The 127,500-nt window shown below is 41.5% G+C and overlaps 1 pseudogene; it reads left to right on the top strand.

Moving 5' to 3' along the window:
• Positions 1–20,938: 20,938 nt before the first annotated feature.
• Positions 20,939–76,855, top strand: LOC148138146 (putative G protein-coupled receptor 139; annotated as a pseudogene).
• Positions 76,856–127,500: the final 50,645 nt, after the last annotated feature.

Here is a 127,500-nt window from a genome sequence, read left to right as displayed (position 1 = left end):
GTTTTCGAATCTGATCTCCAAAGTACATTGTCCTTACTTTCTCCTAATTTAAAGCGTCCTCATAAATCAATACTGAAACCTCAGTATCAAACTTATAAATCTAAGTTGTCATAACCCATGCTCAAACTCTCAATCTGTATTTTGAACGTGTGGTATCCTTACACTTGGGCTTCCAATCGTCTGTAAAAATGCTGACTTACAAAGAAAATTTAAATCTCATGAAATCCAATATGAACAAGGAAATGAAAGTGAAAACAAATAATAAGTTCTTTGTGAATCTGGTCGACCATAAAACAATAAAGGGAGAAAGTGAGGGCTGCAGATGCTGGAGATCAGAGCTGAAAATGTGTTGCTGGAAAAGCGCAGCAGGTCAGGCAGCATCCAAGGAACAGGAGAAGGGCTTATGCCCGAAACGTCGATTCTCCTGTTCCCTGGATGCTGCCTGACCTGCTGCGCTTTTCCCGCAACACATTTTCAGCATAAAACAATAATTAAAGCCACGTGTGATTTCAAAGAGCAGAGTTCTGTTAACCTGTGGAAACTGAGCAGGTAGCTGAAAAAATGGTGATCCTAAACAGTCTACTCTCCTTTGAATGACGCTCATAAATGAAACGTCTTTGGTCAATCGCTTGAACAACTTTTTTTTCATTAACTGCTAACGTGATTCAGCCCTGGTTATTATGTTATTGCCGCTTACAGCAACATTCGGCGGTTGCTTCAGTTCGTGGTTCGTTTTAAGTTGCGTTATCCTGGTTACAAACTGTGCTCATTCCAGGAATTCTCAATCCGTGCATACGTTGACCTCTGAGTTCTGATTTCCATATCATCTCTTAGGGCTCTGTTGGACATCCAACTAACGAAGGTAGACTCCAATCTGAGGAAGGTGCTCGCTTTACATATCAATGTGAGCTGGAGAGAGCACATTAGGAACAATGTGAAGACATTTGTTCTCGAAATAAACTGGTTAGATCATACGTCAATTAAGGTGTTTGTCCAAGTTCGCATGTGCCTGGAAACACTGCACACTCATAGAAAATTCACAGTTCGAACTCCAATCTATTTCGGGTAGATAAGACAGAGAGGGCTGTGCACGGGGAATTCTCAATTGACCGTTTTTATATCTGCCACACTGTCACAGTTAAACTGACTCAAGTTGTCAGTGCATTGTGCTTCCTGTTTTTCGCGTTTATTCGTCGGTTGTGACATTTTTGGAGCGATTCCTCTCCCCGACCTTTTCAATTAACGTGCACGAAGTTTGTGCAATATGTATCAAATGATATCCTGCAAGAGGTGGTGAATGACAAAAGGCATTCATATGCATAACTTTGAGATCCTCCTGAGACTGGAAAATCTTGAATGCAGTTTTTGGAATTCAGGTTCTGCTTGAATTATTTTTAAATCCGAAGCATCCTGACGAACATTTTTCTGGGAATAGCAAAAATACAAATGAAGTGCACTTTTACAAACTAATTTATGAATTTGGAAATATATCTAACGTTCCTATACTGTCAAGTTGTCACCATACATTATATCCTTTGCTAGCAGCAATATGCATGTCCCTTTAATTGACGGCTCCAGCATGTTCAATGAAAGTCACATAACCAGAACACCCAAAAAATTCAATATGAAAAGAAATCTGACTTTTCTTGCAGTAGAAATATATCCCCGATGACACACAAAATACAGATAAGATGGTCAATTACATTGCCTGCACCTTTCCCTATAAAATGACCACAGACAACATTTCAATATATTAATTCTCAGCAAGCAATCAAAAGACCTAATGACAATCGAAAGCTTAATGATTTAAACTGTATGCATTGTTTCTGAGGACAACTGTCGATTCATGTTTCCGAATAACTCATTGATCACATCTTACGAAATGCTGCCAGACTAATTGTTGACACATAACAAGACAATTGGTCTATAGATATTCTGATGAACCTTTTGGTTGGGAAAGGAACTCAAGCAGACTCTCAATTCCTAGTGCAAATACGTAACAAGTAGAAAACGGCTTAATGCCAGTAATATTTCATTATTATAAAAGATTATTTTTTTTAACTGTCATAATTACGAGATAGCCCAGACACAACACGCAGAAGAACACGTGTCAGAAGCGGCCATGAAAATGCAATCAAGGAGAAAAAGATTATGGACCTTGAAAAATGATGAAGTAGGACGGATGCATACAGATGGGGGGAAAGGGAAATTGTACAAACAGTGTGAAAGGTGCAGAAAATATATGTACAGAGACACAGAGTGAAGGAGAGAGAGAGACTGAGACAGAGGGAGAGAGGGAGAGAGCGAGAGACAGTGAGGTCGGGAAAACAGAGAGCGAAGGAGAGATAAGACAGAGCAAGAAATTAGAAATGGAAAAGAAGGTGGAAGTCAGGAGAATGAAGGAATTAAGAGACAGAGGAAAAGATAGAGCAAAAGAAGCAGAAAAAAGGTCTATTTCGCCTTCACAGTTCAATCATTGCCCAATAATAAACGGTGGCTTCAGTGAAACATTTTGTCTCTGATTCAGTTACTGTTGGTCTTAATGTACAACTGTCCCTTGATAAGCGCGCAGAACATTCTATCCATAGACTTCAGTATGGAATTTTAACTATAGATTCGTGGGTTTTGTATATACAAAAGTTCAGTGACCCACCTCACACTGTGCCCCGAAGAGATCAGTGGAAAATATAGGCAGAATTGTAATTCGTGTTTGGACACCAGGTTGTGCTAGATATTCCTGCAGAAGGACACTTTTATTTTAGAAGGTTAATAACTGTCATATATGGCATTGCATAGAAAAGAAAGGATGAATCCAACAGTAGATTCTGATCTTCAATATAATGCAGTGATTCAATTAGAATATGGAGAAAGTGAGGACTGCAGATGCTGGAGGTCAGAGCTGAAAAATCTGTTGCTGTAAAAGCGCAGCAGGTCAGGCAGCATCCAAGGAGCAGGAGAATCGACGTTCTTCAGGAATCTTCTTCCTGAAGAAGGACTTATGCCCGAAACGTCGATTCTCCTGCTCCTTGGATGCTGCCTGACCTGCTGCGCTTTTTCAGCAAAGCATTTTTCAGCTTCAATTAGAATATGTCTGTCATGTGTCTAAAATAATTAATCATTTTATCATAGGAAATGCAAACACGGTGGACGAAAGAATCTGTTGTTCTGCCGTACTGTTATAAATGTAATAAAAGAACATGATTAACTTGCAAAAGTTTTCACTGACCACATGTCTCGTGAGTTATCTCCATGGCTTCGACAGTACTCAGTGTCAGCTTTATCCTCCCTGCTTCAAGCATTATCGACACTAACAAGTGCACGACATGCTTTTATTTGGTGGCATCCTTGCAGATGGAGCTGTAGTATTTATAACCCTGATCTGATCTGATCATTGCTAGATCGAATGTAATTGGATGAAAAGGGTCTGACTCTTTCTTTTTCTCTCCCAGCTTCGGTAAATGGATGCAATAAGAACAGAGTCAAATGTTGAAGAGTTAAGTTTAAACCCAGTGAGATTCGTTATCGCGTTCAATGATAGTTGTTCTATAAATGCTGCAAGCTGCAATAGTTCCATAAAGGAAATTTGCTCCACTGGGTCTAACACCTGAGATTCCCAAAGACGCTATCAAGTAGAAATCTATCAATTTCAATCATTAACTCTCTCATATAGTTTGACATTTCATGACTTTACTTAAAGAACCTCAATGATGGCTCTTCAAGAAGCTGTTGTAAGTCGCCTTGCAATGCACAGACACATGTTGTTCTTTAACAATATCCTTTGGGAATTACAAAACATGTGAATTAATTTCGCCAGGGCCTCATGTACTACCCATCAGCGAGAATTGTCCCGACGATGAGGAATCACTTGCAAAGTGTCAGTCCTCTAAATCTGATCCCCAAAGCATTGAAAAGAGGGACTGCTTCAAGGAATCATAGTAGAATCCTTGCTGATTTGGATATCCCCACCATAATCAAATACTCTTCCCACTCATTACATAAATAGGTTTTAATTTTAATTTGTTAATGTATTATTGGAGAAAGCAATACAATTGGATACGTTTACGGTGTTTATTTATTTAATAATGTCCAGTGTTAACTCAAATACAATTTCTTAGTAAGAATTACTTGATAAATGTGAAAATTGATACCATGAAGCCAGCCTTATCATCCAACTGATACTCATTTTAAATTCTGTATTTTGGATTCCGGTCCATTGAATAAATCCATCTAAACATGAACCATCAATTTCTGAATTATTTCAATAAGACTCATTTTATTGACCTTCATCTCCTCACTGCACTTAGATTTCTTTTGCATTGTGAATTGTCTTATTAATAGAAAAGATACTATTGGGAACATTATTGGACGATATCAACATCCTGCGTTTGCAGGTTAGCTATGAAGTTCATAATTTTATAAAACGGCTGATCGAGTTTGCTCTGACATTCGATCATGTTCGATCTGCCACAACCCTTCAACCTATTACCAATTAATAATCTGTCTAACTGTTCCTTAAACTTACTCAATGTCCCAGCATCTACCGCACTTTGGGGTAGCAAATTCCACATATTCACAACCGTATGGACGAAGTAATTTCTCCTCAACTCTATTTTAAATTTGGTACCCCTAATCCTAAAACCTTGACCATCGCCGTTGTATGCCCCTCAAATATGCGCGCAGCATGGTTTGATTCTCAGGATAAGTCAAAGAAGCACATATTACTGCTTAGCCAATAAGATCCCAGAGTAAGTCCTGTCTCATTGAGGCGGGACGCTGTCCAGAAGCGACGGAGTTTTGACCGACGGTTGTTCCCGGTTCTTGGCTATGCTAAAATTTGAATTGCATTTCTATGATATTTCAGGGATTTCGATTTAACGCAAAGTTTTACCCCGCTCCCCCTCCCCCCAACCTACCCCGGTGTTGACAGCTATTACCACCATTCGTTTGTAGAATTTATAATGCCCTCTTTTAAAGAACTGGCGAACTGTATGAGAGAGAATACTATGATATTTTTGCAAACAATTAGAAGGGAGGAGGTTAACCAGGGAAAGAAAGAATAGGGCCCATGAGGGACCGACGTGACTGTGGAACTGCACAATATTCGAAGGGTGTTGAACGTATATTTCTTTTCGATTCTGAATCTGGAAGGGGAGAACGTAGGTGTAGAAATCTACAAAAGAGAATGTGAGAAATTTATGCAATTTAAAATTTGGAATACAGAATTGTTGAACAGTCTGTAAGCCTTAAGAACAGATAAATCCCGTGGCTTGGCTGACTTGCATCGCTAGTTGCTGTGGAAGGCGAGATAGAAAATTGTTGAAACTGTGATACAATTTTCAATTCGTTCTCTAGCCACAGGGGTAGTGCAAGATACTACGAGCACGACCAATGCGTCTCCAATTTTTAACCGGGTGTAGAGATAAACCGTGAAATTACAGACTGGTGAATGTCACTCAGTGGTAATGAAATAATTGGACAAAATTCTGAAGAAGCAAATCAATGCTCACTTTGATAGGCATGGATAAATTAGGGATAGTCAACATACGTTTGTCAGAGGGAGGTCATGCCTAATAAATTTGTTCGAGTACCATACTTGAAATTATGATCAAGTGATTGAGTGACAGAAGTTCAGTTGTTGCTGTTTATATGGGCTTCAGCAAAGCGATTGTAAATGTGCCCCGTGAGAGAATGATTGAGAAAGATACTATATATCGAACTGAGGGAAATCTGGCGATGTTGAACAGAGACTGACCGAGTAGTAGGACAGAAAGTGTCGTGGTAGAAGGCTGTTCTCGTGACGGGAGTTTGTGGTCAAGTGGTATATAACAATAGTACGTACTAGGACATTTTATTGTTTGTTACATATATAAATGATATAGATTAATACATGTGAGGAAGGAAGGTTGGGAACATTTGCTGACGACATGAAGGTTGCTACATTTGTTAAGAATGAAAAAACATTGCAGTTTACAGGAGGATATAGATGGTATAGTCAGTTGGGAAAACCAATCACAGATGGTATTTAGCGCTGTTACATACGAGGGGATGCACTTTGGAAGAAGAAACGATTGATTAGTTAATGAATGACAGCTCATATGAGCAGAAGCATCTTCGGTTAGTTTTACAGATTGCTAAAGTCGACAGGGTATATGAATAACATGGTTAAGAAGTCATGTGGAGCAGTTGATATCTTCAGTCGTGGCATGGATTATAAAAGCAAGGAGGTAACCGTGCAGTTGGACAGAACGATCCAAATAATCATAGATCAAAATATTCATAAATATATCTAGTGCAAAAATGTGCTTCAACCCAGGGAGCTTATACCAACTTAGTTACCAACAAAGTGCAGTAATTCTTAATTCCTGCATTTGTCCCATATCATTACATGTTATGATATTTGAATTACTCATTCAAATATTTTTAATGGTTGCGAGTTTTAGTTGCCACCGTCTTCGAGACAGCTCTTTCTGGATTCCCATCATCCGTTGAATGAACGTTCCCTTTCAAGAATACCTTTTTCAATCGCCTCACCATTACCCGAAAGTGGAGAGTTCTCATAAGTGACCCCTCAGTCAAGTGGTACATTTGCTCTCTATTCATTCTGTCCAAACACCTCATAATCCTAAACAGCTCAATCATAATTTCCTCAGTCTCGTCTGCTGAAAATAAATCAATCCAACATTATCGTGTCTCTCCTTAAAGCTTAAAAACTCCATCCAATGCAAAAGTTGATTTGATTGAAGTTGGAAAAGTCTCCTAGACGATATGGACGACACACCGAGTTCTCAGGGAGACATCTGAGATGGTAGTGGAGGCGTTCGTGATAATCTTTCAGGAATCATTCGAATCATGGTGGATCCCAGAGGACAAGGAAACATCTAACATAACACACCTGTTTAAATGGAGATGAAGGCAGTAGACGGAAAATGACCGTCGTGGGTAAGTCCCTGGAATCCATCATGAAGGTTCAGATTTCTGAACACTTGGAAGTATATGATATAATAGGACAGCGTAAACACCTTTTGACCAAGTATATTTCATGCCTTGAAAATCTGCTAGAATTAGTTGAGGAAGTGACGAGCAGACTAGACGGAGGAAAATCAATGGATGTTGAGTATGATAAGGGCCCGTGATGTTACAGGCAAGGTGACACCATGGGTGGACGTTTGGCTGTCCGGCAGAAAACAAAGTGTGAGGATTAAAGGGTCCTTCTTGGACTGGCAGCTGGTGAAAAGCATTGTTCCTCAAGGCTCAGTGTTGGGACCACAAGATTTCGTTAACGAACTAGATGAAGGAACTGAGGGTATTTTAGCGAAGATTGCCGATAACACGAATATTGATAGAGGGACAGGTGCTATTGAGGTTTCAGGGAGGTTGCAGAAGTGTCTGGACAGGATAGGAGAGTGGGCAATGAAGTGGCAGATGACGTATATTAAGGGAAAGAGTGAGGGTCATGTATCTTGGTGGAAGAACAGAGGCGTAGACTTTATATAATTGAGGAGGAAATTTAGAAGTCTGAAGTGCAGAGACTTGGGAGTTCTGATCCCGATGCTCTCAAGTTAAACTTGCAGGTTGGGTCAGGAATTAGGAACATAAATGCAATATTGGCATTTACTTCAAGAGGACTTGAACACAAAAACAGGGATAAACTTCTGCGGCTCTATCGGGCCGGGCAGGCCACATTTGGAGTATCGTGTCCAGTTTTCGGCACCACATCTCAGGAAAGTCATAATCGCCCTGAACGGTATTCATTGGAGATGCGCAAGCATGATCCCAGAATTGAACAACTTCAATTGTGTGCAAATTTTGAGGACTCTGCGTCGAACCCTATGGAGTTTAGAAGGATTCGGAGTAATCCAGTTGAAACTTACCGAATGCTGTATAGTTGGACAGAGTCGATGTTGGGAAGATATTTCCATTGTTTGGAGAGACTTGGACCCGAGGGTATAGAATTAGAGTAAAGGAACGATATTTTAAAACAGAGATAAGGAGAAACCTCTTCAGTCAGAGCGTGATGCATATTTAAAATTCACTGCCACAAAAGCCTTTGACTTCAGGTCATTGTGTATACTTAGGAAAAAGTAGATAAGTTCTTGTCTGTAAAAGGAATCAAGTGTTACGGAGATAAGGCGGGAGAATGGAGTTGAGAAAGTTATCAGCGCTGAGTGATGGCAGAGCAGACTCGATTGGCTTAATGGCCGAATTTCACTCGCATGTGTTCTGGTTTTGTCAAGACTTCACGTTTCTTCCAAACCAATCATTCATCAGTGTGCAGATATATCTAAATGTATGGCGTTTGGAGTGGTGAAAGTTTGAATAATACCGTCTTTGAACTTAAATTAAATAATGTTCGGAATTTATGGAGGCCATTTGGTCCTTATTTCGCTGCAGTCTCTTTGAACAAATGTCTGAGTTTGCCGACACAATAAATGCATAGATTCCCAACAGCTTGAGAAAGAGGTTCAGGCAAAAGGGCGATTAACTCCGCTTCAGAAGTAAACATTGAAAAGAGCAACAGTGAATCAAAAGAAATCTGTAACCATTGGAAGCAAATGGTGGTGGTTTAACGTGAGGGGAAATTACATCTTAGCCGATGGGAAGGTGGGACCTGCCACGTTCTTAATAGAGAGATATTGCTACGATAAGTCATAGAAAAAAAAGGCAAATCGTGTATGATGTGGAAAGAACTGAAGTTGTTCATTGAGAAAGGAACATCCAAAGAGTAAAATGTTTTTTGAATGGAGAAAGCTGAAAATGAAAGCGACTTAAGGGAACATGTGCAAGACTCCTCCCACAGCTGTTATAACACACGGGGTCAACACATAATCAGGAAGGCTAATGGATTCTTGGCTCTCATTTCAAGAGCCTTGAAGTATAAGGGAGGAAAATCTCATGGCAACTCCACAAAGAGCTGAAGAGATCACAATTGGCGTGATATGAAGTATTGGTTCGCTGATGTTTTACAAAAACGCTTAAAGATTTTGGAATCTATTAACTGGAGTTCAGAAGAATGAGAAAGGTTCTCAGGTGGAATGCACAAGATTGTTAAGGAGTTTCACAGGGGCGATGTTGAGAGAATGTTTCTCAAAATGGAGGAGTTACAGACGAGATCCTCAGATTGAGGGAGCAAAAATGTAAGACTGAGATGCGCAGATATAGTTTTCTCTCAAAAGTTTGGAAGCAATTAGAATTTGTTGGCACAGAGAATCTGTGGGGGGTGGCGTAGAATCTTGTGTGTATTTAAAACTGAGATAGATGGATTCTTGATCAATCAAGCAATCAAGGAGAAAGGGTAGGAAATTGGACGCGAGTAATGTTTGAACTGCCATGATCTGCAAAATAGCAGAGAAGGTTTGAGTTAATAAATGGCCAACTCCTCGCCCAATCTCTTACGGTTTATACTTTATCTGGTACAGGAATCTAACTTCATCGAACCGTCACCACCTCTTGCAGATGCACCAGACAAAGCATGTTACCTGGATGCATCACAGGTTGACAATACAACTGCTCTGCCCAAGACTGGAAGAAATACAGAGAGCTGTCATCACTGCTTAGATCAATGCTCAAGCCAAACTTCAACCCACTGACTCTATCTGCACTTCTTGTTGCCGCGGAAAGAAAGCCAACATCATTAAAGACTCCTCCCACAGCCGTTATAATATCTTCTAGACTCTTAGATTCATAGAAAGCCATTGAGTCCGACAACGCGGAGACAAGCTCTTTTGGCCCAAACTGGTCCATGGCGATCAAAATATCCATCCTCTTCTAAATCTTTTCTATCCATATATTAGTACAAATGCGTTTTAAATATGGTTTATCTACCGGCCTCAACTACTTCAAATGGCATCTCATTTAGTATGCGGACCACCCTATGTGTAAAACACTTGACCTCAGGTCTCTTTTTACTCTATTCTCTTTAACCGTAAACTGATGGCCTCTCGTGCTCGATTCCCTAGCCTTGGGCAAAACACTGAGTGTATTCATTCTGTTTTGACAGACTCCAGGCAGAAAAGCTTTAACACACATACCAAAATGTTCAAGAACGTCTTCTTCCCCGCTGTTAAGGACTTCTGAACAGACAAATCAAACCTGAAATCTCATGTTGACGTTGCTTTCTGTACACGTTTGCGGCCGAAACTTGGTATTGCTCGCTCTGTTTTATAACCCCTGTGTCTTTGTGTCTTGTGGTCTGCCATACTGCATTCAACACAAAACGTTTCGTTGTACTTATGGATTGTGGCAAGAATAAATCAAAATAAATCAAACTCACTTCTGGCATTGCTCTGCATCAAAGACCATTCAGCCTCCCAAATGACCTACCCAAGACCAACATCGATGCAACCACATTAGTATTAAAGTAGAAAGCTGAAATAGAGTTGACAGATAGTGATACATAAAAGTAGGCAAGGTCGACCCAGGGGAAGATAATCGGCAAAGAGAAACGGAGAGATATGTGAAATGGCTAACACGGAGAAAGTGAGTTAGAGAGAGAAATGAAAGATAAAGTCAGAGACAATAATCAGGTAGAGGCAGCAAAATAGAAACGCCAAAAGGAGATAAAGCGGTAGAGAGAGATGGGTGTGTGTGTGTGTGTGGGGGGGGGGGGGGGGGGGGGATGCAGAATGAGCTGCTGGGAATTGGACAGACCAGGAATGGTTCCGAAATGAAATAAACAACTGTTAGCACCTTCCAGAATCCCAGGACGTCTCAGAGTGGGGCACACACATGCCCTCACTATTGACTGCTGACATTGATTTGCTCGGGGAGACAAGACAGCTAGGTTGCACACAAAATTTCCCAATGTTACCAAAAATGTAACGGCTGGTCTGTTGTAGGGATACGTTTTGGTGCCAGTTCACTGTTGGGGCTGGCGCTGGGAGAGAGTTGGGAGAAACCTCAAGGTCCGATTCCATGAACTGCTTGATGCTAAGACGTTATATGAACCGGTAGTAATACATCAATGTTAACAGGGTGAAGGCCAACGAGATATACAGCCAAATTGCTTCCAGCGTTGATTAACTGATTAAACTTCCATGCGACGAGAAATGGAAGCAATCATGCCATTCAGCGTTGGAAGTATAGAAGCAATTGGAAAGGAAAGTCGAATCAGAACCATCTGAAATAGAGAAGTTGTGTGGATAATCGCCCAGCCTCTTTTAAATACCCAAACACATCATTTGCTGCCCAATTGCAATGGGTTTAAATGCAGACTTGGACTATTTTTGTTTTCCCGCATGCTATTCATGGTGTCAACAATCAGCAACAATTCTTCAATCTGAACAAAACATTGGCGTGATTAAAACGTCGGTCTTATGTGTCCTCGGTTTGATGTGGAGATATGATATATGAACTCAGACCTCTTGGCTCAAAGGTCAAAAGATCAGAAAGGATTCTGCCTTCACACCACAACTGTCTGCGGTAACTTACCTGTTATTGTTAGCTCTTTATGACTAATGCATTGTTTGAGAATTGGTTGGAAACTAATTTCTCTTCAGGAACACAACATCAGATTAAACGGCGAGAAGCGGACACACTTGACAGAAATACTTCTATTTAAGGAATGTGGGGCGACTATCTCTGACTGTTTTGGACGTCAGTTAGTCTGTTAAATATTTGCCTTTAACACGGATCGTACTGGCCACAGGCTCCATTCGCTGTCTGAGGTTTCCACAAAGGCTGCAATGCCCAACTGTAAAACCCGGAAAGAACCCAGCATCTCATTGTTTTTTCAATACATCTAACTGGTTGCCCATATTTTAGACATTGCATTACCGTAGACAATGCAAACTCTGCTTTGAAATGTGAGTCACCTCACGCTGTTCATGTTGAATTACTGTGGACAAAGTTTGCACAATGCCATGTGTCTAAATATCAGGGACACAACACAGTAGTTGTTGTGTGACTATTGATATTGCTTTGCTGCAGTATATACACGGATAGTTGTTCAAGCCAAACAGTAGACATTCCATTACAGCAGACAATGCACAGAGTACTCATTTCTGATTGTACAAATAGCTATTCTGCTCAAGAGTAGACATTCTGTTATTGTAGACGATGCACACTTTGCACACTGCTGAGTGTCCATGCGTCAGTTCATTTACACAGCTTATATTGTCGTACTTTGCACAATACACTGTCTAAGTACTGCTGAGTACCCGAATATCTGTCCTCCAACACTGTCCACATCGTATTACGTATATGAGTGTGTCTGAGATTAGGCATATTTACACATGAACATATGTGCGTTTGTGAGAGTGTGTGCGTCTGTATTTGAATGTAAGTGTGGGATTTGTGTACTTATCTGTACATGCATGATGTGAAAGTGTCTGTTTGTGTGATTGTGAGTGCGTCTGTATTTGTGTGAGTGTTTGTGTATGACTTGGGTGTGTGGCTGTGCACGTGAATGTGTGTGAGTCTACGTGCTTATCCGTGTGTGTGAGAGCTTTTGTATGCGAATGTATGAAATTATGTGAAAATGTGTTTCACTGTGTGTGTCTGTGTGTATGAAAGTCTTACTGCGAATCCATTAATTTCTCTTCGGGTTTCGTCACCTCGCAAGGTGACATCATCAGTGCATTCCAGTGAATCATTTGTGGTCTGTCCTGAATGGATTTTTGTTTATCTTTTTTTTTCTGGAACTTCTGGTTCTGTGTCTGATTTTCTTGTGTATGGGGGTCCAGTTCAATGCATTTATTGTTTCAGTTCGCTTTGGGATGCCATTCTTCAATGAATTCTGCAAGGTGGCTTTGTTTTGCATGTGATAAGATGTTAGATTTGGCCAGTAAAACTTGTGTCACTCTTTGTCTGTGTTCTTGGAAATGAGAGAGCGCTGGTCGAATCTGGCATGGGAAGCTGATGTTTGTGCCCAAAGTATGTTCAATCTTCTTCATATCTATTCAATGTAGTGCTGTTCACAGTCCTTGCAGGTAATCTTGTCGATTACGTACGCGCTTTTGGATGTGGTTGTCTTTGGATGTCTTTAACTTACGTGAGCGGCTGATCGATGATGTCACCTGGTTTGTGGACCAGTATGACTCCTACAGGTCTGTATGCCACTTTTAGTGTATCGGTGTGTGTGTGTGTGTGTGTGTGTGTGTGTGTGTGTGTGTGTGTGTGTGTGTGTGTGTGTGTGTGTGTGTGTGTGTGTGTGTGTGTGTGTGTGTGTGTGTGTGTGTGTGTGTGTGTGTGTGTGTGTGTGTGTGTGCAAACGTGTGTGTTACGTGTCTCAATAAGTATTTTGTATGGTGAACCAATGTGTATCTGTATGATTGAGCATACCAGTCCGTGCATGTGATCTTATGTAAGTGCAATTAAATATAAATGTGTGTATGTCAGGGTATATGACTGTGCGTATGCCTATGCATGTGCGTCAGTATCTGTGTGAGTGTGTGTTTCAGTTTGTGTGTGTGTATGTGTGCATGCGCGTGTGAGAGAGAGAGGGAGGGGAGAGAGTTTGTTTGTCTGCGTGTGTGCCAGTGTAAATGCGTATGCTTCCGCATGTGTGTGTATGTGAGTATGAGTGAGTGTGCGCAAGTGTCTGTCTGTGAGTGTGTATCAGTTTGTGCATGTCTGAATATGAAGGCGAGTGTGACTGAGATTGTTTGTGTGTGTATATACAGAGGCGAGCAGAGGGAGAGCATTTCCAGTGACCGTATCTGCGCCAGTGCAGCAGCACGGAGTTTAAAATTCTTTATCGCAATTTGATAATCAGACCTTTCCTAGCATTTTCAGATAATCTGCGAATTAATAAAACCACAAACCGGTCGTGTGATGTCTCCGACATGTTTTCTTTTTAATAAAACACATTTGTTGAATCATTGTAAGACCTGCAGTAGAAATGTCCAGTTCAAGAACAAAACTTCCTGTTTTTTCTTTGATATGTTATTTTCGCCAAACCTTGTGTTTATTTGAGAAACAAACTTTGAATAAACACTCATTGAATTCCAAATTTAAGCTTTTTGTATTATGAATACATATTGAGCAGTTTAGGGCAACACCAGAATTTAGAAGATTGCGGGAGATCTATGAGAAGCTGAATTGCATTGACAAAATAGACGTAGAGATAATGTTTCCTCATGTGGGGTAATCTAGAACGAGAGGTCACAGTTTTTCGATAAGAGATTGCAAGCTTAAAATGAAATTATGGGGGGAGTGTTTTTCTCAAATGATCATACATATATGGAATTCACAGAGTGTGGTAGATGCCGTGTGTTATGATGATACATTGAAACCTTCTGCTAATGAAAACCACAATACCTAGGAAAGCTCGCTCTGCCTCATCACCTGTTAAAAGTGTTCGGTAGTGAAAACACCCCGATTTCCACTGTTTAATGAAAAAAATAACAATTTATTTTCCTAACGCTGACAGTGAATTCTAAACAAAAACTGTTCAAAATCTGAGCCCACTTGTCTTAACTAACCAAAGTCTTATCCCACATCCTTAAAAAGTCTGTTTCAAGAACACAATTTAACCTGTCGATGTCAATGTAATCTCTGTTGCTGAAATCCTTCCGGTCTTCTGAATCTCTCAATTATGATGTCCTTCCTTTTCTGTTGATTTCTGCCCAGTCCGTCTTCCTAGATTTGTATTGATAGGTTGTTAGTATGCGATCATGCTACAATGCCTACCTATGAACAATGTACATGAACCCCATACAAATTCTGTAAGATTTTGGATACTTTTCATTGCTCAGGGGTATTCTCACTTCTGGGCGAATCAGAGCCTGCCAACTCTGCGCTGTATTATTGAATAAGCTTTTAATTCTGAAATTGAAAGAGTCGTTTACAGGTGTACTTATCGACTGTTCACGGAACTGAGAGACCCCTCCCCAGCAGTTCAGGTCTTCAGGTGGATCTAATTGAAGCTAGCAGAATACTGAGAGCCTTGAGTAGAGTACAGAGTGGGAGATGTTTCCATTTGCAGGTGCCAAAAGTGCTCGAGGGGACAGCCTTGGAGTAAAGGAAAGACTCTTCAGACCGGAGATAAGGGGAAACTGATTCAGTCAGAGGGTGGTGAATCTGTGGAATTTATGGATGCAGAATACCGTGGAGATCAAGTTGCTGAGTATATTTAAGGTAGAGTGTTGCATTTTCTTGATTGTTAAGGGCATCAAATGTTACGAAAAGAAAATGGGAGAATGTGTTCGGGAAACTTCCCAATCATTTTTTTTATAATGGTGAAGCAGACTCGATTGGTCGAATAACCTCATTGATACTCGTACCTCTTTTGGCCTAAACTAAATGAATGCAAAATCCTGAAGGAGCGCACCAAATGTCACCACTAAATATGCTTGAGTCTAATAATTCTAAACTCAACTTGCACTTCGAGAATTTCATCCTGGGCAAGAAACCCAAACGTCCGTATGGAGAAGAAGAGATACCAGCCAGTTCCAAACCACATACCCCCAACGGCCCCAGATTATGTAAGGAGATTGTGTGACGATGCATCTCCTTTAATAATATTATATTCTCCTAGTTTCTTTTATTTTTAAAATGACTTGTAAAAGGTGGTGGTTCAAATTTGTCTGTGTTTAGGGAACTTTGATTATGGCTAATAGGTACTGCGCATGTTAAACATAAGAGAAAAGGCTAACATAAAAATTACTCGCTTCGACACTGAAAAATCAAATCTCGCGGTTCAAGCATTTTTCCATTATCTGTTAGATTTCGCTGGGGGACCCAACAAGCTACTGGCAATAAGGAGTCTCCTTATCTCAGCTAATGATCTTGTTTGATCTTCTCTGCAACCTCTCTCTCCTGTAAGAATCCGTCTTTTATTTCAATTTTTCGCCAAGGCGTTTGTATATTGAATTTGGCAGGATATCAGAACAGCAGTCCGTTAAATTGCGGGAGATATTTTGTTGGTAGACTTCAAAAATTGCTGTTATTCTAAATTCTGCTTTCTTTTTCTTAGATACATTCAGTACTCTGTAAATAAATTTTGTTCTGCTTAAAACTGAGTGGCTCTTCCACTGTGTGGAATATTCGCCTCATTTTTGTTTACAACTCCTGTAAAAGTTGGGGTTTGGGCTACATTATTGATATATATTGAGGTGTCTGTCCTGGTCGGCAACAATTGCTTCGATTATAACCCTTTGTCTTCATTGAAAGGCAAATGGAAGATGTTGTGTTCAAAATACGATTCGATTTGTCTAACAGGAAGCTGTTAGCAAAGCATCATTTGTTCTCGTGACAGAGTTAAAGTACAATAAAAACTATGGAAAGCATAATTTTTAGTCAATTCAAAAACTAAAAAATGCAATGTTAAGATGAATCATCAACTGTTTTAAGATAGACAATATCGCATAAACACACCTTTAACATGGTAGTTTAGCTTAGCAACTAGATACTGTCTCTCTCCAGTACAGATCATGATCTTATTAAGTGGCGGAGCAGGTTCGAAGGGTTGGATGGCCTATTCCTGCTCCAATTTCATGTGGCCTTATGTCTGTATGTGCCAACATTGATAATTGCAAGACTTGCAATGAGAAATGTATAACAAAATGAAATTGATTTAGTGGATTTCTGTATCCAGAATGTAATTGATTTCCTCCCTTATCCAAATGTTTGATGCACGGTTGTTGTCATATTATCTCCTCTACTTCAACTATCTAGTTTCTCGGAAAGCTGACGTTATGGAGACAAGTATAAACTGTGGAGATACGAAATATCAGGTCACCCCATTGAATGGTAAAGCACAACTGAAGGACTGAATGGCAAACTTCTGCTGCTGTGGCCCTTGCTGTCATGATGAAAGTGAAAGCAGGTTGGAGAAGTGGAATTCAACTAATAAAGATAACAGCATATGTTACAAAATAAAATAAGTGTGAGCAAAATAGTTGATGCATTTTGTTATGTAACACAACAAAGCAATACATGCTACGTTCGAACAAACGCATTCAAATTGAAATTTATTTGTCAGCAATATTATTTTAGTTTTAGTCCTATTTGCAAACTAGTCTCAGCATTAATTTCCAGAGAGAGCTTATCGCATTTTTCAGCGCTTTTCTGAATTTCCTCTGCGTTATTATATAAATGAACGGGTTCTGTAAACAAATCAAAAACTTCAGCGAAGTGCCTGCTTCATGGGCGACGTATCCTGGATCACTGTAGTCGCCTCTGTAATAGGTGGAGTTTGATATTCGAGTTGACACAAAGCTCACAGAAGCTGTCAACCAAAACAAGATGAAACAACCTGACACAGAGAGCAACAAAATGATGGATTTCATGCGGTTTTCAATCTCTGGATCACTGCAATTTTTATCTCGATAACCTTTGTGGGCTTGGCGGATTCTATTGGCCAGGAGAATAGATCTTATGGTCATAGAATTAAACAAGAGAATCAGAGAAAAAGGAAACCAAACGACCCAGGTGGTGTGAAACCAGACGAAGGCTATACCTGGTGGTGAGAAAAAAAAATCTTCACTTGACTGACAACCCCACTGCACTCCGTCAATTAGATGTTGGGTTTCATATGCAAACAAAGTTGGAATATTCTTGAGAAAACTGACAAAAGAGAACGTTGTTATGACTACGCCAGCATTTCTTGGGGTGCAGAACTTTCGTTTAAATTTCTGGTCACAGATAGCTACAAAACGGTCAAATGTGAAGGAAACTGTGAACCAAACAGATAAGTCCACGCTGGAAATCATCGTGTATAAAATAGTCCTGCACACTGGAGTACGCGACAAGAATGAAAATGGAAAATGAAAACTGAAAATGCGATATAAGGTTACGTCGATGAAAATAACCATTAGATCAGCTGAGGCCATGGCTATCATGTAGACCGACGTGCACTTAGTAACACCGCAGTTCCTTCGAGGCAGAATTATAAGAGTCATCACATTTGCTGCAAGGAGGAGAGACCAGATTATTCACGTTTTAACAACTGATTGACATCAATTAAGAAGCACCTGTTGTGAAAGATTTATTCAATTTGCAGAGCATCGGTATGAAAAAAAAACTAAAAGATGGAGGTTAGTATTGGGACGTTGCATGGGAAGTGATACACCTTATATGTCCATTACCATTTTATAAATGCGACAGATACCTGAAATACCATTACCAACTCTGTCTAAACTGCACAGAATAATACGGAACTCTACTAAAAGTTTTGTGCAGTCATTTCAAAAATATTGCAACAGTAGTAATGATATTTTAGTAAGGTAGATGGAACATGATCGAGTAGAATGTTTGCTCACCTGACAAGAGGATTTAGAACGCTTATTCGGAGGAGACTACTACTTTCCTGCTTTGTCATAGGAAAATGAAATCGTCAATATCAATTACTAATACATAGGTCACACGACACCAGTTTAGTCTCCAACAGGTTGACTTGAAATCACAAGCTTTTTGAACACCGTTCTTTAGTCATTTGAAATCACCTGAAAATAACCTGGTGTCGTTTGACCTCTGAGTTTGAACATTCAAGTGCAACACTAAATCCTCCACATCATCGCAATTACCAAGAAACAGGCAATTAGAACATACCAGGTATGCCAATGGTTGCAATAATCGGGTAGTAAATCTCTTTTACCAGCATTATTGCAGGTTTTTCCATTTTCTCAGTAAATTCCGTATAAACAGGAAGGCACTGACTGATGGATTTCATAGCTAATAGCAGATGAGCTCATTTATGCACCATTCAATCCACCAAGGAGATAATTAGTTTTTCCATAATTAGCATTTGTTCTATTGTTTTACCAAATGCAGGCTGATGGTTTCTATTTATATGCATGACAAGCCAGATATCAAAGGATCATTCACATTGATAATCTTATTTCTTTTTTTCTGTTAAATATGTGCATTCATCAAGTTTGGGTTGATCAGGATGTCCATTTCCACGGCATTTTCTCAAACAGCCTCCTTTGCTTGAATTTTCTAGCACCTGAACGTGACTTAGATGAAATGATTCCACTCCTGCAGAGCGGGTGGGGAAACAAGCCCTGCCACATGTATGATGAAAATAGTATTTCAGAAATGTTGCTCATACACAAATTAAGGGTATTTCTCTCCTGACTATTGCAGTAATATATTCACAATACCAGAAATATAGAAATACAAACAATGGATTGAGAAGTAGAGCATTCGGCCTTTCGAGCATGCACTACCATTCAACAGGATCATGGCTGATCATGAAGTCTCAGTATCTCATTCCCACTTCCTGCCCATGCCACATTTAATATATCTGATGAACTGGACGGAAAAAAATCCTGGGGGAGAGAATTCCAAGGGTTCATAACTCTGTGAATGAGCAAATTCTTCTTCATCTCAAATCTGACTAGAATACTCATTATTAGGCTCTGACCCCTAGTTCTGGACTTTACCAACATCAGCAACATTCTTCTGTCATCTAGCGTGTGTAGCCCCATGAGCATGTCATATGTTCCCGTGACAATGGCTCGCCACCCTTCTAAGTTCCAGTGAATACAAGCTCAATCCAACAAAACTTTCATCACCTTCATTCACCGAAAAGTCAAAGCCATCTGCTAACTGGAAGAAGAACAATTCACCTTCCGTCCTGGGTCCTGTAACACACGGAATTAATGCCAATTTCACCAGTTTCCTCATTTCCATTTGCCCCACTTCATCCCAAATCGAGCCTTCCAAGTCATTAAGGTCTTTTAACTTGACCAAGCTGCCAGCCCCCTTCTCACCCATCCAAACCATTCGTCCCAGCAACGTTTCCAAACACTTCCTACCTGTATCTATCAATTGCCACCCCACCAAACGTCCACGCAGCCCCACGCTATGCCTGCATTTATGTGTCACCCACTACCTCTTCCTTATGCCTGGTGAAGGGCTTATGAAACATCGACAGTCCTGCTCATTGGATGCTGCCTGAACTGCTGTGCTGCTTTCTATATTCACATACTTCGACTTTCCTCAAATGTAAATCTTGCCATCTCTGAATCAGTCTGGTGAACCATTGCTGGACGCCCTCAATAGCAAGAACGCTATTTCTCAGCCAAAGAGTTCAAAGCTACACGGAGTACTCAAAGTGTGGCCTCGCCAAGGCCCTATATAAGTGCAGCAAGACATCCTTGCTCCGATACTAACCATTCTTGCGACGAAGGCCAGCATGTCATTAGGTTTCCTGACTGCCTGCTGTACCTCCATACTATCCATCAGCGACCGTTCCACCATGATGCCCAGGTCTCGTTGCATCTCACCTTTCCTTGAACTGTTACCATTCTTACAATAATCTGCCTTCCTACATTTGGGGCCAAAGTGGATGACCTCACATTTATCCACATTATGGGTACATTTGCCAATTAGTTTCTCACTCAGGCAGTGTGTTCAAGTCACTCTGCAGCCTCTGAGTATCATCTTCATAACATACACTGCCAAATAGCTTAGTACTATACTATTCTTCTGGTGCTTACCTCGAATTATCGTTTGGTTAAAAAAAAAATGTTTATCGATTTTCTTTTGTCGTGTCTGATCATGCAATTAATGATCTTCAAAGAATTCATAAAATGGTGATTTCAGTTAATAGTTTCAAAGGATTAAGTGCATTTTTTGCAATCCTATTTCACATGCATTCCAAACAAACAAAGGAACCAACAAACCTACATGAAGACAAACGAGCACAATAATCAGCAAATACATTTGCAAAATTCCTTCATGAGGACAGAATTTGATCAACGGCAAGAATTTGAATCATTCAGGTAGCATTCAACATATGACCTTTTCAGCAAGCTTTTTTACATGGAAAGCAGAACCAACTTGTGAATTGTTGAGAGTTGATCATAGTGTTCTCAGAGGATGTTGATGTCTACCCGAATTCAATCGCTGCCTGTATGTCAGGCATAAAAATGTAATCCTGGGCGATCCGACATGTGCAGAAACAGGCGTCATATGGAGTAAGTAATCATCGCTTTGATAAATCTAAAATCATTGTACATGGTCAGGAAACAATATTCCATGGAATGAATAAATGGAGAAACGAATATTCCATGATATGTGTAAGGCTCAAAGATTCGAAGAGAAAGATCATGTTGTAACAACATTTGATTCAATGGAAGGTAAGCCCAATACGGTGTTATGTGCCAGGCCAGATACCCTCAAAACACTTAAAGAAGTAGTCAGACTCCATCTTTGCGGGTTGTTGTAAGCAGAAGTAATGCTGATAGTCGAGGAGGGATGCAGCTGTTCAAACCAATTATGTTCAAAATGAACAAAATTTATTAACAAGAATACTGAACAAAATACAAGCAAAAGAGAACAGAATACAGACCAACGATCTATCCGAAAACCCAACGGATTATGCCAACGTAACGATGCTGTCTCCAATACTTACCACAAAACCCGTAAGCACCCCTTGGCACAACATTGACCAAAGACTTGAGCAAACAAATTTTCAAAATAAATTAAGAGCAAAATGGATTACATTATTACAAGGAAGACCAAAACATAAAGTGTGTTATGAACATGTGGGTGTATTATACCTTTACGAGAGTTAAAACTAGCAGTGACAGCACTAAGTGTTCTGAAAAACATACGATGTAACATGTGGTCCACTCGTTGGTTAGCGTGGGTAGTTGGTTTTCTAAAGACAAAGAAGGAGATTTGAATTAGGCCAATCAGTTTATGGTATACCCAATAAACACTAAAGTACAATCTAATTTGAGTTTAGTACGTTGACATTCTTAAAACCCAATGACATAATCTGTGTTTTGGGAGTATGAGGTCAGGTAAAATTGAACAGTTGAGAGGAGAACTCGCAAGCCACCAAAATGTAAAAAGACTGCCCGAGAATTTCTCTCTTAAAGGTACTTTTATCGAGCATTAAACCGTAAAGCAGAATCCCGAAGAAGAAAAGAAGACAGGAATACACAACAGAACTGAAAGCTGCTTGGTTTTGAGATTGCTTTGCTTTGTAAATGATAAATATATAATGTATAAATGAGGTAGTGATATATAAATGTGCCAAAACCCTTCTAGATTTTGCTGAGAAAGGCATTGAAACCTTCTTTATTTCATTTGAAAAATGGGCAGGGCAGATGGAATGGTCTGAGGATTTACAGGTACTTCCTATTCAGTTTAAACTGGTAGGTAGAGCCAGTGAGGTATTTGCCACACTGTCATACGAGGTGTGAAGTGATTATTAAGATGTTAAACAGGCTATTTTAAATGTTTATGAATTGGTTTGGGAATATTAGCGGCAGCAGTTTCTAAACACAAAGAAGGAACATGGTCAAAATTATGTTAAGTTCGAAAGAATTCAACATAGTCATTTGGATCAATGGATATGTGGTTTGAAAATAGATAAGACGCTTGAGGAACCCAGAGAGATTATTCTACTGGAGGAGCTTAAAAAACTCACTTGCAGAGATGGTAAGACTTCACGTGGAGTAACAGAAAGTTCAAGAAGTGAGAAGGGACACAGAAGTAGCAGATGAGTACATGTTGGTTCATAAGACAAATTTCAGGCCAGAATTTCGTCCTGTGAGGGAGAAACGTTGGGAGAAGGCGAGATCCGACACAACGAAGCAGTGAGTCGAGCGCACAGGATAAAAAAAAAAAACTCCAAGAGGGTGAAAAGAGGTCAATGGCCTCAGGTGTTTTCACCGACATTGAGTGAGACACAGAAAATGGAGTGCCAGTGGTTTCGGAACGGTATTGGGAACAGGCGTTTTCACTGCCAGAAATTTGGTCACGTACAGTCATAGTGCTGCCGTTAAAGAAAGGCACTGTGGAAAAAGATGTGGGACAAGAAGCTAAGCCAGTAGCATTGATGAACGTAATAAACAAAACCCCAAGAACAGCTGAGCAGGTGCAGGAGAGTGCAGTTCACAGATCAGTAGGAGCTAAGTATAAAGTTATTACTTGATCTCTCTAAAGAATGTAACTCTGTGTAACGATTACTCACAAAGAAACGGCGAGAAGGACAACAGGTTATAGTTCTGAGCAATACAGGATGAAACGAGTCACGTATCAGAAGCGATGAACGAATATGCACTTCTTCTGGTCTGTTACCAGAGAGTGTGGTAATTTGTGGGACAGATGGAAAGAAATTTAGCTTTCCCCGATGTTAGATCAGGTTGGATTGCCAACTCAAGACTGGGAAATTTACAGTGAGTGATTGAACGTGTTCAAGTTCTATGAATTCAGTTTGTTCCTTCGGAATGATTTGGCAGGGTCCAAGCTCGGAGTGACACCCCGTAGAGTGGAGAAGATTAGATTAGATTAGAGTACAGCATGGAAACATGCCCTTCGGCCCAACAAGTCCACACCGACCCGCCGAAGCGTAACCCACCCATACCCCTACATTTACCCCTTACCTAACACGACGGGCAATTTAGCATGGCCAATTCACCTAACCTGCACGTCTTTGGACTGTGGGAGAAAACCGGAGCACCCGGAGGAAACCCCACGCAGACACGGGGAGAACGTGCAAACTCCACACAGTCAGTCGCCTGAGGCAGGAATTGAACCCAGGTCTCTAGTGCTGTGAGGCAGCAGTGCTAACCACTGTGCCACTGTGCCGCCTAAGGAAGACCATGAAACTGATGAGTTAAAACGGAAATACCCTGGTATTTCCACACTTGTGTGTTAAGCAGATCACACTATTATACGTCAGAGCACGATGCAAAAAGTAAAGAGAAAGCCGAAGGAGTTGAGTGTCAGTTAGTGGATACCCTGTTTGACATAATGTGCAGGAAGAACCTGATCAGGCAGACGGTCAAACAGAGATGTATATTCCTGAAAGACGAAGAGACTTGCAAAAGCAAGACAATACAATAAAATATGTACATGTGAATGTGCACACTGGAAAGGCGGCAGAGAATGTTCCAGAGCATTATCATCTGAAAGATAGAATCCTAAGACGGAAATGGAGACTACGGCAGGTTTGTTTCGAGGAAAAATGTGCTGAAACGCACCAGGTTGTGTTGCTTTCTACATGCAGATAGGAGGTGCAAGCTCTTTCTGCATGTAGAAAGTTACTTCGAGGTACGGAAAACTCAGGCTTTGATCCAAAAATGTTTTTATTTTCCTGGAATGCACAAGGATAGGGTTTATTTTTGCCGAATGTGTCATACATGCCAAATAGTTGTGAAACATCAGGCCGTAAAATAAAGCACTTTTGTTGCCAATTACTACATTAGAAGAACTTTTCATGTGGGTTATAATTGATTGCGTCGGTCCACTACTCATCCAAAAGTGGGAATCGACCAGATTTCTGGAGGCAATTCCATTATGGAGTAACAATTCAATAAGAGTAGTAGAGGAGTTAGGAGCTTTCTTCACAGGGTGTTGGCTACCCAGTGAGATTCAGTTGGACCATTGGTAAAATTTTCTTGCAAGGTCAATTAAGGGGGTTATGGATATCTTAGGTATACATCACTTTAAGTCCAGTGTGTAACATCCTGAGTACCAGGGAGATTGAGAAAGGTGCCATCAGACACCGAAGATCATGTTGACAGCACACTGTCAGGGTTACCCGAATGATTGGGATAAAGGTATCCCATTCGCATTGTTTGGCATGAGAGGTGCCTGAAACGAATCTATTCAGTTCACTCCCTTTGAGTTAATATTCGGTCATGAAGTGAGAGGCCCTTTGAAATGAACTAAAGATAGATTTACAGGACCAAAGTCGTAGATCTCACAATTCAGTTATTTTTTCGAGGTAAGGGAGATATTAAATCGCTTAGGTGAGTTCGCTAAACAGCACCTAAAGAGGTCACAGTGTAGAATGAAGCAGGTGATAGACACTCGGACGTTTTCCAGAAGGGATAACTTGTTAGTAATGTTACATGCAATAGGAAATCCGTTCAAAACCAGATTTAGTACTCCATATCAAAGTAGGAAGAAGTTCAGTCAGGTGAACCATCTAGTAAAGATACCAGATAGAAAAAAAGTATCGAGTATGTCATGTGACCATGCTGAAAAAAAAGCTTTGTACTAGGGAGAAAGAAACGGGACAAAAACATGTGTTCGGTACTGCACCACAGAGTGAGGAATCAAATCCAGTTGATGTGCCTCTAAATGGACAGTAGAAATGAATTATCCCTGAGGAGTGGGATATGTTAGGGACGTAAAAGTCTTAGGAGGGTAGAACGCAGTCGACAGATTTGCAACTGCAGCATCAGAACATATGTAAGAATCAGATGAGGTGGACGAATGCTATTGCAAACTAAGTAGACGCAGGGAATACTGCATCAATAAAACAACATTCCTATTGGTTTAATCCATTCAAAACCAAAGAGGTCGAGATTCAGGAGGAGGTCTTGCCCGGCAAGGAAGTCATCGAACCAAACCAGAGACAGTGGAGTTCATTGATCGTCTCGGTTTCCAAACAGGGCGGGACTCAACTATTCTGCATGGATTATCAGAAGGTCAACGCCGTTACAAAATCGGTATCATCCAATTCCGAGATTAAAGGAATATATCAAGAAAGTCAGACAATTCAGTTACATCACGAAGTTAGACGTAATGCATGGGTACTGGCAGGTAACTTCATCAGAGAGGGCGAAAGAAATTTCTGCGTTTGTAACCCCAATTGAGATATATCAGTTTAAATTGATTCACGTTGAAATGAAGAACGCACACCCGCGACATTCAAAAGACTCATGAGGTGAACAGTGGCTGGATGAATAAACCATGCAGTCTATTTGGTGAATGTATTGATCTTTCGTACGAAATGAACTAAGTGTCTGCGAACAGAATCTGAAGCGGGACAGTTTAAGACAATAGGCAATAGGTGCAGGAGGAAGCCATTCTGTCCTTCGAGCCTGCACCACCATTCATTATGATCATGGCTGATCATCCTCAATCAGTACCCTGTTCCTGCCTTATCTCCATAACCCTCGATTCCAATATCCTTGAGAGATCTATCCATCTCTTTCTTAAACGAATCCAGAGACTGGACCTCCACTGCCTTCTGGGGAAGAGCATTCCATACTCCCACCACTCTCTGAGTGAAGAAGTTTCTCCTCATCTCTGTCCTAAATGGGCTACACCTTATTTTTAAGCTGTGTCCTCTGGTTCGGGACTCACCCATCAACGGAAACATGTTTCCTGCCTCCAGTGTTTCCAATCCTTTAATAATCTTGTACGTCTCAATCAGATCCCCTCTCAGTCTTCTAAACTCAAGGGTATACAAGCCCAGTCGCTCCAATCTTTCAACATAAGATAGTCCCGCCATTCCAGGAATTGACCTCGTGAACCTACGCTGCACTCCCTCATTAGCCAGAATGTCTTTCCTCAAATTTGGAGTCCAGAACTGCACACAATATTCCAGGTGCGGTCTCACCAGGGTCCTTTACAGCTGCAGAAGAACCTCTTTGCTTCTATACTCAATCCCTCTTGTTATGAAGGCCAGCATGTTATTATCTTCCTTCACTACCTGCTGTACCTGCATGCTTGCCTTCATTGACTGGTGTACAAGAACACCCAGATCTCTTTGTACTGCCCCTTTTCCTAACTAGACTCCATTTAGGTAGTAATCTGCCTTCCTGTTCTTGCCACCCAAGTGGAAAACCATACTTTTATCCACATTAAACTGCATCTGCCATGCATCTGTCCTAACCTTTCCAGGTCACCCTGTAATCTCCTAACATCCTCCTCACATTTCCCACCCAGCTTTGTATCATCAGCAACTTTGCTAATGTTACTATTAATACCATCTTCTATATCATTAACATATATTGTAAAAAGCTGCGGTCACAGCACTGCTCCCTGCGGTACCCCACTGGTCACCGCCTGACATTCGAAAGGGATCTGCTTATCACTACTCTTTGTTTTTTGTCAGCCAACCAATTATCAATCCAAGTTAGTACTTTGCCCCAATAACATTCGCCCTAAGTTTGCTCACTAACCTCCTATGTGGGACTTTATCAAAGGCTTTCTGAAAGTCCAGGTACACTACATCCGCTGGATCTCCCTTGTCCATCTTCAGATTTACATGCTCAAAAAAATCCAGAAGATTAGTCAAGCATGATTTCCCCTTCATAAATCCATGCTGACTCTGACCTATCCTGTTACTGCTATCCAGATGTGTCGTAATTCCATCCTTTATAATTGACTCTAGCATCTTTCCCACCACGAAGGTCTGACTAACTGGTCTATAATTTCCTGCTTTCTCTCTCGCTCCTTTCTTAAAAAGTGGTACAACATTAGCCACCCTCCAATCCGCACGAAATGATTCTGAATCTGTCGAACTCTGGAAAATAATCACCAACCCATCCTCGATGTCTAGAGCTCCCTCCTTCAGTACCCTGGGATGCAGACCATCAGGCCCCGGGGACTTATCAGCCTTCAGACAACAGTCCCTCCAACACCAATTCCTGGCACATATAAATTCCCTTCAGTTCCGGTCCTTCAGCCACTGTTACCTCAGGGAGATTGCTTGTGTCTTCCTCAGTGAACGCAGATCCAAAGTACCAATTCAACTCTTCTGCCATTTCTTTGTTCCCCGTAATATATTCCCCTGTTTCTGTCTTCAAGGGCTCAATTTTAGTCTTAACAATTTTTCCCCTTTTACATACCTAAAAAAGCTGTTACTATCCTCTTTTATATGTTTGACCAGTTTACCTTCGTACCTCATTTTTTTTCTCTGCGTATTTCGTTCTTGGTAATCCTCTGTTGTTCTTCAAAAGCTTCCCAGTACTCCGTTTTCCCACTTATCTTTGCTATGCTCTATTTTTCTCTTTTGACTTGATATGTTTCTTAACATCCCTCGTCAGCCACGGCCACCCCGCCTCCTCATAGGATCTTACTTCCTTTTTGGAATGAACTGATTCTGCATCTCCTGCATTATACCTAGAAATATCTGCCATTATTCCTCCACTGTCATCCCTGTTGAGGTATTGCACCATTGAACTTTGGCCAGCTCCTCCCTCATAGCTCCATAGTTCCCTTTATTCAACTGAAATATTGTCCCTATCATTTGTACCCTATCCCTTTCAAATTGTAGATTGAAGCTTAACATAATAGGTCTTACTGTAATAAGACTTATTGTTTAAGACTGAAGCTCATCACCACCCTATCACGAGAAACTATGAATGGGCAACAATCGCCGCCTTACACAAACGTTCAGATTTGTTACGTCTGTCAATTAGTTTCCTGTATGAATATCATAGGTACGGGGAAGACAAAGGAAATCCATATATTTTGAATATTGTGTGTAATTTTAGCCTCCTTCCTAGCGGAAGGATATGGCAAAACCTGAAAGGGTACAGAAAAGACTTACAAAGATTTTGCCAACGTTGGAGGATTTGAGCTGCAGAGATAGGTTGAATAGGCAGCGGCTGCTTTTTCTGTAGTATTGGTGCCTGAAGGGTGACCCCATAGAAGTTTGAAAAGTTATGAAATGTATGGATTGGATAAATAGACAAGGTTTTTATTTACCCATGGCGGGGGAGATCAGAATTAGAAGACAATGGTTGACGGTGAGAGAGGAAAAAAATTGGAAGGGACAGTTCTTTCATACAAAGGGTGGTTTGTGCCAAGAATGAGTTGCAAGAGGAAGTACAAAGTTAAAAATCACACAACACGATGTTATAGTCCAACAGGTTGAATTGGAAGCACTAGCTTTCGGAGCTCCACTCCTTCACCACCTGATGAAAGAGTGGCGCTCCGAAATCTAGTATTTCCAATTAAACCTGTTGGACTATAATCAGGTGTTGTGCGATTTTTAACTGTATGCACCCCAATTCAACACCAGCATCTCTAAATCAGAGGAAGTGGTAGATGTAGGCAAAATTACATCATTTAAAAGGCATCTGGATGGGTACATGAATAAGAAGGGTTCAGTTGGATATGGGCCAATTGCAGGCAAAATGGGGTGTGATTAGCTTATGATATCTGGACGACATGGATGAGGTGGACTGAAGGGTCTATTTATGTGCTGTACGTCTCCAAAAATCTTTCGCACTACAACTGGAATATATTAGATGTCATTAGATTCGCTACAGAGTGGAAACAGGCCCTTAGGCCCAACAAGTCCACTTCGATCCTCCGAAGAGCAACCCACCCAGACCCGTTCTCCTACATTTACCCTTGACTAATCCACCTAAAAATACGTACAATGTAGAATGGTCAATTCACCTAACCTGCACATCTTTGGACTGTGGGAGGAAACCGGAGCACCCGAGGAAACCCACACAGGCACGGCAAGAATGTGCAAATTCCACACAAACAGTTGCCCAGGTCCCTGGCACTGTGAGTCAGCAGTACTTACCACTGAGCCACCGTGCTGATACGAAAACGTGCTTATTGCCCAATGGTTGGAGGACATGCCGAATGTTTCATCGTTTACTGATTTTATTATTTCATGAATTTCTCTCCCGACTTATTTCTGATTTTTTTTGCATTAAAAATAATTATGTTTTGGTTGTGTTATCACGTGTACCTGAGCGCAGTGATAGAGGAGTACAGCGAAATGTGTGTAACGTCACCATTAACATCACTATCTTTGGTAGAAAAGTACTTCAGAGCAGAATCTAACCCAAAAAAAACAAAGTTAAAAAATGTAATAAAGTTAAAAGGTGCAGAATCCTTGCCCGTCTTCAGTGATAAACCATGGGACTCGATGGAGGTCAATAACAGCGGATACAGATGCAATATGCAGTTAGACTGACTGGAGTGGAGGCCATTTCGGATTTGGTGATTGGCAACGAAACATACCAGGTGTCAGACCTCTCGATGGAAGAGTATTACAGAGATATTGATTCTAATTCCATGACATTTCCTGTACTCCTGAAGAGGGTTAGGAGCAGGTGGTATCGAGGATGACAATGCTATTAGACAGAAACTGTCCGTCTGCATTGGGGACATATGTTCTCAGGGAAATGCACGACAGAAGTTGAGAGGTTGTTTAGGAAGCAGTTGCTCATAGTGCTGAACATGGTTGACCCACTGAGGCAAGGCCGGAATGGTAGGTTGAAAGAACCGTGCGTGATCAGGTTTGTGAAACATATCATCAAGAGGAAAATGGAAGCTTACTTAAAGTTGAGGAATCAAGGATTCCACAGAGCTTTAGCGGGTTAAATGTTAGCCAGAAAGGAACTGACGAATGGAATCTGGACAGCTACAAGGGGGGGCATGGAAAAAAATTGACAGGTAGGATGAAGGAAAGCGCCAAAGTGTTCCACATTTCTATGAGGAATAGAGGATGGCCGGAATGATGTTATGAGGAGAAAGTAAGGACTGCAGATGCTGGAGATCAGAGCTGAAAATGTGTTGCTGGAAAAGCGCAGCAGGTCAGGCAGTATCCAAGGGGCAGGAAAATCGACATTTCGAGAATGAGCACTTCTTCAGGAGAGAAGGGCTCATGCCCGAAACGTCGATTCCCCTGCTCCTTGGATGCTGCCTGGCCTACTGCGCTTTTCCAGCAACACATGTTCAGCTCGGAATGATGTTATGGCCGATCAAGGATCGTGGAAAGTTATTGAGCCGTAGTCAGAGGAGGAAGGGGACGTCCGGACAAAATACTTTGCTTCAGTGTTGATTCCTGAGAGGGATCGTGTCTTTTGGAAGGATAGCGTGACACAGGCTCCTGTTAGGAAAAAAGATGGGATGAAAATTTTGAAAAACGTCACGACAGTTGAGTTTCCTGGGCCAGAGAGGATATAGCCGAAGTTATGACAGGAAGTGAGGAAATAAATTGTTGTGCCATTTGAGATGATCTGTACGTCTGTACTGTCTACTGGAGTAATTCCAGATGATTGAAGGGTAACAAATGTTATTCCCTTGTACAAGTAAAGGGATAGGGAAAATCCTGGGAATTAAACACCAGTAAGTCTTACGTCAGTTGTGGGCAAATTATTTGAGAGGATTCTGAGAGACAGGATTTATGACTAATGAGGAAATCATAGTTAACACGGACTTGTGAGTGGCAGCGCAAAACTCCGAAAGCTTAGTGAATTGTTTGTGGATGTAAGAAAATACGTTGATGAAGATAGAGCAATGGATGTGGTTTACATGGATTTCAGCAATGCATTTGAAAAGATTCCCCAGGGTCGGCTCCTTCAGAAAATCAGGAGGCGTGAGGTCTGGGGAAATCTGGAAGTCTGGGTAATTAATTGTTTGGCCAATAGAAGACAGCATGTGGTGATACATATAAACTATTCAGCCGGGAGCTCGGTGATCGGTGGTGTTCAGGGATAGATTATGGGATCTCTACTCTCTTTGATTTTTATAAATGATTTGGACGAGCAATTGGAAGGGTGGATTAACAGGATTGCTAATGACACGAAGGTTGTTGGAGTTGTGTATATTGTGGAGGGCTGTTGTCGGTTGCAATGGGACATTCAGAGGATGTCCCCTACCACCAGGGCATCACGGTGGCTCAGTGATTAGCACTGAGATCGATTCCAGCCTCGGCGATTGTCTGCGTGGACTTTGCACGTTCTCCCTATGTCTGTGTGGGTTTCCACCGGACGCTCCGATTTCCTCACACAATCCAAAGATTTGCAGTTAATGTGAATTCGCCATGCTAAATGCTCAAGTGTTCAGGGATATGTAACTTGCGTGCATTAGTCAGGGGTTAAATGTAGAGAAATGGGTATGGTTGGGTTACTCTTCAGAGGATCGTTTGGACTTGTTGGGCCAACACTGATCCGCACAATAGGGATTTGATGATTCTGGGATGCCGATCCTGGCTGAGAAGTGGCAGATGGAATTCAACCAGGAAATGTGCAAAATCATTCAGTTTGGAAGGTCGAATTTGAATGCAGATTACAAGGTTTAATAAAGGATCCTTGGCAGTATGGAGGAGCAGAGAAATCTCAGAGTCCGTGTCCATAGAGACCTCAATGTTGTCACCCAAGTTGATAGATTAGTTTAGAATGCATAAGGTATGTTGGCTATCATCAGCAGGCGAATTGAGTTTAAGAGGTGCGAGGTTATTCTGCTGGTCTGCAGAGAGCTCATTAGACGACACTTGGAATATCACTTTCAGTTCTGTTTGTGTCGTTATCGAAAAAATGTGTAAACTTTAGAGAGGGTGCAGAGGAGATTTACTAGGATGCTGCCTGGACAGGAGGGCATGTTATATGAAGAAAGGTAAAGGGAGTGAGGGTTTTTCTCATTGGAGTAAAGTAGGATGAGAGGTGACTTGAAGGAGGAGTACAGGATGCTGAGAGGCAGAGATAGAATGTGTAGCCAGAGACATTTTCCCAACGTGGAAATGTCTCCAACACGGGGCATAGTGCAATGGTAATTGGAGGAAGGTTGAGGGGAGATGTCAGATGTCGTTTCTTTACACAGAGATTGGTGGGTGCGTCACATACACTTCCTGGAATGGTAGTAGAGTCATGCATATTACATACATTCAAGTGACTCTTCGATAGGCACATGGAAAATAATACAATAAAGGCTGTGTTGGTCAATCTGATGTTTGAGTGAGATAAAATGCCAGCACAACATCGGGAGCTGAATGATCAGTACTGTTCTAAGACTGCACTGACTGTAGTCTGACATATAGATTATTCGATGTGTAATGCTATTGTCATCCTCAGTTTGCACCAAGATCGGAAATATACATACGAATCGTGGACAGAAGTTCAGAAGGTCAAAAGTGCCATCAGCAATTTGAGCAGCAAGGTAATGGTCGTATGTGAACCCTGTTGATGCATTCGCATTCTGTTCAGTCAAGAAATAAAATGTATTGATTTACGAACATAGATGAATCCCTAAACTCACAATCCCAGTGACTTCAACAATAGCCTATACTCTTTAGTAGAGGGACGAAACAACCAGGGTAGCAGCCACGGTAAAGGCAGCACCATTGAAGCTTCAGTCTGACAAGAACCCGAGTTCTGACGGGCTTTTGTACAGTGCTCTCACGATGTGGTGAGTATTGAATTACTTAGATTGAATTTTTAAAACTTAATACATTCAGGGGAGGTCACTTTAGATGACCAGATTGCAAATAGACTACAGAGGACAAGAAAAGTAAAAAACAACACTCATCTCAGTTACATTAGCTTATTTTAGAGGAAACATGTTTAAAATGTTTCAGTGGGATACTCCAGTTCAAATTAATCAGTCGTAGTCGACATGGTTTACAAAAGGAAAATCATGTGTCTTCTAATTGCTAGTTCGTAACGTTTTTTTGGGCGTAAAGGAGAACCATTACTTGTATTATACTTAGTTTTCTAGAAGATATTTGATGAAGTACCGCTTCAAAGAACACTGCTGGAAGAAACAGAGACTCAGGTGAAAAATGTCACGTATTGACATCCGAATAGATTAGCGAGAAAACAAAAAGTTTAGAACCAGCAAAGTTAGATATTTTACAAGTTGGAAAATGTGTGCCAAAACGATCAGTGCTGGCAGGTAAAATTAGATGCATTGACGAATGATGTGGTTGCAAATTTACTTCGACAAAACCACGTGCCAGACAGCAGAAGCAGGAAGTGATAAACAATGTTAACTGATGTCACAATCAACGGATCACGTCTAAGCTCTGATCCCGTGATATATCCAGTTTATCATGGTGGGAATCAATTAAATAACTCACCACAGGAGCTGGCTCCACAAGTGTCTCTGTCCCCAACGATGGAAGAATGCAATAAATCAATGTAAATATAAGTCTGAAGAATTCTTAATACTTTCATATCCAGTGATATTGGAAATGTTTGGCGGCACTGGACAATTCAGAAGCGATGGGCGTTTGCAACATTCCGGCTATAGAACAGAACGAAGCTCCAGAACCCGCTACTCCCTGAATCAATCTGTTTCAGTACAGTTACAGCGCAGGCATCTGCCCAACTGTGTGGAACATTGCACAATTATATCCTGTATAGAAACAAGATCTGGATAAATACATCCAAGTCAGTTAACATCCATTAAGCCCTCTCTCACTCATCAGTAAAGTAATGAAAGTTGTCATCAGCAGTGTTACCAAACAGAACCTGCTCAGAGATCATCTGCATAATGATGCCCGACATGGATCCCCCAGAACCATTGAGCTCCTTACCTAATTTTAGCGTTGCTTCAAACATGCACAAAGCTGCTGAATTCCATTGGTAACGGAAGAGTGACAGAACTTGACACCAAGACAGTGTTCGATGGGTTGTGGCATCAAACACTGACAGGGAAAAAAACTGGGATGAATGTGCACCGGGGGCAAACGCTCTGCTAGTTCGTCATATGCCGGCACATAGGAAAATGACTGTCATTGTTGGATGTCAATGCATTTAGCTCCAGGCGATTGCTGCAGAAGTTCATCAGGGTAATGCCCCAGACCCAACAATCTTCAGCTGCTTCTTCAATGACCTTCCCGCCATCATAAGGTCAGAAGTGGTGTGTTAAGTCATGATTGCACGATGTTCAAGACTATTCGCAACTTCTGAGATACTGAAGCACTCTACATAGAACAGAGAACATAAAACATTACAGCGCAGTGCAGGCCCTTCGGCCCTCGATGTTGCGCCACACTGTCATACTAATCTGAAGCCCATCCCACCTACTCTATTCCATGTATGCGCATTTGCCTGCCCAATGACGACTTAAATGCACTTAAAGTTGGCGAATCTACTACCGTTGCAGGCAAAGCATTCCATACCCTGACTACCCTCTGAGTAAAGAATGCAACAAGATCTCGTTAATGTGCAGACTTAGCCTGACAGCTAGCCAATCACGTTCGTCGTTCGTGCCTCGCAATGCCAGGCAAAGAATATTTCCATTATTCTGTCATGTTGTAGTTTTTCATATCCAACCGGTCTTTGTATTGTTAGGCTGGAAACGTGTTCTTTCAGGTCTGATCAAGTCGAATGCAAGAAGACACGAACACACTTCTGAAAGGAAAATTCATTTACTTAGCCTGTTTCATATATATGCACAATAAGATGTGAATTTATTATCGAACATAATGTGTGTATATATGTATGTATATATATATATATATATAAAACAACTGAGTTACAGTGCCCATATCAAATTGGGTTTTCCAGGCTGACGGCTGGCAGACAGAGCTCTATTTTATTTTCCACAGCACCTGTCCTCGAATCTTGTCCGATGTTGAAGTGCGAAGGCGTCAGCCTCACGAATCTGATTGGATATTGAACAGTCCCATGGGCAGGGCTCAATCCTTGATTCTGATATTATTGTGAATCTGTGGTTATGGGCTGAATTTTCATTTCAGTACTTTTCGGGTTTGGGTGTCTCCATGCTCACTACTTAAAAATGTTACAGGCAGACAATCAAGGTGTCATGCAGTTACCTCGCAGCCAAAACAAAATTATTTTAAACCAGATGGATTTTTCATGTGCCTTCCCACTTTGTATCAATTGCTCATTGACATGTCCAAATAACCCTTAACAATTAACCCAGTGTGGTCTGATTTGAGGATATTATTCTTCATCCGAACGTTCCTTCTCTCACAACTCAATACTAATTATTCATTTGCCATTGAATAATACACAGTCTAAGATCGCATGCCTTCTATCTCGAACATGAACCCAATACACAACCCAAGTCCTCGATATAATGATCACTTTCGCTTTAGTTAATCCCGTTGTTGCGTCAGCAGGGTATTATCCGTCGAGTTAACTGCTCCTCAGATGCTGCCTGACATGCTGTGCTCTTCCAGCACAGCTGTAATCTAGACTCTGATTTCCAGAATCTCTCGTCCTCACTTTTGCGGTGTAGAAGACAGATGAGACTCACTGAAGCTTTAACTCTTCCAAGACTCCAATAGCTCCTGAGGCTGATGAGAAATCTTGATCTGTGAGAGCTGGCCTGACTCATTCAGGCTGCGTAAAAAAACTCCAAGGCCTCCAAAGTCTTTTTTTTTAATTGGTCTCCAGTAACCATATCTGAACTTCTAACTTAGAACCTCTCTTTAAAATAAATACAGGACAAGAAAACTCCTTAAATTAACAGCATCGTCACACGTGTCCCTTGAATAAAAGGAGGCTTAATTTTTGAAACCATTGGACCTACTCTGCCAGTAAAAATGTATACTTGACATAGATGGCAAGTCTACAAGCAAAGACACCTACAATCTATTTCTGCCCATTACTCCTGCCACTGAATATCTCCATCTTTCATCACCAATGTTGTGTTAACGCGACGGCAATTATGTTTTATCTTCCTGCCACGTGTAAAATTTGGAATTTGTATGGCTGCAAAAGTAATCTCCATTGAAACAGTCTGGAACTTCTGCCCTTAAATTGATCCAAAAGTTTTAAGGGGTGATGCTCAGGCATGTTCCTGGGAATATAAATTATGAAATGTTGTAAAGCCATCACTAAACTGGAGATTTCTGGCTGAACTGTGGACTGTTTCTGTTGCTGAGCACTCAATTATCTGGAAGAAAATATCAATAGGTCTTTCCCGTCGTCTTCTTGTAAGAGTACAGCACTGGTACCCAGAGCACATGCACCCATAGTCATCTGGAAAGGTTTTCTGTAATGAGTAGTGCTTTACACTGTGGCCATCTTTAACGTGACTTTTAGACAGCCCGTTGACTCTTGAAATCTCCTGTTCTTCTTCAATAAGTTATTCAGTGGAGCAACTGCACTGCTACAATGCAGTCGGAACTTTCTATAAAACCCAGTCAATCCTGAAATCATAGTTCTCCCCTCTTCATCTATGGTGTCAGACACACCCCAATAATCTTTCTTTTCACATTGCGTGCGGCCATCTTTCTATTATCAAAGAAATGTCACAGGTGTTGCAAACTCCCTCTCAGATACGTTGATCACTAGGCCTGGAAGAAAGTAAGGACTACAGCTGCTGGAGGTCAGAGTCAATAAATGTGGTACTGGAAAAACACAACCAGTCAGACAGCATTAGAAGAGCAGGAGAGTCGGTGTTTTGAGCATAAGCCCTACTGCAAAATCTTTTGGAGGATGGGCTCCTCACCAAGGTTACCTCCTGACGTTGATCGAAAAATTTTGATAGATGCTGCAAATGTTGTTTCCAAGTGTGACTAGATATCACCATGGCACTGTTGTACACCACTCATTTGTTTAATCCAGAAATGAAATTATTGGTTAGTAGTTGAAATGCGTTTGGAGTTTGCTTATACCTAATAGCATAACTTTAATTGGCAGAGTCCAAATTTGATCAAACAAGTCCGATAAATGCTGTAACTGTTCCTTCCATGAGAGACTAAAAACCACCAGGTTATCAATATAAACAATACAGTTGGGTAACCCAGCAATGATCATATTAGTCAGTCTCTGAAATGTGGCTGGAGCGTTTTTCCTACCAAATAGCATGACTTTTAACTGATATAGTCCTTTTCACTTTACGAAGGCCGAAATTGCCCTATTTTTCTCTGACAGAGGCACTTGCCAGTAGCTTCTGACCAAGTCCAATTTAGAAATATCTGTTGCTAATCCCACCTTGCGACACAGTCCTCCAACAGTGGCATTGGATATGCATCAGTCTTTCTATCAGCGTTGAATTTATGATAGTCCACATATAACCGTTGGGTACCATTTAGTTTTAGCACCATGACTACGAGTGAGCTTCAGTCACTTTAAATCACTTCCTTCCTCCCATCTTGTAGGATGCACTGTATTTCCTTCTAAAATAATGCTAACTTTCGAGAATTATTTCGACAAGGATATTGCCTAACTGTAGCATCATTTCCTACATTTGCATCATGACCAACTTGTTTTGTCCTTCCCTGTTCATGTCCGCATAACTCTCCATGTGGTAGTAGTAACTATTCCAAGTCATTTAGACTTTTTTGTGGACAGTAACTCAATAACGTATCTCAATTTCTGACAACTTGCTAATTGTTCATTTTGATTTGAGGGCAGTTCAATTCAGAGCACTCTGAACATTTTTCTCCTTCGAACATTAACACCTTCTCCTCTTGCTTTCCTTCGAATGGGTGTATTGAACACCATTGAACATCCCAATGACCCCAGCACTGATCCATGTAGAACATAACTGGTCATCTTTCTCCATTTTGAGAAACTCCCTTCAACTAATATGTTACTTATTGGGAAAAAAGCATATCTCTATCTCGACCAGTCTGTGCCCTTAATGATTTTGTCGCATTCAATCAGGTCACCCCTCAATCTCCTTGTTTTCTAATGGAAGCAATCCGAACCTCCTCAACCTCTCTTCATAGCTAGCAACTTCCATACCCGGCAACATTCTCGTAAACCTTTCTGCATCGTCTCCAAATGGTCTACCTCCTTTTGGTAATGTGGAGAGCAGAACTGTACACAAAATTTTAAATGCGACGAAAATTCCGTGCACAATTTGAACATGCACTGACAGCTCTTATACTCAATATGATGTCCGATGAAAGTAAGCATACCATATGCCTTCTTGATTACTCTCTCCAACTGTGCAGCAACCTTCAGGGTACAATGGACCTGAAATCCAAGATCGCTCTGCTCATCAACTTTTGCCAAGGCTCTTGCGTTTACTGTTTCATTCGCTCGAGAATTAGACTTCCCAAAATGCATCACCTCACATTTGCCTGGATTGAACTCCATCTGCAACTTCTCCACCGAACTCACCCGTCTATCTACATTCTCTTGTATTCTTTGTCAGTTCCCTATGCTTTCTGCTACTCCACAAATCTGTGTGTAATCTGCAACTTTTTCTGATCATACGAACATTACTTTCTTCCAGATCATTTGTGTATATCGCAAACAACAGTGACCCCAGCACTGATCTCTGTGGAATAATAACTGGTCACCTTTCTCCATTTCGAGAAACACCCTTCAACTACGACTGTCACCTATTGCTCAACAAGTATTTTTCTTTATCGACCTAACTGGAACACCTTGTGACTTCACTTTCAACATTGGTGTACCACGGGGAACCTTATCAATCGCCCGATTAAGGTCTATGTATATGACATTTAAAGCCCTTCCTTCAGCTATCAAATTGGTCACCTCCTCAAAAAACTTTATTAAGTTGTTAAGGCACGATCTCTCCCGAACAAAGCCACGTTGCCTATCACTGGTAAGACCATTCCTTTCCAAATAAAAATGAATTTTATGCCTCAGTACTTTCTCAAGCAACTTTTCCACCACTGAGGTCAGGCTCACTGATTTGCAGTTACCCGGACTATCCTTATTATCCTTTTTGTACAAGACGGCAACACGAGAAACCCTCCAATCCTCAGACACATCACCTGTATTTAAGTATTCTACAAAGATATCTGTCAGAGCCCCAACTATTTCCTCTCTCACCTCTCTCAGAAAACGGGGAAAGGTCCATTCCGGTCCTGGGGATTTGTCCACCTTGTTAATCTCTAGCATATCCAACATCTTCTCTACATTTGTCAACGTGATCCAGCGAAATCAAATTTCTATCTCGAATCTCAACATTCATGATGTCTCTCTCCTCAGTAAACACTGCTGCAAAGTAATAAATCGGAATCTCACACATTTTCTCAGGGTCGATACACAGTCCTCCTTCCTAAACCTTTATTGGACCAATTCTTTCTCGATTTACCGGCTTGGTTCTTCTATAATAACAAAAGGCTTTCTGATTCTTCTTACTTTTGCTCACTAAAGCTATTTCATGACCAATTTTAGAAGGCTTGATTCCTCGTTTAAGACTGGTGCTACTCTCTCGATAATCCTCCGGGGTCCATTCTGTTCTAAGGTGCCTGGAGTTTATGTACACTTCCCTTTTCCACTTGGCTGCTGTCACGATTTATCCTCTCGTCCATGGTTCACGAATCTTGGCTTTCCTATCCTTTGCTTTAAACAGGATATGCCTATCCTGCCCTCAATTTAACCTATCTTTGAAAGCCTCCCACACATCAAATGAGGAATTCCCTTCAAATTGATGCCTCCAATCTTCATTTCCCAGGTCCTGACTAATTTTGATATAATTGCCCTTGGCCCAGTTTAGTGCTCTTCTCTTACAGCCATTCTCATCTTTGTCTACAAGTATGCTAAATGTACAGAATTGTGGTCTCTGCTCCCAAAGGAATCCCCCACCGCAAGCTTTACTACATGGCCAGGCTCGTTCCCCAACACCAGGTCCAATATGGCTTTTCCCTCGTCGGACGATTGACACACTGGCCTAGAAAACACTCGATGCTTTTACAAATTCTGCCCCATCCAGACCTCGAACACTTGTTGTATCCTAGTCAATGTTGGGAAAATTAAAATCTCCCATCACCACCATCCTGTTGAGTCGACCTGATCTGTTTACCGATTTGTTCTTCTACCTCACGCTAACTGTTGGGAGGCGTGTAATACAGTCCCAACAATGTAACTGCATCCTCTTTATTTCTCAGCTCCACCCATAACGCCTCACCATACAAGTCTTCCATTATGTCCTCCATTAGCACAGTCGTGATATCATCCCCCACCAACATTCCAACATCTCCCTCCACATATTGCTTCCGTCACTGTCTTGTCTGAAGCAGCAGGTCTCTGTGATTGTAATAGTGCCATACACCCAGGCACCAATCCAAGCCCTCTGTTCTTCTGCCTTACCCACTATACTCTTGCAATAAGAATGTGAACTTCAGACCACCAGTTCTTTAGCATTCATCTGCTCTCTGCCTACTCTTCTCCTTATTAATCTATCTTCATGATTCTTCCAGTCTCCAGTTTCTACCTCGCTGTCTACTTGGCTACTCTTCTGGTCCCCAGACCCCAGCCACATTAGTTTAAAACCTCCATATTAATTGGCTGTTGCAGTAAAATCACTTATGACTCACGGTTTTTGACAAGAGAAAGAGTAAAAATTTGCATTTTTTAAACTGATCCACTAATGTCATTACATGATCATTCACATTTCACTGTATTGCAACGGTTCACCAGCAGAAGTAGAAATCTTTGTAGTTACCATGACATGAAGCGAGATATTGCATCAAATACACTGATCACTTCGTCTCACCTTATTTATCTTTTTCAGAAAGTCCCTTACGGAATTAGGACAAAAAACAGAACCGTTTGTATGAAACTCCATTCCATCAAAATTAAGCTGTGGCATTTGTAATTCATGGCCTACTATACACCGCAACAGTCCATTTGTCCACTTTCGATCACAGAGGTTTGGAGATGCGGAGTCCAAACTTTCAAAATAACTTATATGACGGTGATTACTACAGCTTAAACATCCCTAGGTTGTCAAAGGAAGACATTCTCAGAGTGGAGCGGTGAGATCAAACATATTTCGCTGTTATCAACAATCCACCAAACTGGGGATCATTGCTCCTGACTTCAGAATGTGATAGAAGCAGCAGTCCCCGTTAATACGATAAAGGTGATAATCTAATTGAAAAGCAGCGTGGTAGGATATTTGAAAAGGAGCACTTCCGTTCCTTCTGCTTTATTCACTTTTCTCTCGCTTTTCTTTTTTCTTTATCCCACATTTGAACTTTCCGCAGCTCTATATTTGGCCTCTCTGAGCCGGGGCCCAGCCTGGTCTCAAGACGGCTCTCAGCCTGGTCTCTCAGCAGTTCATGGCAGTATCTCGCCTAGGCGTGCGAGTGGATCCTGCCCATGTATGTGCCACAGGCACCAGCGGTGATTGGATCGGCGAGGAGAAACATGGACCGCACATGCAGGAGAAATAGCATTCAAGCAGCAGGATAATGGACATTTCAGGCATCAGCCCTTCATCAGAAATTTGCAATCGAAAAAGTGGCAGTTTCAGCAGCAGCCACCTTACTTTGGCAGTGGCGTTGAGAACAGGCAGCAGAGCGAGGTAAGTGGTGGACTTTTAATATATTCCTTTGTTAACACAGTTTGAATTGCGAGAAACTTAATTGCTAACTCTTTCTTTATTTTTCTAATATTCTATGAACTAAAACATAACCTTTACAATTCTTGTTTCCCTTAGTATTTTGTACATTTTTATTTAAATCATGGTACTTTATACCTAAGACAACGTCATGTGTGGTAAGATTGGTCAATTTTCACTGTACTCCTGTAATTCTATACTTGACCACACATGACAAATAAATCTAAGTAAAATAATCGATTATTCAGCATTAACTAGAACATAGATCTTTTTAAAAGTGTGAATGTGACATGTCCATGCAAGATTGAAACAGTGGATTAAGTCATCAGTGTGACACGGTGCTAAAATCAGTGAAACACAGACATAGAAAAGCGCTATCGTTACAAAATACTTTTTTTGTTTCTTTTTTATGTTTTCTTGCATTCAGTCATGGCGTCAAAGATCACCGGGGCTGGCAGAATTTGTTAAACTGACATGTGGACCACACAACTGACATCGGTTTTAACTCATGGATAAAAGCAAATTACTGCGGTTGCTGGAATCTGAAACCAAAAGAGAAAATGCTGGAAAATCTCAGCAGGTCTCGCAGGTCAGTTTGACTCGAAATGTCAGCTCCTTTCTCTCCTTACAGATACTGCCAGTCCTGCTGAGATTTTCCAGCATTTTCTCTTCTGGTTTCGGTTTTAACTCAAACGGTTCAACTTTAGTCTGAGCATGCAGTTTTAGAATATCAAATCTAAATTTGCCGATTCAGCCCGAGGTAGTTATTGGAAAAATCAAACAGTTCATTACACATTCGCATCTACATGCAAGTTATGGAGTGAGACATTTTTGCGGTGGAGCAATCTGTGGGTTTGCAGTTAAAATAAGATCAGTAATGATTTCATCGAATGACAGTACGAGCTGGAGTTACATAGTGGTCAATTCCCTCAACTCCACATCAAAGCAATTTATCTTACTTCACTCTACCCTGTTCGCTTTATATGAATGGATTCAAAATCCATATCTTTTCACATGGATTTTTCACGATTTCTGAACAAGTATGTCTTCCCTTATCTCGGGAATTTTTATTGGATTTTGCTTTCCTTCGCCAGCTCCGAGTTAGTCCTCTGAAGTGAGGATTTTCTAAGCTTCTGATTATATATTTGTTGAAAATACCTAAAACTACTGATATGGAGTTATGTAGCCGGTGAATCGGTGGCAAACAGAGCACGTTAAGGGCAATGTTTTCATGAAAGACTAAGTGGAAAGCAGGGTCGTGATAAAAAAAGAATTGAAGGGAGAATTAGAGCACTCCATCTCCAATGGTGCACACCTCTCCCTGAGACACTGCTAGACACTGCCTCCACCCTCTTCAAGGAATCCCTCTCTTGGCTTTCATGACTAATATAAAAAGGATAAATCAATTTTAGTATTCTAAAATAATTATCCATCATTTACCCAGTTCAAGGTTCGGATGGTATTTAACATCTGTGTCTGGTTATTTGGAAATCTGCATATTAATGTTCTGAACTTCTTTCACTCTGAAACAATAGCAACCAAAAATAATCGAACACAAAGGAAATACAAAGCAAAACATTTCCCACATTATACAATAAAGAACCCCCAGAGCATATCGACTCAAATTAAGTTCAGAGTGAAGTTTCCTATTCTTTGTTTGCATCAGAACTTCCAGGTCTGGTGGAGCTTGGTGATTGCTACGAAAGACACTTTCCCATGTTCTGTCCAAATATAAAATTCTGTAGAAAGCAGATACAGCATTTGTTAACAGACAAAGTAAAGCGATCTGTAATGTACTGTAAACTAAGGCGCTGTTCTGCCAAATAATCTGAGCGCTGCTTTTGAAATAAAATGAAGAACACTCATAAACAACATAACATTATTCAATATATAAGGTGGTCACATCAGTGGTCATGTCAATTCCAACCCGTGAATTACGAATCCAGCTAACCACAATATCCAGTCTTATCCCTTTATCTCTCTCGTTCCAATGCGTTCACTGCAAATTAAGGTTATTTTATCCAGTAAATACAATGAATGATATTCAAGAGGGAAGACTCAGGAATCAGATCGGAAAGAGTGAGACGTAAGGAAAAGATTCAATAAATATTAAAGAAACACTTGCTATTTTACTGTAGTTTGCGAATGGACTTCATGATAATTTGTTCTTAAAGTACAGGTATCAACTTTGATTCATTTCGTAAGACTGTTAAAATTGCAGAGGGAACGTCTGAAAGAAATCAATTGATATATTTGCATGGATAGACAATAGACAATAGGTGCAGGAGGAGGCCATTCTGCCCTTCGAGCCTGCACCACCATTCATTATGATCATGGCTGATCACCCTCAATCACTATCCTGTTCCTGCCTTATCTCCATAACACTTGATTCCACTATCCTTGAGAGCTCTATCCAACTCTTTCTTAAACGAATCCAAAGACTGGGCCTCCACTGCCCTCTGGGACAGAGCATTCCACACACCCACGACTCTCTGGGTGAAGAAGTTTCTCCTCATCTCTGTCCTAAATGGTCTACTCCTTATTTTTAAGCTGTGTCCTCTGGTTCGGGACTCACCCATCAGCGGAAACATGTTTCTTGCCTTCAGAGTGCCCAATCCTTTAATGATCTTATACGTCTCAATCATATCTCCTCTCAGTCTTCTAAACTCAAGGGTATACAAGCCAAGTCGCTCCAGTTTTTCAACCTAAGATAGTCCTGCCATTCCAGGAATTGACCTCATGAACCTACGCTGCACTCCCTCAATAGCCAGAATGTCTTTCCTCAAACTTGGAGACCAAAACTTCACACAATATGCCAGGTGCGGTCTCACCAGGGCCCTGTACAGCTGCAGAAGAACCTCTTTCCTTCTATACTCAATCCCTCTTGTTATGAAGGCCGGCATGCTATTAGCTTTCTTCACTACCTGCTGTACCTGCATGGTTGCCTTCATTGACTGGTGTACAAGAACACCCAGACATCTTTGTACTGCCCCTTTACCTAACTTGACTCCATTTAGATAGTAATCTGCCTTCCTGTTCTTGTCACCAAAGTGGATAACCATACATCTGTCCACACTAAACTGCTTCTGCCATGCATCTGTCCACTCACCTAAAATGTCCAAGTCACTCTGTAATCTCCTAACATCCTCTTCACATTTCACCCTGCCACCCAGCTTTGAATCATCAGCAAATTTGCTATCGTTACTATTAATACCATCTTCTATACCATTAATATATACTGTAAAAAGCTGCGGTCCCAGCATTGATAGCTGTATTAATGCTGCGCTCTATACAGAAAAATGTTTGTTGTCTTGAACTGATTCAATCATCTAATCTACGATTTCTACCTTTACATTTACATTCACAAAGGTTTGATTAGTTTCAACTGAAGTGTTGAACCAACCACAGCAGAATATTACATTGAGTTCAAATCGAAAGAAGGGTTATTTTGCAACTATAGACAGATGATACAGATAGGATGTCACTTCTGGGGCATCACTTGCAAGATGTATTACAATACTTTCTAAATTCAAAATTCTGTTTTGAATGTTATGTTTGCACAATCAATGAAGCATCTCAATCGTGGGCAATTTTCCACTGAATATAAACTTGATCGAGGTATTAATGCACTGAAGTTAAACACATTTCAGAAATTTGAATGCATCACAATTTACATTTTTCGATATGAATATTTTTCAAGTTCTCTTATCACAGTAAATATTCTAACATCATGCAATGTCTCAAAATACATTAGCGTCATTGGTGTATCTTTGTTACAGTTTTTCATCTGCACTAATATTGAAGATGCAGCAGATTAATTTTGGAAAGCAAGCTTCTTCAATCAGGTACAGCAAATTATAAGGTAAAATATCATTACAGTTAATTAATTAATTAATGTTGTTTTCCAGTATGGTAGAAAATCCACGTATCTTCAGTTGAAATATATGAATTGCAGGAATTCTCGTCCACTCACTGATCCCAAAAGAAATGCAGCCGAATCTCTCTCGACCAATACTGACTATGTATTGATTAATATTTGCATATTAAGATAGCAGCATAAGGCATTGTCTTTGCTGCCTCCAGATGGATGAACCACCAGACACATATTTCCTTCTGTCTTGTCAGCCTTCCACAAGAACCACTCCGGCCAGTACCCCATTGTCCATTCCCAATGCAACCCCCACAGCGTCACGACACCTTCTGCTGCAACAACAGAAAGTGTTACACCTGCCTGGTGACTTCCTCCCGTCTCAGTATCTATGGGCGCAATCACATTTTCCAGGTGAAGCACTGCTTTACCAGAACTTCACTCAGTATAGTCTTCTATGTTCGCTACTCACAATGTAGGGTGCTCTACATTGCGGAAACAAAGCATAGAGTGTGCGACTGCTTCCTGGAAGGCAAATATATGACGCACAAAACAAATTTCCCGAGGTTCGCGTTGCCTAGCAATTCAACACAGCGCATTGTTCCCTGATCAACATCTCTGCAGTGCTTCAGCGAAGTTCAGCGTAAGCTGAATTGTCAGAACCTCATTTTCCGTTTGGGAATACGGCATCCTTCTGGGCTCAATGATGAATTCAACATTTTTAATGGTTGAACAACTTTCCACGTTTTCCTCCTCCGGGACACACCAGGCCTTGTTATCACAGACTATTGTCTACAAAAATGCACATGCAATTATTGTCCAGTAAGAGTCCCAATTAGCTGTTGCACATTTACTTAGGGGGTGATCGTTATCCACTTTGTTTTCTGCACATCAGTTTTGCAGACTCTCTATCTCTATCTCACCACCTATTGTTTACTTCTAACCTTGATGCCTTACCCTGTCTTCTAAAGTTCGAGCCTCTCTGCTAATTGAAAATTCTATTAAAAGCTCACCTTGCTTCGTACTCTGCTAAATGTGACTGAATTACTGAACACCCTTGATTTCCACTTTTTGTGGAAAAATAACTATTTACTTACTTATCTTAAACGCTAAACTAAAACGACTGAGAAATCCGAGCTTCCTTTTTGCCAACTTTTCCCTATCTGACTCCATCTGGATTACAATGCTGCTCCAATTGGACAGTTATTAAACATTAAATTGGAGTCTCAAAGTTCATCCAGTCTCTGAGCAGTCTTTGTTCCAGTCGTCCGAATCTGCTGTTTTCTTCCAACGTACCAATTGTTCTGTCTTCTCTTTGGGACTTCTTAATCTTTACAGCAATTTTATTTGTATAACGTTTCTTGTTACCTCTCAAAGAGGGTGCCTTCTGGGAGATTTACTTTGAGATCCCCTTTCGGATGGCAACTCCTTTCCGATTCGATGGGTAGTTGTCTCTGACTAATTTGTCTCTGACTGATTGGTCCAATTTATCAATGCAGTGATATTCAAATTCAATAGCTTTTTGGTATCGTGGGCACACATTAAAATAATTGGTTAAATTCAAACCCGGTGCCTTCACATCAAAGCACTCCAAGCTGATTCTTAAGTATTATCAAATCTCAGCACACTCTGCAGATTTTTGCGTGAGTGTTGCACACAAAGACACAAGTAGTTACCTATGCACATATGAAAATGTACAAATCAACCATTTGAAACTGTTTTCTCAGTCCATTTTGATTCATGCCGTAATTCGTTTTGCAGCTTTAGTGTAAGTGAAAGTTTTGTCAGGTAAATCGAAAGATGCTTAATGGAGAAATGTATCGTTTGGAACTGGAGTCAGTTATGTTCCAGAGTCGATGACGTGGTGAGATTTCCTCTTTTAAAAGACTTACTTCGCCATTTGGTATTTTATATGTATTTATCATTCCTTGTCATCATTATATTTTTATTTTAAGGTTACTTGCATGCTTTAATAAAATTTCAGATTGAGTAATTAATGCCTGGCAAATAAATTGCTTCGATTGATCTGTAATTCGACGGGATATTTCTTTATGTTAACTGGATAGTGTTGCTGGAGTCGGATGTCGTTGAATCCCCTTATTATGGAAGCATGCAATTCAGCCCTTCGAGTCTATTCCATCGAGTTCAAAATGCATTCGACCCAGACCAACATTAACACTGCAATTCTCACGTCGACCGCATCTAGCCTACACATCCTTGGACAATTGTCAATGGATAATTCACGTAACCTGCAAGTTTTTGGATTCTGGGTGGAAACCAGAGAACCTGAAGGAAACCCGAAGATGCATGGAGGTAGTGCACACTCCACAAAGGCAGTCACCCAAGGCTAGAAACGAAGTCGTGTCCCTGATACTGTGAGGTATCAGTGCTGAACACTGAGCCAACGTACCGCCTCAATATATCTGGATTAATTACATTTACCCTTTTAACTTATCCTTGAAAAATATCTGACAGTCTGTCTTGATATGTCTCACTGATTTGTTTTCATATTTTCTTTTCCTTTATTTGAAACTTGGACAGCTTTTCATTCCCTTGAAATTGATTTGAACCCAATAAATATTTTCTTCAATTCTTGCAAATCACTTCCTTTGGCATAACACAACCTTAAAAATAATTTAGTAGACGTCATTGATACACATTTTCGATTGAGTTTTATTTCCTTCAAGGTATGTATGTCTAATGCAGACTGTATTGAATTGCTTTTAAATATTAACCATTTAAGTACACCGTCAAAATTATTAATACAATATTTTATAAATTCTAATTTGGAAATTATACCTGTTTGACTAAAGATTGGGATACAGACTCCCTTCTGCTGCTTGCTCAGGCAACTCATACCAAACAAGTAAAACACTCTCAGTGAAATGTTTCCCCCAGGTCGCTGATAAATCTTTCTAGTTTCACCATGAAATTGTGTCCTCAGGTTTTGCCCTCTCTGAAGCTTGGGAGAAGACTTCAGCTATTGTGATGGTAGTATGGCTTTAAGTGATGTTTTTTGTTCTTTTTATTGCAATGAAGAAAGATTGAGACAGACTAGTTGAGTAGCTTTCTCTGCACTCAATAAAATAAGCAGCTTGTAAGATACATATAAAAAAAAACATGTTTGCAACAATAAGCAGTCTCAATATTTGGGGTCAATTTCCCACGGAATATGGACTTTTTTTTCCAAGTTATAAACATCAGTAGCATTTTTTGGGTTCTTTATTTTGAATCTGGAACTTCATATCCTTCTCCCTGTTTAAACTAAAAGCTTGTATTCTCTTCCTGCCACTAAAACTGGCATGAGACACAATCGGCTTTGCTGAATTTGCCTTTGCCAAGGTGTGCTAATGGGATGTTACTATATTCCAACTGTTAATAAAGAGTTGCTAATGTGTTATTTTGTAGAGCATTTGGTAGAGTGACAATTAAGCCAGTTTTTTTTTATTTTTACATTTTCTGCATTTTACTTACAGCACGTGAATAAAGTGTTTTATTTCAACGTTCGTAGATTGATGAATCGAATTTCACCCACAACAAAACTTTTTACATCAAGCTTTAACTTCAGAAATAAACAATCTGCAGTTAAGGCTATCGTTTTAGTATATTTTGAGGGGTATGTTCTGGTACAGAAAACTATCCACCATAAACCTCTATAAACTCAACCCAAGGTAAAAATGAAACTCATGAGGAGAAAGTGAGGTCTGCAGATGCTGGAGATCAGAGCCGAAAATGTGTTGCTGGAAAAGCGCTGCCGAAAATGTGTTGCTGGAAAAGCGCAGCCGAAAATGTGTTGCTGGAAAATCACATTCCTGAAGAAGAGCTTATGCCCGAAACGTCGATTCTCCTGTTCCCTGGATGCTGCCTGACCTGCTGCGCTTTTCCAGCAACACATTTTCGGCAAAAATGAAACTCATGAAAGGGAAAGAGAATAAAAAAAAAGCTCAGTGTTTTCAATGCAGAAAGTAGGCCATGTCAAATCACAGTGCTGATGGGTTAGAAAACGCACTCGGAAGAATAATGTAGGAATACCGGTAAAACCTGTGAATTTGGTTGAAGTGGTCAAGGAAATCACAGTGGAGGCTGAAAACTGCACCAAAATGTGATACTGTTTTGGAGCAACAAGTGCCAGAACGTTTTGAACAAATTACTTGTGAAGGTAAGGTTTGCTCGCATAGGCCAGGAGTAGCAGGTAAATATGTTACAGTATGAAGAGATACTGAATCATGTCCATGTTGGATGTTGACAGGTGACGAGATATGCAAATCAGATAGACTATTGCCAGAAAAAGTGTTGGTACGTGGAATTAATAATGAGACAGCAAATGGTCAATTATGCACGATGAGATTAGAGTTTTCAGTGAAAATTCGAATAGTTGTTTGCAGCAATACTGAAATAACTCTCGGCTCCAGGAATATAATTTATCCCTTGCTAATGGTAAAGAAGGATCACAGGTAGGAGTGCTAATTACTGTGGTGGAAAAGCCAGTAGAAAGTCAGGCGATTGAGGTATTATAAGGAGAGTTTGGGGATTTTTCCTGATAATAAATTCATAAAGCCAGCATTTGAAACACAAGGAGGAATCAATTAATAAATATCAGGAAATTGCAATGGAATTATCACATGCCACGTTTGATCCAATGGTTAGGACAAAAGAAGAACAGGAAGCAGACAAGAAATGGAAAGCTCGCATTTTTGCTCGCAGAGATAAAGTTTTACTGTTGCTTCCAGTGATATGTGAACATTTAGAAGGAAAGTTTAGTGGTCCTTATTAACTCGAAAGGAAATTGAGTGGAGTGAGCGATTTGTTAACGAATCCAGGCAGAAAGTAATCTCAGAGTGTGTCATGTGAATGTCCTCAACAGTTATTTTGACCGGGAAGGAAAGCAAAATGAGAATGTGTTCCTGGTTGCAAGACGCAGTTATGAATCAAGTTCAGAGAATTTGGAATTAAGCAATCTTCAAATTGAATCGAACAATGAGCAATCTGGCAACAATTGGAATAAATCATTGAGTTGCTTTCCAGAGGGAAACCGAAGTGGTGTGGAACAGTCATTGCTATCGCATGTGGAAAAATGTGGGAATATGCTGGGAAGTGCTTACCAAATTATGCATGATATAGATAGAGGAAATACTGTTCCAATTTAGCTAATTTGTATGGACAATACACACTGATGTTGGCACAGATTGAGAAAAACGTGAATGCACGCTCCAAGACAACATAATCGAAGTAAGATGCATTGATTGGAGCTCACTCTTGGCAGTGGTGCCAATACCAGATGGTCCCCATACATCATGTGTGTACTGAATGCAAAGTCAATACAGTTACAAAGGCTGATTCATATCCGATTCCACATTTGGAATACTGTATTGAAAAGGTGGGACAGCCAACTTATGTTTGCAAGAGGATGCAGTTAGGTAGCTTGATCTGAAAGAGCGAAGACAGTTGCGGCTTTGGTAACACAGAATGGACTGCATCAATTTGGTATGAAGAGTGTACCAGGCATATTTCAAAGACTAACCAATAAAGTATGTTTTTGGAGTAACCAATTGTGTGGTATATATCAGGGAACTGGCAGGTTTCAGTCACAAACGGAAATATATGTTGCAGCATTTTTTCAGAGGTATTCACTTGAATTTGGGAGTTAGACTTTGCAATAAACCAGATGCAGGTGAATTTGCTAATGCCCAAGATATGTTCCTGGGCCGTGTTACCAAAATGATCATTTGACAAAAGTAATTAGAGAGGTTGCAATTCCAATAACGAAGAATAAAAGTTATTTCCTGGGATTGAGTGCGTTTGCCAGAAATTCGTTCGGAACTTTAGCAGTGTGGCTGCTGCCCTCTTTGAATTGCCAAAGGAATATAAGACGATTCGGTGGATAGTCGAGTGTCTGAAAGCTTTATTAATCACTGCCCACGTGTGAGCCAAAACTAATTACGCAAAAGCATTCAAGTTGGCTATCACTCCAAGTCAGGTGGTTGTCGGTGCAGTGCTCTACAATAAGACGACGGCAAGATAGAAAGGCCTATCTGATATTTCTCCATGAAACTGAACATTCATTTGCAGAAATATTCGAAACTTGACAAGGAGTCTTTGAGTTTGGTGTTGGCTTTGCAACATTTCAATGTTAATGATCGCGGTAAAGTGTCTGAGACAGTTATATATACTGATTATAATCCGATAAAGTTTTTGGAGAAATTTAAGGGCAAAAGCCCAGACTGTATAGATGGAGCTTATTGAATCAGCCATTCAATTTAAACATTGTGCATGTTCAAAACGACAAAACGTTATTGCTGTCACTTTGTAGAACGTTGTGTGAGAAACAAATGCAAGTGTTTTTGGTGGAAGGAGTAAAGTGTCTGAAATAGAATATAGTAGTAAATATTTGCGTGGTTATAGTCAAATTAATTAAGACTGATAGCTTTAAAAATGAAGCCATATTTGTATATTACTGATTCGTTTTTAGTGTCAAGTTTGAAAAGTTAGTTGTCATAACTTTTTACTTTAAGAGAGATCATAAAAGCAGAGACGCAGTTATATCTCGGAAGGAGACTAGTTTAACAATGACAGTGGAATGGCCAGTTCTCCCAATTCGGGTATATTCTAATTTGGTTAATTTGCAGCCCAAAAGCTGCTGGAGGCGGAGCAGAAGCTATTGTAGTGTAGAAACGTTCCAAATCTCAACACATGTTTGCTGACTGGCATTCTGTCTGAAAGCACCTTGGAAGATGTTTCCTGTTGTATGTAAGAGCCTGTGTCTGAATTTATCATTTATCAAGGGGTGTGTTTATGCGATGTTACGGAAATTAGAACAGCTCGGTAGTTACAATGTGGTATGGTGGCTCTGTATTTAGCAATTCTGCTGATTCTGGCCTTGGGCAACTGTTTGTGTTGAATTTGCACATTCTCCCCGTTTTTGCGCGGATGTCTTCCAGTGCACCTGTTTGCTCACACAACCCAAAGATGTGAATGTTATGTGAATTGATCATGCTGAATTGCCCATAGTGTTCATGGATGTGTCGACCAATTACATGAGTAACTAGTCTACCCATCCCAGATAGCTGCATGAATGTGTCTTTCTCCAATAAGGACTATGCCAAGTACAAACGATGGTCAGAAATAATTGTGACTCTAGTGGTGAATATCAGATATAAATAAGTGCATCATAATCCTTATTTCAGAAGACAGTGTCAGTAATTCAGTATTCTTATTGAAAATGAATGCTCCTGCAAAATTGATGATTGTTTTACTCTATTACTCTGACCTTGCAGATTTTTGAGGACCAGGTACATTATGAGAACACAATATATTTGAAATACTGATGCTTAAACGTGTGTTCGCAAAAAATGTTTTATTATATTAATAGCTGTTTGATAAACTTGGAATTTAATCAGTGGAGCAGTGTTATAGGTTTACATCGTTCTGTTTTTCATACATTCAGAAAGAAAGTTAGCTGACTCTCCGAGACAGTGAGCACTGGCAATCAATGGTATTCATTCTCGTATCGAAAGGAAAGTTTACAATAACAATCTTGTTCCCTCACATAATTAGTAAGTACATATTCGCAATCATGTCTATCTCTGTATTTCGCACGATTCCTTTAACACCATTTTTCATTTCTAGAACTTACTTTGTAAATTTTCGTGAAATATGTGCACAGTTGGCTGGGACAGCATGCGTTCCCTTGCCCTCAATACCCTTGATGTGTTATCTTCTCAGTTTAAACCAGTGTTGTTCATTTTATGAAAGCACACCGAAATGTGATGATGGAGGCAGTTACAGACTACTGAAATGGCGGCACGAAAGGACAGGAAATATGTTTCCAAGCCAGGAAGATGAGTAGCTTGCAGAGGACCTTGCAGATGTTGCTATACCCAGTGCTATGCCGTCTTTGCTCTTCTTTCAGGTGGTGGTCAGGGTTTAGAGAGTTTTGTTGTAGCTGTCATTGTGAATTTCTGCTCTGCGTATTGCAGATGCTATATACGCAGTTACTTCTGGAAGAATTGAATGAACATTGTTATAGTGACACGCAAGTGAGCGACGTCTTTTTTCCTGAGATGCAGTCAAGGTTATTCTTGAAACTCTGTGCATCTTGTCAACGTTGCATTGCACACTTTCTGCCTTGCAGAAAATGTGCAAGAATTGGAATTCATCAAGTGTGCTATGCAATCAAGTACTGCGTTGTTGTTTTGCTTCAGCTGGCAATTCTATAGAACTTGAGTGGCAGGAACATTTGCCACTTTCTTGACCTAAAGCGAATTTATGTGTTTCAGGATCTGATGAGCTGAAGATGACATTTATCTTTGAGCGATCATTAACGAATGCCCCAATTCTGGCCTTATATTTGAGAAAGGAACGTTGACCTCTGAGCTGAAGAAGGGTTTTTCATGTGTCTGAGGCTATTGTTATTGTTTACCATGATCAGGTATGACGCAATGTGCTTTCTGTAACCATTTTAGTATGGTTACTCTGTAATATTTGTTTCTGAAATGGATCTCAATTCCTTATGTTTACACCAAACTGTAAGTTTCTAAATATAATGATCCTGAAATATTTCGCATCCTGGGTTCAATTATTATTTGTGACGTATATTCTTGTCAATAAACCGTTAAAATTACATGAATAAAAGATTGATTTTGTTGGTTAACTCCAGCATATATAGTACAAATTCTGTGCTATCGTTTTGCTGAATTAAGTGTATTTTTTCCCATTTGATTTGTCTGTCTGTGTGATGCTGTATCTGAATGTTTGACTCTCTCCCGCTCACACTTATTTTCTCTGGCACTTTGTCTCTTATAGCCAATCTGGTGACGATAGTGTTATTTTCCCGAGGAAGATGTGGTCTTTCAGGATGCATCACTCAATGCCTTGTATCTATGGCAGGAATGGATCTCCTAGTTATTGTCGTTGCAGTGATTTTACGTCGGCAGCTAGTTTACTGAACACTACAACAGGATGTCGTCTGATAATTCTTCTCATTCTACTGTTCCCGAAACTGCTCTGCCTGTTTGACTGTCGCTTTTACCTTTGATCGATTTATAACCATTTGTTACCAGAAGATGAAAACGAAATACAACACAGGAAACGTAGCATCTGTAGTTATAGGAGGATTCTGTGTTCTATGCTGTTTGATAAACATTCTATTTTGTCTCATACATGAGCCCTCATATATAATTGATAAAATAGGCTGGTACTGCAGCATAAAGATATCTATTACACGTCGGTTGCATGGAGATTGTTCGAAACGTTTGACCGCATTCAAACCGCATGTCTCCAGTTCCTCCTTATTTTGCTGCTCAATGGAGTGGCTGTCACATACATTAGAGTTGCTACTGGAGTCCACAGGAGACCCCGAGCCAACAGGAATGAAATTAGTAAACGTGACACTGAAAGGGTAGAGCAGGAGAAAGTCAATCATTTTATTATTTCTCATTTTAGAAAGTTTCCTCCTTTTATGGCTGTTGGACATGTTATATTTTCTCCGTGTACAAATTTCAGGTGGCAGCTAGTCGATCGGTTCCAATCTCAATGACTCAAAATTTATTCTGCAGGAAAGCACATATATGCTACAATTCTTAAGTTCATGCACGAATACGTGTATTTATGCACTGGCACAGGCAACGTTCAGACGTCAATTGAAAGATGCTTTCAAATACCTCTTCAAGGTTATTACAAAATGTAAGAAACAGTAAGTCCAATTGAATAACTTGATGTGACTTTAACATTTCACGAATCCCACAGACAGAACCATGCATCTCTTGCTCAGCAATTTTTACATGTGTATCATCACGAATCACAGGCTTGTTAATTCACACGAATGGCAGGTAAATCAACCCACAACATTGTTTAAAATATTCGTGGAATCCACTTGTGAAGAAATTGTTTCTCAGCTTTTAGTCTCTGCCCCTTACCGCAAAACCTCACCAAAGAGATTTACTTTTGAAACGGAGTTGATTGACTTCTGTTTCAATTCTGAATGAGAGTATACTCATTGTCTCTGTGAAAACCAGTGACAAAGAGTAAGATGATGTATTTTTTTAAATTGCGTAAATGCACATGTGCACACCAAGATTGTTTCTTTTTCAAAACGTCAGAAATACAACATTTTACGGTTTTGTCTTGATATTCTTGGAGCCGCATATCTGAGAAATACGAGAGAAGCTATTCGTAATACAACTCGTATGCACCCAGCTGTCAAGCAACATGCGTTAAGGTTGATATTAAAATTCCATTGATGTAACATTCGTATAACAATAATAAAAATAATCATTTCCAGATATTGAATGATTTTCTTGTTATCCCCTTAATATGTGGAGGTGCCGGTGATGGAGTCTGGTGGACAAAGACAAAAATCACACAATACCGGGTTATAGTCAAACAGGTTTTATTTTAAACAGAAGCAATCACATAAATGCACATGTGCATTCCAAGATTGTTTCTTGCATAAAACATCAGGAAAAGTGCAATAACTTTAAGATTCTATTTTGACTTTCTTGAGGCTTCATACCTGAGAAATACAAAAGAAAATGTTCGACAAATAACTGGTGTGCACGTATCAGTCAAGCGTCATGTGTTAAGGTCGATATTAAAGATCCATTGATAGAAAACTGGCTGATAATAGCAATAAAGAAATTAACATTTCCAGACGCGAAGACATCTTCTCGTTTTCCCCTTAATATGTGGAGGTTCTGGTGGTGGAATCTGACGGACAAATCAAATATCACTTAGCACCAGGATATAGTCCAACAGGTTTATTGGAAATCATTAGCTTTGGGCGCTAAATTTCTGAGGAAGGAACGGCAGCTCAGAAAGCTTGCAGTTTCAAATAAACCTGTTGGACTAACACCGGGGGCCAATGACATTTGGCTTTCACCTAACTAACCATTCGTCAGCTGTGTCACCGACAATTAATTATGTTTTGGAATTTGACGTAGCCAACAAAAGGAGTAAGAACATGCAACCTTTCCCATTCCATTAATGTCATTACAAGCTGAGACACATTTCAAGTACTGTTTTCGCAACCTTTGTTTGGCAGAAGGAGATGCATTCGCAGTTTTCTTGACATGAAGTGTGGTGTTGCCTTGAATGCACTGAAAGCTTTCTCTCACCGTCATATTTTTTATTCAAAATATCTTCCGAAAGATATTATGGCAAAACTCAGAAATGTTTGTATAACGTAACATTCTAGCTCAATTAAGCTGTGATATTTGCATTTCTTGGACTCCAATCTATTGCAGCAGTCCATTTCTCCAAATTTTGTTTGTGCAAGTTTCGAATTTGAGAAAGAGTTTGGAAAGTTCAAATTAGTAAAATAAATCAGATGACTGCAGCTGGTGGTGGTCAAACAACTCATTCCCGGTTTATGAAAACTGGAAATCCACGGGACAGTTTGATGAGACGAAGGATATTTAGATGTCATGAACGATCGTCACTCTGTCAAAGTGGGGATCCTTCCTTCTAGCTTCACAACGTGACAGTCACAGCAGTCTCACTGCCTAATAAAATTGATAATCGAGAGTAATAACGGAGGAGGAGGACGCCCCAACGGGAGCTCCCATGATCCTGTTTTATTTCTTACTCCTATTTCTGCTCTTTTAATTTCTTTTTTGTTTCCTTTTTTTCTCTGGGTCGGTCTCAGCCAAGTTTCTGTTTGTCTCGTGGTGGTTCTCAGTCTGGTTTACAACTGTTCATGCCGAGTCCTTTCCCGTGGCTCATGGCCGTTCCCTGCGTGGTTTCATGTGGTGTATGGCCGGTCCCAGCCTGGTATCTCAACAGGTCATGGATGCTCCCGACCCTGACTCTCAGCAGCTCTTGGCGGTCCAAACTGTTTGAGTCAGCAGCTCCTGGCAGTTGACGCCTGTTTCTCGGTGGCTCATGGTAGTTCCCGGGCCGTTTACTTGACGGGTAATGGCAGTCTCAGCCTGCTCTCTCAGCAGCTCATTGCGGTCTCAGTCTGTTCTTTTAGGTACTCATGGATGCTCCAGCCTTTCGTCTCGGCGGCTCATAGCGTTTTCAGCCTGTTCTTAGCGGCTCACGGCACTCCCAGCCTTTTCTCTCAGCAGCTCATGGTGGCGCTCAGCCTGGAGTTTTGGTGGCTCTTGATGGGCTGGTTTTCACTGGCTCATGGTGGCTCTCAGCCTGGTCTCTCGACAGTTTCTCAGCAGATCTCTCAGCGGTTCATGGCAGTATCTCAGCTGCAGTGGCGGGTATGCATGGGGCTGTGTCGAGAAAAAGACAGCAGACCGACATAACCAGAGGAGTCATGAAGGACTATTGAACATTCAACTTAATCCTTTGTCATCCGAGTTGAAACTACGATATTTTAACGTAAACTATTACTGATTTCATTATGTTTCCAATGTTCTATGAAGGAACACTCAGCTGTTTAATTCTTGTTTCTCTAACTACTTTTTACCTGACATTTTTTAATGTCATGGTAATTGGTACTTAAGATGGCGTCATGTGTTACAATATGAGGCAATTCTCACTCTTCTTCTTAACTTCTATACTCGACTACACGTGATATTGATATCTAAAAAGATGGAACTTTCAGCACGAATTAGAAAAGGAATCATTTGCAACAATAAGTATGACATGACCTTTCAGGATTCAAATAGTTGCTCAAGTTTTGATTGTGAAATTGCACTTAAACTTGGAGCATCATTCACAGATCACCTTTCCACTGTTGCAAAAGTTGTTTTTTTTTAAATAAAAATGCGACTTCAGGACATCTGTCATCGAATCAAAGAGCATTGGAATAGGCAGGATTGTGGAATTGCCATCACAGCCATATCATCCCTCATCTTATCTAATTTTGGAACTTGGCGTAATGGGCCATACGACTTTCTTCGTTTTTTTTTGTTCAACTCATTAACTTGCATTTCAGACTGAGTAGTTGTACAGATAATAAAAATAATTTTACCAAATGTTTCCGAGTTAGTTATTGGGAAAATCAACCATCCTTCATTCAAAATTGCCACTTATACACAAGCAACGAAGTGAAAAGTTATTGAGGTGACTGGAAATCTGGGTTTGATATTATAATGAGATCAGCAATGACTTTACCGAAAGACAATGCAATCTGGGGTTACACAGCTTTAACCTTCCTCAACTCCATTGTTTGGTAAGCAATTTATCCTACTTTATCTAACACGTGGTCTCCCCTTTTGAATTTATTAACCGGGTGCTCCGGTTTCCGCCCACAGTCCAAAAATGTGCAGGTTAGGTGAATTGGCCATGCTAAATTGCCCGTAGCGTTAGGTGCAGGGGTAAATATAGGGGTCTGGGTAGGTGTGCATCGGCAGGTCAGTGTGGACTTGTTGGGCCGAAGGGCCTGTTTCCACACTGTAAGTAATCTAATCTGATGGATTCAATGCACACGTCTTTTCACACAGACTTTTCACCATTTCTCAAGTTATTTGTTCCCTCATCTACTGTCCTTTATTCGTTTCTTTGTACCACAGGACACTGGCTATAGGCAGTCAGGTGGGAGTCAATCCACTGAACTGAGAGGAATCTAATACCCTGATGTCAGCTACATAGGGTGACCAGGGAACCATTCTAAAGCAGAACCCACCATTGGGAATGCCGAGGTAAAATAAAAAAATGATGGGGTGGGTAGTCATCAATTTACAATAGAACTGGAAGGAGAAGTAAAGCACTCCACATCCCGTTATGCACACCTTTCCCAAAAGGAAATGTTGGATATTGCATCCTCCCGGCTGTTATCAATTGATGAAAAGGTAAGACTGCTTGCATTCGAATATAATTTATCGCCATCCAATTCGGTGAAAGTTTGGATGACTTAGAAAATTTGGGAATGGTTATCTGCGAGTCTGGGAATTCATGTTTCGATCTCCTTATACTCTCAAATGGCAACAACAAGAAAATATTCGATGCATGCTGAACACAAATAAAGTACAGAACAAAACTCTTTCCAACTATACAATCAAAAATTCCCAGAGCCTATTGGCACAAATTAAGTTTTTCTCCTCATTCTTCCCAGTAGAATTTCTAGATAGTCACAATATCCAGTCTTATCTCCGTATTCGTCTAACGTCAATATGCTGTTGCAAATTAAGGTCAGGTTATCGAGTAATTGCAATGGCTCGTTGCAGAGAGGGAGGACTCCGGAGTCAAATCGGAAAGAGTGAGAGGTAAGGATGACATGCAGGAAATATCAAAGAAACATTTGTTATGACACTACATTTTGTGATTAAACTTCATGTTTATTAGCTCTAAGTGCAGATAGCAACTTTTTTTCTTTTCGCATGATTGCAAATATTGAGAAAAATATGTGTGAGAGGAATTAGTTGATATATTTGCTTGGGTATCTCTATTAATGCTGCACTGTTTACAGGTAGCTATTTAGTTTATTTATCTAATTCAATTGTCCAATCTTGAACTTCTACTTCTGGATTCATACTGATGAATGCCTCATTGATTTCACGTAAAGTGTAGAAGTACCAACAGCGGGAGAAAAATGCACTGAGTTCAAATGGAAAGAAGGATTATTTAAAGAATATTGACCTATTTTCTAAATAAGAAGACGCTTCCAGGGCATTACTGGCAAGAAATGCTCCAAATATTTCTGAATTTAAAATTCTGTTTTGCATGTCACTTGAACATAATCAATGAAGCATCTCAAACGAGTTCAATACGCCACGGAACGGCAATTTGGTTGAGTTTCTAATGGACTGAAGCAAAAGAAATCTCATAATTTTGAATGTATTAAAGTGTACATTTTATAAAATGCATGTTTTCAAGCTTTTGCATTTCTATAATCCTTCTAAGGTTTTGCAAATATTTCAGAATGTGCTTATAATATTGACGTGTGTGACAATGTGCTCCTTTAACAAGTCATAACTGAGGACTGCAGATGCTGGAGGACAGAGTCTAGATTAGAGTGGTGCTGGAAAAGGACAGCAGGTCAGGCAACATCCGAAGAGCAGGAAAATTGACGTTTCTGGCAAAAGCCCTCCATCAGGCTTCATTCCTGATGAAGGGCTTTTGCCAGAAACGCCTATTGTTCTGCTCCTCGGATGCTGCCTGTTCTGCTCTGCTTTTTTACAGCACCACTCTAATCTGGACTCCTTTAACAAGGTTAAGTTACCCTTGTTTATTTTTTGAGCAGGTTGTAAAGACACAGGTTCCAAAATGTCTGGAGATAATCTACTTGAAAATCTTTCAAGTTCAAAAGAAAACACCAGGCCAAAGAAAGGGGAGTGACCAGTTCTTCCCGATTAGCTTTTCTGTGGTTTCAAGTCGTTTTGACAAGCACTCAGTTGTGCAGCTGCTGAACGCAAAGAAATTGGGCCATGCTGATCCTCCCTGCCTTTGACATCTCTCCTGCAAGATGTCTGTTTTATTTTTCCTTTTTATGGCATTAGATGTTTATGGAGATCGTTGCAAGTCGTTGGAAATGCATCACTACTTTTGATAGCCTGTTCGAATAGCTTACTTATTGTATATTCTATTCTCTTTTGTCTGTGTTTCGTTGTGAAAATTGCAAATGAGTTCTGTTTTGTGTAAAACTGAGTGGATGGGTCAAGACTCTTGCAAAATTTGCTTAACGTCTGCTTAACAAAACTAGGAAGGTTAAGGGGTTATTTTCTTGAAGTGTTTCGAGGGGGTCTGGCCTCGTCCGAAATACGTGCCTTTGTTGCATTCTATACACCTGCACTAAGGTTGCAGACGTAGCAGGTGAAATGCACAAAGCAAGCTTCTACTAGCAGTTAGAGTCATAGAGATGTACTGCATGGAAACAGAACATTCGGTCCAACCTGTCCATGCAAACCAGATAATCCCAAAACAATCTAGTCCCACCAGCCAGCGCCCTCCAAACCCTTCCTATTCATATACCCATCCAAATGTCTCCTAAATGTTGCAATTGTACCAGTATCCACAACATCCTCTTGATATCACATAATATATTATTTCGGTTAAGGAATGAATACCGTCCTCATGTACTGGAGCGAGCCCACCGTCTTTTTGAAAGGATAATTGGCAGAATACTGCTCCAGCCAAAGATCAACATAAAATGCGTCTGACGCTGTCTCGACCAATAGTAGGAGTTGTGGTCATTATGATTTGCATGTTATTTCACGATTATTAGCCACCATTTCTGCCATCTCCAGCAGGATTCAACCAATAGACATATACATCCTTCTCTCTTATCAACCTTGCGCAAGAAACAATCCCTCTGGCATACACTGGTCTCCTCCTCATTCACTTCTGACATCACCCTCCACCATATTGTGACATCTTTCCCTGCAACCACAGGAGGTGTAATGCTTGCCCGATTACTTCCTCCCTCCTCAGTAACTATAGGCTTGAACATAACTTCCAGATGAAGCATGCCTTTACGTGCACTTCACTCAGTATACGAGTATAGTCTTCTGTATTTGCTGCGCAATGTAGTGTGCTCTATCCTGCCGAAACACAGTATAGACTGAGTGCCTGTTTCGTTGAACACAAACGTTTTGTCCACAGAGCAAAATCCCTGAGTTTCCCGATGTCTGGCCCTTCCAAACGTCACATTCCTCCTTGTTCTCTATTTTTGTTGCATGCTTGCTCTTTTGTTTCAGCGAAGTTCAGATCACGTTGCATGAACACCACCTCACGTCCTCCTTGGTAAGTCTGCAGACTCATGTTCTCAATGTAGAGTTCAAACATTTTAGGGTCTGAACGAACTTCCACGTTTTCCTCTGGCACCACACACCAGGCCAAGTTATCATGTAGTCTACAATTATGCAGAACCCATTTTTAGACACGAGTTCTCCCCATGAGAAACTGTATATTTTCTGAAGGTGATTGTTATCCATTTCTTTGTCTGTCCAACAGGTTTGCTTTCTCTCTTGTCTCGATTTCTCCACCAATCGTTTACTCCTAACCCCGTTCCGTTTCTCTACCTTCTGCATAAAAATAATTTTCTTAGCTATCATCAGTACCTTGGAGGGCCACTGGAGCCAAAGAGTTAACCCTGATTTGTCTACACTGATGCTGCCAGACCTGCTGAGTCTTCCCAGCAATTTCTGTTGTTGTTTCTGATTTGCAGCTTCAGCAGTTCTTTCAATACTTTTCGATTTTTTTGCATGCTATGACTGCATTTTCTTCTGTTTGATTTTTCCAGAATCTCGCAAATTATAAATGGCTTGACGTCATTCTTATCGTGTGAGTGTTGCTAACCAAGATACCACTAATTGTCTATCCAGAAAAAAGAATGATATCAACCACCTCCTTGAAACTTATTTTTTGTCAGTCCATTTCGTTTCTTGCTTCAGTTCCTTGTGCAGCTTTCTTACAAGTGAATTGTTGGTGAGGCATTTGAAAAAGCCTTAATGAAGAAGTCTATCACTTTGAACTGGAGTCACTTCTGTTCCAGAGTTGATGTTGTTGTGAGATTAATCATTTCAAAATAATTTACTGAGCCATGTGGTCTTTTATATAGAAATTTAATAACTTACCATAATTACATTTCTTATAAATTCGTATATATTAAAGAAGATCAGATTAAGTAATTGATGTCAGGGAAATATAATTGCTTAGAATCTCCTGTAATTCGACATTTTTACTTCTTTCTTCATATTCATTGCTACTGGAGATAGATTTCATAGACTCCTGACAGCATGGAAGCAGACCATTCTGCCCATTGAGTCTACACTGACCCTCTGAAAACCCTATTCAGACACTCCCCATCAAGTCCTGCATTTACCATGGCTAGCGTTACGAGCCGGCACATGCCTGCAAACTGTGGGCAATTTAGCTTGGTCAATCCACTTCACCTGTACATTTTTGGACTGTGGTAGAAAACCAGAGCACCTAGCAGACACGTGTGCAGGCGCAGCAAGACTGTTCAAACTCCTCACAGTCAGTCACCCGAGGCTGGAATCAAACCTCTGTTCCTGGTGCAGTGAGGCAGCAGTGCTAACCACTGAGCCACAGTGCCACTCTGATGTATCTGAATTAATTCGTTTTAACCTTTCCATTTATACTTTTAAAATTTCTGACCGTCTGTACTGATATGTCTCGCTGTTTTGAGTTCATATTCTGTTTTCTATCTATTTTTCAAACTCGTGGTCATTATTTGATGCCTTTGAAATTGCACTCCGTCCTGAGAAATATTTTCTGCCTTCGGTCGAGGTCAGTACGTCCGGATAATACAACCTTAGTACTAATGTGTCCTGATTGACATTCTAGATTGAGTTTGTTTCAAGGTTTGTATTCTTGTGGAAACTATGTTGAATCGCTTTTAATACCCGCCATTTCTTGTTCACAGTCAAATCTGTTCATGCATTTTCTTCATTCATCATCATCAATTTTAACAGCTGACAGAAATCTGTCACCCGTTTTTCAGATTTATGCAATGCGTCTTAAAAATGAGCCTGACCACTCTCCTACATGAACTGGAATACAAATACATAAATGCCAACATATGCGAAATCTTAATCGGCGTCAAGATTAATTATTTCATTTTGTTATTATAAAACGATTTAAAATATGTAAAAAACAGAAATAGAATATGAAATTTATATAAATTATTCAGACGTCGTTCAATAAAGCAAAAAGTAACTGCTTAAATTTCCACCATTCTGAAGACTTTCTCTCCTTTTCTCCACAATGACTGATGATACCGAGTAGCACGATTTAGAATTGAGCATGTCGGTTTTGCAAACTTCAGTCAAATCGAACAACAAATTTAGTGCACCTTTTTGTCAAGCCAGACAAAGTAAAAGTTTAAACTGACAATTTTTGCTCTGTTTTATTGGATGTTCTCCCTGCACAACATGTTCACATTGATGAAGTCTTCTCGAGTCTGCTGATCAAAATTTGAGCAGTTGGAAGAGATTAGGTGAATGAGTTTTTTAGATGATGGTTCGGCTGAAACACTATGCGCATATGAGACAAACAGACAAGACGTGAAGAAAATGACAGGAAATTCTGCGAGATCCTTGAATAATTCTATAATAGAATAATGTTATGATAGATTTTATATACGTATTTATTCTGCTTCTCCAAAAAATATTCCGGCCACATACAGAGAATTCGTTTTCAGCACAATAAGTGCAGATTAGATTTCTTCAGTATACATGTAAATTGCAGTCGTCCTTTTTCTAACTGCACGAGCCAAGTTACATGTATGGCTGTTATCATGTTTTAAATCTCGGCCAATTCAGTGTCTTTTGCCATTCATCAAAGGTCGCCAAGGTGGCTACAACATTCATTCTTCAATTGCTGATCATGCCTGACTACAGACAATTTGCAATTTGTGGCAAATATATATTCGTATTATATTGCTTAGATTTGTGCAATAAATCGCAGATTCATTCTGGGTAGATCCGCGAATGGGCTAATACTCTTCTTTAAATGTGATAGTCAGGAAGTGATTTAAAAAGAGGAATGCATATATATTTTCCAGCGGGCTATGTATTTTATTCCACGTTAATGGATCTCAGCCTTGTTATTTAATCAAATTATAATGTTACTGTTTTATGTTAGAAGATACATGTCATTGTGTTCATTTTTTATTTCAAAACAGATAATTGATGGTCGCAACAGGAAGTTCAGTCGAGTTTGTTTAATGGACTAATTGTCCGTTATGCATGGATTTTATATCTCATATTCAAGTCTTTCTAGAGGTTTAAAATATGGAAGAAACAAAAATAGAATATGAAATTGATATAAATTATTCAGACGTCGTTCAATAAAGCAAAAAGTAACTGCTTAAATTTCCACCATTCTGAAGACTTACTCTCCTTTTCTCCATAAAGCAGGCTGTATCGTTCAGCAGATGACTCGCATACTCCTGGAGAGTTAATGTGAATTCGTTTAAAGAAACAGAGACATACAGAATGTAAAACGCATCCTTTTGCTTCAACAGGCCCATGCCATCCAGGTGTGTAGAACGGAATCTGTCCCATCAGCCTGTGTTTGTCCATGTCACTCTGAACATTTCCTATTCAAGTACATATTCAATATTCAATCTCAACTGTAATTGAGATCGCTTCTCCTACTTCTTCTGGCGTCTCATTCCACAAATGAAACAAAATCTCTGTGAAATGTTCTTCGTCAGCAATTTAAAAGTGAAATGGGAGTTCCAGTCGACGTTTCTCTTAAGGTTAACATGGAGGATAAGTCGGTAGTTAGGAACGTAAAGACCACTAGAGGGACAGAATGTAAAATCAGGGATGTGCTTCTGAGGATTCATCAGGCTCCAGTCAGTCCACATTTCGAGTCTTGCGTGCAGTTTTGGCCCCCGTAACTCAGGAAGAATGTAGACATACTGGAGCGTGTCGTCAGAAGGTTCACCAGAATAATACCAGGAATGGCAAGCTTAACATGTGGCGATCGTTTGACAGCTCTGGAATATGCCCATGGAGTTTCAAAGGAAGACAGCGTATTTGATTGAAGCTGACAGAATATTGAGTGGCCTGGACAGACTGGACTTCTGGAAGATATTTCCATTTCCAGGACAGACGAGAAGCCAAGGGCACAGAGTAAGAATACAGTGAAGACAATTTATAACGGAGTTAGGACGAAGCTTCTTTAGTCAGAGAGAGGCGAATCTATGGAATTAATTTCCACACAAGGCTATGGAGGACATATCACTGAGTTTATTTTAAATGTTCTTTATTGCCAAGGGGGTCAACGATTATGGAGGGAAATCAGGAAGTTGGGATTCAAAAATCTACGAGCTATCATCAAATGGTAGAGCTGGCTTGATGGGTTGAATGGTATAATTTCTGCTTCTATGTCTGATTGTCTTATGATCTTATAATAAATGTTGGGATACAAGGACAGCGGAGCGATGTTGATCAGAATGCGATTATCTTTGAGGGGCAGTGTGAGCACGATTGGCCGAATGGCGTTCTTCCACAATGTCGGGATTTTATGGATTGTCAATCTCTCCAACCTCACAAAAATCTTGGTAAAAGATCACGCATATTGTGCTGATGCTATGGCTTTCTGTGTTGTAAACCAAACTTCTTTTTAAAATGAAAGAAGATGCTGCTTCAAGGTCAATAAAGTAAACACCTTGTGAGTCCTTGATGTTTTTATAATGTTGGTTCAATAGCACCAGCCTGAGTGGATGGTCAAGCTCCCACAGGAACAGTATTTTTTTTCAAGTTGTTAGCAGTCGCTGTGATCTTTAAGCTGGATTTCGAAGACTTCTTCCTCTCCCTATTAGAAGTTAAATCTGCGATTTCTTTCAGTTTCTAAAGTGGCATGTGAGACAATTGACTTTGCCGCATCTGCTTTTTTCAAGCGTGTGTTTATGTGATCCTACTATATTGCAACAGTTAATTAGTGGCCGTTCATCGATTATTGTGTTGAGGATAACGATAGAGCTACAGTAAAATCAGCATTTTTTTTTTCTTTCAATGGTACTTTCTTCGCATTTTACTTAGTGTATGTAAAAAGTGTTTTGTTCCAAACCCAGTCGATTGACTAATCGAATTGCATCTGTAACAAAACAACGGACACCTAACTTTTAAAACAAATAAAAAGTTCTTGCATCGGAGAATGTCTTCTTAATATATTTTGAGCGTTTTGTTTTGATCCACAACGCTATTCACTTTATCTATGACGGTACTGATTTTGTGTTCTTTAAAAATTCAGCCCTCAACCTCCGAAGTTGCAGGATAAAAAGTTCATAGCCGATGCAGTCACTCGTTATATATCATACACCCCAGTTCTGGCATGGCCAATATGTTTTTTTTTTCTGTATACTTGCTAGTTCAACAATGTTTTTCTTAGAGCAGAGTGATGAGGACTGTCTGCAGTGTACTAAAAGTGGTCTCAGCAATGTCTTACACGGTCCGAATAGGACTTCACATTAACTCTACTCGATGCGCTACATCGCTTCATAAATTCATGGCAGCCACTTGTGAGAGAGATTATTTCCCTGGTTTTCCCTCGTCTACAAGCAGCAAAAGTCTACTTTAAGAAGATTTCAGTTCGAAATGGATTTGAATGATGCATGTGGAAAATCCAGAAGGCAGGATATCCATAGTCTCTGTTAAAAGCATTAACACATTTTTGGTTCGAAATTTCGCATGAATGTAAACATGCACACCAATATTGTCTCTTATACTAAGCATGAGAGAAAAAAAGGTAGTTCCAGTTAAGATTCTGTCTTGACTCCCTGGGGGCTTCTTATCTCTGAACTATGGGAGAAAATGATCGTCTTACATGAATCAGCTTTGTCACCTGATATTAGTTATACGGTCGAATTTGACACAGCCAACAAAATGAGGAAAAGTATGCTTTGTTTCAAACTAATCTGTCATTGCCATGCAGGAATGTCCATATTTAACATTTTCCGTTTGTAACATTCGGCCACCAGATAACTCTTCCTAGTTTTCATGACAGGAAGCGAGGTATTACTTCGCATGCACTTAAAAGTTTCCCTCAACATATAAAGTTGTGAAGAAAAAGAATCACTGCAGATCTCAAGGCAAAACAGTGAAACATCTGTATTGCAATACATTCTATGTTGGTTATTCTGTGCATTTGCCCTCCATTTTTCCAATTTTGTTCACAGAGGTTTTAAAATTGGGAAAGGGATTGAGAAGTCGGAATGAACAAACTAATTCAGATGACTAGCTACTGGAGTTCAAACAACTCGGTATCAGGTTATTAAACCAGAAAAACCTCAAGGTACTTTGATGAGACCTAAAATATTCAGCTATTTTCCCCCATCATCCCTTCAGCAAAGTTGGGCTTCGCTCCTCCTCACAATATGACAGTCAAGAGTTTCATTTGGTATGAAAAATGTGATAATATAGTGTAATAGCAACGGAGATGGACACTCCATCGAAGCTCCTCAAATCCCTTTACCTTCTCATTTTCCCGATTTTATTCTCATTTTTTATAGCATTTGGGTTTCCCGGCGCTTTCAGGCTTGCTTCATTGCACCTCGTGAGGGATCCTTGCTTGGTCTCCTGGTGTCTCTCAGCCTGGTCTCTCGCCGACTCGTAGCGTGTTCCGATATGATCTCTCAGTGCCTCTCAACCTGATCTCTGTGGGATGTTGGCTGGTGTCTCGACATTTTATGGCTGTATCTCGGCGAGACGTACGAGTGGATCCTGTCCGGTTACGTACCCAGAGTAACCCAGGGTCGTCGGAGAAGCTGCAATTTCAACTGCAGCATGGCTGTGTGTGGCGGTGGAACAAGAAAGACAGCAGAACGAGACAAGAGAACGAATCATCAAAGACTCTTGAACTGTTAACTCAATCTTTTGTGTCCCAGTCTAAACTACGAGAAAATTGAGTATAAACTATTTGCAATTCCTTGAAATTTCTCATATTCTATGAAGTAATAATTAACTTTGTAACTCTTGTTTCTCTTATTGTTTTGTATCTAAACCCCTTTGTGCCTAGGTACCTTGACATCTAAGCAAAAGTGAGGACTGCAGAGGCTGGAAATCACAGTCCAGATTAGAGTGGTGCTTGAAAAACATAGCAGGTCAGGCAGCATCCGAGAAGCAGGAAAATCGACATTTTGGGTAAAAGCCCTTCATCAGGACGACATCACGTGTGGCAACATTATACAACTTCCACTTTACACCCATACTTGATTTCATATGAGAAGTAAAATATAAAACTCGATTTTTCAGCAGTAACTGGGACGGGGATCATTTTGTAGAAATAAATATAACAGCCATGCAAAATTGCAACAACAATTTACGTTATGATAATGATCCGGCGCATAAAATTAATATAACACAAACACAGCAAAGTTGGATCGCTCTCGAAGTTGTTTTATTGTTAGGGAATAGAGTTTGCACCTTCAGTCAGAGAGTCCAAGGCCATCGAGGCAGGTAAGACAGTGGAGTTGTCACCATTTTTCATTCTTGAATTTCTTATATTTTGGAACTGCCGGGCCAACCGGACAAATCACAACGGTTTTCACTCAAAGTTATGCTTTAGTCTGAGTATGCAGTTTTACAATATCAAAACCTAATTTTGACGAATGCACCGGAGCTAGTTATTGGGAAAGAAGCAATCTTCATTCCACTTTCCCACCGATGTACAAGCAAAGGAGTCAAAGGTATTTGAGCTGGATGTAGCTGTGGAAATGAAGTTACGTTTAGATTGGCAATTATTTTATCGAACGAAAGTGCAAGTTGAATTTACTTAGTGTTCAACTCCATGAATTCTATGTATCTTTAACTCGTAATATTTTATCTTACTTTCTCCTAAAACGTAGTATCTCCCTTTTGAAGTAATTAGTTTATTCAGAATCCATGTTTTTTCACAGGCACCCTGAACCATTTGTGAACAAATTGTTTGTTCCATCATCTCCGCCCTTCTTTTTTTTTCAACGCTACGTCCGCTGTGGCCAAGCATCTCGGATTCAGTCACAGCCACAGCCCTTCCCTATTCAAACAGTCTTGTCTCCTCTTCATGAAAATAAAGTCAACTTGGGGAGAGATGAACTTTTCGGTAAAAGTCCATGCGTCCTATCACTGAGAAGATGATTTTCTTCCAAATGTGAATATGTCCAGTCATACAATCTCTTCTGCAACAGCTTTTTCAGCACTGACATTAGCCTCACAAACTTCAGAATAATTATCCAGATTATCTCTGTTTAGCTTCTTAAACAAACAAAGAAAACATTTGTCATTCTTCAGCTGTCTGAAACTTCAAATGAGGCCAAATATGAGAAATAAGGCCTCTGCAATTTATTGCATTGCCCCCAACACCATCATGGGAGGGAATCCGCCTGGAACTGGCGGATTTGTCCATCGTAATGAATTTCAAGATATAACAATTACTTCATCGTTATGTTGAATTAGATAGAGTGTGGAGGTCGAAAAGCATAGCAAATTAAGCAACATTAGATGAACAGGCGAGTCGATATTTCAGGCAGAAATCTTCGTCAGGAGTGAGGAAGGGGAAAGGGGCTGACAAATATACAAGTGCGGATTGGGGCTGAGGGAACATTAATTGGTAGGTGGACGCACGAAGGAGGAAGTGTTGAGCAAACAAATGGGAAGGGAGATGGGAGTTGGGGAGATTTAGGAGTTGGTGAAATGTATGTTGACGAATAAAGTCGTATGCTCCCGAAGCCGAAGATGAGGTGTTCTTCTTTCAGTTTGTATGTTGCCTTGTATTGACGGTGGAGAAGATGAAAGATTGGCATGTCATTGTGGTTCTCAAGGAGGGGTTGAAATGTTTGTCAAGCGGGAGGTGGGGTTGATTGGAGATTGTGGACCATAGATGTTTCCTGAACTATCGCCGAATTTGCGCTCGGCCTTTTCCATATAGATGGGACCATATATTTAGCAAAAAGGATGCAGTAAATAAGGTTGTATGCACAAGTGATTCTTGGCCAGACTCGGAAATGATGCTATGGCGCCTTGTATCGAGATAAGATGGGAGGTGTGGTAGCAGTTGTTGCCACTTTTGCGGCCGCAGCGGAAGGTGCCAGTTGTGGAGGGGAGGTTGTTGGGGCGCGTGGACATAATGAGGAAATCACAGAGGGAACAATCCCTGTGGAAAAGAGATGGGTGGGAAAGAAAATTTCGTTTTAGTGGTGGGGTTATACTGCAGGTGGAGAAAATGGCGCTATATGTAGCATTGTGTTTGGAGTTATTGGCTTGGAATGTAAGGACCCATCGGACACTTACTTTATTATATTTTGGGTGTGTGTTGGATTTGGAAAGCAGGGGTGTGAAAGATGGAAGAGATGCTTTTGAGGGCACCATTGATCACAGTGCAAGTGTAATTTCGGTCCTTGAATTTGGAGAACAACTGGGATGTCCTGGACTGGAACCATCATCTATGAGGCAGAAACGGTTGAGGCAGAGATGGGAGTATTGGATCGCCTCTTTCTGGGGAGGGTGGGAGGAATTGGACTTGAGGTAACTGTGGATGTCAATGAGTTTAACATAGAAGTCAGGGCTAATTCAGTTGTCCCAGATGGAGACGGAGAGGTCCAGGAATTGGAAGGAGGTGTCAGAGACATTTGCAATGAAATTGAAGTAAAGGTGAAAATTGTGATTGAAGATGATGAACTGTTCGAATGCTCCAATCACCCCCACCTTCCGGTTGCCAGCCAATTGCTACTGCCTCAGTGACATGCCCAACCTTGAACTCCACTATCATTAAAACGAGGCCACATGGAAACTAGGCGAACAATACCTCATCTTCGACCATGGGAGCTTACACATTATGAATTCAACATAGAATTCATCAGTGTCCAAATGTCAGCACAACCCACGCAGATCCAGACCTCTCTCTCCACCCCGCTACCTTTACCAGGCCTAATCTACACATTTTTCTTCCCACCTTTCCCCTCCAACCTTTCCACTGACCAATCTCTATCGCTTTTTTACGTGCATTCACCTTCCGCCATTACATTTAACTTTCTCCAACCACACTCCACTTCTTCAATTTTTCTCAACCCATTTGCCCCTACGCAAGCCGAATGAAGGGTTCTGCCAGAGACTTCACTCTCCTGCTTCAATGATGCGATTTGAAGCCCTGTTCTTTTTCCACCTCCCCATTTAATCGATTCTGACTTTCTAAAATCTGCGGTACTCAATATCTCCCTCATTATATTTATCTGCCTGAGAATTTTGCACATTTGTTCGGACCTTAATATTCGTCACACGCTTCTCTATGGAGAATGCTGACGCAAATCGATCACGAATGATACCATCCATGTCCTGTCGTTCTGCACATAACCACTTGCCCTTTTTTCTTGGGTTGGCTTTGTTTCCTTAGATACTGTCTTCCTCAAATAGAAAATACATGTATAAAATGCCTTGGACATCTCGTTAACCCTGTTAAGCAAGGGTATTTCAATGGCCGCTTCAAATCCTCCTAATTCCCCATCTGACCTTCTTCCTAGTATCATTATATTCTTCAAAGTTTTCGACCAAATTTATTCGTGCAGACGTTAGGTCTGCTTCAATTTTTTGACACTCTGATAACTTGTGATCCAAGTATCCCGATTTCTGTCATTCTTGTCCTTCGCATCACAGGGACGTGACTGTCCTGAACACTAGACAATTAGACAGGAGAAGATTCCCAATGGTCTGTTGTGAATTTACTCTCAAACAGCTGTTCTGAATCCACAGCCTCTGATTCGATTGCAGTTAGCCCTGCACCTAATTTAACACGTTCATCCCGAAGTCCACTCTTCACCTTCTCCATAAGAATCCAAAACACCTAAAGAATTGTGGACACTATTGCCGCAATCATCCCTGACTGAAACTTTGATCACCTCGAATACCTGCAAAATCATTCGATTGTGTCCTCCCTCAGCAAAGCTGCGATATGCTCCTTCACCATTAATACAGTCTGTATACTTACTGACCTGCTGCTCTGCTTCCGGCCATCCCTGCCCGCTTCACTGATGTAAAATCTCCCGAGTGCCTCTGTAATTTAGGTGCAGCTAATCCTTCACCTGGAGTTGCAGTTTAATTTTTATAAATGTGAGATGCTGTATTTTGGAACGGCAAATTAGTGCAGCACCTATGCACTTTACAGTAATGTCCTGGAGCGTTGCTGAACATAGAGACCTTGGAGCGCAATTTCTTCTTTCCTTGAAAATGGATTCTCCGGTAGATAGGATGTTGAAGAAAGCGTTTAGAATGCTTTCCTTTATTTATCAAATCATTGTCTATAGACGTTGGAAGGTCAGGTTGCGCCTGTTTCGGACATTCGTTAGGTCACTTTGGGAATATCGTGTAAAATTTCGATCTCTCTCACATGGAAGGACATGAAAATTGGAAGAAAAGATTTACCAGGATGCTGCCAGGGCTGGACAGGTTGAGCTTCAGGAAGAGGCTGATTAGTCTGAAGCTATTTCCCTTGGAGCGTCGGAGGCTGGGGTATGATCCTACAGAAATGTATAAAGTTATGAAGGGCATGTATAGGATAAAAAATAAAGCAGGTCCTTTCAATGGTTTATTTGAGTCCAGAACGAGCAGCTGCAGGTTTACGGTGAGCGAGGAGAGATTTAAAACAGATCTAAGGGGCAATTTCTTTCATGAAAAGGCTGTTACATGTACGGGAAGAGCTGCCAGAGGAAGTGGCGGAAGCTAGTACAACTACCATCTTTTAAAAAACATCTGGTTGTGTACATGAAGAGGAAGAGGTTTTTTAGTGATATTTTCCAAGTGCAGACAAACGAGGCTAGATTAATTTAGGATATCTGGTTGGCATGGACGAGTTGGACCAATGGCTCTGCTACCATGCTGGACGTCTCCATGACTCTATGTTCTCTGGAAGAAATCCCAATCAGCCATTTACCTTAAGCTAGCCACTTCTAACACACACACTAGCTTATTCACCACGTGTTTAATATACAACGTCTCTTTTCCTCGCCTGAGGAGCACGAAGTAGGGAAAGTAATCTTGAGGTTACTACCGGAGAGTTCCTTTTTCTTTGAACTAACTCTCTGAATTGTCAATGCAAGTATCCCTACCTATGCCATTCTTGCCAACGTGGACAATGACTTCTGTGTGGAAGGCAGTGAGGTCTGCAGATACTGGAGATCAGAGTTGAGAGTGTGTTGCTGGAAAAAGCACAGCAGTTTTAGACAGCAACCGAGGGGTAGAAAAATCGACCGTTTCGACCAGAGTCCTTCATCAAAAACACTTCTATCTATCTACCCACCCGTTTTAGTGTGCCCTGAAGTCTCGTTTGCATTTCTTTCAAAACCACCACAGCAACCAATATCAGAATTGTACATATTACTTATCAACCTAGGTTTCCATCAGAAATTTGGCTTATGCTATTATTAGCTGTGGTTATAACAGTTTGAAAGGTTAAAATCCATTAACAACACTTGATTTCCTTCTGTGACATGCGTAATCACTGAAACTAACTTATCTCGCATACCGACTTATTTATTTTCTTTTTAAACATGGTCTCTTGCATTCGTTGTCATTGTACTCTGCCCTTGCTGCTTTCGGAGTTCCAGGTAAATTATGAGAATTAAAATACTTGGTATACTGATGTTTAAACACGTGTTCTGAGAATCGCTGTGTATTTATTATATTCTATGGCGGTCCATGAATGTATTATTAATCAGTAGTACATCGGAATACAACTATAATTTTTTTGTAATGTATTCAAATCTAAGGTTAGCTGATTGACAGAGACAGAGAACAATGACAACCAATGGCTTTCATTCTAGTTTCGAGACTTTTTCTTTTACATTCACAACCTGGTTAACTCAGCTGTTTATTTCAGACATGTTAGCACTCACGTCTGCTGAATATAATTTAAGTGAGTCCTTTATGGACAATTTTCATTTCAAAACTTTGTTTAGTATACTTTCCTGCAATATGTGCACAGTTGGCTGGCTTAGCACATATTATCCTTTCGTAGATTCCTTTTAGAAGGTATTGGCTATGTTGTCGTTTTGAGCAACTGTAGTGCATTTTATGCAAGTACATCGAAATGCAGTTAGGGAGGTAGTTTCTGGATAGTGACACGGCTGCACTGTAGGAGAGACAATATATTTCCAAGTCAGAGTGATGAGAAGATTGAAAGTGACCTTGCAGATGCTGAGATCCACAATGATCTGTGTACTTGCCCTTGGTACGGATCATTGGTTAAGAGGGTTCTGAATCACAGATATTTGTGAATTTTTGCAATGCGTCTTGTAGATGATAAAGACAACCATTATTTTCTACTACTGCTGGAGGGAGTGAATAATGATTGATCAAGTGATCAACGTTGTTTTCCTGATATTCGGTCAAGGTTGTTGCTTTAAGTGTTTACATGCAGTAGGCATTGCACTTCAAACCTACTGCACTGCACCATATGTGGGGATTTACGAAGTGAGATTTTGAAGTACGTTCACTGTTATCTTTTTTGAGATGTCAAATTGATGGTAGTTGGGTGGCACGTGAAACTCCTATGAGTGTTCAAAGTGCTTTGTCTCAGAACATGAAGAACTGTGGATGATATTGAACTTTATGCAATGATAAATTAATTCCAACCATGTTACCTTGAGGAAAAGATCGTGAATGTATCAGCTGAAGAGGATTGTTTCTTGTTGGTAAGGTTATTATCATTGTTTATAATATTCAGATATGCCTCAAATGTTTTTGTTGCCATTTTAGCATTGTCACTCCATCCATTTGGTTTTGAAATGTATTGCAATCCCTTATATTTATATAGAATAGGAAAGACCGAAATGTAAAAATTTTATATATTTTATAATGTGGGTTCAATTATGATTCGGGACAGACATTCTTTTTTAATAGGAATATACAAATTTTCTAAGTTGAATCCAACATAACTGTTGCAAATCCCTTGCCATCCCATCGCCAAACTGACAATGTTCTTTTTTTTTTCATTTCTTCTGCCTGTATATAAGTCTCTGTCTCTCTATGTCTCTGCATGTCTTGGCTCTCCCTGTCTCTCCCTCTCACACTCACTCTCGGTCTCTCACTCTCTATTTCTTACAGCCAACCTGGTGACCATAGTGATACTGTCCCGAGGAAGATGTGGTCTCTCAAGATGCATCACTCAATACCTTGTAACCATAGCAGCAACAGATTTCGTTGTTATTATTGTTGCAGTGATTTTAAGTCGGCTTCTGGCAATTTATTTTCCAGCAAGTTTGCTGAACACCACAACAGGATGTCGTCTGATAATTCTTCTCATCTACTGTTCCCGAAACTGTTCTGTCTGGTTGACTGTCGCTTTCACCTTTGATCGGTTTCTGACCATTTGCTCCCAGGAGCAGAAAAAGAAGTACTGCACAGAAAAATTAGCACCTGTCGTTATAGGAATTGTGTGTGTGCTCTGCTGTTTGATTAACATTCCACTTTATTTCATATACGAGCCCTTATATATTCTTGATAGCAAAGGCTGGTACTGCAACATAAAACAGAATTTTTACACTTCGTTTGCATGGAGATTGTTTGACACGTTTGACCGCATTCAGACTCCATGTCTCCCGTTCCTCCTTATTTTGCTGTTTAATGCACTGACAGTCCGATACATTACAGTCGCTAGTAGAGAACGCAGGAGACTCCGATCCCACAGCAATGAAATTAATAAACGTGACGCAGAAATGGAGAGCAGGAGAAAGTCCATCGTTTTACTCTTTGCCATCTCCAGCAGATTCAGCTTGTTGTGGCTAACATTGTACATTTTCTACTTGTGCAAATTTCTGGTGACAGCTACTCGATAGGTTCCAATCCCAATGACCCCAAATTTATTCTGCAGGAAAGCGGGTACATGCTACAAATCTTAAGTTCATGCACGAATACGTGTATTTACGCAGTCACACAGGCGAAATTCAGAGGTGAATTGGAAGATGCTTTTAAATACTTCTCCAAGCTTAATACAAATTGGCATAAATACTGAGCCCGGCTGAATAACTTCATGTGACCACAACAGTTTAGTAAACCGACATACAGCAACACGATGTGCAACTCAGCTATTGTGTCATGTGTGTTATTACGATGCCCAAGCTTGTTCAGTCACGCTAATGGCAGGCTGTTTTATATTTTGATGGCAGCCACATGTGAACGAGACAGTTTCTCAAGTTTTTGCCTCTTCTTCCGGACTCATAAGATCACCATAAGAATATTTTCTTTCGAAATAGACTATATTGAAAACAAAATTTAGGTTAACATAACTATTGGAAACTTGACTGACGCAACAGACCAAATAACCCAAACAGCTGTTTTAATTACTGTAACACACCCCTTGACAACCAGTAAAATCAAACATAGATTATTACAAGCAGCAGCGACTTTCGATGGAAAAGTCAGGCAAGAAGCAGCTACTGAAGATTGGAATTTTTCGCCAATGCTGCAGCTTCTCACTGTCACAAACAAAGCAAAGTATATTAAACAAACTGACCTGGGAGACTTGACCACACCTCTGCCATCAGTAAAATTACATCATCTCTTGAAAAACAGAAAGGACAAAATAACCTTTTAAAGTTATGCTTCTTCTCCCCAGCCCCCTTTAGTAAAGAAACATCCATACGCAAAGATCACTTCATTTTATACCCCTTCATCTTACTGTGCAGGTGGAGAAAGTGAGGTCTGCAGATGCTGGAGATCAAAGTTGAAACTTTATTGCTGGAACAGCACAGCAGGTCAGGCAGCATCCAGGGAACAGGAGATTCGACGTTTCGGGCACAGGCCCTTCTTCAGGAATGAGCAGAGAGTGTTCAGCAGGAGAAGATAAAAGGTAGGGAGGAGGGACCTGGAGGAGGGGCGTTGGAAATGTGATAGGTGGAAAGAGGTCAAGGTGAGGGTGATGGGTCGGAGTCAGATGGAGGCGGAGAGGTCAAGAAGAAGACTGCAGGTCAGGAAGGCGGTGCCGGGCTGGAGGGATTCGGCTGAGACAAGGTGGGGGGAGGGGGGATGAAGAAACTGGTGAAGTCCAAGTTCATCCCCTGTGGTTGGAGGGTTCCCAGTCGGAAGATAAGACGCTCCTCCTCCGACCGTCGGGTTGTTGTGGTTTGGCGGTGGATGAGTCCAATGACCTGCATATCCTCGGTGGAGTGGGAGGGGGAGTTGAAATGCTGTGCTACAGGGTGGTTGGGTTGGTTCGTCCGGGTGGCCCAGAGGTACTCTGCAGGTACACTACAATACTTACGCATTACTTTGACTATTCGACAACATTTATTTCTGTTTGTTTACTTCTGTCACTGAACAGTTCTTTTCTTCATCAAATTCTTGACAATGCATCGGCAATTATTCTTTCTCGTTCTCCCACATGTGTACTTTTCAAATTGAATAGCTGCAATAAGAGGGTCCATTTCAACAGTCTGCAATTTTTGTTCTTAAATTTCTCCAAAACATTAATGGGTCATGATCAGTATGTTTGACAGGTTTCAGACACATTTCTAGCAATACAAATATCGAACTGCTCTCAAACCAATACCGAGCTTAATGTCTCTTTTTCAGTTGCGGAATATTTCTGTTGATGAATGTTCAGTTAACTAAAGAAATATTGAAAGGTCTTATTGTCTTCTCGGCATCATCTTTCAAGAATACCGCGCCGGCAACCATATCACTCGAATCAATAACCACATTGAATAAATTTGCAGAATTATGGCACTTCCTCGTTAACCAACTGCTCACCATATTGTCCACTCTTTTGCAGCATTTCAAATTCAACTTTCCTTTCCTTTACCACTTTATAGACAGAGGGGGTAGAGACACGCTTTTTCCCAGGGTGAAGGATTCAATAACGAGAGGTCACGCTTTGAGGGTAAGAGGTCGAAGTAATTCAAACACAGAGTGGTGGGCGATTGGAACGCGTTTCCAGCAGAGGTGGTCGAGGGAGCCACCTGTAGATTTATTTTAGATGCATCTGGATGGATGCATGAGTAGGTGGGGTGTAGAGGGATGCAGATGCTTCGGAATTGACCGAAAGGTTCAGACAGTACATGTGGATCGGCTCAGCCTTGGAGGGCCGAAGGGCCTGTTCCTGAGCTGTAAATTTTCTTTGTTCTTTGTTCTTTGTTTATCAAAATTCACCAACCAAAATTTTTTCGTACATCTGTCTTCCCAGAGGTTTTTATGAATTTATGTGTCCTAATTTATTGTAGAGAAAGCACCGGAAACTTTTAACTGCTCTCTCCCCTTCGTGGCTTTCCTTTTTACCCTGTGGTAAGCTAACGTTATTATTTGCATCAAGACCTTTTTTCCTGTTTCGACGTGAGGATTTTTGGTATCCCAAATGTCTATCCAACAAGAAGTGAAGTGGTTGCTGGAAGCCAAACTTTGATATATGAGCTAATTCATATTCATCACCCATTCCAGCTGCTAATCTTGCTGTTTTAACTCTCTGCTCTTCCAGTTGCTTCTCATTACTTCTGGAAATCACATTTTGAAATCCCTGAAAATAATCATTTCTCTAAGAGCGTCATGTGGTTGACCTAATTTCAAGCCCCAATTCATTTACCAAAATTACTTTGTTTGCTCCTTTCAAACTCAATGTAGGTTTGACCAGGGCGCCTGCTTAGATTCCTTACCCTACACCTTACCTGCTTAGATTCCTGAAATGTTGTCTGTCGGCCTCTGGCACATGCAGTTCAGATAGCTTTGTTTAAATCCTCATACTCATCAGATACCGCCTTTGAAAGTGATACAAATACCTTGTCTCTACCAAACTGCGTTGGTCGGATGAAGAAAACCCATGTCACACTGGCCACTCATTTGGTCAACCATGTTCTCAAATGAAATGAGAAAGACTCTTATATCCGTACTCGCAAAGTTATGCAATGCTGAGGTTTCTTTCAACAGATCACTAACAGATCTACATCAAGTGATGTTTAAACCAATATGTTTCGAAACCCGGAAGTAACGACATTAAAAACACCACTCGCTACCTTCAAGTGCAAAAACCCAAATCCCAAATTAGAATAATCGAATTAATCATGACAAGAACCTCCAATCTATTTTGGACCAGTTCAGACATCGTCAAACATTTTGAGAAGGAAACCGAGAACCTAACCTCTTACTATTTTAAAGTGGATATGAAGTGGATATTTTAGATAATATGCAGCTATGCAGCTTTAAGCAAAAAAGAAATTATTTAGAAAGTACAGTTGAAATACAAAAGTAAGCAGAATTTAAAATACCTTAACTATAGGAAACTTAGCTGAGCTGACATAGTAATCCCCGTTCCTCTAACATTCTATCAGCACTTCCATTGGCAAAATGTAAATTCAAAAACAGGCAGGAGAGATTTCAGAGAGAAAGATCAGCGAGGAACCATACGTCTCCACTGCAACAGGGTCTGCTACAACAAAAGCATCAGCTTCTCAATGTGACAAGCATACCACAGTCGAAACAAACCTGAACTGGGAGAATTCAGCACTCCCCTGCTATTGACAACGTAAGAATTTTGACGCCTCTGCCATGACAATCGGTCTTGAACACAAAACGGCAAAATAACCTTTTTCAAAGCGACAACAACATCATATCAATGTCAAACAATAAGGTTAGTTTGAGTTTGACGTGCTGTAAAGGAATACACGCACACATGCTGATGCAAAACGTGAAAGAAAACGTAAGTTTCAGTAAACACGCAATTTTGACTTTCTGGTGTCTTCATATCTCTGAAGTATGGGAGGCACTGTCCAGATTTCATTTCATATGGATTTATCAAGCACACTGTTCTGTAGTCGACATTACATTTCCATTGATGCAACATTCGCTCGTTCACATTCCAATCCTGAAAATGTATCAACAAAAAGACATTTCTCGCAATTGAGACATTTTATTGTTTTTGCCCAGAATAATAAATTAATCTGCCATGTCACCTAAAATTAGCTATGCCTTACAATTTCTCACAAAAAAACAAAATAAAAAAAGTGTATTATTTAAAAAAATCTAATAACGTTATGCACATATTCACTCACATTACGCAGCACTACATTAGCAATTTTTGGCCAGCGGAAGCAGAAACTTTTGTTGTTTCCACGAAGTACGGAATTGCCTCGAACGTACCAAACACTTTTCTCACCATGTTAATTGTTTTCAGCTGCTCCTACAGGTATTAGAGTAAACAGAACTGTTTGCATTGCACAACATTGGGTTACTTAAGCTGTGGCACTTTCACTTAACGGTCTGCAATCGACTGCAGCCACCCATTTTCCCAATTTTAGTGGCAGAGGTTTGAAGGTTGGGAAGGGTGTGGGGAGTTCGTAGTAGCAAAATGATTCAGATCACTAGCTGCTGGAGGTCAAATAATACAGTGCTTCGTTATCAATACAGGGAATCCTTTGGATAGTGTGATGAAAGCAAACATACCTCCATCAAAGCGGTGGTCGTTGCAACTAACTTCACAATATGACAGAAGTAGGCCTTTGATTTAATATGAAAAAAGTTGATAATCTCGTGTTATCGCAGCGGAGTAGTACTCTCCAACAGGAACTTCTCTGCTTTTTCAGTTTCCTTCTCATTTTGCCTGGTTATTTTCTCTTTTGTTCCTGGTTGTTCCCTTGTGAATGTCAATCAGGTTTCTCCGCGGTTCAAGGCTGTTCCTGGCCTGGGCTTGCTGACATTCGTCGTGAGTCCCAGTCTCATCCCCAGCGACTGTTGCTGGCTCCACGCCAGGTTCCTGTGCGGTTTCCTTTGGCATTTCGGCGACACGTGCAAGAGGATTATTCCCAAGCATGTTGCTGAGGCACCGGGGGTGATCGGAGTAGCGGCAGCATCAGCAGCAGTGACGGTATCTGCAGCAACAGAAAGCAGAGTGAGAGAAACGGAGGACTCATCAAAGTCTGGTGAACGTTTAACTTGTTCCTTTGTTATCTGAGACTAAACCATAAAAAATGATAAATATTATTTCCAGTTATTTTATTTTTATATTATTCTGTCAAAAATACATAACTTTTTAAACTTTTTTTCTCTAACTACTTTGAATCGTAGCTTTCTCTTTAACCGAGATACCTTGACAACTCAGATGGTGCCATGTTTGGCAACGTTAAGCAATATTCACTGTATTCCCATACGTCTATAATTGACTGCAAGTGACAAAATAAAAATCTTAAAATGAATTGATCGATTCTTCAGCACTAAAAAGAGCTGGGATTGTTTTCCGACAATAAATCTGAAATGGCTATGCAGGATTGAGGGTGGCATAAGTTTTGACATTGATACGGCACTTAAAATTAGTGTAACATAAGCACAACATGGCTCGAGCACTCCATTTGTTTCGGAGACCGACTTCAACTTTTCCGTTATAGAGTCAAAGTGCACCAGGGCTGGCGGGACTTGTGATTGACACCATAGCCAAACAAACTATGGTCTTATGAAATTTCGGAACTGACATGTGAGCCGGACAACTTTCATCAGTTTTATCTCAAACAGTTATGCTTTAATTTGAGAAGCCGTTTTACACTATCAAAGGTAATTTTACCAAATGCCCCAGATAGGTATTCGAAAACTCAAAACACTTCACTCCCATTCCACATATATCGTGAAGGTTTGCTGATTTTTATGGAACTGTGGGTTTGAGGTTATTATTAGATCAGCAACAATTTGATCGAATATAAGTGCAAGCTGGAGTTGCATAATATTAAACGCCCTCAATTCCATATGCCTATGGAGCACTTTGTTTTACTTCATCCTGAAACTGTTCTATCCCCTTTCAAGATCCTAATGGATTCAGTGTCCACGACTTTTCATATCTCTATACAAAGGATTTTTTTCCCTCGTTTCCTGGCTTTTTCCGCACAGCACACTGGTTGTGAGCAGTCAGTTCGGGTTGACTCCTCTGAAATGATTCTAAACTCTGGGTAGTGTATTTTTTTAAAAAATACTCCCGCACTACTGCTATTGAGCCATGTGGCCAGGGAACCTGTGTTAGGCAGAGTCCGGTTGGTGTAATACTTACGTGAAGGGAATGTGAAGGTGACGGTACAGATCAAAACAAAATAGAATTTGACGAGGCAGGAAAGCAATCCACCTCCCGTGGTGCCCAACTGTCCCTCAGGTATTTATGGAAATCGCATTTTCCCTCTGCAAGGGCTCACGCTCCTGGCTTCTATCAATGATTTTCAAAATACGACTGCTTGCATTCATATATAAGTCTTCGCCATCTTCTCAGTTAAAAGTTCGGACGACTTTTATATCCTGGATTTAAGTATCTGGGTGTGTGGGTATCCATGCTGACAACTAAATCTATACTGAAATAACAACTGCAACAAAATACTCGATTCATGTCGAACACAAATAAGATATAGAGCAAAGCAAATTCCAAACTGACTAGTCAAAAGCTCCCAGAACATATCTGCACACATTACATTCTGAGTACAGCTTCCTTTCCTTTGTTCCCATCAGAAATTCCAGGTGTGTGATGAATGAACAAAATATAAAGTTTATGGTGAATTTGATGAAAAATGGAGGAGGACTAAAACATGCCAGGAAACTAATTTGAGCCTTGAGCAAAGTGAATATGCTCTTAACATCCCGCATAATCCAAACTAATGGCACCCACCACCAGGAAGTTTGCAATCATCAAAAAAGAGGGCTAGAACTTTGTTGTGGAAATGTTGACTAATTTGGGTTTGACTTGAGTCAATTGAATGCCATCGTCAGTTCGATCATTATCATTGAGTTGTGCACCAGTCACGGGGGCGCCTCACTCCTTTATATTGAGGAGACTACGTGCACCCAGCACTTGCAGTAATGTATACTTAAGGAGAATCCTGCCATCAACATGGATGCTATTGCCTATTTGGGTATGATCGAAAAGTCTATGTAGTCAGCCATCCTGATTAGTTTCCTTCATCCACAGGTAACCATTCGGACAGCATGCATTTTTCCAATACCCTCACTGAAATCTTACCACTTTAGTAAGCTCGAGGTTCCGTTTCTGCTGATGGGAAACCATGACCATCAACCCCCTTATAAAGTACGTACTACAGCCCTCAGTGTAAGGAAATGTTGCATAATCAAAGATAGAAGCAATCACAGGACATGCCCAGAAGTTAACCGCTGAGCAGATGACGAGCCAAAAGAAGGGTTCATGTAGGAGTATTCTGGCAGACACCCACAGGTAATCAGGCCAATGCAGTTACTTTTAATCAGACCAACATAGAGGACATTAGGCAAACACAACACCGCGATGATTCCTTAAAACAAGTTGTTGCAAGAGTTTACTCAGACGCCTAAGTTAGATGGAAGGATTCCTGACAACTACCGGACGGGTTATTTCTAAAATCATGAATCTATCTCGTCTCAACTCAAGACAAGAACTAAATTGTGTATCGATACCATGCTGGACACCGGGCACCAGGGCAGAGAAGTGACAGCAGAACGATTAAAAGGACAGTGTTGGTGACCTAATATACATAGGGATGCAGCACACTGTCGGGATTCTGCCCAAAGCAATCCGTACAGGTACAAGTGAAAGGGAGAATTAGCAAAGTGGAAAGGGCCTGGACAATAGTATCACTTGACTATATAGGTTCCCTGCAACCTTGTGCAAATGTATATACCTACATCCTTGGCACCATAGGTACTTCCATAAAAGATGTTGATGCTTTTCTTGTTAATGCAGCTAAAGCAAAAACACATGCCCGAAAAGAATAGGTTGGGGTTGACCCCGCAGTATCAAGTTAGATCAGGGAACCCAATTCACTGGCTGAGTTACGCAAACCAAGCAGAAATTCCACATTGTACACCAAACGCAATTCAATGGGATCATGGAAAGAGGAAAGCGCAACCTAACGGGGATGATTGGGAAGACAATGTGGAAGAAACATAAAAGATCGAAGAAATATGTTCGTTTGTCCACGCAACAACATCAACTGATCTCCAGGGCACACCTCCCATACATTGATGACATGCGGACCCCTGAATGGAATCGTTTACCTATTGGGCCTCGACCTCACATGAACTGCATCCACTGCATGATCTACAAAAAACAAACGCAGTGCAGCATCGCACCGGCAATGTCAAGGCCAATCAGCTGAATGCAGCTGTCAAGTTATGGACAAGAAAGAAAGGAAGCAAACGTACTTCGATAGCAATGTTTTCCCGGTCGAATAACAAATAATCTTTAGGATAACAAGCAATGCTACAGATCTATAACCCTGGTTACATTCTTTCCCCTAAATATTCAGTCCACGCTCTGCAGTGAATAAGGCAAACCACTCGGTCTACATGGTTCTGTGAGCCACAAGAAAAGCTGACTAGTACCATATTATCCGGTTGAAATTATGACACACAACCAGCCCACTCTCACTACCTTAATATATGTTTGGCGGATGACACTGTCCTAGAACAGATGACAAAACTAAAAACACCCCATGACATATCCTCACAGTCCTGCCGCACCCATATAATTCAATCACTTGCACTGAATGCAATTCAACGTCCAATGCCACCCTCCACCCACATCCCCACCCCGACCCCGGACAGTTTTAGTGATTCAGTGAAAGACTGTCCAACACGTTACAACAACTCAGTTGTATCTAATAAAATTGGCATGTTAAACATTCGCCATGGCCTAAACTTGACAGGACTCCCCATAACACCGTGAGAGACGTGAAATCAAACATTGCTGACATGCAATGACCAGACCACAAATGATGTACATGCGTCATACTCAAAAAAATTCCTGAGGCTAATTCAGACTGCGGACTAATTCAGAGTGTCAAATGGTAATTCCGGGTGTCACCACGAGAGAGTAGGTCTCAAATATGTGAAACGAGATGGCCACGTCCCTTGAGACAGAGGATTCAGAGCACACAAATGAGTCTCTGTGGCGTGCCCATTTGACGAGTGCATTCATTCAATAATCCGGGTGATGGAACAGCTCTTAAAAGCCACACATAGTTGAGGTGCAGCTGTTTCTGCTCGGCCACGATTTTATGTATCTCACACGTCTTCCAAATCTTACTTCTGTGCACGCCAATGGGTTAATCAGGTTACAATTTTTCGGTTACCCACTCATTTCCATTTTTATTTATGTCATTCATCTCTTGGGACCGTTTTCATCATCACTCATATTTAAATAATCGGCCATGCTGATAACGTAACCTTAGTCAATTTGGTAGGGCTGCTTCATTGTCATTTGTCTCAAATCGTTGTTCATCATGATAATCCCATTTCGATCTTCCGTGACCACTTTGTTCCAATTACCCTTGCATTGAAAACGAGAATACGAGGTTGGAGACTACCAGGCCTCGAAACCCGACACCACATTCCATATCGGTTCCTATTGCCAAGTAACTTTTCTCCTTTGATGTTGAAAGAAAATAAAACGTGGGAGTGTTTGGGCACATGTACTGCACTAGTTCAAATCTATTCACATAATAAACAGGAATAACAACGAAAGAACTGTTGTCCTTCTCCTGGAAGAACGAGACCATGTGAAGCACAATCAAGATGTACCTCATCAAGATAGTCATCTTCATCAGCAACACCACCCACTAACACCAGTCAGACCAGTATATAAGTCGGGATACCTCGCTCTACTGACTGTCGTCCCGAGCTGATAAAAACATCTTTAATATTTGGTGATTTCAAGTGAATCATTGTTGCCAAAGTGTGTAAATTATTCTGTAATGTTGGTTCAATTTTTCGTTCCGCTCTTCCTTGAGGTTTTGTAATATTTATTTGATTCTTGCATTTTTCATTTCTCCTCTGAATAAAATATTCTGCAGTTTCATGATGTTTGTTGAATTTTCAAGTTTTCATTCCGACAATTTTCCTTACAGGCATTTTCCCTGTCGTTTTCTGACGTTTGTTTTGGTATGAACTATTTTGTATTTCTCGTTCTTTATCTTTGCTTTTGTAGTTTTACAATCTTTATTTCATTTTTCCAACTGTCTATTTGTGTATTTGCTTGATCTTAGTTACATATAATTTTCTCATGTCTGTCTACATCAATTTAGTTGCTCAAGTACATTTATGCTTGCTTGAACATGTATGGTCCTGTAGTCAACAACTTTCATGTTGGGATCCATCACGCTTCGCATTCGGGGTCAAGAGGAATACCTGTGGCTGGACCGGCTAATCAAAATTATAAAGTTAATGATGGCTTTGATGAAAAATGGACAAGTGCCAAAGCATGCTGGGTGACTAAGGCGAGCCTTGACATTAAATAATTATTGTATTTTCTTTTCTATTTAACATACATATCCATCCCATGTGACTTGATGTACTACTCAATCATACTACAATGGTGTCAATGACTCTGTTTGATGTTTGTTAATGGGAACAGAATGTAGACCAGACAGAACTGAATTCAGGTAGATGTACAAACTAACTCGGAAAATCATAGAATAGAAGCCCAGAAAGGGTAGCACGGTGGTACAGTAGTTCACACTGCTGCCTTACAGTACTAGAGACGCGGGTTCAATTCCTGTCTCAGGCGAATGACGATGTGACGTTTGCACATTTTTCCCGTGCGTGCATGGGTTTCCTTCGAGTGCTCCGGTTTTCTCCCACAGTCCAAACATGTGCAGGTTAGGTGAATTGTCTGTGATAAGTTGCCCGTAAATTTCGGTGTAAGGGTAAATGCAGTGGTATGGGTCTGAGTCGGTGCGCTTCGGCGGGACGGTGTGGACTTGTTGGGCCGAAGGGCCTGTTTCCACACCATAAGTAATCTAATCTAAACCTTGAAGTATAAGAATTGCGAACAAGACACGCTCTGGGCAGTACATCGACAATAACCAGTAAGAAGAAATGGTACCTGAGTTATTCCGGAGAACACCAAATGGAATCACGACGTGGAGCCAAGCAAAGCTCGCAATTTTATGGTATGTGATCATAGAATCCTTCCAGTGTGGGAACAGGCCATTCAGCCCACAACGTCCACATCTGAAGAGTATACCATCCATACCTATTTTCCTACCGAATTATTCTACATTTTCCATGCATCAAGACACACCTTTACACAATATTGACAATTAACACGGCCAATTCACCGAGCTCTCACATCTTTGGACGGTCAGAGGAAACTGGAGCACCCGGAGAAGAACCATGTAGACACGGGGAGAATGTGCAAATATCACGCAGAGAGGTAGCCGAGGCTGGAATCGAAGCATAGAGCTGTGAGGCATCAGTGCGAACCACTGAGCCAAGGTGCCACACCTAGAGTTAAGTTAAAGCTCAGATAGATTTGTCAAGCAAATCTATAGTTTATACAGCATTTTGTTGTTATAGTATTACTTCTGTAAAATAAATAAATAAATATCATTGTTTATTGTTATTAAGATTCACCTCATGGTTCTATTTGCTGATGCATGAATTAAGAAAAAAACACTGTCTGGCTGGCACAGCACAGGGATAGTACAGCCCACGGTTTGGTAGGAAGGAAACCTCCCATTAAATTGTCTAAAAAATCTCTGATTGCAGGTACAGCACGTGAGTATATACAATGTAAAACAATCTCTTCACTGTTCCATCAAACAATCCCAGCCTTTGCTCAGAAGTAAGAGAAAACATAATGATAAACTGTATCACATTAAACATTTCAGAAAGAGGTCATATAAACGCTCATTTCTAACCAAACAATCTCAATATCCAGTGTTATCTCCAAATCCCTCCAGAGCCAAAGTGCTGGTTTGTAATTAAGATCAGGTTATAGAGTAAATAGAACTGCTCGTAGAAAAGAGTTGAGGACTCACGAGCAAACTGTAAGGATTGAAATGTAAACATGAGAGTCATGAAATATCAAAGAAAGATTTGCAATGTCACTAATATTTTGTGATCGGTGTTAATGTTGATTAGTTCTAAGTACAGATATCAACTTTGATTCTTTTTGGAAGACTGCAAAAATTGTGGAAAACGTATCTGAGTGAAATCAGTTAATTATTTTGCATTGGTATTCCTATTCATGCTGCGCTTTAAACAGAGAAATATTTGTTTTCTTTATGTCCTTCAGTTTCAAACTCGGACTTCTACTTCTGGGTTTATATTCATCCATATCTCATTTATTCAAGTAAATTGAACGAAGATTTCTAACCAGACAATCTCAATATCCAGTGCCACCTCCAAATCCCTCCAAAACGAGAGCTAAATACCAGATTGAATTCCAATCACCATAAGAGTTATTATACGTATATTGACCCATGCTAAAAAAAATACACTTGCAAGAGGTATTCTAATCGTGATAAATCCAAAATTCTGTTTTGAACTTTCTGGTTGCATAAACAAATACACGTCACAAACAAGACCAGTATTCTGCACAATTGCAATTTGATTGAGGATTATTGCACTGAAGTTAAACAACACTAAGAATTTTTAACGCATCACTATTTGCTTTTTATAAGATAATTTTTCTCAAGCTCTTCCATGTTCATAATGCTTCTAAGAAAAGTAGTTATGAAGAAGAGTAACATAGAACATGAGAAAAAAGCTCAGATTATAAAGACAGATAGGAAATGTTTGTATAAATATAAAAACGAGAAAGAGTAGCTGAAGTAAACGTTAGTCGTTCAGAAGATGAGAAAGGGAATTCATTAATGGGATATGATTTAATGGCCGAGGCAATGAACAGCTATTTTCTTTCAGTCTTCACAGTGGATGTCACTAATAGTATGCAAGTAAATAGAGTCACAGAGTTATAGAGATGTACTGCATGGAAAGAGACCCTTTGGTCCAACCCGTGCATGCCGACCAGATGTCCCAACACAATCTCGTCCCACCTGCCAGCATCCGGCCCATATCCCTACAAACTCCTCCTATTCATATGCCCATCCCGATGCCTTTTAAATTTTGAAATTTTACCAGTCTCCACCACTCTTCTGGCAGCTTACTCCATTCACATATCACCTGCGTGAAAATGTTGCCCTTCAGGTCTCTTTTATATCTTTCCCCTCGGACCCTAAACCTATGCCCTCTGGTTCTGGACTCCCCGCCCCAGTAAAAAATGCTTTGTCTATTTATCCTATCCATGCCCCCATGACTTTATAAACATTTGTAAGGTCACAACGCAGCCTCCACCGCTTGAGGGATAAAAGCCCTAGCCTATTCAAACTCTCCTTATAACACAAATCTTCCAACCCTGGCAACTTCCATGTAAATCTTTCCTGATCTCTTTTAACTTTCACAACATCTTTCTGATAGGAAGGACACCAGAATTGCACGTAACAACCCATCAGTCGCCTAACCAATGTCCTGTAAACGGCAACACGACCTCCCAACTCCTATAATCAATAACCTGACCAATAAAGGAAAGCATACCAAACGCCTTCTTCACTATCCTATCTACCTGTGACTCCACTTTCAAGGAGCTATGAACCTGCCCCCAAAGTTCTCTTTGTTCAGCAACACTCCCGAGGACCCTATAATAAAGTATATTAGTCCTGGTAAGATTTGCTTTCCCAAAAATGGAGCACCTCACAATTATGTAAATTAAACTCCATCTGCCACTTCTCAGCCCATTGGCCCATCTAATCAAGATCCAGTTGTAATCTGAGATAAACTTCTTCGCTGTCCAGTACACCTCCAATTTTGGTGTCATCTGCAAACTTACCAATTTTACCTCGTATCCTTACATCCAAATCATTTACATAAATGATGAAAAGTAGTGGATCCTGCACCGATCCTTGTGGGACTCCACTGGTCACATGCCTCCATTCTGAAAAACAATCCTCCACCAGCACCTTCTGTCTTCTATCTTTGAGCCAGTTCTGTGTCCAAATGGCTAGGTCCCCCTGCATTCCACGAGAGACGAAGTTAGGTGAGAACGTGGAAACAGTCATTACGGAAGAGCTGGTGTTGGGCAGGCTAATGGAGCTCAGGATATATACGTCCCCTGGTCCTCACGGAATGCAGCCAAGGGCACGAAAATAGCTGGGGCGAGGAACAGCAGGAGCACTGGTGATAACATTCCAAACTTCGCTGTACTTTGGGGTAATCCCAGCAGTTTGTAAAACAGCAAATGTGAGGTCACATTTTTAAAAGGAAGGTCGACAAAAGATGGGGAAATATAGTCCAGTTTGTCAAACGTGTGTCGTGCGAAAGATGCTTGAGTCTATTAGCAAGGAACTCCATAGAAACGGTCCCGTTGGATAGACGCAGCATGAGTTCATGAGGGCAGGCCATGCCTGACAAATAGTTTGAAATTCATCTGAAGACATTTCAAGCAAGATGGACAACGTGGAACCAGTTGATGTGGCGCACCAATAATTTCAATGGCCTTTGACAAGGTGCTGTACAAGAGACTGTTGCAGAAGATAACGATGCATGGCGTTAGGTTTGGTGTTTTTGCATGGATAAAGGATTGGTTGACGGACACGAAGCAAAGAGTGAAAATAAATTAGTGCTATTCTGGTTGTCAATCAGTGACTAGTGGTAATCCCGAGGGATTGGTGTTAGGAACGCATTTATGTACAATTTATACAGATGATTTGGTGTTGGGGAGCACGCGTAGGGCGTCAAACGTTTGCAGATAACACTAAGATGTGTGGCAGAACAAAATGTGAAAAGGACTCTGAAACTTTGCAGAGGCACACAGATACATTTGATTGGTGGGCAAAGTTCTCACAGATAGAATACAATAGGAGGCAGTGTAATAAAAATTATTACTTGAATGTTAAAAAGTTGCAGCATACTGCTATGTAGTGGGAACTGGGTATCCTTGTGCATGAACCAGAGGTTGTTCTGCCTTTGCAAATTAGCGAGGTAATGACCCAGTGGTATTATCTCTGGGCTGTTAATCCAGAGACCCTGATACATTTCTAATCCCGCCATGGTGGAATTTGAATTCAACAAAATCCTGCAATTAAGAGTAGTAACGATGACCATGAATCTATTGTTGATTTGTGTCAAAAAAAAAGATCTGAGTCACGAATGCTCTTCAAGGATGGAAATGCTATCTTTGCCTCGTCTGACCTACATGTGACTCCAGAAACACAGCGATGTGGTAGACTCATGACTGTCAACAAATGCTGGTCTAGCCAGCAGTGGCGTTTTCCTGTGACTGACGTTGAAAAAAAAAACAAATAATTAGAAAGGCCAGTGAAGTTTTGTCGTTCTTTGTAAAAAGGATTTAGTTTAAAAGCTGAAAGAAAATATTGCAGCTGGACGAGATGCTGGTCGTTACTTGAGAAAGGGTGGGATGCAGAGGTTCACTCACTTGATTCCGAAGTTGAGGGGGTTGCCTTATGAGGACAGACTGTGTAGATTTGCATTATACTCATTGGAATTCAGAGGCATGATGAATTATTAATGAAGTGGCTAAGATAGAAATAGAGAGATTTTTCCACTGGCAGATGACGCGAGGACATGTTCTCCCACGCAAGAAGTCATTCTGATTCTTCCTAATGAAACCCTGCCTTTGGAAAGGAATGAATAAGCTTTGCTCTCAGAATTCTCTCATGTAACTTTCCTACCAGAAATGTATGCCTTATTTATGCACAGTTCCCAATTTTTCTTCGCAGCCCTTCGTGAGTAATAGGAAAATATTCGTCACGCTCCAAGCTTCCGCAACCACACCCATGGCTAACGTTGATGCAAAAATATCAGCCAGGCCTCCAGTAATTTCTTCTCTGGCCACTTGCAGTTTTTGCGATTTTATCTGGGCAGGAACATGAAATTTAGCCACATTCAAACATTTTAATACGTCGAACAGCTCCTCGAGTGTGATATGGACGGCCCCAACACATGACTAGCAACTTCCCCAAGATCCCACGTTTTCAAGCTTTTCTGTACGCTAAACATAGAGAAAAAGTATTAATTGATGACCTCGCCCATCTCCTGCGTTTCCAAACGTGTATAACTACCTTGGTTCTTGAGGAACCTTATTCTCTCTTTACTTATTCCTTTTCCCTTGATGTACGTAAATAACTATTTTACTTAAAAAGACCTTTCTCAATTTTAAACATCCATGCTGTGACTTCTGAGAATAATTGAAAGAACCTGTAGAAGAAGCTCAAGAAATTATGGCATAAACAAGAAAACGATCTTGCCAGTAATGCCTGTCAAGAGGGAAAATAATAATTAGTTTCTCAGTCTATCCTTCCAACCCTCACTTCAATAGTTCTATCATGTCTGCATCTGTGGAGTGCAACGTTTATCTGCGAGTTAGTGCTTTCATTTTTAAAGTTATACTTCGTAGGTTCACAGCTACAAGTTATTAAATATTTTTTCGGAAGTGCAGACATCTGGTCTGCACTCATTGACGAACTAGGTCCAAGTGACCGATCAATTAGGAAAATCGGTGCACTCAATGTCCACTTTTATGACAACTTCGGGATAAACAGGACCTTCAAATACAAAATTCCGCCCGGGAGGTGTATCACTATTGTACATTACTCAGGATAATGGACCGGCATGGCTGATCGGGCCCTGTATCCTGTGAGGACAGTCTCCCAACTACAGGCCGAAAACCCTTTCCTTTTGAGCCTCTAAGTTGGAGGGATCATAAACTGTTAAGACCTTAACCTGTATGTTGATTCTCAGAATATGAGGGACCTACAAGCAACTCTCTGAAATTTGAGAAAAAATGTTTTGGAGGTATTCTTTCTCCATTTGGGACGCAAGTCTCGTGCAAATAATGAAGGCATTGCCTAATGCAAATAAATTTGACAGGTCAGGTACATTAAATATATCATTCAATCTCAAAAGAGACTTTTGAGGCTTTGAGCTGTGTAAAATTAAACTGCACAAGAGTGAATACCAAAATGTGTAGAGGGAAGTAAGAAACTAAGGCAAAACTGAATCAGTTCTAAAGTGGTGAATAAATTAATTTTGACAACGCATATTAGAAGCTAATGCAGCACCAGAAAATCTTCGGAGCTCTTCGGGGTATTTACCTCTTTCAGAAATATAAAATTTCTACCTTAACATATATTCTCAACCAAAGCATTGCAACTTCTCCGCAGTACAAAGACACCTGCAGATTACAAGCTACACTGTGTCACAGTGTTCTTTTTTTACAAGTTTACTATGCCATTGTTTTTATTTTGTCTAGAGAGGGGGTAATTTGCCAGCCTCCAAGTCGACTGGGTTTGAAACGTTTATTGGAACCCTTTTTGTTTAACTCTAACAGGTAAAGCCTTGGGCCTTATGCTTTCATATCTTAAAAAACACACTGGCTCAATCAAAGGGGAGTTGCCTTCTAAGTGTGGAGCTAACCTTCATTTAGATGAATGTTTTTGATTCAATTCAGCTGTGTTGTGTCTGAAGAAAGTGAGGCCGGACAAGTGAGGCCAGGTACTCTCTCTCTCTCAATCAAAGCCTGTAAGCCCTGGTTTGTTTCAGTTTCATTTTTTATACTAAGGGTTGCGTTTATTGGGATCGTTGTAAGTGTTTTCAGTACAGCATCATTACATCAGGATAGTGCGTCTGGTTTTTGGATAGGGTAATTTATCTGGTGTTCTACTTTCTGTTTTTTTTTTCTTCTGTTGCATTCCGTAGTTTTGTAAATAAATTATGTTTGTGTAAAACATGACAGTCGGACCAACTAATTCACTTTTGGAATATCCACTACACACTTAACTAAAATAAGTCGCAAAATTATGGTCTGGGCGACGGGCTTAAAATTTGTTTTGGGGTCGAGCCTGGTCCGTAACAACTGGGAAACTAAATTATTTAGTTCTGGCTAACCTAATCAATTGGATAGTGATGGAAAACGGAACAAAGCCATGTGCATACAGTTAACAACTCGTCACTGGCCTATCTGTAATAGGGACACAGGAACTGAATATTTCCAAGTGGGCGCAGGCAATGCATTGCTCAGAACCCTCTCCGCCAGTTAACATGATCATGACTCATCTTATCCTGGTCTCAACTCCAGTATTCTGCCTGATACCCAGAACCCTTTGTCACACTTTTCATTGGAAGAATATTTCTTTCTTTCTCGGATTCGTCGACTGATTTTGCCTCCACTGAACTCTGTTGCAGTGAGATTCACAGATTCACAACTCTCTGAGAAAAGTAGTTTCTCCTCATCACAGGTTTGAATCTGCTTCCTCTCGCTCTCTCTCTCGATGACCTCTTGCTTGACACTGTTCCACAAGGGGGAATATGTGATAAACAACCCCGGCTTATAAATGCCCTTTAGGGTTTTGCGTGCCTTAATCAGACACGCTCTCATTCTTCTGAACTGCAGCGAGTAAAAGAGCAAGCACTTGAAACAGCCTCCTCTGACCAGCATCCAGTCCCAATACATCCTTCCTCGAGTGAGGAGACCAAAACTGGAAACAATACTCTAGGTATTGCCTTACCAAAACTATAGCAAAGTATATCAATACTTCTTTTCTTTAAATAATTTCACTCTTTTGCACTAAATGCCAGGAATTATTTTGCAGGCCATTTCAAATAGATTGTAAGTAGTTGTGGTTCGATAACAGACTCCCAAAGCACGCCAAAAGTAACAGTTTGCCAAGTAGAGAAAGCCGCATGTAATTTGACTCTCTGATTTCTGTCAGACAGTCAATACTTGCTTCCAGCCAATACTCAACCTTGTAACCCCTGTGAGCTAAATTTCTCGATCAGCCTTCAACGCTGCACTTTTTCAAATGACTTCTGGATGTCTAGGAATATTGCGTCGACTGGATCCCCATTATCCACCTTGCAGGTTATATCCTCAACGAACCTATGCAATTTTGTCAAGCATGACTTCCCATTCAAGAAACCATGCTGACACTTTGCTTATTCAAGTGTTTACTTATCATCTTCTTTATGAGAACTCTAGCAACTTCCCCTCAACAGACGTCAAACCTCTTGATCTATAGGTCCCACTGTTTGCCTATCACCTCGATGAGTAAGTGTGTCATATCATTCTCTTTCCAATCTACTGATAACCGCCCACAATTCAGGGAAGTTTGGAAAATCATAACCAGTGCAATCACCATCTCCATTGGCGCTTCCTTCATTTACCCAAATTCAAGCCATCAGGTCCTGGGGACTTAATGACATTTACACCCAACGGTTTACTGAATATTTTTTCCCTGGTTATTGCAAATTCACCACGTTACTCTGTAGTTCCTGCAATTTTTCAGACAAAACTATTTGTTTCCACTGTGAAAGCAGAATCAAAGTGCTGGTTTGCTGGCGCTGGCCTTTCTCAGTTCCACCTCATTACCCACCATTTTGTTCTCGAAATGTCCAACAATTACCTTCAGTGCTCTCTTCGTTTCTGTGTCATTGTTGAAGTGGTTTGTATCAGTATTTAAATTTTCTTCTTAATTGGTTTTGTAGTTCATTTAGCTCCACTGATTTGACTTTTGTGACCTTTTGCTTCCGCTTAAAGTTCTCCCAATTCTCCAGGATGTTTCTAATATTTTGAGTATGACATGTGCTCGCCTTTACCTTTTTTTTTATCTTTGATTTCCTTATTGGATGATTTTTCTCATTTTAACAATTCCTCTTCCTCTTGGAAGATATTTTAATTGAGCTGTATTTTGCATCTCCCAAATCAGTTGCCGCAGTTCTATCACAGTCCTTCTCTTTAATATTTGTTGGCAAAGCCTTTCTGAGCCCACCCTTTCCTCATTTCTGTATAATTACGTTGTCCAAAGCTGTACCTCTTGTATGTGGCTCTTTCTTCACTCTTTCAACCGAAATTCAAATTCTAGTAGATTTCGGTTACTCCTTCCAAGAGGATCTGTAAATGCAAGATCATTTAAGAATCACTGCATGATATGAAATCGAAAATAACCTTTTCTCTGAATGGTTGCATAGCTTGCTGCTTTCCGAAATCATTCTTTATACGCTTAATGAGCCTTTCATCGAGGGTACCCTTGCAAAGTTAATTACTTCAACAAATTAGCATGTTCACATCAACCATAATTACCGTTGTGCCCTTCTCACAAACCTTCATTATTTCCCAGTTTATGTTATACCCTATTTTGGAAGGACTTTTCGCGGGCGTATAAATTACTCTTAAAATCTATGATGATGTACCTAATAGAGCTTGGCAAGCTGAAGCCAGTCGATGTGGTACATTTAGATATTCAGGTAGCCCCGCATATGAGATTAAAGCACGTGGATTTGTGTAAATGTTTTAATAGTCATCTGCTTGGAAGATGGGGAATAAAGAATAGGAAATAATAGGTAGACAGTAACTGTCGTGATGCCAGGGTGATTAGCATTCGGATCCTAGCTACTCATAATATAGATTAACGAGTTGGATGACGGAGCAAAACGTAACATCTCAAAGTTTGCAAAACATATCCAGTTGGGTGTGAGAGTGAACTGTGTGGAAGATGCAGAGATCCTTCAGCATGTTGTGGATAGGCTGAGTGAGTGGGCAAATCAATGACCGATGCATTGCAATTTGGAGAAATGTGAGGTTGTACTCTTTGGATGCAAAAACAGGAAGGCATATTACGACCGGACTGGCTGTAAATTGGGAGAGGGCAGTGTGCAGTTGGACCTGGGCGTCCTTGTGTAACGTCCATTGCAGATGCCGCAGGCGGGAAAGAAAGCAGATGTTAAGTTGGCCTTCATTGGGAGAGGTTTCGACGTCAGTAGCAGGGATGCGTTAGGGCCTTGGTGAGGTTATATCAAGAATGTTGTCTGCAATTTTGGGCTCCGTTTCTGAGGAATGATGCTCTTGCTCTCGAGGGAGGGCGGTGAAGGTTTACCAGGATGATTCCAGGTATAGAACATAGAACATAGAACAATACAGCACAGAACAGGCCCTTCGGCCCACGATGTTGTGCCGAACATTTGCCCTAGCTTAAGCTCCCATCCATGTACCTATCCAATTGCCGCTTAAAGGTCACCAAAGATTCTGACTCTACCACTCCCACAGGTAGTGCATTCCATGCCCCCACCACTCTCTGGGTAAAGAACCCACCCCTGACATCTCCCCTATACCTTCCACCCTTCACCTTAAATTTATGTCCCCTTGTAACACTCTGTTGTACCCGGGGAAAAAGTTTCAGACTGTCCACTCTATATCGTATCAACGGACTGATCTTGGTGTTCAATGAATTGTCCTTTCATTGACCATTTTTAATGGTTGTTTGAAATGTTTTTCACTGTTCGTTTATAGACAGACATGTCAGAGTATTTATTCAATCTTGTTCAGTTCTCTACTCATGGAAAGTGTAAGTGACTTTGTTTCAATTTTGTATTGTTGCTTGTGTTTGGTATGATCACAGTCAAACTTCATATATCCTTTAAATTCCTTGGTATAACCATTTTCTGAAGGATGTTTCACTCTAACAATGCTCACTCACAAAGTTTCATTACACAACTAAGGATCTAACATCGGTGCATCTTCGGCCGGCATGGTTGGTTGGTGGTTAGCACTACAGCCGCACAGTATCAGAGTCTGTGTGGAGTTTGCTCATTCTTTCCGTGTCTGCATCGCTTTCGTCACACAGTACAAACATGTGCTGGTCAGGTGAATTGCCCATCGTGTTCATTGATGCATACATTAGGTGCATTAGTCAGCGGTAAATGTAAAGTTAATAGATAGGGGATGGGCCTGGGGTAGTTGCTTTTCGGAGGTAGGTTGTGGGCCTGTTTCAACGCAGCCGGGATTCTAACCATAAACGTGTTGTCGGTCTAGTGTGTCCATGATACTTCGTAACATTAATCAGTTGCACAATATATTCTACTGAGAGACAATGACAACAACATAATACAAGTTTGTCTGCAAGAGCCTTGTTGCTCATGTGAATCCCTAGCGTCGTCCAAAATTGAAAATTTGAACAGTCATCGGTCCAACGATAGCGTCAGACCTCCTGAATTCCTCTGGAATTTCTGTTTATCTTTCCCGATTCCTGCCCTAACATAAAAAAGCTGTTAGGACGATTTTTAACTGCTCCTTCCTCACCCTCCCTTCCATTAATTCTGATTACATGTCAAGGTTTTGAAGTGCAAATCCTTTCTTACCAGCGTCTTTGTCTCTCTGTTTCCTGTCTCCCTGTTGCCCTATCTCACTGATGGTGACATAATTTAATTTATTTCTCTGTGTGACTAGCTCGTTTTGTTGCAAATACGTTGCAAATTCAAAAAAAATACCTTTCTTAATGTCATTATGTAATGTCATTGACTTATTTGCTGTAATACAATTGTAGTTAAAACCTGTCCTTTCTGCTGTCTTTAACCACGTCAGCATGCAGTTGCGATGCTTCAAACTTTCTCTTTTTGAAGAATCCCGCCATTGCAGAAGAAGAATATTCCGACTCTCTCACCCATCCTAACCCCGTAACACAACTATGTGCAATTCACATAACCTGAACACCCCTGGACACTGTAATGTAAGTTCACAAAGCTAATCCATCTAATCTGCACGTCTTTGAACCGTTGTTGGAAACCTGATCACTTGGCAGAAACCCACGCAGTCACTGAGAGAATGTAAAAACTCCAGACAGATAGCTGTCCCAGGCTGGAATTAAACTCAGCTCCACAGTGCTGAGTGGTAGCTAACCATTGAACGATTTGGACCTGGGAATCTGCCTGCACCTTTAGCCTGCCTCTGTTTCAGTTTAAACCCTTGTCCATAACCATGATTATAAAACTGACGGAATGCCATCACAGTTCCTGTGGAGCCCACCCTAATGGACGAGCTCATTCTTCCCTGTGTTCTACTGCCAGTGCCCCGTGAACTGGAATCACCTCTCACTTGACTGCGTGTCTGAGCCTGGTATCTTCCTGTCCTTTACACATGAACTACAGCATCACAGTTCGTGTTATTTCTGATTGTTTGGTTCAGATGTTGTCCCTGCCTACATCTCTTCCTGTTGCAGTAACTCTGGTAGTTTGTGGTTCAAATTATTTCTCCACATCAGAGGAGAGCAGGGAGATGAGCTGGCACAGGTGAGGATGGAGATTAGGATTTTCCAGATCTCAGTGGGACTCGGTACGATTCTGAATAAATTCTTAATGTGAGTTTCTCAATGTTATGTCATTCTGTGTCTTGCTGCTATTCCTGTAGTTCCTGACTCAGCAGAATTCTCCACTTTACAAAGGAGAGCAAGGAGATGAGGCAACACAGGTGAGGGAAGGAGATTAGGATCTTCCAGATGTTAGTGGGAATCGGTACCATTCTGTATGAGTAATTTTCATTGTGGGTCTCATTATACAAACCCATGCATTGGGGAGTGTTGCTGAACAAAGAGACCTTGGAATGTAGGTTCATAGATCCTTCAAAGTGGAGTCGCATTAGATAAGATACTGAAGACGGAGATTGGCATGCTTTTCTTTTTTGGTCAGAATATTGAGTAAAATAGTTCGGAGCTCATGTTGCGGCTGCACAAGATATTAGTTCGGCAACTGTTGGAATATTGCATGCAAATGTCTTCTCCTTCCTATCCGAAGAATGTTGTTAAACTTGGAAGGGATCAGAAAAGATTTACAAGGATGTTGCCAGGGTTGGAGGTTTCGACCAATAGAGAGAAATTGAAGAAGATGGGGCAATTTTCCCTTGAGCGTCGGAGGCAGAGGAGTGATCTTATAGTGCTTATAAAAAAATCATGAATGGCGTGGATAGGATACATAGACAAAGTCTCTTCCCTGAGGTGGGTAAGAACAGAACTCGTGGGCTTTGGTTTTGGTTGTGACATAAGACAGACTGAAGGGGCAATTTCGTTCACGCAGTAGGTGAATGGAATGAGCTGCTAGAGGAAATGTTGGAGGCTAGTAAGATTGCAACACTTCAAAGGAGTATATGAATAAGAAGGGTTTGGAGGGATACGGGCCTGGTGCTGGCAGGTAGGATTAGATTGTGTTTGAATATTTGGTCGGCATGGACGAGTTGAACTGAAGGATATGTTTCTGTACCGTACATCTCTATGATTCTCTCAAGCTAATTTGTGTGTCTTCTGTCCCTTGCAGCGACTCGCAGAGTTCCTGACGCAGCAGAATTCACCATTCCTGTCTTGTCCAACACTTCTTTGAAGTTGATCTACCATCCGAAGAGAGAATGGTGAGTGAGATCTGCAGCCGTCAATAAACCTTGCAGTGCAGTCAGATCACTCACAGTGAGCCGTGGACAGAGTACAGTGGTAAGGCAGCATAGGCCAGGGCCGTTGCTTGACAATATTCAAATGCTGCCTCAGTGAGGCTCAGTACACCAGAAGTGAAGCACTTCTCTCAGCGTGGGAATGAAGGTCACCATATCTGAAGTGTGAATTTCTAAACTGTGTATGATTCTCTTCCACACCGTGCCAATGTTGAGCATGCCTTTGTCATGCACGTAGATGAGGGCGTAGAAAGATGTGTTAGTAAAGTTGCGGATGACACTGAGGTCGGTGGAATTGTCCATAGGGCTGAAGGATGTTTGAGGTTAAACAGGGACACAGATAACCCGCAGAGCTGGTCTCAGAGGTGGAAAATGAAGTTCAATGCGTCAAAGTGTGAGGTGATTCACTTTGCATTGATCAACAGGAATAAAGAGTATGGGGCTCATGGTAAGATGCTTGATAGTGCGGATTAGCAGAGAGATGTCGGTTTCCGTGTACAGAGATTCCTGAAATTTCCAACCCAGTTGGTTGGGTTGTTGAGATGGAATATGACGTGTTCGTTGTATTGGTTGAGGGATTGACTTTGGGAGCTACGAGGTCATGCTGCAGTTGTACAAAACTCTGGTGTGGCCTAAATGGAGTATTGCATGCATTTCTGGTCAGCACGTTTTAGTAAGGATGTGGAAGCTTTGGAAAAGGTTAAGAGGAGATTTACAAGGATATTGCCTGGTATGGAGGGAAGGTCTTATGAAGAAAGTTTGATGGACTTGAGGTCGTTTTCCTTCGATAGATAAAGGCTGAGAGGAGACCTAGTTGAGTCCTATAAGATAATTTGCGGGTTAGACAGGTGTACAGGGAAATGGCTCTCCCCTTGGATGATGATGTTTCTCACGAGGCGACATGCCTTTAAATTGAGGAATGATAAATATAGGACAAGCTTCCCTGTCTGTTCAATCTCTTCCAATTCTAACATCCTATCTCTGTAGTCTGCTACCATCTCTAAATCACATTATCCCTGTTACCTTCTTCAGCAACTGTTACCCTCCCTGTCTGTTTTTTTGTACAACCCCTACAAATCTCTCTGCATCTGAAACCTCAGTTTGTTACTAGAACATGCCTTATCACTGTTGCTTGCTCCTGGCTGTATGCCATGTCCTCTTCTGTGACCACCACAAGCCCCGATAAGACTCCCTTCATGTTCAAACTGATTCAGTCTTTCCAAACAGACCAATCACAGTAAACGTGCTACCTCTGAAATACTTCGAGGAGAAAGTGAGGGCTGCAGATGCTGAAGATCAGAGCTGAAAATGTGTTGCTGGAAAAGAAGGGCTTATGCCCGAAACGTGGATTCTCCTGTTCCTTGGATGCTGCCTGACCTGCTGCGCTTTTCCAGCAACACATTTTCAGCTCTACCTCTGAAATACTCCCTATCTCTGACTGCAGGAGCTTTGCATGCAACCCCTCTCTGATGCCCCTCTAAAATCTTGCTGTCCACGGACGTAAGGCTCACCGGTCTGCATTTCCTAGGTATTTCCCTGTAGCCTTTCTTAAATAATAGCTCAACATTAGCCACCATACAATCTCTTGTCACTACACATGTAGCTATAGCTGATGCAAATATCTCCCCTGGGAGTCCACAATTTCCTCTCTGGCTTCTCAAGAATTGCTCGAAACCTGCAAAGCTCTCTTCATGTGTAATCTCCAGCTCATACAATATTTGCTTCTGCCTATCATCTCCAGCTCATCCAGCTCAAACGGCTGGGCGTCTTAAACGCAAGTAAATTCTTGGGACTTGAGGACAAAAAGCGAGGGAGAAAAATGCATGTCTCCTGAAGGAAATGTTTGCATCACTGACAGCCAGACCAGTGTGTTTGAAGCTTGGAGGGCGGCTAATGTTTGTGTCATTATTTAAGAAGTGTTTCTGGGAAGTACCTGCTAACTACAGATTGGTGGACCGAGCATCCATAGTGAGTGAGTCGTTGCCGGGGTATCTGAGAGACTGTATCCACAGAGATTTGGAAATAGATTGACTCATTTCGGATGGCTTTGTGCATGGTAAACCATGTCTCACGCAATTGATTCAGTTTTGAGAAGAGGTGACATGGCATGTAGATGAAAGCCGTGAGGCAGATATTGTTTATATGGACTTTAGCAAAGCCTTTGACAAACAAAGCATATCAGCTGTTGACTAATATTAAATCTCATGGGATCCACGGAGAGCTAGCTTATTGGATAAAAAATTCGTTTGTTGGCAGAACAACAAGAGTGGTGGCAGATGATTGTTTACTCCGTCTGTGACGTCATCCCAACGCTGTTTTTCTGGTAATGGTCTGCGATCGCATTCCCATCAAAATCTCCTAGCAACAGCCTGTGGACCCCTCCCCACTCTGCTCATACACAAACGGTCTGGGAATCCATCTCCACTCTATTCCTCTCCAACAGTTTGAGACCACATCCTTCCTCTGCTTTCCTAACAACGAACCTGACAACACCCAGTCAGTTGTGTAGCACTGGCCTGTAAAGCCAATCCCGCTGTTATCCCCTCTTAACGGCCTGTGAAGACATTGTTAAAAGGATGTCCAAACAATTTGTTTTCAAGTCAACCCCTGTGTATTCTCCTAGCAATGGCCAATAAAACCATTCCCCCTCTGTTTTCCGAGCAACCGCCCCTGAACCAATCCCCACTGTATTCTCCTACAAGAGCCTTTGAATCTATTCCCAATCATTTCCTGTATCAACGGACTGTGATCCCATCTGCCCTCTATTCGCATAGCAAAGGGGCCAGTGACACCCTCCCCAATCATTTTGTTCCCAGCAACGGCATATGAAACCATTCATACACTGCTGCCCTTACAGCATACTGAGAAAGCCTCCCAAAGGAGGCATACCTGCAAAAGGTTGTGGGCCCATTCCTACTGTGTTCTCCTTGCGACAGCCTGTGACACCATCCCCACTCTATTTCCCTATCAAGGCCTGTAAATCTAACTCCACTCGGTTCACCTAACAACTGCCTGTCAAAGCATCCATACTCAGTTCGACGATCAATGGCTTTTGAATCCATTCCTGGGGGAATCCACTCAGAACAGACTGTGAAGCAATCCTAGCATAGAGCTTGAACTCTGACACAGTTAATTCTTCCAGAAACAGCATGAACCCATTCCCATTGCGTTCCCTGGAAACAGCCAGTGGCCCGCTACACAATCTGTTCTCCTCATGACATCGTTTACACCCAACTCCGCTATGGGCAGCTGTCGACTGCCTGTGAATCCAACAGTACTCTGTCTCGCTAGGAATGATCTGTGAATCCATTCTCAGTCTGGTCTCCGAGCAAGAGCTTGTGCACCAACCAGCTCTCTATTTCCAGAGCAACAGCCCCTGAAACCGTTTCCATTCTGTTTCCATCACAATGGTGTGTGAAGGCAATCCCGAAGGCATTCCCTGAACGAAATATGAACCAATCATGAGCGAGATATCCAAGGAAAGACCTTTGAAATCTTCTTCAATCTATTCTCCAAGAAGCAGTTTGTGATCCCGTCTCCATTCGATTACACTAGCAACGGCTTGTGAGACCATCCCCATTTTTTTCACCAAGCAACAGCTTGTAAATACATCCCCACTCTGCTCTCCTGGCAACGTCCTTTGACCCCATCCCGACCCTGTTCTCTCACCCATTCTTAATGTAAACCCGTGTAAACCCAGCAACGTGTACACTATTTCCTGCAGTCTCTGGATGGGGATTATTTCAACATGTTTGTTTATGGGACCATTGGATAAATACCAGGCCTTAGGATTTCTCGTGTTTCTGTGTGTTTAGCCTGTTCCAGTATTCTGGTGTTGTCCCAGCTGAATTGGCGTCCTGCATTGTCAGTGTGAATTGATGTAAGGTAAGACTGCGCGTGCTGTTTTTTCCTAAGGTGGTGCTCATGTATTCTAGTTGTTGGGTTCCGGCCCATTTTTCCAATGTAAGGCCCCTCACAGTTGCTGCATGTTGTTGGTATGGGGTCTTTTGTCCTGGACCATAGCTGGTGAAGTATGGTTGTGAGTTTGTATACTGTCAATATTCCAAGAGGACGTCAGAGTCTTTTAGTCAGTTCAGTTATAAGACGTTTCCAATAAATGGCATTGTGGTCCGTGGTTTGGGGTGCAGAGCGTCTTCCTGATGTTGCTTGTATGCCAGGCATTGGTGAATGAAGCTGGTCGGATACCAATCATTGGCAAAGAATTTATTTGAGAGCTTCTCTTCATTTTGCGGAGCTCAAGCTTTTGCAGTGTGTCATAGCTGTCTTGACACAGCTCTGTTTTTGGATGTTGTGGGGGTGACTGCTGTAACTAAGAGTCTGGTGTGCATGTGTAGCCTCTCTCTATAAATTGGTAAGAAATTCACGAGAGCATTTATTCTCCATAGCCCTCAGCAGCAATGAGTTCCACAGATTCACCATCCTGTGGCTGAAGAAATTCCTTCCCCTTTCAGTTCTCAAGGATCGGCCATTCATTCTAAGTCATTTCCCGCGGATTGTAATCTCTACTACAAGAGTAACGTCTTCCCCACATTCGTTGCATCCAGGCCTATAAGCAATCTGTATACTTCGAACAGATCATCTCCACATTCTTCAAAACATATAGAGTACAGATCCAGAATCTTCAATATCTCCTTAATTGCAAGCACTTCATCATTCTAATAAATCTCCTCTGGAACCCCTCAAGACGAGCACATGCTTCCTTAAAAAAAATCTCTGAAAACTGTTCACAATATTCTAACTGCAGTCTGACAAAGATCTGCCGCAGCCTCAGCAGTACATCACTGCGCTTGTATTATTCCGAACATTCAAGTGATAGCCATAAGAGAATCCCTGCACACTTCATATTACCAGTGCCTTCACCATTTAGATTACCAACTTCACTTCCATTCCGACCACCACATTTGCTACCTCATACTTTCCCACGTTGCATTCCTTCTGCCACTTCTGCCACATTTATCCCACATTTTGCTTCCTTCTGACTGCGTAGGAAATCTCTGTTGTTGTTCTTGGAATTTTATAGTCATCGTTCTGTGTCGTGTAACATAATCAGAGAATTCAATTATATCATTGTACGGCTGTTTATAATTTTAGAGGAAACAAATGCTCTTTCCGAGGGTAACAATCCTGATTGGTTGAATCGTCTATTCTTTGGCCACAATAGCAGCCTTAAAGTATTGATTAAAAGTCAAAAGCATGTGTAAAAACAGCAGTTGTCATTGAGCCCCACACGCCTACTGTACTATTCAGAATGCTCATGGCTGATCTGACTGTGGCGGAACACTCCTTTCCTGTCCCATCTAAGTAAACATTAATGCTTTTTCCATCAACAAACTATGAAGGTAAAACTTGAGTACCGTCAGTGAATTAGATTGTCCTCCTCCCTGGCAAGCAGAATGCTAAATAGAGCTTAATTCTAAGAAGGAAATTATATCCTTTCGTCAATCTTAAAATGGAGATTTATTACTTCTAAATTGTGTTCCTACTCAACAAAGTAGAAGCTGTGTTTTACAAGATCAAACATAGGAACAAATGCAGTCATTTCAGATGTTCAAACATGTTCCAGGCAAAGAACACGGGGGATTCAGGAATCCAAGGTAGACACGCACGGGCTTAAAAGAACACAGTAGGCCAGGCAGCATCAGGAAATGAAGTCAATGTTTCGGGTGTAATACGTATTCAGGACTTGACTCACCATTAAAATACGAATAAAAAGTCTCCGTTACTCCCTGATAGAAAAATTTCAAATGGTGAAAATGAAATCTGGGCGAATAAGTACCTCCTGTCATTTGGAGACTCGATGTTTGAAACGGAGAAACCCAGTTCTGACACGCTTATGTCCCGGTCTTCCTGCTCACAGTCTTTTGTTTTCTTTTACAATGTCAGATCTTGTATTTCATTCCTCTGGATTCCTTCAGTGAACTCTCCATTTGATTTATTTGATATCATTCCACAAATGCACTGCACAAATACTGATGCCAAGTGATTAATATCAGAACAACCATCTCTCTTCACTTCCCTGTTTTCTGTATTTTTGTTCAATGCCATGTCCAGTTTCTCACACCACTTCAATTGATTGGATTCTGTTTCCTAAACAAGTCCAACTAAATGACATTATATTAGGTTCTGATGCACCTTGAGGCATAATGATCTCCATCTCATAATACGCACTGTAGGCTACTCTGTCAAAGGACAGAATGGACTCGGTACAATTTTTTATTCACAAACACAGATTGCTTTATTTTCCTTATGAATGTATGTTTTCTGAACAGCAACTCTTTTCTCCACATCTTGCATTCTTGAATTTTCCAAAATTATTTGATGATTATGAAAACAATGGGTATTTTTCTAGTGTTTATATCATTTTATTTTCTGTACAACTCTTCAATCATCTGCTGAATCGATTATGTCCTCTGAGGATATAATGTTTCTGCTCATTCCCGCTCCTATTTCTATATATGTTTCCCGCATTCTCTGCAATGCCTTCTACCCAGATTGGCTCGATATTATGTTTATTGTGAGAGAACATGTGTTAAAATAAAAGGAGTTAAATGGATCTGTTTGCTCAGTGACTGTAATAAATGTCAGTCCCCATGATTCAAAACGTGTCACTGGAGGATTTATCACTCTTATTAATAAGGGACTGCGCTCGATGTGTTACTCCACAGAATGATCGTGTGCATCACCTCCGACACGAACAGGTATCAGCAGCTTCAGAGCAAAGCATACAAGAGGTCAGAATCTTAAAATTTCAGACTGGCACGTTATGACAATGGATCAGAGTCTTAGATCAATAAACTGGAATGTTCCAACAATGTACAGGAGTTTACCTTTGGGTCTTTCCTGGCTTTTTCGTGATCGAATACCATTATCCTATCGGCTCTGGGGTGCATTTTGGGTGGTCCAAGCTGGATACTTTCCTATCCTCGCTATCGTTGGTGTTCCTGGTGAGTCTCTCTATCCGACCATTAACTCTACTTACCTTGTTGCTTTGAATTACTGTCCTATTTATTTAAGTTCAGAAAAGATTGAAGCAACTGTAATCATTTTCATTCATAAACTTTATTTCTCATCAAACAAGTTTAAAGCTAAAACCAAAGGAGGAAAAAAAACAGTTCACAACCTTCATGAGTAACCTTGCCCTGAATTGACTTTGTCTCCATGTTCGACCCAGCAATAATACTGTACATTATTGACTGCACAATATCTCTTGTTTCCATATCAGTCTCACTCCAGCTGCTGAATTATCTGTACTTATTTCCTATGCAAGTTGTATTCCAATACTTTTCCCTCTCCACTTCTAGTAGTAAGAATTCAACAGGGAACATTACCTGTTGTTCTGCCAACAGATGACATTATCTTGGGACACGACGGTATTGTTGTGATATACAATAACCCAAATCCACAGGTTCGTGCTGTGGTGGCATGGGCAAATTCTACCCCACACACTTGCAGCTGCGATAATTAACAATAAATCTGCGGTCATCATGACTGAAAGTAGATTTTAGTGAATTACGTGGTTCGTGCATGTCCATTAGAAAACTATTATAACATTCTTTGCTCGGTCTGTCTTATCTGTGACTTCGGAAAGCAAAAATGTCATTGGCCTTGAAGTGTCCTCTGGAATAGGAGAAGGTGAAGACTGCAGATGCTTGAGTTCAGAGTCAAAGAGTTTGGTTCTGAAAAAGCACAGCCGGTCAGGCAGCATCCGAGGACATCCTAACAAAGTGCTTATGCTCGAAATGTCGATTCTGCTGCCTCTCTGATGCTGCCTGCCGGGCTGTGCTTTTCCAGCACCACACTCTTGTCCTCCAGAATGGTTGAGCAAGCCTCCCAATTCAGGGAATTACAGGATTGACACGAAAAACTGCTATTTCCCATATTGCCCATATGTTTTAAAAAATTACCGAAAAGAAAGATGAGTCCTTTTCCTCGGCCTTAACATTTTGTCCAGAAAATTCTTTCCATTTCCATACATATGCAATACCCTATTCAAGAGAATTTCTTTCCCTCTGTTTCTTTGTCTGAGTGTGGTGTTTACCTCAACAGGCACCACTGGTGTTCGAGAAGCTGCACTTCAGTAAACAGTACGAGCTACACTGTCAAATACTTCTATGGAAGGATGAAAAGTCCAATTTTCAAATCTGAAAGTATTTCTTAAGAAAATGGAATTAACATAAAGGTGCAAAGTTAAGGAAAGGAGACTGGTTTGCTAAATAGCGAATGGGCATCCTCTGTGTTTTTGAAATGTAATGCACTTGAACCATCAGAAAGTTTGCGTCGGTGCTGTGCATGCTTTTGTTGCGGTTGCGTTTGAGCTGCGGCATCGATTCAATGAGGAGCTGAAAAGTCAGTGAAAAACTAAGCAAAGACTGCAGAGAGGAAAAGCTCAGAAAAGAAATAGGAGGAAGATGGTGGGGTAAATTGAGGACGTGAGGCAATTTGTGCACCTGATAAATCCTGACGTGCAGGAAAAGTTTCCCACAAATTGTAACAGCAGAGTGAGGCAAGCCTGTTTCAAAGAGGAGGTGGTGTCAGAGCTGGGTCACCACTTCCAACTAAATATTCAGTGTCACACCACGTTGAGGGATGTGTTTCCAGTGGCCATTAACGTCACAGTTTTAGTGAATTTCTATGATGTGGAACTTCCCAGGCAGACGTGAATATGATTTCCATCAATTCCCAGGATGCAATCCTTCGAGGTATCCATTAGGTCATGCAGGTTACCTGCTGCATGGTAGCTGTACACATTGTTTCTGTCATTATGGATGGAGGAGAGAAAATCACCGAGCAGTACCAGTGAACTGAGTAACTTGTATTAAGTTTAACATATCTATGGATTGTGTGTGTTATTGGCTGGGCCAGCGTTTATTTTCTATCCAAAGTTGCCTGGAACAAAATGGCAGTCGGCTATTTGTTGGCCTGCTGCAGTCCAGTTGGTGTAGATTGAAACATAATACCATTCAGTGGGGCGGGTGTGTGAGGGGTGGGGGAGGGGGGAGAGGTGTTACAGGATTTGGAGAAACCCTGAAAGAACAATGATATGTTGATATATTTCCAAGTCAGGATGGCAAGTGGCTTGGAGGAGACCTCGTAAATGATGGTGTTCCGATGTGCATACTGCACTCTACTTTTCGATCGATGTGTTTGTAGTTTTAGAAGATGGTGTCTTAGGAACACTGCTGACTTTCCACAGAGGACATTATAGATTCCACAAGGAGTACTTGCGAATAATTAGATGAAGTTAGTATTGATGAAAAGGATATCATCCAGAAAGTAATTGTACAGGGAGATCCACAGGGACTACGAGCTGAAGTGGGCATTTGGCCCCTCCATTCTGATATTCAATATGATTACGACTGATTGAACCCGAGTGCCTGTGCTGGCCGAAAACTCATCAACAAGCTAATTGATCATTATCGCACACACATTGCGAAGATTTTACAGGAAATTATAAAGTCACTCCTCAATCATCAGAACACCCATGGAAACAACGCCAGCTTGACAACTTTCCTCCCTCTGGCCAGTCGCCAACATGTTTACAGAAACAAAAAAAAAGCTACTGTCCAAATCTGCACATGGAATTCAGGATGTAATCTCACGAATGTCTTGTAAAACTGTAGTATGGCATCCTTACTGCAATTTTAAATCTCCACACCAGGAAGATAATGAGGGAGCTGTGCTCTGCATATTACGCAAACTGTGCCATGTGATGGTGAACCATCTGTTGGAAATTATAGCATTGTCCAAATAGTGAAACACTTACCATAACCATCACACCAAAGATGGAATAAGTGTTGTTTCCTGTTTCCGTAAATTCATTTCTGTTTCTGCCTCATGTTCCATGATAATTACTGAAGTAATGAGTTCTGAGTGTGCAATTAAACCGGAGGAGCCGACATCGTTCATCTCTACACACTGTCTCCCATACATACTGACTTTATTCCTGTCCTAGCCAATATCTGATTCTGAACCAGTTGGTGTACAACGTCAGCATTCTACTTCACACTGAACTGTGTTTTTTACCACTTTTCAATTCTACCACCAAGACATTAACCTACTTCCACGTCAATTAAATCCTCCTTTTCTGCTTGTGCTTCAGACCCGCTGCTAAAAAAAATCGTTCTCAATATCTGTGGTAGATCGAGACTAAACCTGTTCAATACTAATCTTAGTGACATCGTAGTTGTACTGTCCATATCCTTCAGCTCATCCTCAACTCTATTGCCTATGTTACAATTTAGACCGATCATCACTCACATTTCTGCCCGTACAGATTGACCTACACTGTCCGGTTCACACATCACCCCTGTGCTCATAGACTTACACAGCTCTGTTCCCCCGTTACCCCTGTACTGAATGACCTCCACTGTCCCATTCACTGACTTACACTCTTGCATCCACCCATAATTCCTATGCACAAGTACCTACACTGTCCCATTCACTCATCACCACTCTTCTCATTGACCGACACTGTCACAAACACCAATAACACGGTTCTCACTTACCTACACTGTCCCGTATACCCATCACACCTGTGCTCACTGACCTACACAACCCCTTTTACTCATTATCAATATACTCGTTCATCTAAACTGTCCCAATCACGCATCAATCCCGGCAATCACTGATCTACACTGGTCTGTTCACACATCACCCCTGTACTCAATAACCGACACTCTCCCATTCACGCATTACCGACACTGACTTAGGCTATCCCGCTCACCCATTATCCCTATAGTCACCTACCTACACTGTCCCATTCATTCATCACCACTTTACTCACTGACCGACACCGTCCCCTTCACCATCACACCTGCACTCACTTACCTAAACTGTCCCATTCACTCATCACCCTGTATTCACTGACCTACACTGTCTCATTCACCCATCAATCCTGTACTCACTGTGCGATACTCTCCGTTTTACCCACCGCTCCGCTACTCACAGAACTACACTGTCCTGTTCACCCACCATTCCTGCACTCATGTAACTACGCTGTCTCATTCACATATCACCCTAATAATCACTTACCTACACAATCCCATTCACACCTCTCATCGGCATTCACTGACTTACACTCTCCCATTCACGCATCACCGCGTGCCACTGACCAAGACTATCCCGTTCACCCATTACCCCTATATTCACCTCCCTACACTGTACCACTCATTCATCACCCCTCTCCTCACTGACCGACACTGTCCCAATCACCCATCACCCCGTGCTCACTTACCTACACAGTTCAGAACGCCCATCATCCCTGTACTCACTGACATACTCTGCCCCATTCGTCTGACCTAAACTGTCCCAATCACCCATCACTCCCGGTAATCACTGACACACACTGTCCCGATCACCCATCACTACTGTACTCATTAACTTACACGCTCCCATTCAGGTATCATCACTGAACTCACTTACGCACGCTATCCCGTTCACCCATTACCCCTCTATTCACTGGCCTGCATTACCCCGTTCAACCAAGATCTCAGTCCACAATGAGCTACATATCCCCGTTCACTCACCACCCTTGTACTCACTGGCCTGCACTGTCCCATGTACCCAACACCCCACTACTCGCTGAAGTACACTGTCCCATTCATACATCACCCCGTGCTCATTTACCTACATTGTCCCGTTCACCCATCACCCCTTTACTCACTGATCGACATTATCCCATTCAGTTATCACCCCTGTACTCACTGACCTACACAATCTCATTCACACAACACGCCTGATACTTACCTTGCTGCACTGTTACATTCACCCATCAACCCTGTGATCACTTACCCACATTGTCCCATTCACTCATTACCACTATACTCGCTGACCGACACTATCCCAATCACCAATCACCCTAGTGCTCACTTACCTACACTGACCCGACACAATGTGCTCAATGACTTTCACTGCCCCAATAACCCATCATCCATGAGCCCACTGACCTAAACTGTCCCAATCGCCCAACACTCCCGGTAATCACTGGCATACACTGTCCTGTAAACTCATGCCCCTGTATTCACCAATGTATAATATCCGTTTCACACATCACTCCCGGTATCACTGACACACACTGTTCCATTCACCCATGATCCCTGCACTCACTGACCTACAGTGTCCTGTTCACTCATCGTTCCTGTGCTCACTTATCTACACCAGCTCCTATACCCAGAACCCCATGTTCACTGAACTACACTGCCCCATTCACCCAACAATCATGTACGTACTGACCAAAACTGTCCCAATCACCCATCAGTCCTTGTAATCACTTACCTATACAGTCCCATTCACCCATCACATCTGCATTCACTGACTTACACTCTTCCATTCACACATCATCCCTTTGCCCACGGACCTAGCCTATCCCATTCTCTCATCAACCCTCTCGTCACTGACTACACTGTCCCGTTTACCCATCACCCCTGCACTTACTGACCTGCAGTGTCTCATTCAGCCAACATCCCTGAACTAACTCACCGACACTGTTCCATTCACCCAACACCCACGCAGGCACTGATCTATACTGTGCCATTCATCCATTACACCTGAACTCATTGACCTCCACTATCCCCTTCACCCATTAGCCCTGTGGTGATGTACCTACACTGTCGCGGTCACCCGTAACCCGTGTACCCACTGACCTACACTGTCCCGTTAACCCATCACCCCGTACATATTGAACTGCAAAGAACTGCTCATCCATCACCCCGTATTCGGAAACCTACATGTCCCATTCACTATTCACCCTGTACTCAGTGACCTAAACTGTCTCATTCACCCTTCACCTCAATACTCACTGATCTATTGTGTCCCATTCACCCATCACCCCTGTACTCACTTACCTACACTGTCCCTTTCACCCATTTCCCTGTTACCCACTGACCTACACTGTCGCATTCACACATCACCTCAGTACGCATTGACCAACACTGACCTATATTGACCCATTCACCGATCACTCCTGTACTCACTGGGCTGCACTGTCCAGTTCACACATCAAACCTGTCCTCACTGATCTATACTGTCCCGTTCACTCATCACCACTGCACTCAATAACCTACACATGGGCGTTGCTCAGACACCGCTGTACTCACGGAGCTACACAGTCCCATTCACCCAGCACCCCTTTAATTTCAGAACTAAACTGTCCCATTCACTGGTCATCCCTGAACACACTGTCCTACACTGTCCCAGTCACTCATCACCCCTTCACTATACTGTCCGTTCACCAATCTCCTCTGTACACAGTGACTGACACTGTCCAAGTCATCCATCATCCCTGTGCACACGGACCTACCCTGTCCCATTCACCCATCTTCCATATACTCGGTGATCGAAACTGCCCCATTCGCCCATCACTGCGATGATTGTTAACCTGCACTGAATTCTGCTGTGCTAATACCTATTTTCATGTGATTATTCTTATGAGGGTTCGACTTTGGCAGAGTTTTGGTAGAGTGGGCAAAACAATGGATTACAACTAAGGAAATTGTGAGGTCATCCACATTGGGAGGAAGAATAGAGATATGGGCATTTTTTTAAATGGGGAGAAAATCAGAAGTGCAAAGTGACTCGGGTGCTGTCGTCCAGCATTCTCTGAAGGTGAACTTGTAGTTTGAGCCAGAAGGCCAATGTAATGATGCCATTTATTTTGTGAGGACATGAATATATAAGCATGTACATACTTTTGAGGGTGAATAAGACTCTGGTCAGACCACATTTAGTGCACTTTGCACAGGTTTGTCCACCGCATCTCAGAAAGCATGTACTGGCTTTCTGTGTGGCTTTGAGAGGTGGTTGCAGGAATGAAGAGCTTATCACACGATGAAATTTTGAGGATTCTGGGTAAATACTCAATGTTGTTTCAAAGAATTAGGAAGGATGTAATTGAAACTTAGAGAATACTGAATAGCGTGGACTGGATGTGTGCTTGGAATATGTTTCCATTGGTAGGATGCAATAGCATCCAAAGGCATAGCCTGAGAGTAAAGAGAAGACATTTTAGAAGAGAGATAAGGAGAAACTTCTTCGGCCAGACAGCGGTGAATTTCTGAAATTAATTGCCAGAGAGGGCCGTCGAGACGAGTTCATTTAACATACTTAAGACTGAAACAGGTAGATTTTTGCACATCAAGGAGATCAAGAATTGTGAGGAGAAAGAGGGAGAATGGGGTTGAGAAACATATCAGCCACGATTGAGTGGTGGAGCAGACTCGATCGGCTAGGTGGCCCAAATTCTGCTCCTATATCTTATGGCCTTATACTCAAATTATTGATATAGACTGCAAATAGTTGAGTACCCAGCACTGGTCACTGTGTAACTCGACTTGTTTCGTTGTGTCAAACTCATGAAGACTGATTATTACCCAGTGACTGATCCCTGTTTGATTATCAGTCCTCCCGCATTCCTGTAGCATATTTGTAGGACTGAATAGGAACGAAGAGTATTTCAGTCGGCAAATCAGCCAGTTGACCCTGCTCCACCATTTTTAAACAGCAATGGCTGATGTCATCTTAGCTTCAGTTCCATTTTCGTGTCCAGTCTTCACATTGCATCATTTACTCAATAACCCAGCATTCACTACACTCTCGGTCAGTACATAACACAGAGTCACAACGCTTTGTGAGAAGGAAGATCTCTTCACCCCTGTATTAAATCTGTTCCTTCTTATTCTATAACTCTGATCGCATGTTCCAGATTGCCTCACATGAGGAAATATCAAATCAAAACTACATCGTCAATCGCCTTTGGTATTTTTCAGACTTCAATGCATTCTCCTCATTGGGCTGACGGGCCTGCTTCCACACTGTAAGTAATCTAATCTAATCTGGCAGTATAGATATGAACTGCTCAATCTCTCTTAATGAGACAAACTTCTCATCACTGGAAACAAACTAATGAAAATCTTCCGAACTGCCTCCAGTGCAGCTGCATCTCTCCTCAATAAAGTATACAGTGCTCCCGTTGCGTTTTGCTAATGCATTGAATGAATGCAAAAATACTTTCTTACATTTAGTCTTTATTCTTTCCAAATACACGCCTTAATTATGTTTGCCGAACTCAATGCCTGCTGTACATGCATTTACCTATTTAGTGATTAAAACGAGGAAACACAGATCATTCTGCAGCAAAACCCAATGACGTTTCTCTTCATTAAGCTAATAAGTTGCTATTGTATTTCTCTGTGCAAAATGCAAAACTGAATACATGTCCATGTTAAATTTCATCTGTCAGATGTTAACTCATTCATTATCATTTGTAAATGTCATATATCTTCATTGCAATCTATTTTTCCACCTATTAGAGCATCACCTGTAAATCTGGCTGTATTATTTTATATTCTCTCAATCAATACATCAAATAGACTGCAAAGTGTTGGAGCCTGGGAATCGAACTCTATGGCACCCCACAATCTGCCAGAAAACGATGCATCTATTCCATTTCAATGCATTATTTTCTTTGGCTGATCTTCTATTCAAGTTGATAAATTATTCCAAAATAGTGTGCGTTTATTTTACGGAATTATCTTTTGTCCTACACCTTAATCAATTACTTACAGCAGTCCAGAGAAATTACATCTCCAGGATACCCATTATCCATCTGCCTTGTTCCAGGTTCAATCTCCAGCCTGCATTGGGCCACGTCTCCAGACCGAACGAGACAAAGTATTCAGAGCGCTCAGGGCCCAGTCCCCATACCACACTCTACCTGGTCCACAGTCTGTACGGGACCCCGTGTACAGAACACATCGGACCATGTCTCCAGACTGCACCAGGCCAAGTCCGCACTGTACCAGATCGAGGCTTCAGACAACACTGGTCCTAGTCTCCAGACCACACCAGGCCATGTCTCCTGATCTCAACTTGCCAAGATTGCAGGTCACATTGGGCCCAGTCTACAGACTGCATTAGGCCAAACCTCCAGATCACAGTGGACCGTGTCTCCAGACCGCCCTGGGCCACATATCCAGTCGCCTGACTGCACCAAAACCAGTCCACAGACTGCTGCGGACACAGTCACCTGGCCACATCAGGCTTTGTGACCTGACCGCACCAGGCCAAGTCTGCAGATCACACTGGGCACAGTCTACACATTGCATCAGGCCAAATCTCCAGTGCACACTTGGCTGTGTCTCCAGATTACACCAGACCAGGTCTGCAGATCAGACTGTGCCCAGTCTCGAGACCGCACCCGGCCGAGTCGACAGACTGCAACGTGCCCAGTCTCCAGACCACACCGGGTGCAGTCTCCAGATAAGACCTGATCAAGCCTGAATGACGCACTGAGCCAAGTCTCCATACCGCATTTGGCCAGTTCTGCAGACTGCACTGAGCCCAGTCTCTAGACCACATGGGCTCCAGTCTCCAGACCACGCCAGGCCAAGTCTCCAGATCGCACTGGGCCCAGTCTCCAGAACATACCACGCCAAGTGTCCAGATTGCAAGAAGCCAAGTCTGCATACACTACTGTGCCCAATCTCCTGACCGCATTGAGCCCTGTCTCCCGATCGCACCAGTTCCATTCTCCAGAATGGACCAGTCCCAGTCTAAGGGCGTGCTGGGCCCAGTCTCCAGACTGCACTGGGCCAAGTCTCCAGACCACAGCAGGCCATGTCTCCAGACTCCACCAGGCCGAAATTCCAGACTGCGCACTGTACAGTCTCCAGATCACACTGGGCCAAGTCTCCAGACTGCATTCGGCCAGGTCTCCAGACCGCAGCAAGCCAACTGTACAGACCGCACCCAGGCCAGTCTCCAGACTGCATCAGATCCAGTCCTTAGACCGCACTGCACCCAGTATCCAGACCACATCAATCCAAGAATCCAGATCAAATGTGACCGTCTCTCCTGACCACAGTAGTCTAAGTAACCAGAAAGCGACAGATCAACTCTCCAGACTGCAGCGGACCCAGTCTCCACATTGCACCATGCCAAGTCTGCAGATCGCGCCAGACCCAGTCTCCAGATCACTCCGGGCCCAGACTCCAGACTGCACAGGGCTCAGTCGCCAGGCCGCGCTGTGCCTAGTCTCTACACCGCACCAGACCAATTCTCCATTCCACACCAGGCCGTCTCTACAAACTGGACCGGGCCGAGTCTCCAGACTGCTCTGTTCCAAATCTTCACACCGCACAAGTCCGAGTCTTCACATCACACTGGGCCTAGTCTCCAGACGACAGCAGAACAAATCCCCAAACCGCACATGGCCAAGTCTCCTGACTGCACCAGGCTGAGTCTCCAGAACATAGTGTGCCATGTCTCCAGACCACACCATTCCAAGTCTCCAGATTGCAAGAATCCAAGTCTGCACACTGCTACTGTGCCCAATCTCCCGACCGCACTGGGCCTATTCTGTCCCAGTTTAAAGGCATGCTGGGCCCAGTCTCCAGACTGCATTGGGCACCTAGCTGAGTCTCCAGACTGCACCAGCCCAGACTCCAGAACACCCAGGCCAAGTCGCCAGACTGCACAGGGCCAAGTGGCCAGACCATAACTGGCTGAGTCAGCAGATTGCGCCAATCCCAGTCTCCAGTCGTCCAACCGCATTGGGCCTAATCTCCAGATTGCTCCAGACTGAGTTCAAAACTTCAATGTGCCAAGAACCCAGAGCGCACTGGGGACAGTGTCCAGTCTGCACCATACTCAGTCTGCAGACTACACCAGACTCAATCTCCAGACAACATCAGTTCATGTCTGCAGAATGCACCAGGTCAAGTCTGCAGATCACAACGGGCCCTGTCTCCAGATCGCACTGGGCCGAGTCTCAAGACTGAGCCATCTCAGTCTACAGGCCACGCTAGAGTCAGTCTCCAGACGGGAACGGGCCCAGCCTCTGGACCATACCAGATGCAGTCTCCAGACCACATCAGGTCAAGTCTGCAGTTCGCAATGGGCTTAGTCTCCAGGCAGCACCGGGCTCAGCCTCCGGACCACAAGAGACTGCGTCTCCATGCCGCACCGTGCCGTGTCTTCAGACCACACTGGGTCAAGCTTCCAGACTACACCGGGCCCAGTGTCCATACCGCACCAGACAGAGTCTCCATGCTGCACCATGTGTCCACACTGCATCTGTCCGAATCTCTCGACCAAACTAAGCGAAATATTCACAACTCATTGGGCCAAGTCTTCAGACAGCACTGGGGCTAGTACACAGACCGCACCAGGCCCAGTCACCAGACAGCACTGAGTACAGTCGCCAGACTGCAACGGGCCCAGTGCAGAGACCAACGCAGGGCCTAGTCTCCAGACCGCACCGAGCCAATTTCCAGAATGGACCAGGTTTCAAAACCTGAGGCCTCACGTCCCAGACCAGCTTCTGGTCTACGACTCGCCTCCATGATTAATTGCCCCAGACCTCATTCCCCCAGGTCAAACTCTGGTCTGGGACTCACCCCCTCTATCCACCACCAAGTAACCTTAGAACGTGAACTGTTTGGGGAATGAAAGCACTCCATAAAGAGGAAAAAAAAACAAAGAGCAGTGTAGCAGAGGAACTCTGGCTGGGACATTCTGACTCTGCCATCAGCTTTAGCGCATTTCATGGCTTTTTTCTTCTTTAAAGAATTACTTTGTAGACTCAGAGTAGTTTTGTCGGATTCCTTGCAATGTTGCCCTTGTGATATTAACAGAAGGAGATGAACATGCACATTTCTGACCCGTATGTTGCCACTGGGTTTGTTTCAGGAGTTTGCAATCCATTCACACTATAATTTGGAAGAGTACATCAAAACACATGCTAAGTTCCAGAAAGTATAATAAAATTTATCGCAATCCCTTCCAACGTACTTCACTTAGAGTGGCCAAGATAGAATGATCCTATTGTTGTCTGCATAGCTCCTGTTGGGGTACAGGTATTTATTCCATGTTGAACTATCATATTCTACTATGGTCTGCACAGTGTTCTAATCCAGTTAGATTTTCGGGGTTGGATCGAGCAGAGCTTGGTCTATATAATGTTGCAAGCTGAAGGGATATGTCCTCTGGATTTATGGTGCCTGGACTGGTTCTGTGAGGGGGATTGAAAATATGATATAACTAATTATTACAGCTCATCTGTCAATGTCTTTATTTTATGTTGTAATTCTTGTGACTGGGCCCTCAATCTCTCACTCCATTAATGTTGCAATGTGAGCATGCACAGTGCATTATTTTGGTGAATACGCACTGTCCTGGCAGCAGCCATGGCCTCTTCATTAAGAAGCAGTCAAACATTCCCATCGTTTTCGGCTCTCCACTTACACGGATAAATATCATCACCACGGTAAAAAAAAACCCTCCCACTCACCACTTCCCCGCCTCCCCGCCAACCAATCACATCAAAATATTCCTTGTGTACTGAGAGCTAGGTGGGGACCATGAACAACAGGGAGTAAACCATCTGTTGCATGAAGCCAAGCTGTGATGTCTGAATGATTCAGAATGAACCCTCCAGCGCACACTGTATCATTAAGCCTGATATACTCTTTCCATTTATGTAATATACGGCCTTTTGTTCTTCCTGGAAAAAACAAACAGGTCGACAGTGACCTACATTATATTCCAACTGCTTAGTTGATGTCCATTTTAAATTCATTTACAGATTCGCTGCCTCCTCTTGATAACTCAGTTTCCTGCCTACGTTAGTGTCATCCACCAATTTATTTAAACTGTTGACATAACATGCAAATCGTTGAGAATCTACCACTGATCACTGTATCATTACAGTCCATATTCTTTGATAAACTGTTATAACTGTGTTATCCTTGATATGCTGTGGAGAGCGAAGAAAGTAACCTCAAATTACAACAGGATCTTGATCGTTGGGCCAATGGGCTGAGAAGTAGCAGTTGGAGTTAATTCAGATAATTGTGAGGTGCTGCCTTATGGGACTGTAAATCTCAGCAGGACTTATACTCTCAATGGTAAGGTCCGAGGGAGTGTTGCTGAACAAAGACAATTTGGAGTGCAGGTTCATAGCTCCTTGAAAGTGGAGTCGCAATGAGATAAGATAGTGAAGAAGGCATTTGGTATGCTTTCTTTTGTAGGTCAGGGTATTGAGCACAGGAGATGAGAGGTTATGTTGCGGCTGTACAGGACATTGGTCAGATGACTGGTGGAATATTGCATGCAATTCTGGTCTCCTTCCTATCTGAAAGATGTCGTGAAACTTGCAAGGGTTCAGAAAAGATTTACAATGAGGTTGCCAGGGTTGGAGGATTTGAGTTATAAAGAGAAACTGAACAGTCTGTGGCTGTTTTCACTGGAGCGTCGGAAGTTGAGGGGTGACCTCATAGAGGTTTAATAATCATGAGGGGCATGGATATGATAAATAGACAAAGTATTTTCCTTGGGATCGAGGAGTCCAGAACTAGAGGGCATGGGTTTAGATTGAGAGGGGCAAGATGTAAAAGAGACCTCAGGGGCAATTCTTTTCACAAAGAGGGTAGTACGTGTATGGAGTGATCTGCCAGAAGATGTGGTGGAGGCTGGTACAATTGCAACTTTTAAGAGGCACCTGGATGGGTATATGAATAGAAAGAGTTTGGAGGGATATGGGCCGAATGCTGACAGGTCGGAGGAGATGGGTTTGGGATATCTGGTCGGCATGGACTGGTTGGACTGAAGGGTAGGTTTCCATCCTGTGCATCTCTTTGACTCTATTACTCCAAGATTCCAGTAACAAGTCTTAACTAGTAGAGTGCAAGGATCTGTCAGATGGAGTACAATGTTGGTAAATGTATAGTCATCCATTTTGCTGGAATAATTTGTTAAGACGAACAGCAAAATGAAGTAAGATTCAAACGGAGAAAACATGCAACATTCAGCTGTGTAGATGGATCTGTGTGTCCTTGCGAATGAATTAATAGAAGCTGGTTTGCAGGTGTAGCAAATAAAGAAGAAGGCAAATGGATGTTGTCTTTAATTGGTAAAGGGATGGAGATTGAAAACAAGAAGATAATGTTGCTGCTATATAGTGTGCTGGCGAGGCTAAACTTGGAGTAATATGTTCAGTTGTGATCTCTCTCCGTCAGAAAGGATGCACTGGCACTAGAGTGGGTGCAGAGCAGCTTCATGAGGTCGATTCTGGAGTTGGGAAGTTTGCCTTATGAGAAACCATTGCGTAGAATGGGACTATACTCATTGCTATTCGGAAGAATGAGGGGGATCTTACAGAAAAGTACAAGCTTATGAAGGGAGTAGATAAGATTAAAACAGGGAGGCTGTTTCTATTGGCTGATGAAACTAAAATGAATGAGCATTGCCTGAAAAAATGGGGAGCAGATTTAAGACTGAGTTGATGAGGAACCTTTTGACCGAAAAGCTTGTGCATCTGTGGGATTCTCTGCCTCGAGAAGCATTTGATGCTACCTCGTTGAATGTTTTTAAGGAAAAAATAGTTCGTTTTTTTTTAGCATTACAGGAAATAAAAATATCAATCATGATTTTATTGAATGGCGGAGTGGACTGATGGCCTACTCCTTCTCCATGTGCTTATGTTCTTATGTATTGGATAAACCTTTTCGTACTTTAAGCAAAGTGCAAGTTGAGTTGGGTTTGGGGCAAGATTCCCTCTGTGTGGCTATGTGAATCTCACCCAACTCAATACATGTGTTTGAGACATCACAGCGATAATCTTGTCGGGTCATTCCCACTGCTTACTGTACACAATTCCCAGAGCAACTGTCATTTACCGGAGTCCTGAATTACCCAGCATCCCGGAAACTAGCGTCATCTGTGAAAGCTCCATCGTGCACCGGGACAAACACAGTCCATGCGGAACTGAATTGCACAGCCCTGATATTGAGCCTGCATCTGGTATGCAGGGGAAAATTTACTGTCCTCCCCAAACTTGCATTGTGGGAATGGTCACGAAGCTCATCCTGGGTGGGGAGTGTCAGAAGCATGACTTCCCCTTGGTCTGGGACGAGGATGGAAACCATGAAACCAAACCATGCTTGCCTGCTCTTTGGTTGTCTCCCCCACAATCCAGTTTACAGTATTATAAGCCATCGGGACGAATGCCCAGCATTGCTGTGCAAACATTGTCCTTTTCCACCCTGCCTGCACAAGGGGAGAGTCAGGGACAATCTCATAATTCCCCTTGAGAATAACGAACGACAGGCAGTGGGATTATCTTAATATTTAAAAAGGCCTCAGAAAACACATCACGGAATACACCATGAACATCACTATAGACCACAGTGCTAAGATTACACAGAAACAATTTGGGTGGATCATCGAAACAGCATGGAATTTTTTTAAAAATCACTGGTGGAATTTATATGTCTAAGTCAAATCTGCAGGGCAAATTTTGTGCTTGTTATAAGCAGGAAATAAGATCTGCAAGAAATTGTTTGTAAGCCGCAGCCGTTCTGACTGCACCTGTTGGAAGAAAGCGGAGATACCATGTCAAATCTAGGGACTCTTCATTGAAAGATGTTTTGTCTCAGATCTCCAACATCTGCAGTTCTGTGTTTTATTTTAGATCAGAAAGTATTGTGTTTACTGCAGTAGTAAAGGTTGACTTGATCTGGGACGGAGGGGAAGGGTTGAGGGAAGAAGTGCAGCAGACGGGTCATTTCGAGCTGAAAGCCCTCTCCATCAAAGTTTGGATCGGGGGATATTATTCATCGGGAAGTGAAAAGGATGAAGGTCTCTTGCCCGAAACATGGATATTGCTGCTCCTCGGATGCTGCCTGACCTGCTGAACGTTTACAGCAACGCACTCTCGATTTTGATCTCCAGTATTTTCAGTCTTCACATTTTAAGAGGGAAAAGGAAGGGCATGCCACAGTTAATCATACTATCTGCTTCTGCGTGGATTTAAACAATGTGCTATAAGAATTAATGCTGGGTCCATTGGATGTTTTCATTTATGTTTACGATTTCGATGTGAACATCGTAGGAATAGTTAGTAAGTTTATAATAACCGCAAAACTTGTGGTGCAGTCGACAGTGAAGAAGGTTAACTCAGAATACAGCGTGACCTTATTCAGATGGGCTGAAATATCGAAGAGTGGCTGACGGAGTTTATATCAGTTAAATATGAAGTATTGCTTATTGGTAAGGCAAAATGTGCAAACACCACATAGAAAATTGCCCGAGATTGGAATTGAACCCAAGTCTCTGGCACTGTGGAATTCACGGTTCGCTGGAGGTAATTGGCCGGAAGCGAGAGATAAGGTGGTGGGGAGGTTGTGGAGGGTCGTATTTTTGTACTGAAGTCCTGTGACTAGCACTGCTCCCACCAATCACTTGATGTAGCTGATCTGTTCTTATATCCCTGCATTCTTTTGTAAACAGAGTGGAACATTTACAACTCTGCAGTATTCTGGCAATACTCCCACATACAAGGAAGACAGATTTAAAAGATTTAAAGATTCATTGTCCATCCCTCTGCAAGTGTCATGCATTCCATACTCAACTGTGTCAATGTTCCCTTTTCTTGTGATTTGAAAAGTAAAGGAATGAAAGGGTAAACCCATCCTGTTTGTTGGGTGACGATGATAAATGTCAGTCTCATTGGGTTCTAATTATCCCAGTGAAGGCTTTTTATCTTTCAATGATAAATAAACTCTGTTCAATATGCTATCACATTATATGAGGGGAAGCGTCAACGACAGCGGTAACACGGTTAAGCAGCTCCAGAGACAGGGAGAACAGAGATGGGAATCTGAGAACATTAGGCTGGAATGTTCGAACAATGGATCAGAATCCGAGAACTATAATGATGGAACGGGGTTTATCTGAGAATGTTTGGAAACTTGCTACATATTGGTTGTCATTATTATCATGAAGCTGTATTGCATTTTTCATTATTCTTTTCTTATTGTCCTATTCTGGCTATCATTGATGTCTCTGTTCAGTCTCAGATGTTATTTCTATAAACCAGGCATAGATTGCATTACTATTTGTTTCACCTGCTGTGCACGCCTTGTCATTGTTCCTGCTAACTCTGGATCAATTTGTTCACTTTACAGACGATTTCGAACCGCATCAGTGAACTCGTTCATTCACTCTCTCCCGCTTTGCTTCTGGCAAAGTCCTTCATGTGTCTTTAAGCTGACCTATTCAGGTGTGAAATACTGTTCATTGTATCAATGCCTTTATTACTTAATTATTGGGAACATGGACGTCGCTGTGTTATGCTTTGGTTCTGAACTCCATTTCCTTCCTCTGACTGCATCCCGTCCATGGACAATATTTGAGGTTGATACAGACGCATCAAACCTGGGTCACTTTGACCATGAGCTCACACCAAATTGCCATTCCTAATTTTAATTAGTGGCACCTCCAGAATATATTTCAATAACTGAACCAATCTGCTCTTTAAACTTTAGCTATGAAATGCAGCATTAATGATGCCAATAATCTGCTCTGACTCTCCGAGATTCACACCTGCAGAAGCAAATCTGAGTCGGTATTCCACGGCTTATATTCAAACTCACACCAAAGTCCCATCTATCTGCCCATCTTGAACGCACTGATCTATATTGTCATTCGGTCTGGTAATGATTTTATTTTAATATTCTAAAGCATATCATCATATTTGTTCATGAAACGTCCCTCAGTCACTCCCTGTCGATTAGCCAAATTTCCTCCAGTTGTTCACATTCAAACTCATTTTCTCCATGCGTTCTCTCTCTCAAACAATGATTTTCACATTCAACTACAACAACACACACAACCCCACACACAGTCCCCCTGCCAGCACTTCACATGCACGCACACACTTTCTTGCCTTTTTCTGCTGTAGGGGATAAATGGAGACATTATTTTGTGGGAGCCCCATCTACTGTCATTCACATCATGTGCTGAATATTTTCCCATGTGAGGCAGTTATCTCGTGCAAGTATGGTCGCAACATTCTGCTGTAATTTTTCACTGATTCCCAAGCTGCGCAGATAGTTCAGTTTACCGAGCACGCTCAAGCATTGTCTGCACAGTTGTCGTTGTTGGGCTGCCATCTTGCGTTATCTTGTTTATGGTTTCTGAATTCATTTTGTGAGGCAGGTTCAGAATTTGATGCATCAAACCATTTCAGCTAATCTGGCAATGCCTATCTGCAATGTTCTCGCTCTTGTGATTGAAGCCTCAAAGGTCTCACTCTCTCGTCTTTTTGCCTATATTTCTGCAACATGTTATTAGTTAATTAATTGTCTGTTTATATCTTTAATGTTAATTTTTCTGTCCCATTGTATCTTTCCTGGCCTCGTGTTTGTATCGAGTGCTGGCATTGTGAAACTCAGAATCAATAAAATGGTATGTCATCACTTCCCGGTGTGTGCCATGTTCGGCAGGAGGATTCAGCAGCTGTAACTCACATCTTTGAAACTTGCTTGTGACTGTCCACTGTTTGGCTCACTTATTGATCGTATGGCCAATAACCGTGTACTACAAAGGGCCTCTGACTGTCTCCTGTTATTGAAAGGTTAGCAGAGCTGCTGGGGCCAGTTTGCTTGAGGTTGTTCTGTGAGTTGCGTCAGACTTTCAGGGAAACCTGAGAATTTGGTAATCCAATTCTGGATGGAACATTGGGACTATAGTTACAGCATGTTGGTCTATAGCATGAACAAAAAATGGAGTGCAGGATGCAGAGATGGGAAGTTCAGAAACCACGGAGTGAGTGTGTGTGGGGAAAGGGATCTGTCGTATCCACCCAGGATTTTCCAAGAACAACTTTCCAAGCTAAACATAATCCAGGAGCAGAGCGTGAGAGGATCCTGATTGAACATGAAGCTGATGACAGAGCGATGTCATCTCCTTCAACACGACGAGACCAACTTGGCCTGCTGCGGACTGGAGCCTGGACGTGGTGCGTTCTGGAGGCTTGGCCCAGTACAGGAACAGATTGACCTCTCACTCAATTTATGCTGCATTTTCCCCATTCCCAGTCCACCATGTTTATGAATGCCCATTCTCCTGGCAGTAGCCATACCCTCTTCATTCAGAAGTAGTCAGCCAATCCCATTGTGTTAGGCTCTCCAAGTAGAATGAAAAGACGGCCTCTCAGATAGAGACCCTCTCCATGATACACAGATCAAAATACCCTCCCTTCACAACTCCCCACCGTCAACAAAACTGTGTGTACTGAGAGCATTGGGGTCACTGGGAATATCAGGGAACAGAACATCTGGGAAATGGAGCAACACTCCCGATGTCTGAGCATGTCAGGGTGAACGCTCCAGTGTACCTTGCATCAGTAAGTTCTGTAATCCCTCTCCATTGCAGGAGCAGCCATTCTTCCATTCTTCCTGGAAAATAAGACAGTGTACGCATCATGCTACATTCCACATGTATAATTATGATCCATTTACCCTACTTGTTTCTGTCCACTTAAATACTCTCCAACTCCTCTTGATTATTTAATTCGCTTAATCTCTCATCTTTGCTGTGTAATTGGCTTTTGATGCTGACTCCTTCTGGTGTTCCACATAAAATGAAGACGATCTTACATTCTTGACAACTCCAACAGCTATTGGATCAACAGGATCATCCTTTCTTTAAAAGCCAACATCGTCTTTGCAGGAATGTGTTCAAGGACCAATCTCTGAGCCGTTTCCAAAGTAACGCTAGCCTTTCTTCAGTGAGGAGCATAAATCTGTGCACACTCCTTTGGATGTGATCTCACTAACAACTAAGAGATGGTTTAT

The sequence above is a fragment of the Chiloscyllium plagiosum genome, unplaced genomic scaffold (assembly GCF_037043375.1).
Source record: "Chiloscyllium plagiosum isolate Xiang-an unplaced genomic scaffold, Cpla_swu_hap1 HiC_scaffold_41, whole genome shotgun sequence".
Taxonomy (NCBI): Eukaryota; Metazoa; Chordata; class Chondrichthyes; order Orectolobiformes; family Hemiscylliidae; genus Chiloscyllium; species Chiloscyllium plagiosum.
The sequence above is the reverse complement of the archived record's forward strand: the minus strand, read 5'-3'. Positions and strand labels throughout refer to the sequence as shown.